Genomic DNA, 144,179 nt, shown 5'->3' with positions numbered 1-144,179 from the left:
CATTATCCATCTGTATAATCATATATATATTTATATAGTGATAAGATATATATGATTAATCAGATAATACAGATGGGATTATCTGATGCTTCCTAGTTAATTATAATATAAGTAGACTAAATTAAACAAAGCTAATTAAGCATTTGGTCCTATTGACTCCACTGCATGATAGTTCATTTTTCTTCACTGGCAAATGGCCAAAGCCATGTAGTGCTCTGTTTTCCGCTCTTCCATGTATTCCTCCCTTTGAATCCACTTTTGAGTAGCAATGAATGCATCAATGGTCTGATTAAACTCTTCATTGCTCAACCGACTCACCTCGCTTGATTCAGCAGCTTCTTTCTCCACGGAACACGTTATTTTCCTGCAAATGTCCGTACAAGACCGTCGGAACTCTCTCTGAGACTGAGACTGATGATGACCGATTACCTTCCTCCCTTCGACTCTAGCCGACTGAGTCCTTTTGTAACTCTTCTTCTTCACAACCACTAACGCCTTCTCTTCTTCCGCAAGACCTTGAACCGAGCCATTTGGTTTTGAGTCGTTTCGGTTACCCACACCACAAACCGAAGTGGCCGTCGAAGCGACATTTTCTGAGCGATACTTTTCTTCTTCGACGACGCGGATAGTACGTTCCGGCGCCGGAGGAGAAGCTTCTTGTTCTTCTTCTTCTTCTTCTTCTCCACCAGGGATTCTCCGGGTCAACTCGCTGTTGGTGACGAATTCTTCGTACATGTTGGCACCCGATCCGGCGTCAACAGTCCAGGTGATGCGGCCGGAGAGAACGTAAACGGCGAGAAGTATAGCGTTGAGGAGGAAAAAGATGAAGAGATGGCTTTTGAAGACGGAGATGATCTCCCGAAGAAAACGGCCGGTAAAATCAACGGCGACTGGAAGCCAAGTTGATGATTGCATGAGGGCGAGTAGGGCGGCGCAGGCCTCGAAAATCCACTTGAATTTCCTCTGGCGATAGTAGTTTCTCATAGCATTCTTTTTCTCAGACTTGATATTACAAATTTCGCTAGAGTTCATATCCATTTAGAGTATATATATACGAGTGTTTTATATAAGAGAAAAGCATGTATATAAATATATATATCCAGATTCCAGATGCTTGTATATTTTGAAAATGGTCCTATTAATAATCAATGGCTCTCAAAAAGTAAAGCTAGCATATAAAATTTGTAAGCTGAGAAGAGGTTTAGGGTTTTTGAAATGGTGTGGTGTGTTAATGGCGAAAGAATTCAGAGTGTGTGTGAAAAAGATAGTGAAGGAGAAAGATTAATTAAGAGCATGTGAGTTTTGTTTCAAAATTAAGAAAGTCGTTTTCTATTGTTGTTTGGTTAAAGAGAAAATTGTATGCATTCATACAAGATAGGGTACTCCTTTTATAGACCTCCCCGACCTAATTATCTTATATTTAATCTCTTAATTATTTTTAGATTTTTATTTAATTTAGGTGTGTTCCCATTTTCCTTTTTATTATGTCTTTCCTTTTTCAGCTGAATAATCGAATATTTCAGCCCAGGTCGATATAAAACTATTGTCATTTTTTTTTTCTAAACTTATACTTTTGCCAAGTATAAAATAAGTACACATATAATTTTTTACTTATTTTTACCATTTAGAAAATTATTTTTTATTAAGATAAGTACTTAATGAAATATTGTACTTTTCGAGCTGTTTGAATATCATAAAAAAATGTGATTAAATTAGAAATTATATAAGTTATTTTAATTTTAAAAATAACTTATCAAAATTATTTTTATCCATTTTTTAATTTTAAAAGCTAAAAATAAGTTGTTTTGGCCATTAATATATTAATATAATAAAATGAAATTGCCTATTTTTTTTAAGGAAGAGAATTCACTGGTATAGGAATTTTTTTTATTTAACTAACAAAAAGTTAAAGAATTTGCATGTGTAGAAGTGGATTTTGAATTTGTTTTTTTGTTTAATATCTAAATTACTAAAGACCCCATTATATGGTGAGGAAAATCCTTGATACAATTATTTGTTAACTTCATTGTGCCTAATTTGGTTGCTTTTGCTTGTCATATTAAAATTATATTATGAGAATAATCAATAACTGATTTAATAACATGAATGAATACCCATTGGGATAATTTAATATTATTAATTAAGAAAAGTAGGAAAGGGCGAAGAATATGGTTTAGTTTAGATGGGTAAGTAAAGCTGCGCATGGACCGAAACCACGAACGACCGCGCAGCGGACAGCAACGCCCACGCGTGGGTTGGCAAATTCGCTGATTGCAGGCACCAAAGGGACATACACCTACGACAGCCAACGTGGCATATATTCTGTTATGCTTCTTCTTCTGCTCTTTGTGACTCCTTCTTTATTATATTATTTTATTTGTTAAAAAAAAAAATAATTTGCGGCAAAACTCACTCAACTATCAATTTACTTGCAAAAAACCATCTAACCTCATATTTTGGTAGAAAAACCCTCCATATTCTGTTTACATTTTTAAGGTGTCGTCTATCCAACTTCGTTAAGTCCTAATTTTGCCCACGTGGCAATGACAGGTCACTAAAAAATTATCCTACGTGGCAATATTTTACAAAATAAAAATAAAAAATTTAAGGGTAATTTGCGGCAAAACTCCCCCAACTATCAATTTACTTACAAAAAACCATCCAACCTTAAAGTTTTTTGGATAGTTTTTTGCAAGTAAATTGATAGTTGGGAGGGTTTTGCCGCAAATTACTCTTAAAGTGTTTATTTTATTTTGTAAAATATGACCACATAGGATAATTTTTTAGTGACATGTCATTGCCACGTGGGCAAAAATAGGACTTAACGAGGCTGGACAAACGACACCTTAAAAATGTAAACGGAAGAGTACTTTGGAAGGTTTTCCTACCAAAATATAAGGTTGGATGGTTTTTTGCAAGTAAATTGATAGTTGGGAGGATTTTGCCGTAAATTACTAAAAAAAAAAAAAATAAACATTGTCCTATTGCGTACGGTCTATCACATCCCCAAATCAATCACATTTGTTACATCAAATTAAACTCACACATTCTTTATTCCATTTTATTTTATCAAGTTAACATCTCTCATTTTCGTTGAATTAATTTAACTCAATGAAAAAGGAAATAAAAAAGAGAATATCAGAATGTATTTTCATGAGTTGGAACCCAACAACTAGATTGATATATTATTGATAAGAATGAAAATTTAGCTTTTCGGGCTTGCTTGGCTACAAATTCTGTTACATTGTACTACGGATCAATCCGTCATGTAAAAAGATTAGACGTTGGGCCTTTTTGTAGAGGAATACCTTTTACTGACTAGCTATAGCTATAAGCCTTTGCAGCTTGCGGTGTTTAAAAGGACCACTTTTGAATTTGATTAGTGTTGTAAATACGGGTTGGACTTTTTGACACGGCACGAGCCTAAAAGGCACGAATATCATTAGGCACGAATATGATTAGGCACGAAAAAATATGAGTTTAGGTATGACACAACAAAATACTATGAATTGGCACGACATGGCACGAAAAATATGTACTTAACCACGATACGACAAAAGAAGCACAAAAGACACGACATGTAAACACGAATAAACTAATCCAAAAAGTACGTAATGTGACAAGCCCAAGAAATACGACAATACATATTAAAAAATCTTACAATTTAGAGTAATTTGCGGTAAAAATACTTAAGTTTTATTCCGAGTACCAGATAAATACCTAAGTCGTATTTTTTGCGGTAAAAATACCTTCTGTCACACTTCTGGAACTTCCGTAGGTACCTCTCCGTTTTCTTCCAAGTAAGTGTCCACGTGTCATCCTTTTATTAGTCCACATCATTAATTTTTATTTTTCATTAAACTTATTTAAAAATCATTTAAAAATTAAAAAAATATGTATTTAAAATGTATAAAAAAATAAAAATAAAAATATATTCTGAAACCTAAAAAATTATTCTAAACCTAAATAATTAATTTTTTTTCTTTCATTTTCTTAAATGAATTTTTCTTTTATTTCTTGTTCCATTCTTTTGTCTTTGAATTGAAAAGGAATTCCAACATAAATTAAATTCAAATTTTTAAACAAAACTAAAATCAAAAGTCTGAAACAAACTTAAATTTTGAACAAACAAAATAAAAAAGAATAAAAGAAACCCAAATCCAAATCTTCAATTATCCATCAACAATACAAAATTTATTTAATACCCTAAAACAAATCTAGAACTTTCCAATAACAGAAACAAACCCAGAAACAAACCCTAAAAAAAATCCAGAACTTTATACAGGATCCTAAATCAAAATATATTACAAACAAAATACAAATGCAACAACCGAAACTAAAACCTAGGTGAAGAACAAAGGTCAGACTTGTAAACAAACCTAGAATTAAAAACTCAAACCCAGAAATAGAACAAAGACCACAAATCCAAATGCCCAAGTTCAAGCTCAGACCTGTAAACATGGAGGGGGTTGTTTGCAGGTGGACGCCGATGAGGGTGTTGTTCGCAGGTCGACGCCGATGAGGGGGCTATTCACAGGTCGACGCCGATGAGGGTGCTGTTCGCAGGTCTGACTTTGATCCCGTGGTCACTCACCGGTAGATCTCAAATGATGAGAGATTTGGGGTTTTTTAATTTTTTACAATTTGGATACAAAGAGAAAAAGGAAGAAAAAGAGGTTGAGATATGGTGAAATAAGGTTGTTGATGGTGAGGAGGAAGAAGACGATGACGATAGGGGCTCTTCGCAGGTACTCGACGCCGATGAGGGTGAAGAGGGAGGACCCCTGGTTCGCATCCCTTGTTCCCAGAAGACGATAAGGGAGAAGAAACCCCTGAATCGCAGAAGAGAAGGGGGGAAGAACAAGATTTTAGTTTTGTAAGATTTTTAATATTAATCTCTTTTTTTTTGAAGTGAAGAAGCTTTTCTCTCTGTAACTGCCGATACTGGAAAAGAGGAATTTTAATATTAATCAGATTTTAGGTTTATGTGCTTTTTAATTTTGTAATTTTTTTAATTTAAAAAATAAGTTTTATTTTTATTTTTTATACATTTTAAATATATTATTTTAATTTTAAAATGATTTTGAAATAAGTTTTAATGAATTTTAAAATGAAAAATAAAAATTTATGATGTGGACTAATAAAAGGGTGACACCTGGACACTTACTTGGAAGAAAACGGAGAGGTACCTACGGAAGTTCCAGAAATGTGACGGAAGGTATTTTTACCGCCAAAAATACGATTTAGGTATTTATCTGCTACTCGGGATAAAACTTAAATATTTTTGCCGCAAATTACTCTACAATTTAATAATAATAATAATAATAATATATGAATTTATCAATTATAAATAGATTAAAATAATAATAATAATTTAAATATAATTTGAATATTATAATTTTATTGTTAAAATTATTAAAGTATGAAAAATTAAGATTATATATTAATTTATTTATAGAATGTTGAGTATTTATAAATAAATATTAATATATTTTTATATGATTTTTTGTAAAATATTGCTCAAAAGTTACATAAATATGAAAAAAGTTTTAAAATATATATAGGGTAAATACTAATTTGGACCTTGTATTTTGCAAAAGTTATCAATTGGACCCCCTGTTTGGTTGAATGACAAAATAGACCCTGTATTTTCTAAAATAGTACAAATAGAACCCTAAATTGATTTTTTATCAAAATAAAATTTAATTATATTCTGATATAAAAATGCTATGACAAAACTATTTACATTTTCTGTATTTGTTCATATTAGGAATTATCTTTAAGTTGGTTATATTAAAAAAAATTGTCAAAAATTAAGCTCAAGTTCCTATTTTTACCATTTTAGAAAATACAAGGTCCATTTTGTCATTTAACAAAACAGATGGTCCAATTGGTAACTTTTACAAAACACGGGGTCTAAAATGGTATTTACCCATACATACTTATAATTGGGGTATTTACATAAATATGAGAAAAATAAAGCTAGTTTACATAAATATGGTAAGAAAACTTAATAGAAAAAAATATGACATTTAAAATAAAAACTTAACATATATGGGATATGCCATTTTGGATTACCATAAAAAATATTAAAATTCTCTTCGTATTTTTTTTTAAAAAATAAAATAAAACAAAATAAATGAAACTACGGTGATCGCCAGAGTTGTCACTGGAGCCGGAACGTCGTCGGAGTTTGTTGTCGGTGCCGGAAAAGACGCAGAAATAGTTGTAGGTGTCGGAGAAGTCACCAGAGTTGCTATCGGCGCTAGAAAAGTCATCGGAATTAGCATTGTTGCCAGAAAAATTACCAAGAAACTGGTTTCTTCATCAAGAAACTGTTTTCTTCATCAAGAAACTGGTCCTTGATGAAGAAACCAGTTTCTTGGTGCTTTTTCTGGTAATTTTTCCAGCGACAATGACAATTCCGACGATTTTTTTTGAGTTTGCTGTCGGTGTCAGAAAAGTCGGTGAAGTACCTACCGGTGTCAGAAAATTTGCTGGAGTTGCTGTTGGTGCCAGAAAAGTCATCGAAATTGGCATTGCTGCCGGAAATATCACTAGAAAAATCACCAAGAAAATGGTTTCTTCATCGAGAAACCTGTTTCTTGGTGATTTTTTCGGCAACAGTACCAATTCCGACAAATTTTCCGGCACCGGCAGCAACTCTGGCGACTTTTTCGGTGCCGACATCGAACTCCGATGACTTTTCCAGTATCAGTGACAAATAAAATTTCCTAAAAATAAATAAAAATATTAAATATGGACTTTGAAAACCTAATTTACATATATATATGACATATCAAATACCATAAAAATACCATATATAAAAAAAAAAAAAAATGGGTCAATTTTTTTAGCTCAAAAAATGTGTAAAAAAAATAACAATCGATTTAAGGCTCCAAATGGATAAACTAGGAATAATCATAAAATAGGTTAGCTCAAGATGCACCTTGTTTCTCGGTAGCCCATCATGAAAGAACTCCACAGTTAAGCGTGCTTGACTTGTGGTAATTTCAGGATGGGTGACCTCCTGGGAAGTTTTCCCAAGAAGCGTGCTAGTGAGGACAAAGCACGTTAGAAACACTCGTGCTGGTTTGTAGGGTCAGTCATCATTCCATGAAGCAGCAAAAGTGACGTACTCGTGTATAAGAACCATTCATTCCATGGGTGTAAGGGCCCAATGGAGACTTGAAGTTGGGACATTACAAATGGTATCAGAGCCTTGACCCAGTTGGAAGTGTGGTCGACGAGGACGTCGGACCCCGTAAGGGGGGTGATTGTGACAGTCAGTAGTCCCGTGATCCGTAAGGAAAAATATTGGGTAAGCTGTGCAATCCCACATCGCCTGGAGAAGGTCAAGTGTGATGATTCTGAGACTGTGTTGGTATGAGACTACACAGTTGAAGAGGGCTTAAATGGATTGATTGGTACTATCTGTATCAACAAGGTGCATCTTGTTTTTCGGTAGCCCATCATGAAAGAACTCCATAGTTGAGTGTGCTTAACTTGGGGTAATTTCAAGATGGGTGACCTCCTGAGAAGTTTTCTCAGGAAGCGTGCTAGTGAGGACAAAGTACGCTGGAAACACTCGTGTTGGTTTGTAGGGTCAGCCATCATTCCATTAAGCAGCCAGAGTGGCGTACTCATGTATAAGAGCCATTCATTCCATGAGTGTAAAGGCCCAATAAAAGCTTAAAGCGGGGACGTTACAGTTTCCTTGTGTGATGTAGAAGATGACCAGAGCTCTAGTATGTGCGCGACAAAGAAGACGACTGAACCTGCAAAAATAAAAAGAAACGAAATCAATACGAGACTGCAACTCCCATTACAAACACTTCATGACACCGGAGTACCACTTCCGAACCCACCCAGACCGAAAGAGAGAAGAAGAAAGGGTGGTGATCCTCTCCGGTGGCTTGAGAGAGAGAATGATTGAATGGTGCGACTCGGATGGTCTTCTTTGGTGGTTTTTGATATACATATATATATAGAGAGAGAGAGTGTGTGACGAAAGAGAAGGAAAGGACGACTGCGCTACTCTTTAACCCTAAAGCATGTTTATATATATTTATATAATGGACTTCAATTAGGCTTTTATTATTTCAATTTGTTTCACTGACAGTTTTTAAGTGTGGGTAGTATAGCCGACGATTTTAAATTGTCAGCTATACTAAATCCCATTGTTTAAAACTGACGAGTTTAAATAATATTTATTTGAAAAATTTAAACACGTGTCTCTTTAAAACTAACGGCAATACTTAACGACCCTTTATAACCGATGGGTATAGTTATTTAATATCGTCAGTTTTAAATACTCATAAATTTTTAATAGCGTCGATTTTAAAAAAATTACAATTTTTAAATTAGCAGAAATTGTATTTTTTATAGTAGTGAGTCTTCTACATAATAGAATATATAAGAGTTTTTCTCTATGAATTTTAACCATTGTTGAATTTTGCTCTCTAAATTCTTTTTGGTATTGTTGCAAAAATTTTCCAAAAATTATAAAGCTCACTGCAAACACTCTGTTTGACTCTTTCAGTTACATTCTCCTCATTTTTTAATATAATTTGTTTATGTGGTCATAAGTCACAATATAATTACAGTACAAGTATATTTAACAACTTTAAACTATCTAAAATTCAATGTATTGACATTAATTAACATACTTAAACAAAACAATGCATGTACATATTCTCACAATTTATTATTAGACTACTTATTATATATTTATTTTTTGTCTGGACTCCTGAACTATATCAGATTAGCGTCTGGTTACTGTTACATTAACAAAAAAATTTTAAAAGAAATGAGCATATTGGAGAATATTATCCTACATGGATTAAATATAAAAGTATTGAGTCATATATAAGAACATGGGCTACTCCACTCATTGCCAATTGGTTTTGAGATGGAACCTCATGATTCTCAACATGGTATCAGAGCTATATCCCTAGCGGGCTTAGATCCGAACAAAAATAAGCGAGCAAATGGCATGGCCTGTGATAATCCACTCATTGTCAATTGGTTTTGAGATAAAACCCCATAATTCTCAATAGAGAGCAGGACATGGAATTGTAAAAAGCGTAATGACTATTGCTAAAAATAATGTGTCCAACACATATTAATATAACGTCTCATAATTAATTAGCAAAAACTTATATTGTTAATATATAAGATAGGATAGGATTTTGAAACTTTAAAGTGGCTCTTAGTATTTTTCTTATAGAATTTGTATTAGGAAGAACAGTGGTCGTGTGAAGAGAGAGAAATAGTACAATGGAAGGTAAGAAACATTCAACTATATATTGAAAATTAATTTGAAGCAGCCATATTTATATGTTGTGGTTCTTCAAATTATTAATATTGTGAAATTAAAAGCTAGTATTTAGATGGAGTTTTTACCGACGTGGAAGCATTTTTTCTGCCTTTATTAGGTGTATGAGTGTATCTTGTGTATTGTCATATATATATATATATGGTGATATTACATTTAGTTATTTAATTAAGATTGTGTTTGGGTAGAAATAATAGAATAGAAGAGAAGGAGAATGAATCAATCTTTATTTCTTTTTTATTTTGCTGAATTTTAAAATGTTTGAATATCATTCCAACATATTTTAAAAAATAAATAAATATAAAATATCATTCTACTTAAATGATTTTTCTATATTTTTTTCTGGATTGAATATTACATTTAAAAATAAGAGAAAAGATTATTCTAATCCTTTTTATGTATATATATACATATCAAATTTTAGTTTATTAAGTATTCTTATTCCTATTGTCATTTCTTAATCATATTCTTCTCCTTTTATTTCTTCTAACAAAACATAATCTTAATTTTCAAGCAAAATTAGAATATAATTATATCGATAAAGAAAATAAAAATATAACTTAATGTGTAAAAATATTAAAACATATTTCATTTTAGGCTTTTAAACATATTAATGTAAAATCTATTTCTTCAACATATGAATTATGTATTATATTATAACTATAATACAGTAGAACCTCTACTCAAGAATACACTTGGGACCAAGTAAATTATATTCTAATTGGGAGGTTATAACTAAATAGACTTACATTAGAAAAAAAAAATTAAAAAACCAAAAAATATTAACAATAAATAATCATTAATACTATATCATAATAGAAATATTTTAGAGTAAATATAATTTTATACATGTATTATAATTTAAAATAAAATAATTAATTTTACATAAATAAATTTACAAAATACATGTATATATTTTATTAAGATATAATTATTCTTATATAGAGGTATACTTTGTTAATACGGGACTTAAAAAATGTATAACTAATTACAATTTAGAGGTTATTCTTATTTATAACTGGCCCAAATCGGGACTTGATTTTTTTATAACAAATTAGAGGTTATTCTTGAATAGAGTATTCTTAAATAGATGTTCTACTGTATATACAATTATATAAAAATAAACAAGAATTAAATTATAATTTTTTTTAAGTGAAAAGTTAAATACACTTATCGGTTAACGGTTAAAGTAAAATTGATGCACTAATTTTTTGTAAATACCCAAAAAGACAATTATTACAATATATGAATGTATAATTGTTCAATAATTTTACAAATTTAATTTTTTATTTTACAAAAATAGACATTATAATATGTTGTTTACACATTTAATTTTATGTTATTTTATATTTATAATATATAGTTTAAACATTATTTTTATGTTATTTTTATTTGAGCTTAGTAAAAAATTAATTAAAAGAATGTGAAAATAATAATAATAATAATAATAATAAAAAGAAAAGGTCATTTTAGGCCCCTAATAATATAGGTACAACTCTACTTACCGGGACAGGATTTCACGTGAGGTGATCAGCCCCTTCTTATTCTCCTTTCTAACTGTACCAAAACCAACTTTAATTATTATTTCTTTTTATTTGTAATAATAAATAAAAAGGAGCATATCACATTCTGCTGATTCACTATATGTAACTACCATAGAGCGTTTCAAATAATACATTTCCCTTTCTGATCTATCATTTCCATTACTACGCTGTGTTTGGTATTTAATGCATAATTGGAACACCATATATATACGTAGTGACAATGAAGATGATGACTTGATCACCAAGTTTAATTATATATATAAATGGGATTATATAATATTTATGTTAGGACTTTGACGTACATTTTAGCCATAAAAAGTTTCTTGGTTAAAATCATGCATCTATATATAAGTTCACAAACACAGACATTAATATTACTTAATTATGGCAACTTATTATATTCATTAATACACCAAATAAGAGAGATGTTGTCATATTATTAATTATTATTTGCAAAACTTCTCAGTTCTCTGAGATAAATTGTCCATATTAATTAATAAAGTCTCACGTAAATTAGTACAAGATTTTTAGGCAAAAGATCTTGATTTGTAGTTCTCATCTTACTCATATACAATAACAATTAAATTTAATATCAGTATCCAATTAGTTTTACTTTTCTCCTTAATTGTTATAATAAATAAAAAAAAATTAAATTTATAATCACTATATAAACTTAATTTTTTAAACAGCACAAGTACTACCCAAATGTTATAGTAAATTATAATTTTTGCCTAGCCTCACTAAATAAAAAAAACATGCTACAAAAAAATTTATTTTTAGTCACAACAAAACTTGTGACTAAAAGTGAAAAAATTATGACTAATTGTAAATCATCATTCCTATCTTATGACTAAAAGGTCTGTAACTAAAAGTATTAGTCACAAGAATTATAATTTGTTGTGACTAAATATATTTTTAGTCACAATACTTGTTGTGGTTAAAATTAAATTATTGACAACTTGTATCTAAATACTATGGTTTAGTTACAAGTAATATTTTATTGTGACTAAAAATTACATTTAGTCATAAAAAAATTATATTGTGACTAAAACGTTGTCACTAAATGTAGCAGTTTTTTGTAGTGAAAACTACTTTTAGAGATAACTTTTTAGTCCCAACAAAAAAAAATTGTAACTAAATGTGACTTTTAGTCACAACAAAAAAGTTATCTGTAACTAAACATAGTATTTAGATACAAGTTGTCACCAATGACATACCTAGAATTTTTATTTTGTGAGAGCTTATTTATCATAAAAAAAAATATGTATACCTACAATATAATCACTCTTACTAGATTTATTTAATTTTGTGGTAGCGTTTCTATTATTTTGGTCTATAATTATCAAATTAAAAAATTTACATTTACTTTTTTAAAATGCAATATTTTTGTTAGTGGGGTTATAGCCCCCACATTAATATTAATGGGTCCGTCCCTGGTTGTCACTAATTTAGTTTTAGTCACAACAAATATTGTAACTAAAAATACATTTAGTCACAATAAATTGTGATTTTTGTGACTAATAATACTTTTAGCTACGTATTTTTTAGTCACAACGTAGAAATGACAATTTATAATTAGTCACAACTTTTTTACTTTTAGTTACAAATTTTATTGCGACTATAAGACAAAAAAATTGTATTACTATTGCAAATTCTGTTAGTGTCTAAAATTTGACACATATAAGGTTCAGATTCTAAATCATTAAGTACGGACACGAATTTAAGTCACTAACGAAATCCGTATTGACAAAACGAGATGAAAATTACAACTTTACTAATATTTAGTATTTATGTTGCTAAAAAATCATTAAATTTATGTCGCTTACAAATTTAAAATTTTAAATAGATATAGCCGACCTTAAATAAAAATTGTAGAAAAAACTATTTAATTTCTGCTTACATATTAAATGTAAGTTACATTTCTCTATTTACTAACTACTTCATAATCTGCTACCTCATCTTTCTCTCTATATATATAAGAAAAAACTTGGTCCTCTTATATACAACTTTCATGAATTTCAGGAATCATGTGCTTCAAAAAGCCTTTAAATTGAAAATTTGGTTGATATGGTATATCATCATATCGAATGTAATGATAACTCTTAGAAAGTGGGATCAAAAAAGGGTATATTGGGCGATCAAACTTTTGGCTTCCATAATAAAGAGAGTGATTGGTTTTAGGTAAAGTTTATATGTCTGATTCTTAAAAATTATGAGTCTCTATATGGAGAAAAAGGTTACAGTGGCGAATGGGTCCAGTAGAATGAAAAAGGTAATAATAATGCATCTCTAGGGTTTACCTGGAAAGCTTATCCAACGATAAATTTATATATAAATAATTATTGGTGATTATATAAATATATAATATACATCTTTTTAAACCAATAAATTGGGATTTTTCACTGTTTTAATCTTAATCATGTTCCTTGAAATCATATTGCCTGCCACTTAACTAGCTAGTAGTACTATTTAAACAAATCCACGCAAAGATATATATTACCAAATGTTTTTTCAAGATATGTGAGAAAAATATATAATAATTAAAAAAGAAAAGAAAAAACAATCACAATCTCTTTCCACTTTTAGGGAGTCCAAAAACTGATTTTATTTAGTGAAACAAAAGTTTTACGAATGATTTCTAATTATTCACTCTTGTATGTGTGTATATATAGGGTAAACTATTTATATAGATAGATCCTTGTCATCAATCAATACTCTTAAAATTCTCCAAACATTTCACTTTACAACTCTATAAGAGTGAACTGTCTTATCACATGACAATATAAATGCTAACACAATATATATAATGCACTTCAATTACTATATATATAAATATGTAACCATAATTAAGAGTACTATTTGCTACTTAGTTATAAAACCCAGTCATAATCTTAATTATTATGGATTTATTTGGTACGCCGTATTATATCGTATTATAAATTATTATATTATATTATATTTTATGTAAAACTATATGTGATATTAACTTTTATAAACACTTAAATATATAATATTTTAATATAAATTAAAGTTTAACATAGTACATTATAATTGAATTTAATATAATACAATACGAACTAATACGACATTAGTTAACTATATATATACGTACCTTTATTGTTGAAAAATCTATAATATATATTAAACAACAAATGATCTAATATGAGAATTAAATTGGCTATACATAGTGCAAAATGCAAAAATCCAACACCGCCCGCAACATCTGACGTTGAAAAACATGAATTTAATTAGAAAATTATGGGACAGATTAATAAATATATACCATCATTATTAACTTGGCCACGTTACTTTTTTTTAATGCATGTAACAACAAAAAAATGAAAAAGGAAAAGATAAGTATATATAATTAGGTCTTGTTATTTTTTAAAATAATATTAAGAAGAATTATAGCAATGTGATCTCGGATAATATATATCTACTGCGTATCTGGTTATATTTTTGTTTATTATTAATTGATACATATATATATATATACATCACTGTTTGACTAACTTCGCTATCTCTTAAGATTATGTTAGATTGCTAGTTTTTACTTAATGATACAACAATCTCAAAATATTTTAAACAATTGATACTTAATATTTTTATTTATATGTATGTATTTATATAATTATGGAACAAGTATATGTGACCATATATGTAGTACAAATAATCAAATTGTAAACCTCCTAAAGAAGAAATGGACGGTTGGACTTTATAAAAGTATAGGCTAAAATTTTCTCACTATTTTTCCCTGATTTTTTTTAACACTTTTCTCTCCAAACGGATAACTTATGTGTGTTTATATAACTTTATATTTATATAATTTTTTTAGGATCAATCAGGAGATTTTCGTGCAAATTTTATCCCCTTTTTTTCCTTTTCTCTTCTATAGCTAAGAAGTCATATGAAAAATTATCTTTTGTACTTTCAATAATAAATCAATTAAATTAAACTTAACCCAAATTTATTTAAAAGAGTTTAAAGAGCTTCGAGATTTTCATTGAAAATAAATAGAAACTATAAACTCAAATATATGAATGGTGGTTTTTTTATTATTAATTATAATTAATGGTGTTGGTTTCAACTGTATATCGATGAACTGACTACTTTTTGATTATTATTACAAAACAACTGTAAAAGTTGAAAGGACCAACCAATAATTGTTGAGCAGTTTAAGTCCTCTGATATAATTCATGTGCCACGTGGCACCTTTATATATGAGTTCTTGTTGTTGCTGCCCTGATTTGATCATATATTCCAACCTAGTTGTCAGTCATTTGTAAAGACAACCTTAGGCACTGTCAAGAATACAAGAGCCTTGCCACGCGTCAAAATCCTGACGCTTCTTTTTCCTTTTTGCTGGCTTCCTCATTGATTAGTATTCATAAGTGATAACACTGGTGTTCTTTTGGGCCTCGAAAGATGCGAGTTCCATAAGAAGAAATTAGGCCCAACCATCTCTAAAATTGAAAGCGCTCCTTTATTTTCATTACAAATATGGACGTATCCTCTATTTAATTTTAGGGACTTTTACAAAAAAATCTATTGAATTTTAAGAAAAAATTTATAATTTTACTTTCGAATAGAATTTTTTATAAAAATATTTTTTTATATAAAAAATTGTAAAATAATAAAATAGAATAATTAAAATAATAATAAAATAATTAAAAAATAATTGTGAAACAACTGTAAAAATTTAACACAGTATACAGTATAAAACTTGCACAATTTTTTTTTTTAAAAAAAAACACAATATTTTTGAAAAAAAATCTGTCACACAGTGAAAAAGTAAAAAAATTAGAAATTTCAGTATGTGGTATAAAAACCCCTAAATTGAAAAGAAGAAATTATAGTAAATACTTTTTTTTTTTTAAATTGATGCCTTTAATTTTATTTTTTCTTTCAAAATTTATTATGTTTATCTTTTTTTTTTTAATTATTTTACCAATTTTATCCCTATTATTTCACGATAGTCTCCATTCTTCTTTAACCAAAATTTTGCCCTAACTTTTTCACAAACCTACACATCCATCTCCAAAAAACACAATCTATTATATTTAAAATTGTATCTTAATTATATATGAGTGTGAGGGTAATTTAGATACAGTACTCATAAAAGGAAGTACATTTGAATTAAATTTTATTTAGATGTAAATTTTGTTAATGTATAAAAAAAAATATTCTTTAACTTCTCCTATTTTAAAATAGTAATTTACAGTAAATATTAACTTTTTTTTTTAATTTTATATTTATACTTTGACAAAGAAATTTTTACATTTATACTTTCCTTGCTTATTTTATTTTCTTTTTACTATTTTTTACTTATTAAAGCTTCAAAAAAAATTATCTTTCTTTATATTTTTTCTTGTCACCTTTAACTGACTTTTTTTTAAGTTTTTTTTTTTCCTTTCTCTTCTCTCTCTCTCTTTTTTTTTCTTTTTTTTTTTTCCAATTCTCTCTCTTTCTTTTTTTTTTCTCAAACTAATTTTTTTTATCTTTGTATATATATAAATATATATAATAAGTGTATATTTTTATATCTCATTTCTTTAACACTTTTTCCTCTCTTAAAAAAAATTAAGAGCACTCCTCCTATATTTTTCTATCCTTTAGAGGATTAATAAAGAAAAGTAACAATATTACAAAAATACTTCCAGCTGGCCAAATAAATAAATATGCAACTCAAATAAAAAAAAATACACAAATACCAATTACACACACCTTCAACCCAGGATACATGCTTTATGGGCAACTATCGCGCAACCACGCAGCAACCCAACCGCAATCGAAACAAACATTCAACCAGAAAAAGAACCACCATTAATTCTTGCAACTTCACCTGAGAAGACGACCAAAATCAATCAAAATAAGGGTTGTTTCGAATTCATAAAAAAAAGTTAGAAAAACTACTACGAAACTAAAATTCAACCGAAAATCCAGTTTAATTTGCATAAAACTAATGTCCCGACTTCAATTTTTAAATCCATGAAAGGAGATCTCAAAAAGTTGATATGGAGTTCCTAAACAATCCAACTCAAGTATAATCTAAAAAAATTACATCAATACTATAGTAAAATATTTATCCTGGTGTATTTTTGTTGTTTTCTAAATTTCTAATGGTAAATTTGTTCATATTAGATCATAAAGAGACATGTAGATAGAGTTACGTATGTGAAAATATTGTTTTAATTTTCAATATTTCACAATAGTTGCATTACAGTTGCATAAATATTTTGCTAACAGTTATTTCGTCTAATTGAAACCTCTGTCTGATGGAACCTTCGGCCAACCACCCAGCAACCACCCAAAAACTTTTATCTGATTGATACCTTCGTCTGATGCAACCGTCAGCCAACCACCTAGTAACCACCCTGTAACCATCGTCTGATGCAACCACCGCGCAACCGCGCATCAATCACCCTGCAACCATTGATTGATTGTGTAAGTGATAGTGTAAGTAGTATTTTGATAATTAAAATCATATAAAAAGTATAAATGTTGTCTACACCTTATAGAGGTATTTTTGTAAATAAAGTATCAATTTATAATTTCTATGTAATAAAAGTAGTGTATTTTTTAAAAATTATTTTGTAGTTTATTCAGAGAATTTATGAATAATTTATATATTTTAACAAGATTGATGTCTTGTAATTTTATTGTTAATTTATAGTTGTCTTTTTGTTATTTTATAATTATTTTATAGTTATTATTTAGGTGTTCTATAGTTATTTTTCTGTTGTTTTTATGTATTTTTTTTATACAGTTGTTGTTTATGTGCATTTTTCATCGTGTACATTTTCAGTTTATTCTAGATAATATTTTTGTTATTTTTTATATTTTTTAAGTTATTTTTTAATTTATAGTTGTTTTCGTGTTATTTGTTAAGTTGTTCTAGGATTATTTTTTAGTTGTTTTTTTATTTTATTGAAACACAGTATTATTTTTGTAATTTTGAAACTTTAAACAAAATATTTTTATAAAGTTGGTACAGTAAAAATGTAAAAAACTCCGTGTCATGGTATTTTTGTAAACTTTCTCCCATTTTATAGTATTTTTGTAAGGTTTCTATTTTTAAATAATAATTTACAATCGATATTATATGAGGAATAATTTTTAAGAAATTATTTACACTTTCATATATGTTTGAATAATTTTTTTTTTCATTATTACAGTGTTTTATAAATAATACAAAAATAATATTAAAATAATATACAAATAATAAAAAATTAACTAGAAAACAGCAACTAAATGACAAGAGTAATACATAAAAATAATATGAAAACAAACTATATTATTTGTAAATAAAATCTTAAAAACATTAAAATATTTAAAATTTTGTATAACTATATTTTTGTAATATTTTTTTGTAATTTTTGTATATTTCTAAAATAATTCCACTATTTAATTATAACTCTCCATTAGAGTTAAATATTCAAGTAAAAAATTCGACGATAATAATACTTTCTGTTAAAGACTTTTAAAACTTTGATAGATATCTCACTATTTGCTATCAAATTAAGTGATAATTATACTTTTATTATTTAGAAAATAATTCAGTAAGTAATTTCACTTAAAAAATTGCCACCTCATCTGAATAATGCCACATCACTTACCATTTAACAAATTAAAAATATAAACTAATTAAAATACAAAATAATAAAAAAAAAACAAAAATAATTAAAGTAATATATACTTTAAATTGAAACATTTTTTTTCTTTGTTCCCATCTTCCCAATAATTTCACTATACCCATTTTTATTCATCTTCTTTTTCACAATCATTGGAGATTTTGTCTGTTTAGTTTGTTACTGGTGATTTTATTTAGTTCTTCACTTCAAATTTAAAAGAAGTCTTTTTTTTAAAGAAAAGCGTGCATACATATAAATGAAAAACAGTTAGAACTCACAGTCGTTACAAAAGAATTCATCAGGCATAGAGGATAGCGACAAGAAACTAAACTTTTGTTGGGAAAACGCCCACTTAGCCACATTATAGGCAGCAAAATTAGAATGTCTACTTATATGTTCGAAAATACAACCAATAAAAAAAATGGAGGATCCATTACAAAAAGATACATAGTTCTCAAGCTCCCAACGGGACTCCTTCCCATTAAGAGCATTGATCACTGCCCTCGAATCACTCTCAACAATAATAAACTTAACGCCACAAGCCTTCGCCTCCTCCAAGGCTAAACAGCAAGCCGCCGCTTCCCTACAAAAAGTATCGGAAAACTCCAGCTTAGAACCCAGATCACCATGCCAACATGATCCCTTGCGACCACAGCTGCACACATGCTATCCATCCCAACTCTAATGTCATAGTTCAACTTCAACCAATCCTAGGGAGGGTCGCCAGACATCCATCGATCTCGATATGGGGCAAGGGAGCAAGTAAGCATGGTGATCTGCAAAAGAAACACGAATAGAGTTAATGCATTTAAAAATATCTACTGGATAATTGTTGTGTATCTTGTCATTGCGAGTCAGCCAGATTGTGTCAATAATTAATGAAGCATAGAGGAAAGCCACATTCGCGTTAATGCCTTTGTTTTTTAGGTCCCACAAGAATTTAACCCAATCCCACATTCGAATACTAGTATCGCAAATGGGGAAGATACCTCATGGAGAGGATCGCCACAAGCGAAAAGCAATGTTACAGGAGAGGAACAGATGTTCCATAGTTTCAACCTTAGTTCCACACAGGGGGCAACTGTCATCTTCTATTGGAAAACTTTTCCCAATTACCGAACGAACAGGAAGTGCTTTGGATAGGATGCACCCCCAAAAAAACTTGAGCCTCTCCGAGATTTTACTATTCCAAAGTTTATTCCAAATGGATGGGGAAACCTCGCATTGAGTCGCTCTTTCCTCAGCCTGGGCCCTATAAGCTGCTTTCCAAGGTCCAAAACCAGCTATCCTTTTCATGGCCAGTCGGATCGCCCCCTTTCAAGATAGTCGAGATAGTCTCCTGATCAAACAAACTGTTAAGTTTTTAGATATTCCATTTCCATTGTCCAAAAGGAGCTCAACTACTTTTATCTCCCCATTCATTGAGTGGTAGTTGGTTTTTGGAGAGCAGTTCTCGTTTTTTGGGCTGCTATTTTTCTGTGTAGTGGATGCTGCTACTTTGTTTGTAATTTAGTTGTTTTTTTGAATAAAATTATTCCCTTGTTAAAAAAAACAATATGTCATATATATAACAAGAATATAATAAACTTAATAAGTAGTATAAGAAGAATATAACAAAGTACTAGAATTCCGTCCATTCATCCTAAACTATCGGGTGTGTATGGTTCTACAAGTTTATACTACAAAAGAAAAAAAATACATTAGTTAGTTATAAATAGAGTATTTAACATATGCTTGTAACAGATGCATTTAAGCTGAACAAGAAAAAATCGTGGCAATGTCACAAAGCATAAAGGAGCTAAAAGTGTCTGAGTCACAAGTAATAAGCAGAAAAAAGCTACAAAATTTCATTGAATGAATTGTATAGCGGTTTGGGAGAAAAATAACTTTCAAATGCAAACTTGACAGTGACAATATCAAACTAATTATTGGGCATCATCGTGGATTTGTGTTTCAAAGAAATTTAGACAGCTTCCTTCTTGTAATTGGCTATGGGAAGCAATATAAAGAGTGCAAAAATGATCCCAACCTCTGCAAAAATGGAATATGCCAAAAATTAAACCATTTGCTTTCCAGATGTGAAGGAAAATTCCAGAAATCGAATTGTTGACTACATTATAGTAAGTATTAGTATTCAAACATTTGATCTACTAATACTATCCTCTATGTAAAATATTAATTAGAGTAAAATTTCATATGATCATATATTGATATTTATATATATATATGTTAGATTATTTGATGACATATATTAGATCAAATGAAATTAAAATATATTACCCCAATTTAAGAGTAGTATCTCAGCCCATTCAAAAAAAAAAAAAAAAAAAAAAGAGTAGTATCTCAGCTATCAAGGTCTTCAGGATTGGAAAGCAGTGATTCATTCACATGATTTTCCTTGTTCTAATATTTCTACATCAATTGGAACTACAGCACTTGTACCTGCCAAAAATTAATAATTAATGATCAGAGCTTCTGGTCAAGTAAATAAAGCTTTCTTAAAATACAAAAAAAAAAAAAATGATATCAACAAAACATAAGATGTAACCAAGTATTGCATCAAAAAAAAAAAAGATGTAACCAAGTATTATTGAAGCAATCTACATTAATAAAAGGGAAAAAAACAAAAAAATACAAAAAAGGAAAAAAAATTACAAAAATACTTTGGGCCGGCCCATTAAACATTTATACAGTCCACATACAAATATTTACAAAAATACCACATGCACTAAGCCTTCAGCTGTACAGAGCGAACCATGAAGATGAAAATACGCGCTCGTTTCAAAACCGCAAAACAACCAAAATGAAACCAAAACGAGAAAAATACAACTATTAATTCTGGCAAAATCAACTGGAAAAAATACCTGCAATGATCTAAACTGAAATGACGAAAAAAAAATCAGAAAAACTGTGAAGAAACTGAAATTACACATTTGTTTTCTGTTTTATTCGATCAAAACAACTCCCCCTAATATCGAAATCCAGATTCATAAAATGTAGATCTGTAACAAACAGATCTGGACCTCCCACCAAATTCAAAACAATGTATGATGTGAAAATTTTTAAAAAAACCTTATGAATAATACATCTACGTTATATACAGTTACATTTTGATTTATTTTTTGTTTTGGTTGCCTTATAGTTGCATTATCGTTTTATGATAGTTTATATATTATGCAAGAATTTAATTTGATGGGGAGTAAGAAATAGTAGTTATACATAGTAAGTTTTGTGCAAATAGTTGCATATTAATTTTATAGTGAAATAACATATGCAAGTAGCAAAACTATAATAAAACTACAAAACAACTGTATGCAAGTGCAAATAGTTGCCTTATAGTTGCATTATCGTTTTATGATAGTTTATATATTATGCAAGAATTTAATTTGATGGGGACTAAAAAATAGTAGTTATACATAGTAAGTTTTGTGCAAATAGTTGCATATTAATTTTATAGTGAAATAACATATGCAAGTAGCAAAACTATAATAAAACTACAAAACAACTGTATACAAACTAAAATACAGGAAAAACTCTTTGAACATCAACATCCATGATAAATCTCATTGTTACCCATTGATGATATAAAAATGGACAGGAAACAACTAGATAAAAAACATATTAAAAAAATACATACAGAAGGTGTAAAATTTCAAATATGGGAGAAAACCAAAAAGAAACCGAAAACAAACATCGGTTCGAACATCAGCACCAACATTAGCTTTTTTCCCAGAAACGTTGACAATGAAATCTCTGCATTATTTGTTGAGCAAACATACATAAGAAACACAATGATTTCTATACTCTTTCTGGCTTTATTCTCTACACAGTCGCTCCATATGTTATCAAGGTCCGTTTCTTCGTAAGAATATATAAGAAACTAGCTTTACAATTAAAAATTAAAAATAAAAAGAAAAGAAGAATTGTTATGTAAAAAAATTTAAAAATAAAAACTGAAATAAAATTAAAAATTAAAAATTAAAAACTGAAATAAAATTAAAAATAAAAAGAAAAGAAGAAAAAAGAGAGTGAAATGATGGATTGATTGATAGAAGTCAATCCTAGACCTAAGCAACAATATATAAGAAACTAGCTTTACAATTAAAAATTAAAAATAAAAAGAAAAGAAGAATTGTTATGGAAAAAAAAATTAAAAATTAAAAACTGAAAATAAAATTAAAAATAAAAAATTAAAAACTGAAATAAAAATAAAAATTAAAAATTAAAAACTGAAATAAAATTAAAAATAAAAAGAAAAGAATAAAAAAAGAGAGTGAAATGATGGATTGATTGATAGAAAATAAAAAAAGAGAGGGAAGAGAGTAGGATTTGATTGATGATTGATGGAATGATGACTAAGTGGTATTTGTGTAATAAAACCAACTTTGTAAATAAAAATGTAGACATAAGCGTGTAGAGGTATTTAGGTAATAAATTGTGCAAAATGGATTTTTCATGTAAAAATTTCTTAATAAAAGAGTAATTAATTAATAATATAATCTCGTACATAAATAAATAAAATTCATATAAATTGATACATTACCTGTTGCAAATGCTTGTTTTCTTCATAAAGCTGTACCCCCTTCATATTAGAATAAGATTAATTTTAAATAATCGAATATGCAGATTTGCAAATTTTGAACTAAGCTCTCACGTTAAGATATATAGAGATAATAAAATTGTTTTGACATTATATTCAAGATAAAGAGTATGGAAACAACAAAAGCAGATTTTTGGAAAGATCTCTACAATGAATGTCAGGAAGATATGTTCAAGGTTATTAAATTTAATAAAGGTGAAAGGACTACAATTACAAACAAAGTCTTTTAAGCCTCAGAATTAACGTTGAAGCTTCTTAATATAAATGTAGGGGAAAAGAGTACAAACAAAGTACTGTAAATCTTAGAATTATATGTTTACCTGTATTGTTCTGATGATTGTTCCAGCAAAAGGAATAGAATCACAACTCACATGATTGAAATACAACTTTTGGAGCTATTTCCCTAGCAGCGTTTCCAATATTAAGTATACATAAATATGAGTGGTAGAATATATTGCAATCCAATTAAAGTTGTTTGTGGAACATTAATTAAACCACAACTCACATTGAGCAAAACAGGGACATTAAACGGTGTAGTTAAATACATATTCCCAACATACAAATTCACAATAGACTAATTACTAAGCTAACATATATAGTAACTCCAATAACATCTATAGTACTGAGATTCCAAACTTCTAATTTGTAATTTGTAATCACATATAACAGAGATTATAATTTATAGTTTCTAACATATATAGTAACTTCAATGAATAGGTCACCACTTGTTCGAATTTTATATCTTTCTTTCTCTATTTCAATTCACAATTATTTTGAGGAGCTTATTTCTAAGTAGAAAATCCCTCCATAAAAGTGAACAGTTAATGAAGTATTGGGCAAAGGTTATTCTCTCTTCTTTCTCTTGTTCCCCTTAGTTCTTATTGATTTTAGTTTTGACCCACTTTGATTATGTGTTTTCCCAATATAGGTGGTATATGCTGATACAAAATTCAAACAAGGGGAGCTTGTATTAAAGGACCAATTTTGGGTGTTGGACATTGCTTAAATAAGGTCTTGATCATTTTCAAATCTCATTTTTGCAGTCTAATACTCTATTTTTCCAGGTTTGTCAATTTAAATTCTGTTTCATGCACTATTTGGTATACAATCAGTGCACAAATTCATTATTGAGAAATTAACACTACTCACAATGAGAATATACATGCATTTAGGTACTAAAAGAAAGCTATGGAATGCAACATACATATATACATACAAATATAATAAGAACTTGGCAATTGTTAGCAAAGCCCAAATAAAAAGCCCAATACCTTTGGACCCACTGAAAATGGACCAAAAGGTAAGAGAGTGGCTAACTAACTCAGTCTAAAATGGTGAAGAAGAAGAAACAACGGCTTCAGCTGGGATTCACGAAGGCGAAGAGGAGAAGAAAAAGGCTGAAGCTGAACAAGAAATCCCAGCTCACAAGAACAGGGCTCGAGCCAAACCAAAATGGCTGGAGGATTTCGTGATGATTGAGCGACGTTGGGGAGCAAGCTAATGAGCCACCCAAAAATTTGTTAGGATGTAATTCTTTTTTTTCCCTTCTTTCTTCTGTTTCTGCAACAATGTAAACTCTTTTGTAATAAGTTTTGAATTGGCTATTGAATGAATTTACAAGATATTGCAATTAGAGATTGGTCATGTCTCGAAGAGGACTCTTTACTCTATCAATTAGTGCTTTCATTGCCCTTCATCCAATGAAGAATGATGAGATTGCTGCTCTGTTCGAACATATAAAGGCAAGCTTCAAGGAATTCTGAGAAGCTAAATCGAGACAATATGTTGAGATGCACAACCATGAAGTCATAAACGAGGAAAAATTTGCTCAAATTCGAGCTATGTTTACACATACGGCTAATTCTCACTCAAATGACGAAGGTGGAAGTTCTGGAATAGCAGCCCCTCGACCAGCTTACTACCGTGATCTCAATGGAATTCTTAAAAAACTTCGTGTAAAGGTAGCCAAATTTGACGAATCCAATGTTAAGGATTGGATTTACAAGATCAATCAATTTTTTGATCTTCACCAAATAGAGGATTGCATCCGCTTAACAGTGGTGCCATTTCATTTGGAGGGGGTGTCGACGAAGTGGTTCCAATTGATGGAGAAGAGTGGTTCATTCGTGAATTGGAATACATTTCTTTAAGCATTGTGAATGCATTTAAGAGATTCGGTATACGATGATCATCTTGATCGTATCTCAAAGATTACACAAACAGGTCATGTTGCTCAATTTCTATCTGAATTTAAAGAACTGATGATAAAGGTAGCTGGTGTTTCTAAGCATTTATTCTTGAATTTCTTTGTTTGGGATCTTAAAATGGAAATATGTAAAGAACTCTTGCTCTCTAAATCGGTGGATTTAGCTGATGTCATGGCTAAGGCACAGCTATTTGAGGATCGGAATGACGATTTGGTGGTTCATGCAAAGGGGGATGGATTTTGATCTAGTTTGTCTCCTCGTACTACCACTTATTCTTCTCTATTGGACACTAATACGGGTATTTCATCCTCGTATAACTCCACACCAACAAGCACTTCAGGTCCCAAATCTTTCAAAACTAGTACAACTGATGTGTGTCGTATGGCGTATCAAATTTATTATTTTTTTTCCAATACCTCTAATTATTTTAGTATAATTTTAAGTGAGAGTCAATCTCACGAGAACTATGTTTATTCAATTATTCAGAAATTGGTAACTAAAATTGGAGAAGAGGGGGGTTTCGAGATTAAGATTAAAATAGCAAAAATAAAAATAAAATAAGAAAATTAAAATTGAGAGTAGTTAAAGGTTACTCTCCACCCAGACCAAAATAATCCTGCAAATAACGTTGAAGCAGTCAATTATTCTAATCTCCCTATTGTATGTAATTAAGGCGAAGTGCTCAATAATTAATTCTTTTACCTAAATAGTAAATCCAGGAAGCATGCAATTTATTTAGCTTAGATAAAGCTTTGAATTTTATGGAGATAGACTAATCTAGGCAACAAATCAATGAAGCATATAATTCATTTAACGTAGGTTATATTCTTCACCATAAATAAAAATTATAATTTATCACAAACACTTAGAATCCTAGACTATTAGGTGAATAGTAAACCTAATTTAACAGTTGTCTTAATAGGATTAAAACAATAATCATAATATTGAACATAGAAGAATAGAAGCAGTTTGATATAATAGAAACTAGAAATTAGCATTCAATAGTGAAATTAAGAGTTCATGTTTTGGGTTTTGAAATAACCCTTAACTAAAAGAAAACTACTCAGAACTAGATATTATAACAAAAATCATAATATTTAGTAAGAGTAAAAGGAGAAGAAAAGAACTAGAATGAAGAACACTTCGAAGCCGATTTCCGTCTCTTCCTTCGTCTTTCTCTGAGTTTCTCTCTCTAATTTGTAGCTTTAGAATGATTAAATTCGTAGCCTAAGAGGTCCTATTTATAGTGCTTCAAAAGATAGATGAATCCCCTTAGAATTAGGAATTTTTTTTAAAAAAAATAATAAATTGGCGCTATAGCGCCCATGAGATATTTTCTAAATAACCCATGTGCTGAAATTATCTTTTTTTTTTGTGTTTTTTTTTTCAGAGCAGCGCAATAGCGCAAGAATCGGGCGCTATAGCACACAGCACAATTTCTGTTCTACACTTGATTATTATTTTTGGTCATAACATCTTCAATACAACTCATAATTGGATGATTCAAGATGTTTTGGAAAGCTAAGAACAAGATCTAAAACTTTCATGTTGAGCTCCAAGTCCAGTTCTACTTCTAAGATTTCCAAAATTTGTAATTAAGTTCTGCCTTATAAAACTGAGCTCACCCGCTTCTACTATTTTCCACCAAAATATGCTAACATCCCCCTAAATGACTCCAAATGCATGATTACTCTTCAAAATAGCCTAATAAATTATAATTATACTAATCAATAATTTAAAGAATCAATTTAAGAATATTAATACATAAATAAGCTATATTTATAAAGCAAAATATCAACTTATCAACAACCCCATTGCCTGAAATAAGAAAGAAGTGCGAGAAAGGACTTTATTTCACCTGTGATGAAAAGTATAGTATCAAACATCGATGCAAGAACCGAATCATAATTTTGAGTGGTACAGAGGAGGAGGACAATTCTTATACCTTGCTCTTGGAGGATTAGGATAGTGGTGAATTGGATGATTCCCCACTGGATGAGGTAAGCCTTAATATTTTATCTAATTCGCTGAATCCATGATTTTTTCACTAAAGCGCTTAGCATGGCACGAAATCATTAGAAGTTCTTATCATACTGGTAGTAATAATAATTTCATCTAAGAAACATTAGCTAATCATTTGGGATTGAAATGTGAAGATACCAGGTGCTTCAAAGTTTACATGGGCAATGGTAACTCCTTAATGTGCTCAAAAATATGTTATGGAGTTGAAGTGTGGTTATAGGGACATCAATTTGTTATGGATTTGTATATGCTACCTACTTGGGGTCTTGAATGCAATGGTTCCAAACTCTTGCGCCTTGCTTGCACGATCATAAGGCCCTTACCATGGAATTTAATTGGCAAGGCAAGGCTGTCAAGTTAGAGAGTTAAAAGATTCATGTTACTTTTTATATGTGATTGGGATTACATAATATTCTTATACAGAGTTGAGGGTTTCTTGTTTCAGTTTCTTGTCAGGCCACTTACTGGGATATAGCTACCCATACTGAGGTATGAAAGCCATCTTATGAGTAAGTTGGAACTTTATAATTGAGAGTTATGATGAGGATGCACTACCATAGAAAAGGGCTACCTTTAGTATGGTGTGATATCATCCAGTTGTGGGATCCATTTGAAAAAGGGGAAAAATAAAAATCTTGCCAAGGACAATTATCCTATTTTCACTGCACACACTTATGTCTGACAAGTGAATTCAAGTGTGTAAGTCTCCTCTACTCAAATAAAAATTATCTTAATTCACATTATTTGTAACATGTCTATTTTTTTTCAACATCTGTTAAGTGTGGTTGGTTTTTGAAATACTAATTAGTTATTCTCTTTTGAAAGCATAACATGTATATTTGTCACTTGTTATGAAAATTGATTAGTTGCTTGCTCTAGAACACCTTATATTTATTGTACATATTTTATATTTTTTCAGATTTTCATAAATAAAAATAAAAATTCAAGGAGGGAGGCATTTGTGACTTGACTTGTGGGCTAAGAAATTTTGTACTTTGTTTGGTAAGTATCAACATTTAATCTAAATTGATTTATTTTGATAAGTTACTTTTTAAAGTTTGATTTCATATTCATTGTATTTTATTATTGATCTTGAAGGATTTTCTTAAATTGCCTATTTTTGAAAAATATCTTGGTTATTCTTGTTTCCTTTTATTTTTTATAAAAAATAATTTTGGAAAAAGAATGGGGCGGTTTTCTTGGGTTCATGGGCTGGTAAGTTTTTTTCTTTTAAATTTTAAGTTGGTTTCCTTTTTTTCTTTTCCACTCTCACATGTTTATTTAAACCAACTTTCATTGTCATTTAATTTCACCATATACCCGATTCCTCTTCCTTGTTCTCTGCTTCTTTGTTTTTCATTCTCTCTTTCAAACATCCATGGCTAAGACAAATAATTTAGGGCAACCAAAAAAGGTGGTGGAATCCGAACCTGCCCCCTCAAATTCTCCTCCTGCTGCTCTAATCTTGCTCCCTGCTCCTGCAACTGCTTCTCTCCAAGGAGATTCATTGCTTCCTCGTCGTGAATCTCAGAATGTGAAGGTCAAGCCTAAATGAATTCCCAAACAAGTGGCTAGGAAAACCGTGAGACCCATGAAATTCTGCACTTCATCGTCTTTATCGTCGAAGGGTTCTCCTCCTCGTGCTACTGCATCGCCTCCTGCTGTAACTGGTAAGGGTGTTCCTGCATCAACTCTAACAGGACCATCCTCTCGCACCCGTGCCCAGCAAGCTTCACTCGAGAAGGAACTTCGCACCAAACGAAGCCATGACAGACTGAATCCTACTGCCAAGAAGCTAAAGTTAAATCCCCCATCGGCTTCTTCAAGTTCTGAAGAAGAAGAACCTATAGAGGTCTCCTCTGATGACTCCAAGATCAAATCTGTGTCTATTCCTTCTGAAAAATAGCTTCCAGAAGATTTTGGTGTCTCCTCTGACAGTGAGGAAACTGAACTCGAACTCGAACCTCGATTGACCAAATCTACTCCAGCACCTCCTTATGCTTCTTCTGCAGCTAAAGCCATTGTTGCTGCCAAAGGCAAGCAACCTATGCAGAGTTCCACTCCTGGTAATATTTCTCCCTCTCAAGCTATCAATTCCAGATTTTATTACCATGAAAATTAGTGTCATTAGAATATTTATGCTACTCAAAAATTTGAAAGTGAAAGAAACTATGATTTGCATGCTCATCAGGTGTATGGTATTGTTAAGTTTGTTCAATATCATCAATGGTAAAATACCCTTACTAGTTTTGAAGGGTATATAGAAGGTATTGTCAAAGAATTTTATGCCAATTTGTCTAATGATTTGCTTGATGAGAACTCTGAATTTTTTTGGTAAAGTCTATGTTTGGGGGCATTGATTTTCATTTACTTTCAAGGACATTTCTGTAGCTCTGTAATTACCCGAAGGTGTGTCCAATGCTGTCATGTCCATGGATCGTCATCTAATGCTCACTGAACTCACTGGTGCACGAGTTGAATGGAAATTTGGGCAAATTCTTCGCATTACTCATCTCACATATGCCCATGCATCACTCATGAGGTTTGCTCTTAGCAATTGGCTTCCCAACTCTAACAAAATAGTGGTATCTCAAGATTTGGCATCCTTTCTCTTTCGTATCACCTCGGGGGCATCCATTGATCCGGCTTCTTCAATCTTGAACCAGATTGTTTCATTTCGGAGAGGTAAGAAGCGTACTCATAAGCTTGTTTTTCCTAACTTAATCTATAAAATTCTTTCCTCTCAGAAAGATGTGGCCTATTCTCATGAGACTTTTGAGCCTCCCCTCATTGGCACCATCTTTCAACCCTCGGAGTACTTTGATGGAGCTTTTCCCAAGCGTCCTAAAGCTGGTGCTGGTGCTGCTGGTGGTGCAAGTTCCAGTTCTGCTCCTGCAAATGTCCTGGAGGTGAAGTAGGAAGTTCTTCAGGAGAACAATCATCTTGCTGTCATGGAGGAGGTTCAGCAAGATATATCCAAGCAGCTGTCCACATTGATCAAGCTTTATGGGGCATAAGTCTTTCTTTCTTTTTCATGTTTTTTTGTTGGACATATTTTCATTACTTTTTATCTTTGGCCCTTAGATAAACAAAAAGAGGGAGTAATAGTTTGTTTTTAATTTCTTATTTTCTCAACTTTGGACTCTTTTTCCAGGGAGAGTTGTGTTTGGTACTTGTGATTAACTTTGGATTAAAAGTTAGCTTGTTATTTTAGTTATTTCAGTTTTACATTGTGTTTCTCAGGGGGAGGTTTATTTGGTATGGCTAACTTTTATTTATAGGTTCTTTTGTGTTAAAAAATATTTTGATTATCTAAAGTGTAAAATGGGGAGATTGTAAAGTCCTTTTTTGGCAATTTACAGGCCAAAATATATTTTATTTATGGTGAGATTTCTTTGTGCTATCAATCCAATTTATCACCTTTATTATTTGGTTTTATTGCTCTTTTCTTAGGAAAGAATGATTTTTCAGCTGGATTTTTTTCTTGTATGGAAACTTCTTATAAGAGAATAAATTCTCTTATGGAAAGTTTGTTTATAAAGGAAATTTTGACTATTATTATTTTCCTTATTGAGTTCGATTGTGTCTTGATAAGATCAGATCAAACACACTATTTTTGACAGGTATCAAGACCCAATACACGATTGGACATGTTTTTGGCAAGTTTCATTTTTTGGTCTGATTTGCTCCGAGAAAATCTGTTTTTGATGTTGCAAATCAGGGTTTTATTTAGGAAAGTTTTGTACAGCTGTAGATGCGACTTTGTGGTTGTCCCTAGGGTTTCTATGTTCTATAAATAGAACCCAGAGAGCAACCATTCGAATCAACTTTTTATTTTTTTGCATTTTTCTCATTTGTGAAGAGAGAGTTCTTTTTGTGAGAACCTAGTTGTTCATCTAGGTTCTAGTGTTTTCATATCTGTTCTTACTGCCTTAGGGTTGGTTAGAACACTTGATTAAACAAGAGAGAGGTCTTCGGGAAAAGACCTATTCAAGCCTTACTTTGGAAGGAAGTAAGCAGACACACTTTAAAGATGAAGGAAGTTCGCTGTTTGAAGATGTTTCTGAGATTAGATTCATAAAGTGCATTGCAAAGGATTGCGGCAATAATTTAGAGGGAGTCTAAACTTGTTTAAGTCAGTTGTCTTTGTAATTGTTGATACTTTATTAATTGATTTCTTTCTCTTGGCGTGGCCCCGTGGACTAGGAGTGTTTGAAAGAACACTGATATTACGTACAAATCTCTTGTGTCAAGTGATTTAATTTTCTGCAATTATTTTTATATTCTACCTGTTCTGGTTTGTCTCTGCAAAACTGGTTTCTGCAGTAACAGAATTACATTCTGCTGCTGCAATGTATACAATTTTATATTTCGTATATTCTTGTAATAATTATTGGCATTTGCAAAAACTCGTTTTTTCAGGGTTGATCTCCATAGAATTAAGAAATAAACGATCCAACGAGTAGAAATACAGAAGAAGTGGAAAAGATGGTTATTTAATGCTCATGATGTGCCTCGAAACCATAAAATTGCCAAAATCAAAGGCATGCATTTTTTCAAAATAGATTGTGACAAAATTACCATCGGTAATTATTTAAAAAGTACTTTTCACTGGAAAAAAACTTTTTAAGGGGCAATTGTTATACTCGAAATTCAGCTGGTACTTAAGAAAATGACACGTGTCAACCTTGGAGGATACTAATCAACATATATAGTGGTAACTATATTGAAAGATATCAAATGAAATAACTCATTAAATGCGGAGTTAATAGAGCATATCTATAACTCACTAACTGTATAGTCTTAAGCGAGACAGAGATGTAAAAACTATTGATTCATATATTGACGAGAAACCATTCCACGTTAGAGATAATCGTAAGGATGACATCGATAATACATAGCGAGGCATCAACCTCGCTATGTGTAAAAAGGTGTTGATGAGGCGAATAGGCTGTTAGAACACCTAGCGTATAATATGCATTATACTAACTAAGTGTAGTAGCTTGAAGTACATGGATGGCGAATAGCGAGGCATCCATCTCGCTATAGGAAGGCATACTCCTTGTACCTTCATTAATCAGCTCCAAACATCTTTCAATGAGCTCCACTGCTCTGTCGTGTCAACCTTCTCAAAAAAAAGTTGATATTCAAATGATGTTGGCTGCTGAAGTTCACCTTGTCACCAAGAACTGCGATTGTCAGATGGAGCGTTATGCCTTCAAGCGCAGAAACGACGGGATTTACATTATCAACCTCGGAAAGACATGGGAAAAGCTCCAGCTCGCTACCAGGGTTATTGTTACTACTTAGTATTCAAGTACCTAGCGAGATGCCCCGGCGAGATACACTTTGCAGCGTATTTTAATCTACGTCAGCGTTGACTCATTAAAAGCGGTTTAAATCACAGCTGTATGATTTTCAAATAATAATTGCATTTATTTACGTGGGGCGTAATTAAAGCCCATAATTTCAGGAAAATATTGTTATGAGATTAGTATTTGAATGTAATTAACTGCCACCCTATGTCATTATAAATAGGGGCAGAATGTACAGAAAAAGAAGATGAAAAATCCTTGAGAGAAAAATAAGAACCCTAATTCTGTATCAGAAAAGTCTAAATAAGATTGACTCGTGGAATATGCAGAATTAATTGCAAAACCACGTAAAAAATTTGGTGTTATTTTTGCTTCTTTTATTTTTTATAATTTTTTGTGCTAAACCTATCACGAAATTAAGTTTATTATAATTAACGAAAATCTGCGTTAACAATAATAATATATATACATTTTTTGAGATAGTATAATAACATATTTACAATAGATAAATTAATTAAAAATAATTGTTTATTAATTTCTTTTATGAAGCCTCTACTTATATTATTGATAAAAAATATTAAAATTTAAAATTTAAAATAATTTTATAACTTAATTATTATTAAATAAAACACAAAACATGAATTATTTCCTAGTATTTTTATAGAGTGAGTGAGATGGGGTCCATTACATAAGATTTTTTTGAGCAAGTTTCTTGGATTATTCTGTAACTATATTTATAATATAGATTTAAATAAAAAAAAAGAAATTGAGAGTCAGTGATGGACAGTGAAAGGGACATAGATACTAAAACAGTCACATGGCCATTGCCTCGTAAAATATCAGCCGTCCACATACACCACTGTGTCTGATCGTCATCAACCACCAGTTGCGGCCCCACACACGGTTGTTTACTGCCACGTGGCGATCTCTTATGTGTTAGTGGCAGTGAACGTGTCTAGTCATTTGCCCATTCAATCGTGGCCGTTCATTTCTACTTGCTTGATTCAACGACCTTTTATTATGGAGATACATCCAGCCACCAGCTGGGGTCATCTCAACAGTTATCATAGTTGTACAATATTTTGCCCTTCACTCAGTTTTTTTTCTCTTAAAGAAAACAAAATTCTTCATTTTCAAATTAAGTATAGGTTAATTAGGATTTTACTCTTTCAATTTTGATATATACTAAATTATATTTTATAAACTTTTAAAGTCCTTTAAAATGTCTCTATTATTAAATTTAAAGATTTTTGTTTAATTTTAATAAAAAAAGTCTAACATGAATAAAAGTTTAAGAAATATGATTTAATACATGTCTAAGTTCGAGGATATAATTTAGTAAATATCAAAATTTAAGGAGCATGATTTAGTACATTAAAAATCTTTAAATCTAACAATCTCAATAGTTCAAAAAAAATTTAATGATCAAAAAAATTTAAAAAGTATAATTTAATACCTGTTAAAATTTAGGGGAACAAATTTTAATTAGCTTAAGTATATTTTACGGTTTTTTTCACCCCAAAAGAGGAAATTTCTCTCTTATTATTTTTTTAAATAACCAAGATGCGGGAAAAATTTCTTTAAAAAAAAAAAAAAAGGCTAATTAGCAATTTTCCCTTCCGAATTTTGACATATACCAAATAATGCTCTCTGAACTTTTTTAGCCGTTAAAAATTCTCCCTGAACTATTGAGATTATTAAATTTAAGGACTTTTGTCTAATTTTATTCAATTTTACTGTTTCAAGTACTAAATCATCCTCCCTAGACTTTAATATCTACTAAATCATGTCCCTCAAACTTTGATGTGTATTAAATCATGCTCCCTGAACTTTCATCTATATTAGATTTTTTTTACTAAAATTAGATAAAAATCCTTAAATTTAACAATTTTAATAGTTCAAGGGGAATTTTTAACGGCCAAAAAAATTCAGGGGGCATGATTTACTATATGTCAAAGTTTAGGAAAAAAAATTACTAATTAGGAAAAAAAAAAAAAAACAATTAAAAAGTTGGTTTCTATTTTATAATTTATGCGTCCATCATTGTAAAAAGGAAGTGGCACGTCTTGTCTTAGTCTTTGATTGAGAATAATGAGATGATACAGCCTTATTATTATTATTATTATTATTATTATTATTATTATTATTTTAGGCAAATATTGAATTTATGAAACTTATACATGTGATCATGTGAATCTCGTTTTCTGTAAACTCTTGAATATTATCAAACATTACACACTCCTTCAAATTATCTATAAAAATAAAATTTGAAAAATTTAATAATTCACACATAATCACATAATTAATTGAAAAAAAAAAAAATTACCTTTTTAAAAATATACATATATTTTTTTATTAATTTAAAAATACTACCTTTCTTATATAAGAGCTTAATTTTTTTTTTAAGCTCATCCACTAAAATTCAAGGTTAGCTCCTGCTAAAAGAATTTTAGTGTACTTTTATTTATTTCGACATATAAGATATCATTTTTTTGTTTAATTTTATTTATCATTGTATCTGTTATAATATTTAGAAGTAATTATAATTTTTTAAAAATTAATAATTTATAATAATAAAAACTAAAGTTCAAATATTTTATTGTGCAATAATAATTTTAAAGGTAAATATTATTTTGGATCTCGTGTTTTACAAAAGTTAGCAATTAGACTCTCTGTTTTGTTAAATAACAAAATAGACCCTATATTTTCCAAAATGGTAAAAATAGGACCCTAAACTCAATTTTTAATAATTTTATGTTTTAATATAACCAATTTTAAGACAATTTTTAACACAAACATATACAAAAAATATAACCAGCTTTGTCACAACATCTCTGGATCAGATTATTATTAAGTTTTATTTTCACAAAAAATGAGTTCAGGGTTCTATTTGTTCAATTTTAAAAATACATAGTCTATTTTGTCATTTAACAAAGCAGAGAGTCCAATTGATAATTTTTGCAAAATATAGGGTCTAAAATGGTATTTACCCTAATTTTAATATATGAACAAAATATTAAATAGTAAGATAATACACTAAAATTTTTTTTTAGTGCAGTGGAAAAGTGTCATTTAGGAAATATTAATAGTTTAATTCCCAACTTATATATTATATATATGGAATAGTTCCTTCAAATAAAAATAAAAAAGTCTTCAAAAGTTATTATCTTTTTTGAAAAAAGTTGTCGACTCGCGAAAGTTGGTCCGAAGGCTTTCTTGTCCTTTCGGGAAGGGTCCTCAAGAATGGAAAGGAGTTCCGAATAATCGACTCTAATTAGCTTTTTCTCATTTGAAAAGTTCCTTCAGTGAGTACCTTGGTCTGTGATTTCGGAAACCGTCATATACCCTCCCGGAAGCACTCATACTTATGCTGACGTGGATATCTCACTCAAAGGAGAGTTAGTTAAGTTGGTTATTGCCTAACTAACTTAACAATCTCACTTTATGCAACCACCAACTTTAGAATCTTGATCCTAAGCTTATAAATACCACCAATGCTTATCATTTTAGATACAACAATCAAATTGAGTTGAGAGATAAAAAATTGAGAGTAGAGAGAAAAATGTATAGAGAAAAGAGAGAGATTGTGGTTAGGTTTTGTATGAAGAATCTTCTGTAGATGGAGAAGATTCTTGAGTAAGAGTGTGAGAGGTGAAACACTTTGAGAGAACTCATCAGATAATCGATCTCGACTGTATTGTACTCGTCATTGCTCAATCAATAAAGAGGATTTGGTGGTGTTCCAAAACTGGAGTAAAGCTATACATCACATCGATCTATTGAACTTGAACTAACATATATTGGTGCTGATTTTGTTGTTTTACTACTTTAATCGTTTCTGAATTTTAATGCTTTGTTCATTCTTGGCTTCTTTAATTATTGATGGTGATTTGATAATCGTGTCATTGATAATTGTTTAAAATTTAATTAATTTGATTTTACACCTTTAATTATAATTTTTCCCACAGTATATATCTATATATATTTAGAAATATATTAAGTGTATTCATACAGAATTGAACCTTTGAACTTTCAAAAAATTTAAAAATTATTATCACTCCACCAAAGAACAAATTGTTAGAGATATTATTACAATGGAAGAAAATCAAAATATTACAACTCTATTGTAATATAATACAAGGACCAACAAAGAAATTAAATAAATGTTACAACAACATAATATACAATATATATACACTATATATATTATATATAAGAAATATAGAAGAAGATAAGAACACATGCAATATAAAATATGTATATATAATAAGAGAATAATATATATATACACTCACTCACAACCTTGAGTGTAGATTAGTGGGGATCACCATGACTTGAACAAGGTATTACACCTTTGTCCAAAAGCTTATTTCCCCCTATCTCTAAGCACTAAGGGAACTCTCTAGGAAATAGCTTTGGGAATTATCAAGCCTTAGGGTTTTCTAGCAAAGTGCTTTCTTGATAGAAAACTTGACATCTCTTACTCCCAAATGAGCACTATAGACCTCCTTTATATAGTGTTTAGGATATCACCATTTGAAATTCAAACTCATAACCCCTATAGATGTTATGGACTCAAATGTAACTCTTACACACACCATAACTCCTATAGCATTAAGAATTTCAAATAAAGGTGTGTAACATCTTTTACACTCTTAATGTTGGTGATAATGGTAGAGGTTACTCATAGTAACAACTCCCCAAATGTTACAAAAAGATGACAACTAATATAGTCATATGTTACATATTATTAGTTTATTACACATATTTAATCTATATATTATATTATTATAAATAATATAACAATCCCCCACTAGATTAAATATTATCTCTTTAGTAATAAACTTGTAACATTTGTAACATTTATTTAATCAATCAAAAATATTATATCAAAATATAACATTCCCCCACTTTGATTGACTAAATACACATTTTTAAGGAAATCTTGCTTAGGTGCATTAGGTAAAATGTCTTTCGACTTGAATTTTACCTTAGTGTAGTTACCACAAAGTTTGATGAAATTTTGGTTGCCGTAGCATTGAACCATTATTCCTTTAATACAAACCGGTGATAACACACACACCCTCGCTAATGCTCACTTGAGACCGCATGTCTCGCTCTTACACCGTTAATGGCCATGTGCAAAATTCCAATTCATAGACTCTCTAGAAAATACTCCCAATTCTCATAAGAGGCGGCACCACCTCTAGTCCATATAGGTGGAGTTTTAGTGTCTCACCACTCGTTAGACACTTCTTAAGCTTAAGTGAGTTTTCTTAAGCTTAAGCTCCATTAAAAAACCTTTTGGTTTTAACCCTCAATTTTACAACATGTACTCATCCATAGATGGGACAATTGAGTACCACATTCACTCTATTGACTTGTTATTACCTATTGAACTTAAGACTAGATTTTTACTAGTGTTAAGATAGGTTACCATCAATGAGCAAAACGCTAAGGGAGTTTAGGTCCCATCCCTCGAAAATTCATGCTTTAATCTTGTACGGAGATTAAGCGATTTGTTATAACCTCTCATTATTGATTCCATGTGAATCATGCATGCCAAAAATATAGTGTTCACTTTGTGACCACTTTTCTCCTTAAGTACTTAAGCTTTGAAAATTTAATCATAAAAGATTAATTTTCACACAACTCAAATTCTCAATAATTTTGATACCATGCATATCAAAATTAAACACTAATTTAGACACCAAACATGTCTAAATTATACTTTATTTTAAGACACCAAACATGTCTTAAACTTTTCATATTGGAGTATCACCCCCACACTTTCACATTTCACTATCAAGATAATATCTTGATTTTAAAATATAGAAGACCACTTCGTCTCTATAATTTTTCTTAAATTTAATTTCCTTCTTGAAATTATTTTTACCAAAAATTTGACACCAAATATGTCAATATTTTCACTTATGCACATAGCCAAACTTGATTTAGAATTTGAATTCAAAATCAAAAATATCAACAATGTCTCATCACATTTTGATTAAATTTGTGGTACACCCCCACATTTCTACCATAAAGTGTATATTAAATATCACCTTTTTGTATTTTCCTCTTGAAATGACTTTTTAAGGTCACTTTGAAAATACCATTTGATATTTTAGTTTTCTCAACAAAACTAAAATATCAAACTCACATCTCCACTTACAAAATAATGTGATTATTCTTACTCATAATTTTAAGATTATCTCCTCATTGAGATTAGCCCAAAATTATACCAAAGTTAACAAAATTCTCATCAATTTTGTTCACAACTTTGATTATTTAAGATTCAAAATTGCTTCACTATTTTTTGAATCCACATTGATTCATTTACTTTTGAGTCCAAAATTGCTCTTCCAATTTATAGCTCATTTCACAAGTTTGGATCCACTTTTAATCCATTTGTTCTTGCTATGACAAGACAATTCTCATAAGTGTATAGTTCACTTTTCTTATCTCATAATATGAGATGATTATCTCTTATAATCCAATAAAAGATGTAACTTCTCAAAAGCCATCTTTTATTATCTCATAAAGTGAGATGCTCACCACCAAATTGAAAAAGAATTTAAAATATTCTTTATTCTCAAAATAAATAATAATAATTCTCACAATAATAATAAACACTATTTTATTACTACCAACATTATAATCATGCTATGTAACTCATATATTAATATAATATGCATATTACTAATCAATATCTCATATGTAACATACACATAATATCAATATTAAATTTACAAATACATATGTTGCATATCTCATATATACATAACATATATACTATAATATACATATATATCATATACACATAATATATATTAATTACACAACTATATATGTTACATATCTCACACATATATATAACATATATATACACTTTAATATACATGCATGATATATATTATATACTCATAATATATATTATATATGCATGTCTCATATAAATACATAGAAATAATTATTTCTACATATTTAATCTCATTAATATATATTATATCACATGCTCTACATATATATAATATATATTACTCATATCTACATGTTATATATTATATATCTCACATATAATAACATGATATAAAATTCAAATATCATATTATATATATATTAATATGATACAAACTCATAATCACATATATGTCACATATATATAACTCATATATATATCATATATATTACTATCATATAAAATAGTAAATCACATTATATACCACCATGCTCAACCATGAATGGTTTTCACATAAAATTTCTTATTGTATTCTCACAATCTTGATTTATCTCCTCTTCCATTGAAAAGGGATAAGCTTTTGATTGTTAGAGATATTATTACAATGGAAGAAAATCAAAATATTACAACTCTATTGTAATACAATACAAGGACCAACAAAGAAATTAAATAAATGTTACAACAACATAATATACAATATATATACACTATATATATTATATATAAGAAATATAGAAGAAGATAAGAACACATGCAATATAAAATATGTATATATAATAAGAGAATAATATATATATACACTCACTCACAACCTTGAGTGTAGATTAGTGGGGATCACCATGACTTGAACAAGGTATTACACCTTTGTCCAAAAGCTTATTTCCCCCTATCTCTAAGCACTAAGGGAACTCTCTAGGAAATAGCTTTGGGAATTATCAAGCCTTAGGGTTTTCTAGCAAAGTGCTTTCTTGATAGAAAACTTGACATCTCTTACTCCCAAATGAGCACTATAGACCTCCTTTATATAGTGTTTAGGATATCACCATTTGAAATTCAAACTCATAACCCCTATAGATGTTATGGACTCAAATGTAACTCTTACACACACCATAACTCCTATAGCATTAAGAATTTCAAATAAAGGTGTGTAACATCTTTTACACTCTTAATGTTGGTGATAATGGTAGAGGTTACTCATAGTAACAACTCCCCAAATGTTACAAAAAGATGACAACTAATATAGTCATATGTTACATATTATTAGTTTATTACACATATTTAATCTATATATTATATTATTATAAATAATATAACACAAATTAACAATTAAATTACTTTGGAGCACTTTCTGTAAAGGCCCCAAATTTTATATTTTTCTTAGGCCTTCATTAGGATCGGCTGTTTGCATGTGTAGTATAAACTATTCCAAATTTTCACTATGGCATGTTAATTAAATTATATTTGGAATTAAAATAATTAATTTGAAAAATGAATGAATTTAAAATATAAAATAATCAAAAATAATATTTTATTATATTGTTTACTAAATTTCATTTCATTTGTTTACATAATTAATTATTTTTTAATTATAGTTTTTCTAAGGGTATATTTTCTTTTAATTTTTTAATTAATAAAATTAAAATAAAAATATAATAAATTAGGGAAAAAATTAATTTCCTATAAAAATAGAGAAAAATATTTCCTTTTCTTTTTCGTCTAATTTAAATGAGCTCCACTAACTTTTTCCCATTACAAAGTCAATTCCCTTAAGTAAACATACCATAAATACTACTAAATATACAAATATAAACTTAGCCAATAAAAAAGAAAGCAAATAATTATTTCAAAAAAGAAGGAAAGAAGCAAACAAAGCACCTTTATATAAAGTTTATACGGGAACTTTTTTTCTTTATGGTATTAAAAAAAAAAAAAAATGCTAAAGGACACCCGTACCGCTTAGCACCATCTTATATGTTAATATTGTTATTGGTTCAACAAAATATCGGGTCCTATATAATTTAATATAATAAGTTTTAGGGAATATCGTTAGCCAATCAAAACGCAACATGTCGAGAAATTGCTAAGCACAAATGGTGCTAATAACAATACTCTTAAAAAAAAATTAGGCAATTACTGTTTTTGTTTTAGGCAATTAATAAAATAATAATTAATAAGGAGATGAATATAGTTATTATGTGGTGTTGTGGTCCTCTCTAGAAACCTGCATTGACTATAGGGGAATGCATTTTGCAATTTAGTAACATGAATAAATAAAAAATATACGAAGAAGAAGAAGAAGAGGAAACTTGAAATGCGGCAAATATAAATAAGTATTATTAGGTTAGAAAAAAAAAAACAGAAGTGAGTTCTACTTAAGGAGAGTGGACTCTTTCAATATTCAAAATATCGCTTTGAACGCTGAGAAAGCTCGGCATTACGTGAAAGAAGAAAGAAGAGGTACAATCTTTAATGCCCATTTCAAAATTTTCCTCGTGACCATTCACAAGCCAATACATATAACACTCACAAACACCCTTCTTCACCATTCTCTTCTTTATTACAACGCCTTTCTCAGATTATCATAATCTTTTATCACGTTGTTTCACGGAAACCTCTAAAAGTACCATCTTTGTCTCTTTTTTGACCGAGTTTTCTCAGAAAATTTTATGTTTTAGTATCTGGTTCTCTTTTCCTCCTTTATAGTAGTCTATTGCTGAATTTGTAGTAGTTTTTAGTTGGTGAATCATAGTTTTGATCTGATCTGAGGTTTTTTTTTTTTTTTTTTTTTTTTTTTTTTTTCAATTATTGGTACTTTTACTTATGATCTTTCCTTTATTGGGGTTCGGGTTAAGCTTTTTTTTACTTTTCCTTTCTTTTCTTCCACTTATTATCTTTTTCTGTTCATGGCGTGTGCTTAATTTTCTAACATTCCTTATTCTGCTGCCTTTTTAGAGTGGAATCTGTTAAAGGCTATCTGGGTATTTGATTTCTAGCTGGATCAACCATGGATTCGGGCTGTGCGACCTTGAAGACCAATGTCTACCCTGTTAAAGTCAAAAAAGGAAGCTTCAGGAATCGAACTTCAGGATTTTTTGGGGAGAGCATTAAGGGGAGCCTTAAATGCAGAAACTTGAATATTCAACAGCGGAAAGGTTTGAAGAGTGATAACAAATATAAGCCTGGTGTCGCTTATTCTATTCTCACAGATGTAGACAAAGAAACTGTAAGTCCATTCAAAAAAGAATTACTAATGTCTGAAACTAAAATCCCACTTTGAATTTAATGTGAATATTCATTATTGACTCTCGTATTTGCCTTTTCAATTTGATCACAGCAAACGTTTCAAACACCAATGTTTGACACTCCACAAGCAGACCCCAAAAATGTAGTTTCGATCATATTGGGTGGCGGTGCTGGGACTCGTCTATTTCCTCTAACGGGTAAAAGAGCTAAGCCGGCGGTAAGATGTTCACCTTTTGTACAGGACTCTCAGATGTCCAATTCTCATTTTTGGCTGCGCTTTTGGCAAATTGTTCTTCTTGGAAGATTTTTAGTTGGCTATGGCTTTCAAATTTATATGAATATATCATGACACAATCATTATTTGCAGGTTCCTATCGGGGGATGTTACAGGCTGATTGATATCCCAATGAGCAATTGCATTAATAGTGGCATAAAGAAGATTTTTATAATGACACAGTTTAACTCTTTTTCCCTCAATCGCCACCTTGCTCGAACCTATAATTTTGGGAATGGTGTTAATTTTGGTGATGGTTTTGTGGAGGTAAGATGAATATCGGAGAAAGATTTTTCTTTTGCTTTATTTAGTGGGGTGATAATGTTTTTGTGAAAGTTAATTGACAAGCTCAAATCAAAACTATTTTGCTTGTGAAACAGGTTCTGGCTGCCACTCAAACTCCAGGGGATTCTGGGAAGAGATGGTTCCAAGGAACAGCTGATGCTGTTAGACAATTTATATGGGTTTTTGAGGTTTGTGGGATCATAGTATATGCTAAAGATTAGCTTGGTATCAGAGTAATTAAGATTTACTTAAATAAAAACTTTATTTTTATTTAATAACAAATGCAGGATGCCAAGACGAAGAATGTGGAGAACATTCTGATACTGTCTGGCGATCATCTTTACCGGATGGACTATATGGATTTCGTCCAGGTATCTGTTTGAATTTCACTAGGGTAAAGTAGTTTTTTAGCTTAATTATATATAAAAAAATGCCTTTAACATGGTTGCCACACTGTTTCTTGCAGAAGCATGTTGACACCAATGCTGATATTACAGTCTCATGCTTACCTATGGATGATGGGTATACTAAAATCTTTACTCTGTGTTTAATCTTTTTGTTTTATTTGGAGTGAAGTACTTGAATCAATGTGTGTTGTGTTATTTTAAAGCACCAGATTCTGAATACGAGAATTAACATGATGTGAATTTAAATTTTAATGTAGTCGAGCCTCAGATTTCGGATTGATGAAAATTGACAACACAGGACGTGTTATCCAATTCGCCGAAAAACCAAAGGGCCCTGACTTGAAAACAATGGTTTTTAACTTTGCTTACCATCTACTCGATTTACATTTATTTTTTACTAGTTGTTCTTTCTGGAGCCTTAGTCTAATAATGTTGTCTGTTCGTTGCTGCAGCAAGTTGATACCTCTGTTCTCGGGCTGTCACAGAATGATGCAGCAAAATATCCTTATATAGCGTCAATGGGTGTTTATGTGTTTAAAACTGATGTTCTGTTGAAGCTATTAAAATGGAGCTATCCTCATTGTAATGACTTTGGTTCTGAAATTATTCCATCAGCCGTGAAAGAACACAATGTCCAAGTAAGGCAGCTTTTGATGCTTCAACTTGTTTTTTTTGGATCCTCATTCTTGTGTAATAGTTTTTCTGAGTTTATTTATCCACCATCCATGTCAGGCATACTTATTCAATGACTACTGGGAGGACATTGGAACCATCAAGTCTTTCTTCGATGCCAACCTTGCTCTAACAGAACAGGTTAGTAACTCCACTTGCTCCATAACACCCTTGTCACTTGTATAGCAATTAAAAAAAACTGAAGTCACTGTTTGAAACGTGTGGTTTTCAAGTTTCATCATAGGATTGGTGATATGGTTTAGGGAGAAAATTGAAATTTGCATTAGAAACTTAAATCTTCATATGCTGAATTATTGGGTAAACATTTTGTATTTGCATTAGAGACTTGAATCTTAATATGCTCTGCATTATTGGGTTTTATACTAGTTGCTAAAAATATAGGAATAAGCAATGACGAATAATGTGGTTAGGTGATTGAATAAATAAATAAACCCTGGTTTGATCTAAGTGATCAATTTCGAATATTGGAAGTAAAAATAAAATATAAACATAAATTACAAAAATAAATTCAAATTGGTTTGGGAAAATACTAAATAATTGACAATTGTTGAGGTTTTGATATAAATTTCAGTAATTACAAAAGAGTAAAATCACACCTCAAAATTTCACTATAAAATAGTGTAAAGACTTAACATTTTTTTATTCTCAAAAGAAAAAAAAAAAAAGCACCAATAGGTTTTTTCCAACATTTTTGCGTAATTATACTTCTTTTCTTTAATGTGTTAATACCCTCTCTCGTGTTTCACATAAAAATGGTGTAAGTAACAACGAGCTTAGGCCATCTCTAATAGGACAGCAAAAACTCAAAAATAGTGTAGTTTTTACACAAAATTGTTCCAACCCAACTTTAAATGTCATCCTATATACAGGGGAGTCTACAGTGTTCCACTAAAAATAGTGAGACACTGTAGAGCACGGCAAATTTTTTTTCTTGTTACTTTTTGTACTTTTTAATAATTAAATAATTAATTTATCAAAAAACAAATAATTAAATAATATATTATATTAATCAAATAATATAACAATAAAGAAGATATTTTTATTGTTATGGTTGGAATAGAAAAAAATATAGTGTTAAAATAGTACTCTTTTAGTGTTGCTCTTATATCTCTATATGACTAATAAATAACAATTAAGGAAACTACATATAATGAGTAGTTCATAAGTAGATAAGCTCAATAACATCAAATGTCTAAAAGAAATACAAGTAGAAAACAAAAGATGAAGAATAATTAATGGTCAAAAAACTCGTGAAATTTGCTCTAGGAGTTGCTTCTGGTTCTCCCATTCAAATTATATTTCCTTTTCCCTTTATCAGTCTTTGGGCATGTGCCCTGGCCTCTAAAAATGTCTTGGACTAACACCCAATAGAATTTGAATAAAACACGTAGAAAGATAAATTTTTCGACTTTTGTGGCGTCAAGTGACGACGCACTGCAGCTATCAAAAGCAACGTGCGTTGCCTAGAACTTGTTTTCTTTATTCTAGTGATCTAGAACTTAATTTTTCTATTTATCTCAAGATGATGGAGTTAAAATTAAGGTTGAAGATCCCAATTCGTCACAAAATTATCAGTTAAGATTATTTATGCACATTTGTGTTGTGTCGTCGTGACGAGGGGTGGTAATTTGTGGTGTTGTTGAGTTTGTGATGACAATTTGGGTTATGATGAATGCCTGCATTAAATGTGCACTCATATACTAAAATAAACTTGTGTAAAGTGTGGTAAACAGTTTCTCATACAAATAAAAAGATCGTTGTGGCTGGCTAGCTAACTGATGGATTCGTTATTTTCTGTGCAGCCTCCCAAGTTTCAATTCTATGATTCAAAGACACCGTTCTATACATCACCTAGGTTCTTGCCACCTACTAAAGTTGAAAAATGCAGGGTATGACTGTAAGCTCAACTCATCTTTTTTGTCTTAAATCTGTAGTGTGAATTTTTCATCACAACACCAGTTGATTCTTGCAGATTGTGGACGCCATCATTTCTCATGGCTGTTTCCTGCGGGAGTGTAGTGTTCAGCACTCCATTGTTGGTGTCCGCTCACGTCTAGAGCATGGTGTAGAACTTCAGGTGAGCCAATGAGTATTCTACTTTGTACTAGTTTTGGACTTTATTGCTCAATTCTTAATGACTTGACATCATCGATCCCCTGTCGTATTATCACTTTCTGTTAAACATGGTTTTCACCTTTGAGCTTTGGAATTTTGTTGCAGGATACGATGATGATGGGCGCAGACTACTACCAAACTGAATCTGAGATTGCGTCGCTGCTTGCAGAAGGAAAGGTTCCAATTGGTGTTGGCCAAAATACTAAAATCAGGTAAAATTCGATAAAATACACCATCCTAATATGATGAAAACTGACCCTTTAAAACGTTATTCCTCACACACATGGAGCCCTTTTTCTTTTCTCATCATTTATGTTTGACTTTGTTGAAGAAATTGCATCATTGACAAGAATGCCAAGATAGGTAGAGATGTGATCATCAAAAACGCTGATGTAAGTGTTTTATTTCTCTTTAATGATACCTTAAACTTCTTGTGGAATAAATAAATTGTATGTAGATAATACGTTTGCTTTCTGTTCGGCTCAACTCATGGTTTGACTTCTCAGGGTGTTGAAGAAGCAGACCGATCCAGTGAAGGATTTTACATAAGATCAGGTCTTACAGCAATACTGAAGAATGCAACCATCAAAGATGGGACAGTAATTTAAGTTAGTTTTCTCTTTGGTATTTAATGGTAGAAAAAGTTTTTGAGGAAGTTGACTCATCGGATTTGACTTTCACTGCTTCTCGCATATGTAAATTAAAGGCTGTTTCAACAACCAGTTGCTTAATATTTAGAGAATAAGGGGTTCTCTTGGTTTTATGCTTTTTTGTACCAGTTTGGTTGGGGAATATTAGAGCTGAGAGAGTTTATTTCCAATAAATATTAATAAATCACATGAAGTTCTTCTTAGTATTTATCTACTGACTATTGCGTAAACAAATCTACTCTTCAACATACTTGGTTCTACTGTCCATTTTTACCCTCCCTGTCCATCTCTTTCTTTCTTAGTGTACACTATTTAATATGGTTCCGGTATAAAGTGAACATTTGTGGTGTTTCATTCATTTGGTTCTACCATATTTCTCTTCTTTCTTTCCAAATAGAAATTGAAGAATCAAGCCAATACAAAAATATATATATATTATTGCTAGATAACACAAATATCCTTGTTCACAATTATAGAATCAAGGGTAAACGACAATACACCAATATTAAGAGTTTATTGACTATAGTCACTTTGTTGTATTTAATTTATAAGTTGGGTATAATCACTTGTACAGACATGTCAAACTTAAGTTTCGTTATACTTTAACTTCTATTTTGGAATAACCACACACATTTAGCTCACTCCCTTGTTTATTTGAAAATTCTCTCTTACTAATTGATTAATTTCTTAACCCAGTTTTGCCCTTGTGCAAAGCCAACCACTGAGCCCTTCGAATATCCCTGGCTTTCTTCCACTTCTCAACGTTTCTCAATCGAGTATACATTTTTCGAATATGATTAAGCTTTTGAGACTCTTGGGTAATTAACGAAGCCGTTGAGCTACTCTCACTCAAAACGACCTCGTATCCATCTCGAAAAGAGTCCATTCCTTCTGTCAGAAGCTGCCAGAAAAGCCCACCAACCGCAGCACCACCGCCACTCGCAGACGAGTATATGGCATCGTAAACTGCATTGAATAGCTCGTCTCTTTGGTTGCTGCCGGACTTACCAAACTCGGCGAAGAGAATAGGCTTGTGGAGAACATTTTCAGCATCTGAAATATGATCGTTTAGCCAAGTCTTTAAGAATGCCATTTGAGCTTGAGAATTTGAACCAGATAACCTGCCAAAACCAAAGACAACCCAATTCTTTAACTTCCCAAATCATCAAAAATAAAAGTGTTTTTAAATTTAAATTCAATTATACCATTGATCTGGGTACGAGTGAACGGTAGCAAAATCAATGCCAGGTATCTGGTTATTAGCAATGAAATCTGTCCCCACTTGAAAATTTGGATTAGTTTGCTGTTTGGATGGGCCGTAGAAACCTTCAAGACCAGCTTCAAGCAAGTGATTTCCGTCTATAGATTTCACGTAAGATGCCATCTCTGTAATCCAAGCCTGTGAATACATAACATTTATTTAGAAACATCTTTTTATGCTTACCATTTTAATCTCTTTCTATTTAAATTTTGAAAAGAAAAGTGGTTTATTTACGGCATGAAAAAAAGAGAACGAAAAAGGGCATAAGAGCTTTTCACGCATTGGGCATGTTGAGACCCACGCCCACACGCCCCGCCCCACTTTGTCCACTTGTGTTAAATGCACTTGTGATATTGGTTAATGGTTGCTTTATGCTCTCATGCTTATGCAAACGTGGTTCTTCCTTTTTATTTTTATATATACTACAAATTCTTTCGATTTCGACCAATCATATATTCACATATCCTTTGGTTAATAATATTTTGTATCAACGGAACCAACCTCACTAAACTCCAATAATTGTAACATTGAATGTAACTGAACCCCACAAAGGAAGAAAGCCCATTATTTACCACTATGAAACGGTTCTCTCATCCCTCTCCTTTCTCATTTTATGCCCCATGCTCTTTGTTTTTGTTATGTTTGGTACATATATACCTACCCATTGACGAATGCAATATCACATCAATTATAATGGTTACCACTTACCACCATTGTTAAAAATAAAAATCTGTATTTACGAAATTGCCGTTCTTCGGAGAAAACAGAGTCGGAAGACCCAACAAAAGTAAAAGAGAGAGAGAGAGAGAGACCTGAATAGTTTTTCCTGATTTATCTGAAGTGCAACGTGGCTCGTTAATAAGCTCCCAGGCCATTATGGTTGGATCGTCCTTGTAAGCAACTCCGGTGAACGTATTTTTTCTTGTAAGCACCGTCTATTTCACAAAACAATATAATCGTAAATTTACCAATTGAGAAAGAAAGGAATAAAAGAAAAAAAAACACTAAAGAGTTTCTGGTAAGTTTATATATCTAGAAATATATATTTTTTTTAAGAGTTAAGAAATAAATTAATTATAAATCATGCAAGATTTTTTTACAAAAAAGAAAAAATAAAGAACACCAATCTATCACGCGTTTAGGGAATCTATCTAATATATGAAAAATGATTAAAGCATTTACTTTGATATGGTTTTTGTAGTATTGCTTAACAAGAGAATTGGTGAAGAAATCATCATCGGAAGTTATGGATTGCCCCTGATTTCTTGCCCACTCCACATATTGTTTTTTTCCACCAAAGTCTTCATAGTTATTAACAAAGCTCAACACCAACTTTATCCCATTCTTCCTTGCTTCAGATACCACAAAATCTAACCCCTAATTTAAACAACAACAACAACAACAAAAGATTATCATCACTACGAATCTATCAGAACTACCCAAAAAACATATATAATAACATTAATAATTATATATAATATATACCTGGAACATTTGCTGGTTGTAGGAGCCAGGGGAGTATTGTAAAGGCCTATATCCTCCATCACTGAAGGCCCAAGTTCTTGCTATTGAAAGGCCATGAGTCTTGGCTTGTTGGAAAGCAGTTGTGACTTTATTTCTTTGTGATGGGTCAGAGGCCATGTACATTAACCAGTACCCATTGAACCCGTTTGCGTAGAAAGGGACTTCATTCAAAACTAACTGTACTCCTCTCGTTTTCACAAACCCATCTTCTGAAAATACTTGCTGGAATAACAGAGTAAAACTACACAGAACCACTCCCCAACCCCAACTCCTTTTCATCATTTTCTTTTTTGCTTTTCTCTCTCTCTGTTCTAATGTGGTATGAAAGTATATTAGGAAAAGAAGTACAAAATGAAAATAGAGAAAATCTCTGCCCCTGTATTTATAGCTCCCAAGGGAAAAAAAAATATAACAAAGAAAAGATTATGTAGGATTACTTAGTGGTTGCACTATAAATGCAATTGTATTACTTACCAAAACCTATACACTTAGATACATTATATTTTAATTTCTTTTGAAAAAAAAAATAAAAAATCCTGTACTTATTATGAATTGAAGAAATATCAGTCAACTAAAAACTCGAAAATACCCTTTGGTATATGTTATTATGGTACGTAACGTATGGAATATGAAGCAATAATATGTTTACCAACAGTTAATTACTTGTTTGTCGTTTTTTAATTTTTCATAATTAGTTCGTTCAATGATGACCTCTGACCTTGTTAAAACGCCAAAAAATAATATAATTAATTATTTTACAAAGAGTAGTAATTAAGTACGCTAATAAAATAAAAAAGAATATTACGTTCTTCGAAATTGTATTTTAAGTTTTGTTTAATAGTTATAATAGTTTGGTGTTTTGTAGTGTAAAGGAAAGGAAAAGAATCATTCAATCATATATATTAGCTTTGTTTAATTCCTCCGAAAAAAATTAGATACCACTCGTTCTACTGTGAGGTTGTAACATTGTTTAGCCTTATCATATTTAGTCCCACTGTTAAAAAAACAAATCGATTATCGATATATTTTCAGTTGTCAGATCAAATCAAGGAAGAAGTTTTAAGATATATATATCTATAAGAGATGGACATTTAAGTAAGATTTGTAACCCTACACGTATCACACATTGCATGACATAAATTATAAACGTCCAAAATAATATAATAAAATCAAGGGCCATCTTATAAAACTTTCTTTCTCCAGTGAAAGGTACATTCACGTGACAATCTTATATTTTAAATTATATTATATATATTTTTTTTTATAAGGACATTTTAAATTATATTGAATACACTTTATCAACCACTTGAGGCCACATAGGTGAGTGTGTGAGTGTTGAAAGTTTTGAGTTCGAGTCCAAATAAAACATGGTTGTAATATATAAACGTTTCAATAAAAAAAAATACACTTTATGAAAAACAGTCTAATTTATAATTTTCGTAGAGACCCTCAAAATTTAAGATTTTATTAAGATTATACCAATGTCAAATTTAAGAAACAGTTGAATTTGCAAATTCTTGCCTTGAAATATTTGTAATGTGTTTCTTAACATTAATTTTGTTGAAAAAATGGGTATTATATTTACGCGGAGAGTGGCTGGCTATGGCTAATATTTTCTTCAAAGAATTTTGCGCATATCACGGTGTCTGGTACAGTTGAGTTGGTTTGCTGTAAATCTTTAAATGTTAAAGAAAGGAGAGGATGACACGTGGAATTAGAAAGTTGAATAAAGGTTGACTATTTGACTAATTAAGATGAAGGTTCACAATCACATCAGATTAAAATATATAGATGATGAAGAAAGAATAGAAGGATAGATATCATTATTTAATGAGTCTAATTCTAATTAATTAAAAGCATATATTATATGTTTGAGTGAATGATCAGTTCGGAGACAAAATTCAAGATTTATATTAATAAAACAAGCAATATAGGCAAAGCCCAAAGAAGAAGAGAACTGAATAAAAGGTTTATTTTTTTCAGTTTCATCCATTAATGATTTATATACCATATTTAACATTACACTAAAATAAAAATATATTACTCAATTAAAAAAAATTGAATATACATTGCACTTAACATTAATTATTTAATTAAACTTTATTAAAAAAAATTAATTATACACTAACATTAACTTAGTATACATAAATATATAGATGTATGCCAGAAATATTCTTTATACAAAATGACACAACGCTTAAAGCTATTATTGATGTCACCTTCACAAAAACTTTTGTTTCTTCTTTTAAAATTTAGGAGTTATCTTCTTTATTTTATTTTTGTTGGGACCAATTTCCAAGTTCAACCTCTACTCTTTTCTAGGGACAAGTTCCAATCCAAGTATATTTTGCAGTTATATTCCTTTTTTAATTATTATTTTAATTTGATACTATTACTATTAGAGATTGTATTATTCGTGTCCTATTCGTTGGAAGGCATGCATGCAGTCCACCTAGGGATAACATATATAAGCAAAAAAAATATAACAAAAACATATTTTGATAAAACTGTACATATTATCTTGTCAAATTACATGGTGAAGGTTGTTTTAAGTTGTTTTGTCTAAATTTTTGAGATAACTTAGCCTAAGTCGTTTTGTTTATATAATGACTCATATTATGACGGTATATCTTTAACTAGATAATTAACTTATTGACTGAAAATTTCCCTGCATCGATGTTTATCATAGTGTGATCTAAATCACGCTTTAAAAAAATCTGTATATAATATATAAGGTTGTTATGGCTTAATTTTTATTGAAAGATTATTAATTAATGGTCATAATAAGTAAATTTTGTTAGATGTTCATTTGATTAGAAATTATAATTTAAATTTCTATTGAATGATGTAGTATCCATTTAGGTGACACGTGAAGTACATTTTATAATTTGGGCAAATAATTCTATTCTTAGTAAGTTGTACAGGAAGGATTAAAATACTTAAGCTCACAAACAGGAGTTGTGACATCCGAGCAGAGTATGCATAGACAGCCGACTAGCTTCTATAAAGCAGGTGGCTCGCATGCACTGACCAGGAAATGTGAGTTATCAATTTTAAAGATATTTCTTGTATGTCCTCAAACTTACAAGTCACGACATAATTCTTAAATTCATAGGATAGATTCGTGTCTTCAAAGAAGAAAGACAATCAACCTAATTTTCCTACTTTCCTTATTGTAATTATAGAAAATAAACTAGTTTTCCATTTTATTTCTTATTGAGTAAGGGAAATCAATTTCATGTAATTAATCCCTATAAATAGTGGTCTTATCTCACTATTCAGCGACACGAATTTTATTGAGAGAAAATACTCAAGAGAGAAACGTTGATCTAAGAGTAAATTATTCAGAGATCATTGTAAAAGCTTTAGAGAGAGAACAAGACATTCTTGTTCATCTTCTCACAAGTCAATACAAAAAAAAAAAGGAGAGTAGGCTCTTACCATCCAGAAGGGGCCGAATCTTTATAAATTCTAGTATTTTCTTTACTTTAGATTATTTATATTTTGTTATTTAATTATTCTCAATCGTTTTAATTTGACTCATTATCGTTGGCTAAAAGCGAGATCAACATCTTAGTACTTTTATTGAGAGCAAATAAACACAAGTCTTTGTTTTAAGTGTTTTTCGGGACAAATGATAGTTGTGCAAACACAGAGGGGAAATCAAATTAATACAACCAATCCAATGGCTACGGATCCAAACGTGCAGACGCCTGCAAACCCAAGAAATTCAGCCAGGACGGACCCCGCCCTGATTAATCCTTAGCCACCAACAAGCCCACAAACTGTAGGTCAAGCAGTGACAACCCCTACCTGTGTTCACTCCGGGCGTGCAAGAAACTAGAACTACCAGTACTTGAGCTGAGCAAACTACACCCGGTACTGAAATCCCATATGTTACCATTTCTCAAAGGCCACTCGGTGATGATGCCAAGCTACAGAACTTGCGAGATGCTCTAGGGAAAATACAAGGCCATAATAATACTCTTCATCATGATCAACAAGATACTAGAGCAGCCATAAACTTTGCCTTTGCCGAACAAAGACGCCAGTTCAAAGAATAGCGAGATCGAGAAATGAAGATCATGAGAGCCCAGCAAGCGATAATCAACAACTGTTCCAGGCAAGTCGCCGTATTGATCAGGAGAGCCTATCAGGTCTGTAAAAATATTATATTTAAGTAAAAATGTTTTCAATAACTCATATTTTAATTTTCACTTAATACATTACTGATGTTGTGATGGGCTGCTTGATTAAAGTGAGTTGATAGAAAATAAATGAGTAGTGAGCATATGGACCAATACTTATATTTTATATAAGTGAGACTTTTTATTAAGATCTGTTTGGAAACAACTGTGTAATTACTATGTAGTATAATTACTAGGGTAGTAATTACACTGTATAGTAATTACATTGTATTTTAAAATACAAGGTGTGTTTGGATGTCAAGTGGTAATTACATGTGAATTCCTAATATCATGTTTGGCATGATAGTTAGTAATTACACATTAAATTAATATTATAATATTTAAAAATAAATTTCATCAATTAATAATATATAAATAAATAATAACCTCTTCATAAAATAAAGTCAAAACTATAACAATTTAGTAGCAAATATTTAAAATAATTTTTTTAAGACTATCTAATTGATCTTGCGTTCCATATATTTTGAGCTATTATATCTCTAAAATTAAACATATATTGCTTGTCATCATCTGTTGGCCCGTCACCAAGTTCTTCATCTGAATCTGAATCAAAATCAATATTGTTCAAACTTTCACAATTTCCTAGCTATTTCATTTTCCATGTCCTCTTCGAAAAATTCATCATCCCAATCCCACTTGCCAATAAAGTTGTGAAGTACACAACATGCTAATACAATCTAACCATGTTTTTTGATGATTGATAGAAAAAGGGAAAGTCCATATATTAAAAATAATTAAAATATCATATCAATTAATTAAAATATCATATTAATTAATTAAAATAATTTGAATTTATTTTTGGTATGTAATTACACAGTGTAATTACACCCAATTCTCATGGGGGTATGAGAATTAGAGAGAGTAATTGAGACCTCCCAATTACCTCTAATTACACAGTTACTATGTAATTACGTGGCCACACAAACACGTTAAACTGTGTAATTACCTCTAATTACATCCAATTCCAATTCTCAGGTGGCTTTCCAAACGCGCCCTAAATTTCTGTTACAATTAACTGTCAAAATATTATGATAATTAATGACGAAATAAAATTTGAAACAAAATTAAATGTTGAGTATAAAATAAAACATTTAATCAATTATTGAAATATTAACTTTGATATATTAAACTAATTAAAATCAGTCAGTTGGTTAATTATTAAATATAAAATATTCTAACAACAATATCACAGGAATATAATGTTGTTTTTTGTTTGAAGAGAGATCATCGTCAACACTTCTTGAAATTTGGTGATAATATCATCTAAGGCCACCTCCAATGGGCTGCAAAACCTCAATTACAGTGTAATATCACACCAAAATCAAGTCCAACCAGCAATTGTATAATCATTTTTTAGTTTGTCTACAATATCCCACTATATTTAGGTAGGCATTATAGATAACACTAAATTATTATTTTTTCTTTTTGTGTTTTTTTTTTAAATTTTTCAATAATCATATAATATTTAAAAAACTAAATAATTATAAATAAATATTAATCAAAACTTTTATAAATGTATTTGTTTGTATTTTTATATTTTTAAGTGTGTTAAAAAAATAATTTAGGAGTGTTCGCGGGGCAGGTATTGCGGTCTTTGACATTTTTTTAAAATCAATCCACACATGCAGTTTTTCCAATTTTCCAAATTACACCCGCACTGCGAAACTAAAAAATTACAAAAACCACACCGCAAATAGGGTAAATACTATTTTGGACCCTCTGTTTTACAAAAGTTACCAATTGGACCCTGTGTTTTGTTAAATGACAAAATGGACCCTGTATTTTCTAAAATAGTACAAATAGGACCCTGAATTGATTTTTTTATCAAAATAAAGTTTAATTATAATCCGATCTAAAAGTGCTATGACAAAAATGTTTACATTTTTTGTATCTGTTTGTATTAAGGATTGTCTTCAAGTTGGTTGTATTAAAAAAAAGTTGTCAAAAATTAACCTCAGGGGTCCTATTTTTACTATTTTAAAAAATACAGGGTCCATTTTGTCATTTAACAAAACACAGGGTCCAAAATGGTATTTACCCCCGCTAATAATGGTGCGATGCGGTGCAATTTTTGCAGTTTGGACTATCACCAATAATTAAACTATCACAAATACAACAAAGCTTGAGCAACACTTGCCAAAAATACCATAAGGCTTGAAAATAAATATAAAAAAAATTAAATTTCAATAATACAATAATTAGTGGGCTTTGAGTTGGACATTCACATATTAGACCGAACTAAATAAAAAAATTAGTATTTTTATAATGTGCAGTGCGGTGCGGTTTGGACCGCATATTAAAAAAATTTTGGTGTAATTTTTATTATTTTTATAATTAGTATTTTTATTAATATAATATTTGGTGTAATTTTTTGGTGTTGTAGTTGGAATTGAAAAAAAAAATTAGTGTTAAAATAGTAGTTTTTTGGTGTTAATTTAACACTATATTTGAGTTTCTCTATTGGAGATGCCCTAATAAAGCATTTAGCATTCTATTGACCTTTTATAGGTGTTATCCCATGATCTGTTAGCGATATTCCCTAAAGTTTATTTTCTTAAATTATACGAGACCTGCTATTTAATTACACCAATAGCGATGTAATATTAAAGAGGGTGTTAAGTACCAATAGTGCTATTTAGCAATTCTCCATCTAATAACACCCAAGTCAAACTTTGAGTGTTAACTCCTCCCGAGACGATGGACCCGACCAGTAGAAGACCACTTACGCTGCCAGGTCACCAATGTCGATTTTAGGAATATTAATTACTAATAATAATATATACATCTTAGTAATTTAGAGCATGTTAGGTATTGTTTTTTATTTTTTGTTTTCAAAAAATTGTTTTTAGAAATGAGAACAAAAAATAGTTTTTGAAGTTTTAAAAACAAGTCATGTTTGGTTAGTGTTTTTTAAAAACAATATTGACTAAAAGTGAATTGGTTTTTAAAACAGAAAACAACATTTTGTTGTTTTCAAAATTCTTATTTTTTGTAACTTTGTTTTCTGAAAACTGTTTTCAAAAAACAAAGCCAAACAAGCCAAATTGTTTTCAAAAAACAATTTTCTGTTTTTAAAAATAAAAAATAGTTTTTTAGTTATGATGTCAAAGATGCACTTAAATTTCCATAATAAATTTAGAGATCTGATGTCTTGAACCTGGTTTGTACTTGGTAAGTTTAGATAAAAAGTAGGGGACCCATTACTAGATCTGGGTCTGGGCATTTAGTTTGTTGAAACATATATATTATCTTACAAGGCCATACTATGTAACCCAACGACCTAAAATTTGAAAAAAAGAGCAAAATTCCTCGAACACAGACGTTTTTACGCTCCAAATAGAGTAATTTGCGGCAAAACCCCCTCAACTATCAATTTACTTGCAAAAAACCATCCAACCTCATATTTTGGTGGGAAAACCCTCCAAAGTACTGTTTCGTTTACATTTTTAAGGTGTCGTCTATTCAGCCTCGTTAAGTCTTAATTTTGCCCACGTGGCAATGACAGGTCAATAAAAAATTATCCTACGTGGCCATATTTTACAAAATAAAAATTAAAATAAAAACAAAAAATTTAAGAGTAATTTGCGGCAAAACTCCCTCAACTATCAATTTACTTGCAAAAAACCATCCAACCTTAAAGTTTTTTAGATGGTTTTTTGCAAGTAAATTGATAGTTGAGAGGTTTTGCCGCAAATTACTCTTAAAGTTTTATTTTTATTTTGTAAAATATGGCCACATAGGATAATTTTTTAGTGACTTGTCATTGCCACGTGGGCAAAATTATGAGCTGGACAGACGACATCTTAAAATGTAAACAGAATAGTACTTTGGAGGGTTTTCCCACCAAAATATGAGGTTGGATGGTTTTTTGCAAGTAAATTGATAGTTAAGGGGGTTTTGCCGCAAATTACTCCTCCAAATATATTTTGCTTTGATAAAAGTTGTTCATTGAAGACCCTTATTAATAATTTGAATACATAAGCTTCATATCATATCTTGTGCTCAATTTTAGAATAATTGACGAAATTCTCTTATGTTTACTCTTAATCTAAATTCTCTTATGTTTATTTTTCTTTATAAATTTGAGGTGTTAATTAAATATTACCGTTAAATACCAATGAGATGACCAATGTGTTCACCTGTGTTGTGTATACGTGAAAGTAAAATTTCGAAATCAATACAATAATAATTCAGTAAGTATTTAACAGTAATATTCAGTTGACACCTCAAATTTTCAAAGTAAAGTAAATATAAAGGGTTAAGTGTAAAAAAATCAAAATATAAGGGAGTTTTACCGCAAATAACCCCTCAGTTTTAATATACTTTTTTTTTATTATACACGAAAAATATTATATTGACTGATTGATTTTTTTTTTATTAATCAAAATAGAACAAATGTTACAAAGGCTAACATCCATAAAATAACAAAAGACAGACTTACTTACATGTTACAAATAAAATAAAAAATTTGTTGGTCTATCTTAGAGAGATTCCTACTATTAACAAGTAATAATCTTACTTTAAGAGCACATCTAATCAAATTATTCACATAAGAAATCATAAAAAAACTTTTGCTCAAAAATACAAGTATTTCGATTCCATCAAATAAAATAAACTGTAGTTGCACAAACAACCACAACAAGCCAATTCGAGGAAGACTGCGATCTCGGTGACCATTCAACCATAAAAGCCAAAACGAGTAAGATACCGGCCAAATGGCATTACCAAGCCAAGAATGAATAACATGCATGAGTTGTTTAGAAAAAGAACAATCAAAGAAAAGATGATTATAACAGCCTTCAGCAACCTTAGAAATTGGGTAGCTAGTAGAATTAATGGCGATACCTTGCCAACAAGTGATCTCTTGTTAATAAGTTATTATGAGAGGCTTACCAAAAAATAAATCTATGCTTTGGTACGGATAGTCCACACCAAATTATTTTGTGATTATCAACTTTAGCATGAGGAGTAAGAAAAGAATTGTAAAGCTTACTGACCCGAAATCTTCCCCCTTTTCCAGCATCCATAATTGTCTCTCGAGTAAAAATATTCCTAAGATTAAGAAGTTTGCACTAGTACCAACTCACATCAGCATTCTAAACAACCACACAAAAATCTTAGCATTTTAAGTATATGACATTGATCCATTTAACCCACATGACATCTTGTTTCGTAGTAATAGCCCAAATGAAATGAGCAATCGAAGCCTTGTCTACTTGGATCCTTTCTGAAAACCCAATCCTCTATAGTTCTTAGGCTTGCAGACAAGATCCCAAGAAGGTAGATGCATTTTACTAGTATTACCTTTCGCACCCCACAAAAAGTCTCTGTAGAGTTTATCAACATCCCTGACTACTTTTTGCGGCAACATAAAGATATTCATCCAATAACAATGAATGCCCAACAATACTAAATAAATCAATTGCACTCTACCTGCAAAAGACAGATGCCTAATTGCCCAAATATGAAGCTTTTACAGTCCACTATTTTTCATTAAGTTTTGGTCTTATTGTCACACTGAGATACTTGAGAGGAAAATGACCCTCTTCATAAGGGACTAGATCCCGAATAGCCAATTTACTCGCTTCATCAATTCCACCAAAGTAGATGTATGACTTGTTCGGGTTAGCGTGAAGGCCTAAACAGCTACTAAAGGTAGCAAAAGCTTCTTGGATGATCCAAATGACTTTATCTATCCCCTTACAAAATAAGATCAAATTATCAATAAAGCAAAGACTGGAAATCTTTAAGGATTTACACATTGGATGATACCTGAAATCTAAAGCACCAGCAATAAAGAGTAATAATCGAGTAATATATTCCATTACCAACACAAAAAACAAAAGAGAGATGGGATCCCTTTGTCTTAATCTCTTTTTCATTGAAGTCTTCCTTCCACACGACCATTGAGAACGAAGGAGTAGGTAGACCCCCTTAAGCAACTCTTAATCCCTTATTTCTTGAAATCTTCCTTGCACATGACCATTAAGAACTAAAGAGTAGGTAGACCCCCTTAAGCAAGTCATGATCCAATTAACATTTCAGGAGCTCGATCTTCTAAAAAATCCCAGTCTATAGTGTCATAAGCCTTGGTAAAATCAATCTTCATGAGACATCTTGGAGAAATTCCTTTCCTATTGTAACCACAAAGCAAATCCTATAGAATGAGCGCATTGTGGGTAATGGATCTTTTCTTGATAAAGGCACCTTGATTCATGTTTATGAGAAAAGGCAACACAACATCCATTTTGTTGCACATCATCTTAGAGATACATTTGTACAAAGTATTGCAACAAGCAATTGGCCTATAATCAACAACTTTAAAGGGCTTCTCATTCTTGGGGATTAAATAAGTAGAGTGTTATTTAGTTGAGAAGGAATATTAATCCTTATTTCAAAGAAAAATAACACAACTTTTGAGATCTCCTCACCAATATCAGTCCAAAGAGTCTTGAAATTTTTTGAGCCAAATCCATTAGGGCCAGGACTTTTTAAATTAGGAATACTAAACAGAGCTCTCTTAACATTAGAACTAGTGAAAGGCTTGATCAAATGCATTTGTTGTTCAATATTTAGAGTAGTACCCATGAGAAAATAATCCTTTTTGATACCTCTCGTGGACGAACTTGGACTACCCATAAAACCTTTAAAATAGTTTAAGTAATGGGAGACCACCTCATCATATGAATCTACAATAAAACCTTTAAAATAGTTTAAGTAATGGGAGACCACCTCATCATATGAATCTACAATAAAACCTTTAAAATAGTTTAAGTAATGGGAGACCACCTCATCATATGAATCTACCAAATTACCATGTTGGTCAACAAAAGAGGCTATACAATTGGATTCCTTGCGTTGTTTAATACTAGCATGAAAAAATATTGTGTTTTCAACCCCAAACTGCAACCAATTAATCTTGTTTTTTTTTTGTCTCAAATAGCTTTCCATTATTTTAGAATAAGAATTCAAGGTTGCCTTTATCTCTTTCTCTTCTTTAAATAACTTTGCAGATTGAATATTATGTTGAATTTGAAGCTGGAGTTGATCAAAGCGAGCCTTAATTGAAGTATAAGCTTATTGGACATCCCTTATCAATGTTTTATTAAATTCCCCAAGAACTTTTCTCACTCTGTTTAGATTTTCCAAAATTTGAAATAACCCAGTACAGCAAGCAGGCTGTTGCCAATTGTCCAACACAATCTATTTAAAATCTTGATGCTCTGTCCATATATTGACGAATTTAAAAGGCCTAAACTCCAAATTCCCAATCTGCAAACTTCTAGCATTACACAAGCAATGGTCTAAAAGAAGATCCCATTGATAAAAAGCTTCAGTAGAGGGATCCAAATCAAGCCAATCTTCGTTCTTAAAAACTCGATCGATTCTAGAATAAATTCTTCTGTTATCATGCTTGTTATTCCAAGTAAAGATAGAGCTAGAATTCTTCAATTCATCAACTAAACCAAGAGATAACCAATTGCAAAAATCCTCAAGCTTAATGGACGAAACAGGTCAGCCACCAAGTCGACCCCCACATAAATAAAATATTGAAATCACCATTATGACCTAAGGCTTAACGGGGAAAGGAAGAGAAGCAAGATCCTGCCATAATTCCTTTCTCTCAATGATAGAGTTTAGCCCATAGACCAAAGTAAGACAAAACTCATTTTTGATCCCAAAGTATTTAACCAAACAATGCAAGTATTGCTTATATTTTAACTAAAATAGTAATACTTATGGACATTTATGTATTTAACCAAACTCATTATATGTTTGTTTAAGACATTTATGTATTTGGTTATTTTTGATCAGAAAATAACCAAATACATAAATGTCTTAAACAAACATAAAGCAAAAAAAATACAAACTCCCACTAAATCATGATATCCTCAAGCAATACTACACTCATATGAGCAGTTTGCCCATGAAAGACCTTGGGTGTAATCCTTTTGTGAGCAGATCCGTTATCATGGAGTTTGTCCCAATGTGGTCTATGGATATCTGTCCACTCTGCACCCTTTTTTTCACAACTAGAAACTTTATGTCAATATGCTTTGACTTGGATGAGCTCCTATTGTTATTGGAATACAACAATGTTGATTCATTCTCACAAAATATCTTGAGTGGTCTTTCTACATTCTCCAAAATACACAGCCTAGTGACAAAGTTTCTTAGCCGTATTCCCTGATTTGAAGCCTCATAACATGCTACGAATTCTGCTGCCATAGTGGAAGAAGCTATAAGTGTATGTTTGACACTTTTCCAAGATATAGTTCCTCCAGCTAACAGGAAAATGTAGCCTGATGTAAACCTTCTGCTATCTTGGCATTCAGCAAAATCAGAATCAGAATACCCTACGACCTCCAAATGATCTGACTTCCTGTGTGTGAGCATGTAATCTTTTTTTTTTCTGAAGATACCTCATAACCCTCTTGGTTGCTATCCAATGGTCCATACCAGGGTTGCTTAAATATCTGCTAACATCCTAACAATGTATGTGATATTTGGACGCATACAGACCTGACGATACATTAGACTCCCAACAGCTGATGCATAGGGAATCTTTTTCATTTCTTGAATTTTAAGGCTGCTTTTAGGGCATTGACGAAGACTGAATTTATCTCCTTTAGCAACAGAGGTGTCACCTGGTCTACAATCTTGCATGTCAAAGCTTTTGAGTACTTTATCTATATAGCTCTTTTGTGATAATCCAAGAATACTCCGAGAACGATCTCGATGTATTTGAATTCCTAAAACAAAAGAGGCGTCACCAAGATCTTTCGTCTCAAATTGCTTAGATAAAAATCTCTTGGTTTCGTGCAATAAGCCTATATCATTAGTAGCAAGTAATATGTCATCGACATATAGGATCAGAAATATGTATTTACTCTCACTGAACTTGTGATATACACAATCATTAATAATATTCATCTCAAAACCAAATGAGATAATTACTTGATGAAACTTGTGATACCATTGACGAGAAGCTTGCTTGAGTCCATAGATGGATTTCTTTAATTTGCAAATCATATTCTTTGGGTGACCAACCACAAAGTTTTCTAGTTGCTCCATATAAATTGTCTCATCAATGTCACCATTGAGAAACACTGTTTTAACATCCATCTGATATAACTCAAGGTCAAAGTGAGCAACAAGTGCCGATATTATCCTAAAAGAGTCTTTCGATGAAACCGGAGAGAAAGTCTCAGTATTATCAATGCATTGTTTCTGAGTATAGCCTTTCGCTACAAGACGTGCCTTAAATCTCACCACATTACCATATTAATCCTTCTTGGTTTTAAGTATCTATTTACAACCAATTGGTTTTACACCTTCTGGTAGTGGGATAACTTCCCAAACCTTATTGTCTTGCATTGAATTATTCTCTTCATTCATGGCATCATTCCACTTTTGAGAGTTAGAACTTTTCATGGCTTGATGCAAGTTGATTGGATCATCATCCATCATTCCAGTTTCATCTTAATGTTCTTGAAGAAATACAAAATAATCATCTGAAATAGCATTTCTTCTCTCTCTAGTGGACCTCTTTAATGGCTCTTGTTCTTGAGGGTGTTAAATTTGTTCTTCAGGAACAATAACCTCATCCTGATTTGGGAGTTGTTCAACATTGTCTTGTTGAGGTTCCAATTCATTTCTTGATCAATGACAAGTGTGGAAGCCTGAACATTGTCTAAAATAATAGTAGGAACTGAGTTTGAATTCAATTCCTCCTCAAAAGTAATGTCTCAAAAATTGGTTAATCCCATCTCAAGATACCACACACATATTAATATCAAGTCTTTAGACAGTAATATTAATTGTAAACGGTACTCTTACGCAGGCAGTTATCCTGGATTAAAATTCTAACAAAAATTTCTATAGAAGTGTAATGTTATGTAGTTCATAGAATAGAGGAAACTCACTTGTTGAAGGAAGTGGGGATAGATAAGGATGGCAATGTCTGGCGCGAAAAGCGAATGCTCAATCAAGGATTCCGTCATTATTCGCCTGAATGTCTAAAGGCTCTGGCGTTTGGGTGTGGGTTACTATTGGGCTCAAAGGGGGTGGATTGTGGGTACTTCTTCACTCTAATTTGTAGAATATTGTGGATTGTGATGTCAAAAGAGATGAGACATTCACTAAAGTTGAAGATGAGGGTTTTTGGTATTTTTTTTTTTGGTTTTCTCTCTCGAAACTGAGTTTAAATGGCCGAAAGGAAAAAGTGATGCAAAGGTTTCCCCCACTTGTATTTATATGAGGGTTTTGCGATCTGCGTGCTCTTGAATCAAAGGCTCAGATATCACCTAGAGAAACACAATGGGCATCGTTAAATGCACCTTACGGTACTCGAGGCATTTCCTCATTATCAATATTCTCCTAAAGACTTGCACTAATATCAAACATCCATCATTACAATATCTCAAGCCTCACACGCTTCTCAAGAACGTGTGGAATTCATGAATTAGCAAAATGATGATACGTGTGCAGTGCAAGATGTAACCCTTGAGAATCTATAACCTTTCACATTAAGTTGTATAGAAGATGAGTGGGCTACTTTTTCAAAACAACCCACGTGTTTGAAGTGCTTAGAGCCATCTGGAGGTGAGACTACAAGCTTTCGCCACTCACGAGTTCCGTAAGCTTAGGCGTAAATGTTATCCACGTTTTCGGATTAGTGACACGTGGCATTTTAGAGGAGTTTCCAGTTTACATAAATACCTAGCCTAGGCCTTCAGGTATACAAAGGTCCAATCCAAATCGGAGATGAGTCCTAGCCCATCTTATCTCCAGGAGCCTCGCCTCTAGAAGTAAGATCCTCTTACTTCCAATATCCCATCCAGCCTTTCGAGAAATGGAGCTTGCGACGTCCTTTGGATGATTAATGAAATATATCCAGATAAGAAGCCCAAGAGGTGCATATGGAAGCCCTTTTATGATGACATGGTTGCGCTCTAATTCCTGGGCCTACTGATATTTTGCACACGCAAGTGTACGTACCGTTTCAAGTAGTAGACTCACCAGAAGTGAGGTCGATCCCACAAGGAGTGTAGTTAAGTACGTTAAAATTAAACTTTTACTTCTATTTGGTTAAATACAAGAACAGAAAAGAATGAAAAATAAGAAAACTAGTAAGAAGCAATGATTAAAGAAAATTGAAAGTTAATAAAAACTAGGGCTTCGATTTCAATTGTTTCTATTGAATATGGCCTAATATGATTATTTTCCTAATATTAATTTCTATACAATAGCAGGTTTACTAAGGTAATTTATAGTCTTCTCAGATATATAAATCTCAATTACATGCAAACTTTCTACTCTCGTGATAAATTTAACATGCAACAGGCATTAAACACGGAAACCCTATAAGCTATCAAAACCATATAGGTACTCTCGTCCCATATCGAGTTCTATTTTACTATAGCATATTTGACACTCACTTCTCAGATCTCGCATCAAAATCATAGACAGATAATTGGTGATCAGGCAATTAAAAGTAATTAAGCACAAATAAAATATAATACATAGAAATTAGGGGGAAAATAAATCATATTAAAACCATAAACAATGTCAAACAATATCCATCTAACCCTAATCAAGTGTTTAGCTACACATGTTCATGGAAGCAAAATTACACATATTAACTTTAAGAAAGAGAAGAAGATAGAGAATAAAATAATGCTAAAAACCCTCTGCAAAATGCCTCTAGTATTGACTTCTGTCTCTGAAATTCGTACTCTTTTTTCCCTCTACAATTGCTTGGCCAAAACTATTGAAGTCCCTTTCTTTTATAGCCAAAAAATGATAAAATAAGATAAAATTCGCTGAAGAAAAAACCTATTCTCCTTAGGATTAGAAAACCTATTCTGCTTAGGATTAGAAGAGGAGGTGAGTTTTCTGCTGCGTTGACTCATAGTAATTTGGCCATAACTCTCTCGATATTACTCGAAATTGGACGATTTAAGATGTTCTGAAAAGATAAAAGAGAGATATAGAACTTTCATGTTTTGACTTTTTTCAAAATCTAATCAAAACATTATCGAATTCAGGCTTGAAGTTTCAGCTTTATTTTCTTGCACAATTTTTTCTATTTTAAATATCATGATATTTTTATCTTTTTCCCATCTTTTTCTCTGATATTTTTCTAATCTTATTCTATTTTAAATCTTCACAAATAAAAGATAACAAGCGTAAAAATGCTCCAAACACGATTAAAACTCAATTAAAAATATACTAAACTTAATCTAAAATTAATACTAAAAATAACCTAACACCTACCAAATTAGATCTTGTCCCCTATGTCAGGACATGTTAATGAGCTTACCACAAGGATAGATATATTCCCTTTGTCCAACAACTTCCTTCTAACATTCCTGTCTACTGTAGTTGCACCCATGCATGACACTTATCCATATTGCACAAGCTCTCCTTCGTACAGGCAGGTTTGCCCTACGAGCCAGAATACTGACGTGGGCCTCAAGGTCATGTATTTAATGTATTTACCCAAATAGTGGGCCCGTTTTGCACATAAACCCTAGCAAGTCCTAGGTACGCCCAGACCCAAATCTATGCCTATATGAACCCCATTATTTCTTTGTGAAAAAGGGGGAGAAATTAGAAGATCTTTTCTAAGCTTTCTTCTTCATTAAGAGAAACCTAGAGGAGAAATACTAGAGCAAGAACTAGGGTTCTTCAAGCTGTAAAGATCCATTTGAATACATTAAAAGTCTCTTAAGGCCAATACATTGACTTGTGGACTAAGAATCATTAACTCCTGAATCACGTAAAAATCTCTGTCTTACTTTACTTAAACAATCATTTAATCTCTTAGCTCTTACTTAATTTAGTTTCTAAAAATCTTGGTAAATAATTATATTTGAATTTCAAATAAAGGATAATAATATATCTTTATTTTATTGGATTAATTTAAAGGTTTATATATATGATGTATACATAATACGAAGATATAACTTTTGATGGTAATTATATATGATATAGCTGAGATAGAAAATTGAACGATACAGTTTTCTTACACCCTAAAAGAGTCGCACGGAGCTCTCTCTCTCTCTCTCTCTCTCTCTCTCTCTCTCTCTCTCTCTTAATCTCTCTCTATCTCTATATCTATCTATCTATCTATCTATCTATCTATCTATCTATCTATCTATCTATCTCATGCATCTCTCTCTAGAGATTGGTGTTATCCCTTATCTCAAGTTATAGTATCTCATTAGTTAAGTACACACTGTAACAAAAAATTCATTCATCTTATCAATAATGGAGTTTACTCTGTTAAGAGTGTGTATAAAAGTTGGTAATCATGATGATGATAATTTAGGTTTCTAGAAGAAATTATGACAACTCAAGGTTCCCCCAAGGGTGAAAGATCTTATTTGGCGATCAATTTCAAATAAATTTCCTACTAAGATGAATCTTTGCAGTAGGAAAATTCATGTTCACACCACTTGTCCATTTTGTGGTGTTTACAATAAAACAATGTTTCATTGTTTAATGTCTAGTGGATATGGTAGGTCGTGAGTTTCACTCTTTATCTGTTTCGATAGATGTTGTGATAAGTAAGGTCGATGAGGATAAGTTGGGGTGAGTGGTGATACTTTTTGGGCCATTTGGAAATCTCGTAATGAGCTAGTGTGGAATAAAAAAAGAAAACAAGTGGAGGATATGGTGTCATTTTCTTTGTTAATTCTTGATCAATAGAGTGGTGCTCAAGGTGTAGGGAATATCCCTTCACTTAACCTGTTATTAGCATGTGATGGGTGGAGAGCTGGACTAAACCTGTGATGAATATAACTAAGATTAATGTAGATGCAGCTATTTTTGAAGAAGATATGCAATTTGGTTATGCCTTTGTAGTTCACAATTCAAGGGGAGAATTGTTAGCAGCTACTCCTTCTTGTTCACAAGGGGTGAAGTCTCCTTCTGTAATGATCGCATGATTAGATTATGGATTAGTAAAAGTAATTAGCATTAATTATCGATATTTAATGATTATGCATGAGTTTATATTTATTATGGGTCCCATTTTTAGAAATGGACATTAAAGTTAAAATTTCTTAATTATAGAAATTTTATTACATTTAAGTGTATTATTTATGTTATATGCAAAATTTACAGTTTTTATGATTTTTGCCTAGCGATGATGGAAAATGTGACGGATGGCCAAATTAGTCACATGGGTTACTTTAGAATCTTTTTATTTAGCAGAGTATTCATAAGTTGATATTTAGAATATCGAGATTAGGCAGGATTATGATTTTGGACCACCCCTAAGCCATTTTACCATTTAAGTAATTATGTAAGGGCATTTTGGGTATTTTACTTCAGAGTTTAGGTGGTTGTTTTGCTAGAGGACAACTGGCCCTAAGAGATTAACTTAGCCGATTTCCCTTTGTGTTTAGACAATTAAGATTTGATCAAAGGAAAAAGACAAACTTGAAAATTCTTGCTCTCTCTCTTGCTTCGACTCAACCTAAACCAGGGAAGAACTCAGATTTCTTTCATCAATTCAGAGGTTTCTAGCAAGTTTTCTAGTAGTGTAATCCTAAGGTAAGCCCTAACTCTAGTTTTCTTTTGATTTGTGTATGATTTAGCTAGGTTCAAGCATGCTTAGTTGAGGATTAGTTGTTGTTTAGGTTAGTTGAGTTTTGCTTCATTTTCCGGGTTTATTTTGAGGTTGTCTAAGCTTGTTCGGATTGAATTTGATGATTGTTGGCGGAGTGGACCAAGTTTGAGTTTAAGAACTCAAACTTGGTTCAGTAATGGTGGATTGTGTAATTTCGAGTTATACCTAGTTTTGTTGCTTGGATTTGGTTTATATTGATGATATTAGGTGTTCTAGAGCTTATGGGGAAGTTTTGGGTTGTTTTGATTCAAAATGGTGGGTTTTTGTTTTTCTTCAGTGAAAAACGGTAGGTCGTGTCTGCAAAAACGGCAACAACCTACCGTTTTTACTGGTGCAGAACCCAAAAAAAATAGCTTGCCATTTTTCAGAAAATGGCCTACTGTTTTCTGGGCAGTTTCCCTGTTTCATGGTTTTTCTCGTGTTTTCTCGATATTTAGAGTTTCGCCATGCTATTTATCGGTAAAAAAACTTTTAATTTCGAGTTTAGATCCCCGAAAGATTTTAGAATGTTGTTTACCCGTTTTGCGTGATTGTGACTTAGGACCTCTGTTCAGTACGTGATTTTCTATTCAAATCGACTAGCACACTTGATTTTAAAAATGAGGTAAGACTAGCATAGAATATATTTATATATAAATATGTGTATGTGTAATATATATATATATGCATGCTAATTATGATTCATATACTACCAATACTAGTATGGTAGCAGTACTGAGTGCATTGGTACAATATATGATGTTCAAATAGTACGATCTAGTGTTATCAACACTAGTACGGTTAAGTACGTAGTGCATGTGGTACAACACTCAGTAGTGCTCAGGGTACGGTTCCGTCCTACCAACACTAGTACGAGACGAGTACTTGGTGCATGTGGTACAGAGGTTGTACTTCTGGTAAGAACGTTCTTGCTCATTTATTAAGCATTGTGGTTAGGTGTATGGGCGCCTAAATACAAGTTGATAATATTATATATTATATACTTTTCTTAATGAGTCTATTGACTTAGAGATATTGCTTTCATGTGTAGGTAAGGGGAAGGCTAAAGCTGAACAATAGTGAGTTCTGGGCTTGGGGATGATTGTTCATGTCGAGACGGTGAGACCTGGAGAGTTCGGTCTTGGGACGACTTGGGCTTCATTTTGTGGTCGCTGTGCAACATGTCTATAAAAGTTATTTTGAATGTTAAGTTTAAAAATGGGATCCCAGTTTTGTATATAAATATAGGCTAATTAGTAACTTTTCTCCTCCGAACTTTGACATGTACTAAATCATGTTCTCTGAACTTTTTTGGCCGTTAAAAATTCCCCCTGAACTATTAAGATTGTTAAATTTAAAGACTTTTGTCTAATTTTAGTAAAAAAAATCTAACATGAATGAAAGTTCAATGGGCATGATTTAGTACATATCAAAGTTTTAGGGGCATGATTTGATAGATATCAAAGTCTTGGGAGCATGGTTTAGTACATAAACAATCACTGAAACAGTAAAATTGAATGAAATTAGACAAAAGTCCTTAAATTTAACAATCTTAATAGTTCAGGAGAAATTTTTAACGGCTAAAAAAGTTCAGGGAGCATAATTTGGTATGTGTCAAAATTCGAGGAGAAAAATTGCTAATTAGCCATAAATATATGTATATATTTATAAAAATTTAAAATGAAATCAAAATTTTAATTTATCACAATTTTTGAGAAAATCATTTGATTTGCAAAAGTGTGTACTGTAATTAGAAAGTCGCTGTAGCGTGCCTAAGCATTAGGGCGTTACACTTTTTTTGGCGAAAGTAATGGGAATTAAAGAAGTTATTAGTTGGTTGAAATTTCAAAATTATTCTAGAGTGAAGGTTGAATCAATATAGCCTTGTTACTATTCAAGCTATTCGTAGTTCTTTTAGAATATTTTCTGGTTTTGGTTTAGTGCTTGAAGATTATAAAAATTTATTGTGATCTTTAAATAATATTGTTTAATGTTTTTGTTAAATGATTTGATAATCAATCTGCACAATTTCTTGCACGACAATCTCAATGTTATGTTGGTCATATGTTTAGGGAGGGGATGTCCCTCTAAACTTTCTGCTATCTTTTTGAGGAATTAGTTCTAGATTAATGAAGATGAGTTTCATCAAAAAAAAAATTATTATCATTATTATAGTTTATTTTTTTTGTTAGTTTAAGGTGGTGTGTTGCATATTCCTGCCAAAATAATTCATAGTTATATATATATATATAAAAAAAATATATTAATATAATAGGCCTACCATTTTAATGTTTTTGTAGTTTAGTGGAGAAAAAATAAAATTCTCTTCATTTCTTCTAGTACAGATTTATAATTTTGATTCATTCTTTTACTTACTGTTTTTTAATGAAAAACTTTATAAACGAAACCAAATCAGTTACAAATGGTATTAAAGTGTATACTTTGGTCCGAACCATGCCATCAAACATTTTCATCCATTTCTCTCTCCAAAATTAACAACACTTTTTTTGTAATGAATGAGCGAAACAATTTTAACTATTATATATATCATGTAATTTTAAAATATAAGTCACGTAATTAAATAGTAAAAAGGAAAAGAATTGAACGAATTGTTAAGTAATGTGGGACTAATTGAATGAATTGATATGCTTCACCATTCGCGGTTTATTGGTTGTTGAAGGTGCTAAAAGAATTTTATTTACAAACGGCATTGTTTATCTAATTTTGTTAATTATGCTCTTTGAGCGATTTCAAGCCCTCTTGGTAGAATTCTCTCATTAAGGATATGATGGGGTTTAATTTGTTGGAACCAAATTAAGTTGGATTGAACCAAATTATATTTTGTTTGGTATTATATAGGGTTATACAACAAATGTAAAACAAATATACAATTAAAAGATTCAAATTTTAATAGTATATTAAAATTTGTAAAAGGATTCTCCTATGGGGATTTAAAAAAATACCCTATTTATAGGGATTTAAAAAAATAGAATGATTCCATTGCATTTTGTAGATATAAAGAAGAGTTAATGGCCATTAAAATGTGGTGTATTGTAGGAGATTGGAATTGACTTTTAACATGAGTCTCACTCATTTAATGTTATGTTTGATTGATGTAAAAAAACACTTATTTTTCTTTTTTTAAAAATTACACAATAAATTAAAATATTCATTTTTCTGTTAAAAAAATTTAAAATTGATTAAAAAATTCTTTTGACATTTTATTATACTTATATCATTTTAACTAAACACTTCACTATTTTCTTAGTTCCTAAAATTAAATTAGTCATGAATAATTATATATTTATTTTTAAAATGTCACAATTCATTTTTTAAGTCACATTACATTTTTAAATTTTTTTATAATTATATTTTTTAATCGATTTTTTTTAATTATATTACATTAATAAAAATTATATTTTTTCGTTTTGAAAATGATACAAATTTTTAATTTAATTGCAACATACAATCATTAGAAGAACAAATTTCTAATCATCTTTAAAAAATCACACAAAATAAATATTTTGATCATTATTATTAAATATTAATATTTAATTATATTACTTTATTCATATAATACTATTTAATTATAATTTAGATAAGAGTAAATAGCGGCATAAGTACCCAAAATTTTGAGTTTGAAAGCGGCATAAACCCAATGATTTTTTTTAGTGGCATAAGTACTCAATGTTTGTAAAACTGTAATTTCCTCTATTTTCGTCAGTACAGACTCCGTTTTAAATTTATTAAAAAAAGATTTGGAAGTAACTGATACTACATATTTTTCGTCCAGACCAAATAATCTAAAATTTGGGTCTTATATGTGTCCTGTTTAAGACAATAACATAATCTGTACTGATGAAACTGGAAGAAAATTACAGTTTTATAAACATTGGGTACTTATGACACTAAAAAAAATCATTGGGTTTATGCCACTTACAAACTTAAAACTTTGTGTACTTATGCCACTATTTACCCTTTAGATAATCATATATCTAAATATAATGTTTAAAGGGCCACTAATTTTGTTTTGTTTTTTAAAGCATTAGATTATAATATATTTAATAGCATTTCTTCTCTCTCTAGTGGACCTCCTTAATGGCTCTTGTTCTTGAGGGTGTTGAATTTGTTCTTCAAGAACAATAACCTCATCCTGATTTGGGAGTTGTTCAACATTGTCTTGTTGAGGTTCTAATTCATTTCTTGATCAATGACAAGCCTGAACATTGTCTAAAATAATAGTAGGAGCATATGGCCAAGCCTCTGGTTTTGTCTAAACCAATCCAGGGAGAGGACATCTACCAGTATCTGACCGTCTTCAAAAACATAGTTAGTGAAGCCCTGGTCCGGGAGGAAGAAAAAATCCAGCACCCTATCTATTACGTTAGTAAGAGGATGATAGGGGCAAAAATTTGGTATCCCTTAATAAAGAAACTGGCCTTCTATCTGCTGATAGCTTCCCAAAAGTTGTTACCCTATTTCCAAGTACACTCACTCAAGGCCTTGACCAACCATCCATTATGACAAGTTTTGCTAAAGCCAGAAGCTTTTGGGAGAATGCTCAAATGGGCCATGGAGCTCAGTCAATTCAACAACCAGTATGTCCCACGTGTCTCAATTAAGGGACAAGCCCTAGCAAATTTTATCATAGAGTGTAATGAAACTGAAGCAACTGCTCATGAACCTGAAGTGATGGTGCCCACCTAGAAAATATATGTTGATGTGGCCTAAAATGAGAATGGATACGAAGCAGGAATAGTGATGGTGTCACCTAAAGGCTTGAGGCTTCAAACTTTTACAGTTTAAAATTCACGCCTCTAACAATGAGACAGAATATGAAGCCTTGCTGGCAGGACTGAGATTGTCAAAGGTTGTAAGGGCTCAAAAAATAAAGATTTTTAGTGGCTCTCAGTTGATTGTTAACCGAGTACTTGGAGAATACTAAACTCGCGGAGAAAAGATGACCTCCTATGTCGTTGCTGCAAGAGAATTGCTCTAGGAGTTCAAGGGTTATAAAATCGAGCAGATTTTGAGAGAAAAGAATGCCCACACGGACTGCCTCGCAAAATTAGCTTCAGACAAAAAAGTAGAAAGTAGGAGTGTTCGCGGTGCAGGTGGTGTGGTTTTTGACCATTTTCTCAAACCAACCCGCACATGCGGTTTTTCTAGTTTTCCAAACCACACCCGCACTGCAAAACTAAAAAATCGCAGAAATCGCACCGCAAAAAATGGTGCGGTGCAGCGCGGTTTTGCAGTTTTTGCAGTTTGGACTATCACCGATAATTAAACTATCACAAATACAACAAAGCTTGAGCAACACTTGTCAAAAATACTATAAGGCTTGAAAATAAATATGAAAAAAAATTAAGTTTCAACAATACAATAATTATTGGGCTTTGGGTTGAACATTTACATATTGGACCTAAATAAATATAAAAATTGGTATTTTTATAATGTGTGGTGCGGTTTGAACCGCATATTAACAATTCAAAATCGCAAACCGCACCGCACCACGCGGTTTAGGAAGAATTCAAACTGCAACCGCACCGCAAAGAATTTCAAACTGCATTTTTTTGCGGTGCGGGTGGTTTGAGCGGTTTGATGAACACCCCTAGTAGAAAGACTGGGGGTGGTACCCATTGAGTACCTTCCAAAGCCTAGCATTCTAGCCAAGGCAGAGGTTGCAGTCACCAATCAAGAGCCTAGCTGGATGGACCATATCTTCAATTATATGACTAAGGTAGAATTTCCTCAAGACAAAGTTGCTTCCCGGGAGGTTCAGTACCAAGCTCCTCGATACCTCATGATTAATGGAATCTTATACTGAAGAGGTATAATCATGCCCTACCTGAGATGTGTCTCTAATCTCGAAGCTAAGAAAATAATGGAAGAAATCCATGAAGGGTTCTACAAAGACCACAGTGGGGGTCCTAGCCTGTCCAAAAAGATCATAAGACAAGGATATTTCTAGTCCACGATGATAAAAGACTGCAATGACTACGTCTTCAAGTGTGATCTGTGCCAAATATTTGCAAACATTCCAAGGGCACCTCCTAATGAAATCACATTGATGACAAGCCCGTAGCCATTTTCAGTATGGGGGAGTGATCAAATTGGGTCCCTCCCAATGGAAGAGGTGGAGTTAAACATGGTATAGTTACAGTTGATTGTTTCACAAAATGGACATAAGCAAAGCCAATGAATTCAATCACTGCAAAGAAGACTCTAGACTTTGTGGTTAAAACATTGTTTATCGATATGGATTATCCCAGAAGATAGTTTTGGACAATAGCAAACAATTTGATAGTGACATATTCATGGAGCTCTACAAAAAATATGGAGTCGTAAGAAGCTTCTCCGCAGTTGCAAGACCACAAGCAAATGGTTAAGTAGAAGTTGTGAATAAGATATTAAAAGTCACACTCAAAAAGTAGATCCTAGCTGCAAAAATAACTGGCCTGAAGAATCACCACGAATACTCTGGGCATATAGAACCACTACTCGAACCACCACTGGACACTCTCTGTTTTTAATGGTATACGGATGCGAAGTAATGATCCCAATAGAGCCTACCATTCCCTCCGACAGAAGGACTAGCTATAATCCAGCCACCAACCAATCATTGTTGCAAGAATCACTGGATCTTATAGAAGAGCTTCGGGAGGAGTCACAAATTCATCTGGATGCATACCAAAGGAAAGTGGAGAGACACTTTAATTCTAAAGTGAAAAATAGAAAATTCTCCGTAGAAGACCTGATCTTAAGGAGCGTCTTTCCCGCCTCACAAGACCCCAGAGTGGGGGTGTTAGGTCCAAATTGGGAAGGACCTTATGAGATTGAAAATGAAATAGGCTCTGGGCCTACAAGCTTAAACGAATGGATAGATCATTAATCCCAAGAGCATGGAATGTTGATCATCTCTATAAATACTATCAAAAGTTAGGAGTTCGGTATTTACTTCCATCTTTAAATTTTTAATCAAAGAGGACCTATTGTAAACCAAGAACTTTATGTAATATACTATCCTTTCAAGTTTATGCAAAGCGACAAAAAAAAATTAAACTATTTAGTCACTTGGGGGGTAGTAGGACATAAAGCATTCATAAATAACTCAAAACATATTGCTCACAAGGCTAGAATGCCAAGAAAAAAGTATATATATTAGAAAATAGCCTAAAAAAAAGAGAGCCTTGGGGACAAGCTAATAAAATATCTCCCCTAATGTAAAAAAGAGGAAGCCTTGGGGACAAGCAAATAAGAAGTCTCCCCAACAAATAAAAGATTGAAAATTAAAAAAAAAAAAAAAAGTTATCAAAAAAGGTTATAGATAAGTGGCAAGTTAATCGGCTCTTGGAGGAAGGCAAGGACCCAAAGTCTCAGCAAGCTTGGCATCCAACTTTTTGTTCTTCTCCCATAAACGGGTCAGGATGACTTTAGGATTGGGTAAGAAATAGAGTATGGGCTCAAATTTTTTGGACCTCCTGCACATGAAGACACCATGCTCAAAATGCTTCATGCACTGGTCGCAAGTAACCGGGGTTGCAAGAGCCTTCTTGGCAGCTTTGGCGGCCTCTTGTTTGGTCTTCTCCTAGAAATCACGAAGCTCCTTGAGCTCCATAGACATGCTATAAGCCTTCTGGATATCTGCTTGGTGGAGTTCTTCAAGTTTTTTCACCTTGTCTTGAAGCTTCTTGATCTCCTCCTGGGTAGTATGAAGGTCTGTTTGAGCTATCTTTAATAAATCTCTCGCCACTCACGGGTCTCATTCCTCAAAGCCTTCTCTGCTAAGACTTTATCCTTGAGAGCCTCCTCTCGCGTGTTTGCCTCCTTGAGCTTTTTTAAGGCCTCATCGATGCTGCCATACTCAGCCATATCAAATCCTTGATCAATCAAGGTATTGGACAAATGGCCAACTTCAGCAGCAATCTTGTCAAATTCACACCTCAGGATTAGCGAAGTAAAGAAGCAAATAAATGAAACAAAAATGAGTAAGGAATTATCGAGGTCATAGTGGTGCTCACATCTTGGATCTATAAATTAGGTTGGAGGAGGTACAAATGAAAAATCTCTTGGTTGGGAACTAGACCATGTCATAAGCAAAATGGCCTACTATCTCAGAAGCGAATAAAGCCAAAGAAGACCCCAGAAAACTTGAGAGCCAGCTAATCATCGTGTCCAGAATAAGGTCCCAGACCTGGCCACAATACTCCCCTCGAAATGGACCATCCTAGTTCTCAATCAACCATTTTCGTAAAGCCTCTTCCTCAACATTTCCTTTGGTTTGCTCATCAACAACATAATTATGCTTGGAAATCCTAAGCTATTGATGAGCCTCATTTGGATGGACAGGATTCAGCGTGATAGATGGGACGCCTAGGAAGGCATGAGCTTCGGAAGGGATTCCCGAGTCCTCGGTGCTTTGAGAAGGAGTTTTGGCTGCCTTGAGCTTCTTTGAAGAGGTGGAGTCATCAACTTCATTCTTCTGCTTGCATTCCAATGGAGCCGACTCATCCTCATCCTCCATGCACACGACCTCTAGATCTGAAGCCCCTACCGTGCTTAGACCTTCGGGAGTCATTATAACCCTTAAAAAGTTAGTAGGTGGAATAGTATCGCCTTCTGCAGGGCTTAGTGCATCGAAGGAGGCGAAGATAGCATCCATTGGCTTAGTTGTAGACAAAAATGGAAGAAACATAAGGAACACTTACAAAAATTCACAAAGATAAAGACATGCAAAAAGAACTAATCCTACCTAGACGACCTAATTCTTCCCTAGCAAACTCATAAATAATGTTGTTGGTGTCATCATCTCCTAAAAAACTATTTGAAGGGAGAAACCAACTCGAAGTAAGGTAGCAAGAATGGTCCAGAAAGATTAAAATTGGAGAATCAGACCCCATTCGGGACCTACATAGGAAATCACCAATATTAGAAAAGTATCACTCTTTGTCCCTATAACCCCACTAGGAGTGAGGCATTCGTACTCTAAATAATCTCCTATCAAAGCCTACTGGCGGAGAACGAGCATAATTCCTGACAAAAGGAACATAATGAAAGGATAGATTGGACTTACGGGAACTCGAGGTAATAGCTCCAAAAGTACCAGAGTTAGGGATCGGGAAAGAAAATGATGGCCTTGGAACCACTGACATCTTGTCTGCCTTCTTCTGCATCTTTCTATCTAGTGCACTTCGGGCACAGGCTAAGAGATCCTCTTGCTCCTTCCTCCTCTAGTAGGCTTGATACTTGGTTTTTGCCTCTTGGATGTATTCCACTCAAAGCTTCCTCTCGACCTCCTTGTTCCAAGCATTCAGACACGTCAGTTTTTACAAATTAGTGTCCTTAACTGATTGGTGGCCTTAAATAAGTCCGGTCCTTTGGTAGTTGGCGGTTGTGACCAAGTCTCCTACATTAAGCTCCTCCTTGGAAAGAGTCACAAAAACGACGACATGGTTCAAGAAGAACTTGGTTGGAGCTTTCCAGAGCAGTGGAGGAATTCAGGTCCACTTGATTAAGAGATCAAGACGTTCGAAGGCCTTGAAGCCATAGGCGAATAAAAATCAATGATGACAGTCCTTGGCATTATTTTGAAAGTTAAACAGGACAGGAGTCTCGTTGGTCAGATGAGCTTGGAGGGAGTAGAAGCTATCCTTCCGTTTGTCTCATTCCTTATCATCTAACTTAGACGACTTCTTACTACCTTTAATAGGTTTGTACAATCTTTACAATAGAGCAATTCCATCAATTGCTTCCAAGTAGAATAATTTGATAAGTTCAATTTCATAATTCCATATGATTCATCTATTTTTCAACACACAAGAATTCAACACCAATCAACCTTGGCTCTGATACCACTTGTTGGGAAAATTATTGCAATTAATCACAATATATTTCTTCTTTGTATGTCGAAAATGGTTTACTTATCAAGCACTACAATAAGCAATATCAAATATCAACCAAAGCACCACAAGTAATATAAAATACACAACTCAAGTAAAAAAGTGAGACACCAAGATTTTTATGTGGAAATCCAATACGAAAAAAATCACGGGACCGTAGTCCACTCAAATCATCTACTATCACCAAAATTCAATAATGGGATTACAAAGTTCTTCTCTAATAAAACTAGAGGCTCACAACAATATCAAGATTAAACAATCTTGGACCACCAATACAATCATCATCTCAAAAGATGGAAACACAAAGAAAGAAGCTTGGATCTCACAAAAATGGTATTGTAGAAGAGCACCTTAGAGAGAACAATCGTTGAATCGAAACCAATAGATTGGTCGAGCACCTTGTAAGGATTCACCACCCAAAATTTGAGTTAAAATAGATGAGAATCAACCACTTAATCTTCAAGTTAAAGTGCCAAAATCCTACTTTCTCTTTCCCTTTCTTTTTCTTTCTGCTGCTTGCCGTTCACGACACCACCATCAGCTTCTACTTCTTTTTTTTTCTTTTCATTGTTTCAGTTAATTGGGCCTTAAACCCTTATTTAGTCCAACCCACTAAGGGCCAGTTTACAGTGTCTTTGTGGGGAAAGCACGTATCCGTGTCATGGGAAAAAGCAGCTGTAGCAGAACTGTGGAAAAAAGCTGAGCTGAGTGTTTGGTAAATTATAATTTTTAAAGTGCTGTGAGTTGTTAAGATTCTATTACAATAATAATAATATTTTAATCTAGTTCATTATAATTACAAATATATATAAAAAAAATATGTTATATAAATTTTTTATTTTTTTATATATTTTTAATTATTTTTTTCTATAGTATAAATTTATATGCATTTGATAAAAATAATTTTTAATATTTTTAAATTATATTTTTATCACTTGCAAAAGATAAAATTGTAGTTTATAAGAAACATAAATTGATATTATTTGTTAATAATAAAAATATCAATATAAAATATTTTTTAAAATAAAATAAAAAATTAGAAATTTAAATATTATTTATTTTTAAATATTTTTTCATTTAAAAAATATTTTTATTTTTTATAATATATAATAAATAATTAAATAAATTTTTAGTAAAAATAATTTATTATAAAGTCTTTTAATCAAAATAGCTTTTTCTAAAAGTTGGGTTGTAACTTTAGGCTTTTAAATTTGTAGCTTTTCCATAATTTCTTCAATAAGCTGTTTTTTAACTGCTTACCAAACACCTTTTTGTCATAGCTTTTTTGAAAAGCAGCTTTTAGCTTTTCCAAAAGCTGTGCCAAACGGGCCCTAAATGTGGTGGACCCAACAAGAACTAAGGTGAATCTATTCTTCTTTTGCATTCTTGTATGATTGTATGATATATAAATGTATTGTTGTAATATAATTTGATTTGATGGTCTCTTGGAGATGGCAACAACATTGTGCAGGATGTTGATAGCATCCGTTATCCTTATCCACTTTGTTAATGCTTGTCGTAAAGGTTTTGAAGCTGATGCCAGAAACAGTTAAGAAGGGCACAGCAGGGTGGTATAGCAAAATTGAGATTACAAATGATCCAAAAGAAGTTGTTATATGAGGTGATGTTGTATACTCTGATGTATGGGCCAGCATGGGGATTAAGAGCGCTTAGAATTAGAACTTTAACATTATCATTATAAAATATTAAATATACTCCCAATTCGAAGCAAGAACAACTTATTCTAATGACATCGTCACCTCCCAACATCACCTATGAAAACAACCATGATTTTTTTGTTAATATTTTATGATGAAAATCCAATTCAAAACTTTCTAACTTAAGAGTTAAGATGCTAATTTATGGATATGAAAAATAATTTACCTAAACACTTTTACTTTGAACAAAATGATACGAGGACGAAAAATAATTTGAACAAAATGATACTCCTGTAATGCAACATTAAGGCTTCCCTTGACAACTTTATTTTTAATGTCAAAACACGATGCACTTGTGATGATTCAGCAATAGTCTCTTCAAAATTTAATTGTCGGGGAAAAAAACAATGCTCCTACAATGCTACAACGATATTTTGGTATATGATGCTATTGTCATGTTCATATGAGTTTAATTTTTGAAGCAAAACAATATATTGATGATGGCACTATTAAAACCTATTTTTTTTAAAATAACGATACTAAAATTTAGTTATTATGGGACCACATCGTAAATTACCCAACATAATGTTAGAGAAAAGTATTTACAAAATTCTTTTCTTCTGCTTTTTTGTTTCTTATGCAGATTTACTTTTAAGGAAATGGATTTTATGTAAAATAATTTCAATTTCATTAATCTCATAATAGTAAAACCAATTTTATCGTGTCCTCACAACACGACGACACGACTCAAAAATGAAAATAAATGAATTTGAGTGACATTGAATAATTATGCGTTTTTGTAATTGCCATAGGTTTCATAATTTCCTTTTTAATGTGTTCATAATCATGTCATGTCATGCTATGTCGTGCGTCGTGTGACTTGCTAATTAATTGTGTTATATTTGTGTTCAAATTTTCAACACATTTAATAATCGCATCATGCTCAAGTTTGGCTTAATCTTGTCGTGTTATAATCATATCGACACAAACATGAAATGATGATAAGAATTGTCTGCTAGGAATTGCAAATATTTGTAGCACTTAAAACTCAGGATCGTCCTTCTCCACATGAACATCTGTAATTTTATATCCAGAAATAATATTTACTTATAAATTATTAATTTGATTACTAAAGGAGGATTACGGAGTTAATTTCTTTCTAAATGCGATTATGGAGTAGTCGGACGGATTGATAGTCATACGCAGAAATAAAATAAACATTTATACATATAGTATATAAAGATATATTTTATGTAACATGTTCAGACTATCCGATGACAAATAATAGAAGCCCCATTTTCCGCTTAAATTACAGCCTAAATCCTAAAGCTGCAAAAGATGGGTGAAAGAATGCCAACAAGATGAAAATGTTACGTACTATTCAGAATCAGACCATGCGTGCTTGCTATTCAGACCCAAATTTTGGTACCGTTCTTCCATAATGACGGTGGAGAAAAACTCTACCGTTCTTCTACGTTGAATCTATTCCAAGCCTCCTATAGACACCAATGTAAGGCAGAAAATATTCAAGGCCAAGATGAAGCTAATAATGCTTCTCCAAATTGATAATGATACTAAAATATATATATGCATATATAAGTCATAACACAGGAACTCACCTTTAAAAGATCGAAAACCTTTTCACAAATGTATTTCTGCTGAATGTTTGCACCCCGTTGCTGCAGCTTGTCGGGATGAACCAAAAGTGTAGCTTTGCGGTAAGCCTTCTTCACGGCAGCAGCTGTAAGGATGTCTATCAGAGGAATTGGCTGCCAACCACTATCAGGTCCAAGGATCTACACAAAAGGAAACATCTAAATAAATTTTGTGATAATTTCTAGCCATAACAAAATTCAAATTAGAAGAATATAACATAACCAAAATCTATAATATTCTATTTATTCTCCGCAACTTCTTTTGGTCTATCATAACGTGATACACTAAAAAACTGTATAAGTAATTCAAAGTCATTTTCACTCAAACTTGTTTCGCATCTTTGCAAAATTACAAATTCTAAATGACAGGCTCCCTCATTAAAATTTTGATGTCATTAGTAAAGGCAAATATATGCATTGAATCTACATAGAGAGATAGAAGGTTAGGCATTACATATTGGAGTGTTGACAGCAATGCACGTAAATTTCCCTCCTTCCCACTAGACCACCTTTTGACCTCGATATCAAGAGTTTCAGCTAATCTCTGCCACAAGAAAATTAGTTTGAGATGATAAGAAACACTTCAAGCCTAAGCAGTCTTTAGCGAAAAGTTCCTTAAGAAGACAGAAATTAAAATTTACATGTCTCTCTGCTTGCTCCATCTGTGCAAGTAGATCACGCCTATTCTTTTCTGCAAGAGCTTTTTCCTGGAGACAAAAGAAGAAAATGAAGAATGCTTGTTTTGTTTCAATGTTGTAAGCTTGAGTATAAAGGGGTCAATAAACATACCGCACGTTCTGTTATCCTATGATGCCTTTCTGACCTGGCTTTATGCCTCTCAGCTGATTCGTCAGTGGTTCCATCAAATCTCTCAGCAGTGTTGGAAACTGTTAAGCAAAATATAAGAATTAGCTTAATATGTGACTATAGTCTCCTTCAAAATGATATTATGATAGTAAGCCAATATATTTTATTCTATGTATTAACTTCAGAACATTATTATTACCATGATCTGAAGAATTTGGGTATCTTGAAGTGCTTGCAGAGGATGATCCTTTATGTTGTGGATTCTGCTTTCTTGCTTCAGATGCAAACTTGCCAGACATGGCTTTTTCAAGAGCACGCTCACGGGCCTCAGCTGTTGCTCTCTCCACAGCAGCACGTTGTGCTTTAAGTTTGGCTTCCTTATCAGGCTCTGCAGAAGTCTTTCCAACTCTTTCCCGTGCCTCAGCTGTTGCCTTTCTACGAGCTCCAGTAGCTGCTCTTCCTGCAGCAGCTCGTTCTCGGGCTTCAGCAAATGCCCTTTCACGAGCTTCACGGATTGCTCTTTCAACAGCCATCCTCTCCTCTTTCGCTCTTTCCCTTTCCTTTGCTTCATTTATTTTTCTCAGGTGTTCTTTCTCCAGTTTCATGTCCTTTTGCCAACTATCACTGGTTTCACTCTCTTTCGGAGTGACAGTTGATCGATGAGTCTCCTCATTGGTTTCCATACTTTGGCATGGCAAGGTTTCTTGACTATTATTTTCTTTCTCCTCCACACTTATTGGGGCTTCTTGATATTCCTGATCTTTTTCTGTACTCGAGCTTGTCCTTGGCTCCTCATTTAGCTCTATAGTTATCCCTTCTCCTTCAGAAGTATCGGATAACTCGGATGCTTTCATAGTAATACCATTTTCAGCCCATGTTTGCTCATCGCTACCCTCAGTCTCAGTGCTACTCTCGTCATCTTCCTGACTCATGCCAAGATCAGATTCTTTATCCTCAGCTTTGTCCATTTCTGAATTCACTTCTTCAACATACAGTTTTGAATTACAAACTAACTCAAACTGTGAGGCATCTTGATCGTCTGGATTTTGGACAAAATTAATGGCAAAAGTATCTACATTTTCTGTATCATTTTTGTCCAAAAAGGTACTCTCCATCTTATCTTCCATTGGCTTCACTATCTTGGTGAGTTCAAGACCTAGTGAAAAGCCATGTGTTTCAGGTACATATCTGTCCCCCATGTCATAGTTCTCTTCAATAGATTCTAGTTTATTCCCACTTACATTTGGTTCCAAGAAAGCATCACTTACCTCTTCGGATACTTCAACAGAATCATTTTCTGCATGTGAAGTAGATTTCTGAAATTTACTCAAGTTGTCACTTTTGTCCAGTTGGCATAGATCATCAGCTGCCCTGAGATTGTTTCCCTGGTTGCACTGTTCCTCTAGAGTTGTTTTCACCTTCTCATCATCTCCTGGACTTGGATCAATTTTTGCTTCCACATTTTCCATCTCCGCCCTTTGACAAGTCTCTTCTTGTCTGTTCTCATTGACTTCCTCGTGAGAAGCATCCTGTTGAAGTATCTTCTCATTTCCTCCTGTCTCTCCAAGATTATCATTTCCTTCTGATTTGCCATCACCAACAAGTATGTTTGCAATTTTTTTCCCTAGATGAAGTTCAAATTGTGTCTTCTCAATTATTTCTTCCCCGTTATCTCTGCTAACGAACCTTTTGCCAATGTCTTCTACACCATAGGGATTGTTATGTTCCTTTTCACATTCTTTGGGCTCGAAGACTTCCTCTTCTTTCTTATCCTTTTCAACACAATCCCGTGTTGGTGATTGTCTCTTCATATGATCGACATCCTCCAGACACTCTATTGGGTATTTTTCACATTGATTGCTCTCATGTAATGCTTGAGCTATCTTCTCATTTTCTCCCTTCGTCCGGGCAACTTGCTTCTGATCAATTTTCTCAAGATCGAAAACATTGACACCTGGCATTGATTTACCACCGCCAATTCCAAAGTCAGATATTCCACTAACTCCATTAAGTCTACTTATTTCATTAAATTTCTCTGGGTGATTTTCTTCTTCAGCTGGTTTTGGTCCCTCAACAAATGGTTGTGGTTTCTCATATGGTTCCTGCTCTCTTTTCTTCTCCTTCACATCATTAAATTCTGATGAAGTAATCCAGTTTCTATCAGAGTTCTCAATTTCATAAAATTGTTCTGCTGCCTCTAATGGTTCAGCAGTTTCCTGTCTGTGATCCCCTTCACTTGATCTAAGGCTATTAGAAAGTGTTTCCCTGGTTGACTCTTTGGTGCTTGAAACAAACTCCTGAACTTCAATGTCTGGTCCCATTGCATTTTGATTTCTTGTCATAGCAGAAACAGACGATGGAATATTCAAATCTATGGTTGTAGACCAATGTTCACCTGTGTTCTCAACTTCGTAAAACTGCTCTGTAGCATCTGATGCTTCACTTTCCTCCAACCTATGATCTACTTGACTTGATGGTCTCTCCCATGGTGTAGCTTCCCTATCAATCTCTTTGAAAAGCCTAACTTCTTCCTGAACTTCCAAGTCTGCAGTTACTTGAAATGCTCCAACTGGGTTCTTCTCTTTTGTCCTGGAAGAAACATGCAACGGAACATTTACTTCTTCGCATAGTTCATGATTCTTCTTCTTTTTCAATTTGTTTACTTTGTTAGCAACCATATCCTCCTTTCTTTCCTCGGGTTTCACTCTTTCATTAGAGCTCAATTTCACACGATTTTGCATACCAGCCTTCTTTCTTTCCATTAACTCCTTTGCCATTTTTATCCTTGCTTGAGCCTCCTCTATTGCCTTCGTCAAAGCAGCTGCAGAGGTAGCAGCAACAGAATTCTTGTCTATTTCCTCATACAAAAATGGTGGTGAATCAGCACCACAAGAACCTTCGGGAGTATCAGTCCTAAAAATCCCTTCACCCTTGCCTATATTAATGTTAGCTTGCAGGCTTGAACAATGCTGTACTTTTGGTTTTGAACAAAGAGTTTCGGGTCTAACTTCATCTTTGTCAAATAACTTATCTGTTGGATGAGACTTAAACCAGCTAGAATTATTTTGAAATTCAGCACCACTAACAGAAGTCTGTTTTCCAGTCTCTCCTGCTGGGACAACTCTCTTGACTCTACTGACATTATTTCCTTCTGTTATCCCCTCACAGACATTGGCTTTTGGGACAGTACCATTTACCTCTGAGAATACTGGCTTATCATCTTCATCAATTAAACGTGCATACCCTTGAACAGCATGGAGCTGAGCTATATAAGTCGTTCCATTTGTCCCAAGTGTACCATTTGCATTGCCATTGTTGATTTTATTGTATGACACGTTGAATTTCTTGACTTGATGCACTGTTTCCCCTGCCATATCATGATTCAACTCGTTGCAACTGGATTCTTTTGCAGCCTCTGGAGGCGATAATCTTTGAGCTGGTGTCCTGCATATTTGCAAAAATATATGAAAATTAGAAATCAAAGTCAAAAGTACAAAATAACAAACACTATTCCATTCAATCTCTACCTCTGGTAGTTGTGACTCTAATTCAAAAGAAACTGTCCATTTCTACTCGATAACATTACGTAATATACAAGAAAAAGAAAACTATCAAATAGAAATGGCAAAAACGAAAAGACTTAAGTTATATACAAGTGAAAATTTATACAAGAAAAGTTTTCCTGAAGAAATTTAGAAAAGAAAATAATAAGCTTGATTCCAAGAGAGAAAAGTTTATGAAAAGCACAGATCGACCTCTGCTGCTAAATGTAAACAAATATTTGATGTACTCCTCCATAACCATTCACTCAAGCTAGAGAAGTAATATATATGTGTGTATGTACATATCGATCACATTCAAAAATCGAAGAAATTTGACATTTCGTATTCAAATTTAAAATAAGGAAATACAGTGTTATGCAACTTTTCTTTTTAATCTAGTTTAAAGAAACAATGAAAGTTTTAGAGTACTGGTAACTGCACACTACATACCTTGCTCGCTCAGATTTTTTCCTTTTGTTCGTTTCCCGAGAAAATTCCTCATAAGGCACTGCGAAAGTTGAATCTCCAAAACCACCGAAAATATTAGAATAGTCAAGGTTCGAGCTCCGAACGTCAACCGAAATCTTCGGCTCTTTAAGCTCCGGAAGTTCAAGGAAAGGAATCGATGAGCCAAGAGAAGCTTCAGAACCACCAAAAATCTCGCGATAATCTTCAACACCAGTCGAGAAATTAGGAGCACTAAACTTCGACGGGGCAGCGAAAACGCCGTCGTATATGGTGTTTCCGGAGAAACTGTGGCCGTTGGAGAGCTTCTTAGAGAAAGTCAGAGACGAAGGTTGGTAGTCCATGGCCAGGTCTCAAGTCTAACGCGCTTTCTCTTCTTCTTCTTTAGGCAAAAAAAATCTGCGAAGCCAAAGGAGAGGGGGAAAGAGAGAAGAGACTTCCGTGAAAATGCTGTCTTAACTGTCAGACCAACCGTACAACTCGTCCGAGTCGGCGATTTATTATAAGCTCGTACTCGTCGTACAGCCAAAGACTCGGGAATCGCCGCAACGGGTTACGGGCGGAGCCGGTGATTGAGAGAGACTGTGACCTTGAGTCTTGACCTCCCTCACCAATCTCCATGAAATTAATACTTATTTGATTGGGTCTTGTCGCGTAGCATTAATTAACTTTTGAATCAACTCATTATTACTAGTACTATTAGCGTCGTAGAAGGGTATTTTCGGTATACAATTAATTAAGGAAGGAAATTTTTATGGAAAATTATATTTAAAGAACACTTTATTTTAATAATTTTTATTTTATATAAAATTTATATCTTTAATTATATTAAATTTTTTTAATTCAATTCATATTTTTAAAAAATATACTTATTAAATAAAAATAAATTATGAAAATAAAATCAAAATAAATATTAAAATTAATATAAAATAATGTGAAAAAAAAATTAAAAGTAATTTTTAAAAATTATTTAAATTTATATTTTTTTTTAATAATAAAGTATATTTATCATTTTATTGGGTACAAATAGAAGTCCCTAATTTTTATTTACCCAAAATTTGTACTCACCCTATTTTAATAATTTAATCTACATAAAATTTGTATTTTTAATTTTACTAAATTTTGTAAATTTTTTTTTTTTTTGAATTTATATTCTTAAAAAATATATTTATTAAATAAAAATAAATTATATTTTACATGATAAAAATTATGTAAAATTTTCTTAAAAAATATACATAATTTAAAAATATTTATATAAAATAAAATTAAAATAAATATAATATAATGTGTAGAAAAATTATTTTAATTTTTTTTTAATAGTAGAGTATATTTATTATAAAAGGGTGCACTTATAATTTCTCTTCGGTTGTTTTCTTAAACAAAATAATATTATTTGAGACAATTCATAACATCAAACTGACTTTATGAATATTTATAAATATATAAGGCATAATATTATCTCATGACTCAAACTTACTAAAAATTAATAAATGGAATACGGAATCAATAATCGTATTTATTTTTCTCTACTTTTTATGTTTAGACAACTAAGCATAAACATTGTTAGACATTTTCTTTCTTTCCTTTTTTCCGTTTACCTATTTTATAGTTTTACATAATACTTCAATGTTTTTTCTTAAGTTAAACGAAATTTCCATTAACAAGTAAATGGGACATAATTCATTACATCTATAACCTATATAAAAGTGAGAATAACTTTTTGGGCTTTCACTAATTAAATTACACAATTAGCCTTCACTATATATTCAATTATAAAAAATTTAAACTAAACAATTGAGACATGTACACTACTTATTTCTTTTTCTTCTAAACTAAGCTTCCCCTTTAATTAACATTTTATCTTTTGTGAATATTTGTAAAAATGATCATTTTGTCTTATATTTTTTTTGGATTGCTATCAATAAGTATATTTTTAAATAAATAATGCTTCTTTATTTTTTTAAGCTAATTTTACTAATAATTATTATTAATATAACCATGCCTATATATATATTAATAAGCATACAATATAATAAAAGAGAATTATGTGTATATATAATTAAATTGAGATAACACATATATATATTTTGTGATTTAGGATTATTCTTTTTTTTAAAAAAAAAAAAACCGTATATTCTCTTTTAGTATTAAAAATAATATTCAATTTTAAAAATAATACTATTATATCATTAATTAAAACGTAAGACTAAAAAAATTTAATAATATCAATAACTAATAACTATTATTTTAAAAATTAATATATTTCTACAATCCTTTAAAAAATAAAAAATTATTTTGTAATCTTTTATTTAAAATTCTTTCTTTAAACAATTAAGTTTACTTAAACAAATTAGATTTAAATTTCTTCATATTACCAATAATATTCATATTCTTTACATACTAAATTGCTATTCTCAAAACATAAGAAATGAAGGTGCAAATTTCTTATCTAAATCAACAATAATATATTTTAGGTTGGCTTTTTTTAATTATTAGAAAAAAAAATTAATTAATTTTTTAAGAAGAGATATAATTTAGTAGTGGTCAATGTTTATGAGAAAAGTAATTAATTTACAACGATACATAAGCTGTGAAACGATATAAAAGAACAAAAGTTAACAAAATTACTATATTTCTGTAAATAGAAGAGTTTACAAAATTTTGTCACCGTGATGTATATTTTAGAGGATACAATTTAATAATGTTATAAATTTCGTAAATAAAATATTAATTATTTTTTTAAAAATAGTTGTGCTTAGATATTTTTCGATGCCACACGTGCGAAGCAGGTGAGACTCCACTAGTATAGTTTATAAAGGAGAATCAATAATAATATACTAACCAAATCATTCATAATAAATATGTAAAAAAGAAAAATATCTTCAATTTAAAGACTCATAAGTAGTCAACTATAAAAACATCACAAGAATGTAAAGAATACAATTTTCATCCTGAATGAACATATCGTAAATTACACTTATCAATGGCAATTAATCAAAGATTTTTTAATAAAAATTGAATAGAGATACCTCAATAATTCAAACTAGAATAAAAGGGAATTACAAAACCAATCAAGCCAAAGACAACCCTACTGAAAGATTGATCCATAGAACAAAAAGTTAATAACAATCTAGGGATCCACAAACTAGACCACTGAGCTAGAGAAATTTCACTCAGAATAAAAATTACGACTCTCATTGATCTAATGAGAGGGTGACAGACCACCATTCTTAAAAGGAAAAGACAGTAAGATAAACATGCATTGTGAGAGATTTACACAAATTACCAACTAACTTAATGACTAAATATTATAATAAAATTTAGTATATATTTTTCTTTTTCTAATAGTGCGGTATGATTTAAGACACATTTATGAAATTCTATATCGTAGATCACATCATACTACTACTACATAGTTTGAAGAAAAAAAAATCAATTCACATTTACACTGTAAAAAAAGTTCTACAATGCTTAAGCCAACAGTAAATGAACCACTTGAGACTAGCTCAAGTGGCCATAGAAGAGTGCGTATGTGTTGGAGGTCTTGGGTTCGAGTTCCAGGTTATGCATTGTAATATATAAACGTTTAATTCAAAAAAAGAAAAAAAACCAACAGTAAATGTTAGGGTGGGAAAAAAAATTCTGCAAAAATGACCTATTAATAAAAAAAATATTGTTTTTATAGGATAGAAAAATATAATTTTTTAGGGACATCGACAAATATGTGAGAATCATTATAAAAAAAAAATTAATATGTGAGAATAAAAATAAAAATAATTTTTTTATAGAATAAATATGAAAATATGTGAAATAAAAATAAAAAAATTATAAATTTATAAGAACAAAAATAAAAATATGTGAGGGCAAAAATGAAAAATTTTATTTTGTGAGAGCAAACATATAAAAATATACATAAAAAATTAATTATGTAAAAGATTAATTTATTAAAGTTGAGTAGCATAGTTTGCTACAATATGGTACGGTATATGTGGGATTTATACAGTGTAAGCTTTGATAAACACTTCTATTCAAGAATAAGAGTTTCATTGCAAATTTGACTATCGATCACTATGGTTAGCTTAGTGTGACAATTCGTGTTTATGGATTGTGTTCGTGTCAAGACTTAGATATTACAAGGAAATGGTAAATCCAAACCTGACTCATTTATTAATCGTGTCGAAAACTAAAACTTAAATTCAAATGGATATAACTTGACCCGACCCACTTAACTCATTTATATAAAGAGTTATATTTAATTTTTGTTAACGTATCAACTTATTGACATGTTTATAATTTTTTATGACGCTTTTATGAGCAATCTAACATGTTTATGTCTTATTTTAACTAAAAAATATAATTTATATGTGATAAATATAATAAATATAAAAGTGTTTACTCTTACATAAATCATTATCATATCATTTTTAGATTAGATGTGTCAACCCGAAAATGACCCATTTAATAAAAGGATCAGCTATGTCAACCCGTATGATCCAAACTCATTTAAAGTAAACTCAAATCCGTTTATTTTATAGTAATTTCGAGTTGTATTGTCGTGTCTAACTCGAATTATCCTTCGTTGGCTGCTTGATATTTTTCGTTGATGTAATCTTCTCAATAGTGAGTAGCAAAAATATAAATAAATAAAACAATTCACTTAATATACATATACATAACCTTGCCTTATTTTTTCGTGTTGTCTCCTAATCGTGCTTCTTAAACTCGTGGTAATTTTGTACCGTACTTAACAGTCCAATCCAAATGTACAACTCAAATATAAATATTTCCATAATTCAGAGTCGCTCGTGTATTTATCTGTGAAATTATTCGTGTATTGACTCTACTTATGGATTGTTAAGGGGCATGAGAGGCATCGCTTGGAACTTTAGAGGGTTAGGGTAGACCTCTATAGTTCGTGAATTGAAGTCTCTAATTCGGTCGCACTCCCCACACTTTGTTTTTCTGAACGAGCTCAAAGTTAATGCTACCTCTCTAGTACGTAGTCTTAATTCCCTCCATTTTTACTTTAATATCCATGTGTCGGCTATTGGTACTGCAGGAGGAATTATTTTAGCTTGGAAGATCGAGTTTGTGTATGAATGTATTTCTTGCTCCCAAAACCATATTTCTGGTCTTGTCTACTCGGATCCTCCTTCACATCCTTGGCTTCTCTCTTGTGTGTACGGTCCCCCTTATTTCCATGCTAAGAAAATGTTTTGGGCTGAGTTCTTAAAGATTGGGGATAGATTTGGTGGCCCATGGCTAATTCTGGGGGACACTAATTTTGTGCTCAGTGTTTCGGAATGTGGTGGTTCTAAGGGAAGGGACGAGTTTATCCCGTTCATCTCAAGCTTAGTGAATTCTTGGAGGCTTATTAACATGCATACCCTGGAGATAAGCTTACTTGGGATAATCACCGGTCTAGTATGAACCATGTTAAATATGCTCTTGACAAAGGTTTAGTTAATGGGGTGTGGCTTAGGCTGTTCCCGAGAGCTGTCCTTAGCTCCTCTTAGACTTACAACTCTAATCATAGACCTTTGTTCATTCTTATCGGTGGCCTGGAAGAAAACTTTAAAAAAAGCTTCAAGTTTGAAGAATGCTGGACTCGGACGATAAGAGCAAGTTGGTGGTTATCTATACTTGGAATTCAGTTATTTACTCTTGGGCTCTCGTCAGGGTCTTCAAGAAAATTGGAGCAACTCAGGTCGCTCTTACGCACTGGAATAGTACTCAATATGGTCGAATTGACACCATAAATAAAGAGTTGGAAAGGAAACTCAACTCTCTTCAGAGTTTACCCGTGGGAACTAGAAATTGGGATTCCGAGAGTGACATTCGTCGGTCTCTCAATGAGGCCTATGAGAGAAAAGAGTTGTATTGGAAACAAAAGGCCAGGGTAAATTGGCTCAAGGAAGGGAATAAATACTCTAAGCTTTTCTTCCTCTAGGCCGCTATCAGAGGGAGAAGGAATGCTATTGAGAGTATCTTGAATAAAGATAATATTTGGATTTCCAGGGTGAGTTAATTGGTAATGAGTTCATTGACTTTTTTAAAGGAATTTTCTTTAAAGGGGATAATGGTTATGACCTTAATTGTGGTCACCTTATTCAGGATAGGTTATCCGATGTGGATCAAGCGGAGCTTGTTAAGGGCCTTACTCATGAGGAAATTCGTCGTACTCTCTTTGCCATGAGTAAAAATAAAGCTCTTGGCCCTGATGGGATGTATGTGCTTTTCTTCAAGCATTATTAGGGGTCTGTGGGTGAGGACTTTTGTGAAGCAGTTTCTGACTTTTTTTGGATGGGTATTATGCATGAGGGTGTAAATGCTACGAATATAGTGCTTATACCCAAGGTCCAAAACCCGAAAAGAACCAACCATTATATGCCTACCTCTCTGTGTAATGTGATGTACAAGGTCATTTCCAAAATCATTGCCAATAGGATTAAGCCTATTTTACCGTCCCTAATATGTCTTACTCAAGCTGTTTTTGTTCCAGGTGAAAATATTCAAAATAACAATGTGATAGTACAAGAAATTATCCACTCCTTCAACAGGAAAAAAGGCAAAGAAGGATTTTTTTGCCATAAAAATTGACCTTATGAAAGCTTATGATAGACTGAATTAAAGATTTATTGATTATGTGCTCTCCTATTATGGGGCTCCTCAAAAATTCGGGAGTTGGATCTACCAGTGTATTTCTACCACATCCCTCAATATTTGTCTAAATGGAGAGCAATTTTGTAAGAATACGCCTTCTGGCCTGCGCCAGGGCGACCCCCTGTCTCCTTACCTCTTTATTTGGGCTACAAAAATTTTTTCAAGACTTTTGGAGGATGCCCAGTGTAAGGGTAATATCAAGGGTATTAGACTCAGTAGGGGAGGCCCTATTCTTTCACATATTTTCTTCGCATATGATCTTATCGTGGTTGGTAAAGCTAATATGGAAGAAGTTAAAGGCTACTGGCAATGCCTTGAGAGGTTTTGTAATTGGTCTGGCCAGCAAGTCAATAAACTTAAAACATCTATCTTCTTTAGTAAAAATACTTCCAAGGACATGAAAAGAGGAATCAAGGCAGTCCTAGGTTTAGGATCCCTTGAAGGTAATATCAAATACTTGGGGTTACCCTTATTCAGATCTAGGCAAAAGGATGTCGACTTCAATTTTGTTTTGGATAACCTCACATCTAAACTCCAAGGCCGGAAAGCAAAGACGTTGTCAAAAGCGGGTCGTCCCACCCTTAGTAAATTTGTGTGTTTATCTTTGCCCACGTATGTTATGCAAACGACTAAGCTCTCGAGTCGCCCTGTTGCCAAGATTGATGGTATGGTTCGTGATTTCTGGTGGGGCTCCGAAAAGGGTTATTATGGGCTCCACCTAAAAGCTTAGGACAAGTTATGCCTTCCTAAATCTTTTGGAGGTCTTGGCTTCCGAAAAAAATAGAGAAATGAATCAAGCCTTTCTGGCAAAATGGGATTGGAACCTTTTGATTGAAAACCAATCCCTTTGTTGCCGGATCCTAGAAGCTAAATACCTTAAAGGAAAGTCTTTCCTTAATTGTACCTCTAAAGATTCAGATTCATAATTTTAGAAAAATGTGGTAAGAACCAACTCTATCTTAAGAAAAGGTGCATGTAAATTGGTAGTAAATGGAAGGGATACTAATATTTGGGAGGACCCTTGGATCACTCTTAGGAAAGATTTCTTCTCTCGTTCTAATGGTTCCTCTACTAATGGGGCGAGCAAAGTTGTTGATCTTCTGTTAGATAGTGGCAACTGGAATATCCCTAAGTTAAACAGTCTGTTTGACCAAGAGACTGTTTCTACAATCTTGAAAGGAGGTAACCCTTCTGGTCAGGGCAAAGATTAGATGGGTTTGGACAATGAAAAGTAATAGTCGGTTCACGTGAAAATCGGCATATCTAGCTCAAGCTTTAGACGGGGGACCTCATTGTGAGGTTGCCTCTTTGCTCTAGAAAAAGCTGTGGAATAGTAAAATCTCAAAGAGACAAAAGATTCTTTGGTGGTGTATCATGTCCATGGCAATCTCAGTTCGTTCAAAGATCAGTAAAAAATTTCCAATTGAGGATGTTAGCCGCCCCCTCTGTGGGACAGAGGATGAATCTCTTGAACACTTGTTTCTTTCCTGTAATGTGGCTTTTCACTTGTGGCGGTTTTCTCCTTGGGGTATATTTCATATCTGTGATACTGACATTCGGATGTGGGACTGGATAAAATTCATTTGGGACCTTAAATACTAAGGCATCAATGCATAAGAGGTTTTTCTTTATGCTTCGTTAATAGTTGACACCATCTGGCGGATCTGCAATTATAAGGTACACAATAAGTTTTCGGTTGATGTGAAAAAGTGTATTGACTTGATTCATATTTTTTTTTTACAGATCACCATGCTTCTCTGTTCCCTTGCCTATCTCCGAGTTTGGCGGATGTCTGGTGTCCTCCCCCTTAGGATTGGCTGAAGCTGAATTGTGATGTTAGAGTGGGGTTGGATAGCATGTATATTGCAGTAGTTGCAAGGGATCATCTTGGCAGGGTGATTTGGGTTCAAACAACTAGATTGGAGTTCTCTGATGCGTTATGTGGGGAAGCGACGACTTGCTGCAAGGCTTTGGATATTGCGAAGGACCTTGGCTCTAAGTTTATTATCATTAACAGTTATTCGAGGGTTGTTATCAACGCTCTTAATAAGAAGGAGTCTCATTGGGTGCTTGAGAATTATGTCTCTTTTTGTACTAGATCCTCTCCTGTTTTTGTGAGTTGTATTTTCATTAACATTAGTAGAGACCGTAACTTTGTTGCCTATAATATGGCTAAGTGGATATTTACTTCCTAGTTAAAAATTTATTTTGTAATGTCTAACTACTTTTATTAAGTAATGGAAATTATTGTCATTTTTTTGCTTCTTGTCAGATTGAGTTTATTTTTTTAAGGATTGTCATGTTGAGATTTCTCGGGTTTGTTTGAGATATTGTAATCGCATTATTTGGTTTAGATTTTCTGTTTTAAATTAAAGTTAATTGATTGGTTCATATTATCATATATATTTCAAATGATTACGCCTTGGGGAAAATAAAAGTACCAAACCCCAACTTTAACACAATCTTACTTTGAAGACGAAGTTGATTATTAAATTAATTAATTAAATAATAAAAATTTCCCATAATTTAAAACCATTTGTTCCTTTTTCTTTATCTTTTTTTTGTTAGAAAACCATTTGTTCCTTTTATTCTCTTTTGGTTTGATCGATGCTTTTCTTTTTCTTTTTCTTTTTCGGATATAACACTTGGTCGGAACTTATTAAAGTTTTGCATTTATTTTTATAAGCCTGAAGATTCTTACAGCCTTAAGAATATTATATAATCGAAATAATCACTAAGATAACAATGATTATCATTATTTAATTTAGTTTAATCACTCTTATTCTTATTTAAATTTAGATATATAATTTTTTTAAAATTATCATATGGAAAATACAAATTGACACTTTATTTACAAAAATATATTTACAATGTGTAGATAATATTTATACTTTTTATGTGTTTTTAATTACCAAAATATTTCTTACACTATCACTTACACAATCAGACGAATGTTGCTGGGTGGTTGGCCGAAGGTTGCATCAGACGAAAGTTTCAATCAGACGAAGGTTGCTGGGTGGTTGATTGAAGGTTGCATCAGACGAATGTTGCTGGGTAGTTGACCGAAGGTTGCATCAGACGAAGGTTTCAATCCCAGGAAACATGGATAGTGGGTTGCTGTTGAAACTGTAATGCAACAGTTATATCTATTGCGAGCCAACTAACATGCAACTTAATTACAACTAAAAAATATAAAAATGTGAATGTGTATGTATAAGAAATTATTTGTCAGTATTTTTTTATCACTGATCGATAATTACTTGTACCTTAATAGTAATATGTGAAGAAATAATTGTTAGCAAAATATTTATGCAACTGTTATGAAACATCAAAAATCAAAACAGTGTTTCCACGTACGTAACTCTGTCTACATGTCTTTTCGTGATTTAATATGAACAGATTTACCATTAGAAATTTAGAAAACAACGAAAATACATTAGGATAAACATTTTACTATAGTATTGTTTGAGAACTCCAATTCAACTTTTTGAGATCTGCATTTCATGGATCTAAAAATTGAAGCCATGATATTAGTTTTATGCAAATTAAACTAGAATTCTGGTTGAATTATAGTTTCGTAGTAGTTTTTCTCCAATTTTTTTTTCATGAATTAGGAACAACCCCTGTTTTAATTTATTCTGGTTGTCTTCTGAGGTGAAGTCGCCAGAATTAATGGTGGTTCTTTTTCTGATTGAATTTTTATTTTGGTTGCGTTGGGTTGCTCGATGGTTGCCTAGGAAGCATGGATCCTAAGTTAAAGTGTGTATAAGTGATATTTGTATAATATTTTTTTATTTAGGTTGTATATTTATTTATTTGACCAATTAAAAATATCTTTGTAATATTGTTATTTTTTTTAGTTAAAATTGAAAAGAGGACTATTTTTTATATAATTTTTTTATCTGAGAATATATGTAATTATTATTATTGTTTGAAACATATCACGGGACCCACCATTCTATATAGGCATATGTGTGGAAAGTATAAATTATTAGCTGTTGTTTGTGAATTTGTCACAATATGATGATTCATTCATATTCATAAACACCAGGAAGGTAGCTGTCACCACCTTTACTTCGTTCCTCGTCCTTATTATTATTAGGTCCCTAAATAAAATAATTTTTGTTAAATTGGTCCTTGCATTTTATTTTTTTGATAAATTAGTCCCAAACTTTGAATTTTTTTGGTAACCTTATAAAATCTCTACTCTAAATAATAATATATAGTTTTGTTATCTTTTTTCTTGTTTTGTGTTAATTTCCAAAATTTCTTCTAAATTTTTTTAATAAAATAATGTATAATTTTTATTTACTCTTTCACTTTAACAAAAATTCATATAAATATAAATTGTCTAATATTAAAAAATAATCTATTTATATGTAGTTATTAAAATATTCTAAAAAAATTGAAAAAAGAGTATAAATTAAAAAAGAATACATATAAATAGAAGAGTGTTTTTTTTTTTACCTTAGTAAATTTTGTTTTAAGATTTTTTTAATTTATGCTCAATTTTTTATTTTTATTTTTCACATATTTAAAAATATACATATATGATTAAAATAATTAAATATACATAAATACTTGCAAAAAAAATATATATTCTTAGAAAAGTATTAAAATTAAAATAAAAAAAATATATATTTAAAATTATCGTAAAACATAAATTAAAGAATGTAGAATATAAAAGCAAAAAAACCACTATTTAATAGTAGGGACTTAAAATTACCAAAAAACTAAAAATTTATAGATAAATTTATCAAAGAATAATATTTACGGATGAACTTGTGAAGTCGGCAAGATCAGTCCTTGCAACTTGGAAGATTGCAAACTTTGAGTCGCCTCATGCTTATTTTGCTAAGGGTGATGTAACTAATAGAAATCTTTGGGCTAAACCATATCATGATAATGTTAAGGTGAATGTCGATGGAGCCATCTTTGAAGCGCAACAGGAGTTTGGCTATGGTTGGGTGGCTCGGAATAGCAATGGTACTCTTATTGAAGCTGTTTCAGGAAGTAGGTTGGACTGTGTGCTTCCTGAAATTGCTGAGGTAATTGGTATCAAGGAAGCGTTGAGTTGGATCAAGGGTAAAGGTTGGGATAAGGTGGTTGTTGAATTTGATGCTTTAGTTGTTGTCCAAGCAATAACTAGTACTCTTCATATGTCATCTCAGTTTGGTTTGTTGGTGGAAGACTGTCGTTTAATTTTATCTACTTTAAATAATGTTCAAATTAAGTTTGTTAATCGTTCTGCTAATAGGGTCGCCTATTATGTTGCTAGGGGGTCTTGTTTTTCGTCAGATCGAACTTTCTATAGGCATAATGCTCCCTCCTCTTTACGAGATATTGTAATTGCGGATGCAAGTTGATTATCTATAATAAATTCCATTTTCAAAAAAAAAAAAATATACGGATGAACTTGTAAAAATTTATATAATTAGAATAGAAATTAATTTGCCAAAATTTATATAGGTCGGACCTACAATAATTTTCTAAAGAGCATAATTATACTCACTATTTATTCTGCTTTAATATTATAATGTATAGTTGGTTATTTATATTCATTAGTAGAGATATTATTCTTTGTTAAGAAGAATGAGTAGTCCTTGACTTCTTCTCTTTCTTTTATTTATTTATTTATTTTATTTTATGCCATACATTTATTAATTCTTTTTAATTATGCCATGGAATACTGTTTGTTAAGAAAAACAAGGATTAAATCGCTATCATTTCAATATTTTTTTTATATGGAATTTTCATTTTACTATTATTATTATTTATAAATTTAATCATACCATAGCATTTACCAATTTATTAAAATCCAATTATATTTTATTATTTTGTGTGTTGTTTATGTCCGAATGATTTGTGGTCTTCATTTTATTATTGTTTTTACGGATTTTGGTTTTAATTAACAAATAGACTGAATAGTTAAGTATAAAACTTCTTTATGGGTAGCTACCAAGCCAATAATTTGATAATAAGGTTTTAATAATTAAATAAATACTATGTTTAGTTTAGTGTGATTTAATAAATAAATAAATAAATACTTTGTGAGAGAAGAGGGAACCCTCTTTAATTGGTTGGGTAACGTGGACAGTGGATGGATCCTATTTATTTATTACTAACAGTTATATCAACTCATCAACTAATATGTATCCACTTTAAAAAGTAAAAGAAAAACTTTCTATTGGTAATTTACTACTAAGCATTCAATTCTAACCAATTTTCTATTGGTAATTTACTTGCTCTATTAATTTTTTATTGGTTTTTCAAGTAAGCTGTAACTATGGTTTAACTTTGAGTTGTTTTTGGTTTAATGAAGCTGTCTCTTTAAAAGCAAGCTATAACTATTAAGTCAAGTATATAAGAAAGAGATGCCCAATAATTGAGTAATTAGTAGTATTAAATATTTAGGAGCTATTTAATTAAAGTGTCTATAAAATAAATGCATGGTACAACTGTTAGTTATTACAAATTTATGGTGTTGTGCTTTGGTTCTGCAATAATTGCAGTTGGTGGAATTATGATTAACTTTTTCATCCTTATGATCATATATTAATGCATCTTTTCATCAATCAAAATCAATAATTATTCAATCCTTTCAAAAAAAAAAAAATCAATAATTCAATAAAAACACTCACTCATAGCTTCGAAATAACGGGCATGTCTTTTCTTTGTAACAAAGACCCCACGTATTTTTGTTTTATTTCTTTTCATCGTACTTTGTTTGTTGCATTGCACCCAAATCCTAATATTGTTTAAATAGATTTCTTCTAAGTTAACGTTAAAAGAAATGTCTACTGGATTCAATAGATTCTATTTGCAGTGCAAGAAAACTATACTAATTTGAAAACGTGAATACGTCTTGAAGCTATTGTGGTTGTGCTTTAATTACTATCTGAACTCTTTTCAATTTTTGTTTTTCTTAAAAATCTTGAATATTCAATAGAATGAAAAAATAAATAAAATAATATTTACATTGCGGTTACTCCATGAATAGCAATAAATAATAAAATTTTTTATTTTTACACTTTAAATTATTATTTTTTTTTTTTGTATTTTTACAAAAATCTACATAGAAATCTTTATAGCATCTAATTGAGCAACGTAAATCGCAACCAAAATCTGTATAACAACTTACATAGAAATCACTTAAAAAACTACCTGAGAACCCAAAACGTTAATTTGAAAAAAAAAAAAAATTAAAAATTAGTATATGAGATAATTTTCCTAAATAATAATATACATGTAGCTTAGTTTTCTTTTTTCCTACCACTGATAAAAAAAAAATGTTCTTAGAAAAATAAAAGTATTAGTACAGTGAATTAAGATTAAGTTCAGGCTTTTTCTTTTATTACAAATAATTATTATATTAATATTTGGGTGGGCTTACAGGTTTAGACTTGTTTATATTCGAGTTTCATGATTTTTGGGTGTAGAAAAATGACACACTGATTTTGTTACCAAATTTGTGACAGAAAAATATTTGAGTTACCATGCTTAAATATAATGTATGAACTTAAATTAATCTACCCATCAAATCTATAACAAAAATATTTTATTATTTTATCTACACTTAAAAAAAAACCGCTCTTATTTCAATTTCCGCATTCTCTCATTCTCTCTATTCTCTTTTCCATGAAAGACCACTTAAACTTACCATAGTGCACAGCTCACGACTGCACTCCGCTCACCACCACACACCTCTCATTTTCTTGCTCTAACATATCTACACATTGATATTTGTATTTCGTTGATTGTTTGCTCGAAAATTAAATTTTGAATTTCTTGCATTTTTTTGTTTTTTTATTCTATAATTTTCTAGTTTTTTTTACGATATTTAGCGATATATTTGCAATGATAGACCAAACATGAGGTTAGTGATGAAGTTTAATGATGTTTTACGTATTTAGTGATGTTTAGCGATGTATTTGCGATATGAGACAAAGTATGTTGCTAAACATCGCTGATCATCGTAAAAATTTGAATGTGATTTAGCTACATTAACAATGTGTTTTAGCGATATTGTAATTTAGCGATATTTAACGACATCGTGAAAACAAAAAAAATGTAGAAAACGAGCGATGGGTTGAGGACTCTAGTGATGGGTTGGGATTTCGGGAGTTTCAGGGTGGTTGAGCTCGTGAATTTCGGGGCTTCTCGGTGAAAACACTAAGACTTAGCTAGCTAGAGTGAGAGAGTTAGAGAGAAAGAGATTTCGACGCTTCTCGGTGAAAACACTAAGACTTAGCTAGCTAGAGTGAGAGAGTTAGAGAGAAAGAGAGACTTTTATTTTGAAATGTAAAGATATTTTTGGGAGAACAATATATTAAAAGTATATAGATATTTTATTTCTAATTATGTGGTATATTAAGTTTCAGGTGTGTTGAGAATCATGGGGTTGCATCTCAAAACCAATTGGCAATGAGTGGAGTAGCTCATGTTCTTATATATGACTCAATTCTCTACTATTTATTCCATGTGGGACATTATCCACAATAAAGTGTGAGGTTAATATCAAGAATCGTTGGTACAACCAAATGGTTTAAAAAAAATTAACAGTTTTTATTTTTTATATTTATGTAGAATATGTATTTTTTACACACTGATTTTTTTATTATTATTATTATTATTATTATTATTATTATTATTATTATTATTATTATTACACAATAATTTTTTACATTCGATTTCTACATAGTGGCCTACGACTATATTTTTGACTCTTGCATTTGCAATCCATCCTTTTTAATATAATAAAACCAAAGCAACTAATTAATGTTATCAAAATATGAATTTTGTTGTGAAATTTAATAACTATGAAAGTACACATATAATGTAATATTGGTGGTCTTACATGAAAGGGTATAGAGATTAATTAGTAATTATTAGTATTGCGTAATTAGTATGAATATGTAAAGTCATTTTACAAATAGAGAATTAATGAATAAAATGAGAGAAAATTAAGATTATTTCTATTAGAATTAAAATTGATTAAAGAATGCAACCTAATACAATACAATTGTATCATTAGTACTTTCATTGAGAGAATCTCAGTGTCACTATGATTGATGAAGAGCTTGTTGAATTCGTTTTCATGACGTTTTAAGGCTCAATTAAAGGAATTAGATGCCATATTTGAATGCTGTTGCCCATCGACAGAGGCATTAATTGCCGGATTCCTCATCTAAAACCACTTCTACAGAGGTTGATAACCCCAACGATGACCCTGTTGAATTAGTGAAAAGTGAGAATCCATCGGATATTCCTAAGGAAGCTTCACACATAGCTATTGATTTGGGTCTCATCCGATATGGCAGGGAAGCACTGCCAAGAGTGAATCGTAGGTCGCTGAAGTTGGAGGAGAAGCTCTTTGCTCCATCAGAGATTTTGGAACGGGCAATTTTACCACCCTTAGATCGGGCAATTTGATCCTCTTCCATGTATGGTACTGTCAGTGGAGCATTTTTGGACCATACTGTGGTCATACGAGATGTTGTTTTCGGTGTTGATGGTGGCACACCATGGGAATTGTTCCACACGCAGCAGTCAGAATGGAGGTGGATCTTTGATTGTGGACGTCGTTGGATATCGATCGAAGATGACAAACAAAGTTGAACGACAATGGACGGGATGGAGTGGTTACTGGCGGGCAGCGGGAATCGTGGTCGCGCCGAATAGGAGAAAGCCATTGGATGACCACCTTGGCTCTTGTGTTGCAAAGAAAGAAAAGGAAAATGATGGTTGCTGAGAAGAAGGGTGACGGTGTTGAGCCAATTTTAATGGTTTATATATAAATACTCTTTTGATTTGTTGAAGATTGGAAATCTCAAAGAGAAAAAGGGCAAAGGCATGATCATGACAAAGATTGAAGATTGCCAAAGGCTGCTGTTTCAAGTTTTCAATATAAAAAAAGTTGAAGAACGTGGCTGAAGGCTCACAGAATTACAAAAATACGATTTCACGGAATTTTAAATATTTTTATAATTTTTTTGATTTTATTTACAAAAAATACGGTCTTTTTATGTCGTACTCTTTATTAATTTGTTGTTGATTTTTTGTTATTTGTATGTTATTTTTTGTTGTTATTTTAATGTTATTTAGATGTTATATTTTCTTGTTACTTTTATGTAGTCTTTTTGTTGTTTTCGTATTGTTTTTATGAAAAATTGTAAAAATATAAAAAAAAAATTTCTTTAAACATAAAAATATAATTTTTTTTCTTAAAAAATAGTTTCTTATGTAATTATCCCAAGAAGAAATTGGTAACCTAAGGATTTTTGGGCTTGGACTTTGTATAGAAACCTTGGCTTGATTGGTCCAACAATTAAATGGGCTCGAGAGACTTATTATCATTTGGGTTGAAAGCAGAGCTTAAATTAGTTTTTTATTTTTATGTTGTTTTCCCTTTTAGTTTCAATTTTTTTTTTCTTTATTTTTACCACCTTAAGGACAAGGTGATTTTGAAGGGTTGGAGAGTGTTACATGAAAGGGTATAAAGACCAATTAGTAATTGTTAGTATTGCCTAGTTAGTATGAATATGTAAAGCCATTTCACAAATAGAGAATCAATGATGAAATGAGAGAAAATTAAGATTATTTCTATTGGAGTTTGGTACTAACTCGAAGAGTGCAACTCAATACAATATTGTATCACGTGGTATGACCAAGTATCGTATCGACTAATTGTTTGGATTTATAAAGCATTCAAGAAATATAAACATATATCTAAAAGTATTTTAATATAGAAAACCCTAAATTATATTTATAGAACTTTTGCTAAATCAAAGAAAAAAAAGATGATAACGAGAGGAGCGAAAGTATTAACTTGAAGTCATATATTGATGGAGATTTCATGGAAGGTTATGATCTTCTAAAGATACACTATTTTTTCATGTATTTTTTCTAACGAGGAAGGAGAGAATACGAAAACTCTAGTGTTTCTTAGAGACCACTACCTATTTATATGCTTATTATAGAATGGGTTTTGTGTATTTATAATTTGGCCCCTCAATAAATTATAAATTAACTTATAGTATTTACACAATTTTCATGAAAATTTAATACCTTTTTGATATCCATAACATAATTGGTCACTTAATTTTGTATCATACTTTATTTTTGTCATTTTTTCACACTTTATTTGGTCACTTAATTTTGTATCATACTTTATTTTATTTTGTTGAGGTTCCAGATTTATTTCTTAATCAATGACAAGTGTGAAAGCCTGAACGTTATCAAAAATGATAATAGAAACTACGTTTGAATTCATTTTCTCCTCAAAAGCAATGTCTTTAACCTTATTTCTCCCGCCAAATTTAACATTCTCAAAAAATATTGTAGTTCCCGTCTCAAAAATATTTATGACTGTGGGATCATAAAACTTGTAGTCCTAGATCGCTCAGAATAATCAATAAAGTAGCTGCTAACTATTTTGGAGTCCAATTTCTTTTCATGTGGCCTATAAGGTCGGTTGGACATTCCCAAATGTGGAAATACTTTAGACTAGGCTTCGGACTTGTCCAAAGCTCATAAGGTATCTTTGCAACTACTTTAGTTGGTACTCTATTTAGAATGTAAGTTGATGTTTTCAATGCTTCTCCCCAGAAGGACTTAGATAAGTTAGAATGAGCAATCATGCTCCTTACCATATCCTTAAGAGTCCTATTTAATTCTTCAGCAATATCATTCATGCTAGGTGATCCTCCCATGGTATACTGTGGGAAAATACCACATTTCTCTAAGAATTTAGCAAACGGTCATGGACGTTATTCACCTGGGTCATCATATCTACCGTAGTACTCACCACCCGATTAGATTCGACATTAATTCTTAATCCTTTTGTTAAGTTGATTCTCAACTTCAGCTTTGTAACTTTGAACACGTCCACAAATTAAGATTTTTCATGAATAAGATATAGGTACCCATAACCTGAGCAATCGTCTATGAATGATATAAAATATTATTGACCATTCCAAGATGTCGTAGGGAATGGCCCACAAATATAAGTATGAATCAATTCCAAGACTTTTGAAGCTCTATTAGAACCTAATCTCTTAGTTTTGGTCTGTTTTTTCTTGATGCAATCTACACAAACATTAAAATCTGTGAAGTTAAGAAACTTTAAAATATCATCAGATACAAAACGCTCAATTCTATATTTTGAGATATGACGCGTTTATGCCATAATGACGTTTTTCTTTATTTAATTTGTGTTCAGTGCCTCGTGATTCCACATGGAAGGTTTTATTATAAGATGCAATTATTTCTAGCAAATAAAGATTGTCATAAGCATTCAAATAACTTGTTCCAATAACATTTGAATTTAAATACAAAGTAAACTGATTGTTTCTAAATAAACAACAATGTCCAAAATAGTCCAACAAAGAAATAAAAACTAAATTCTGTCTAAAAGACGACATAACGAAAGTTTCTTTCAAATTCGAATAAAAATCAATTCTCAATAACAATCTAAAATGCCCAATTGCTTCAATTTCTATCGATTGTCTATCACCCACAAAGATGTGTCCTTCACCATCACTTGACTTTCGGTAGCTCAAGCAACCCTAGGGGTGCCGAAACGGGTTCGACATGGCACACGAACACGAACATGAACACGACACGAATTTTACGGGTTCAGGTCGAGAAAATTAGATGTGGGTCGAAAATGGGTCGACACGACTTGACACGAAATAAAAACAGGTCAAACACGACACGACCCACTTAACACAAATGTGACACGTTTGACACGATTTTTTTAAATATAATAAAATAAAAACTTAATAATATAATTATATAAAAATATATATTTAGTGATTTAATGTTAAGTTAAAAAAATTTAAATTTAATTTTCTTTAACATGAAATTAAAAATATTTCATGCTGCACTTGTAGCCACGGCTTACCACATTTGGAGGGTCCAAAATGATGCTCTTTGGAATCAAAAAGTGTGGTGTATTCGGCATACTGTACAGAAAATTAAGGGAGACTTGCAATATAGAATTTATCATGTAATGCTAAAAAAGGCTAAAGCTATAGATAGAGAATGGTTTATGAGAAGATGTACAAAATAGAATTGCAAGAAGAGTATGTGAAAAGCATGTATGAGTTGTAATTGGTGTATGTAATTGGTAAGTGAGCAATACAATGATCCTTATTCATCAGAAAAAGAAATTTATTATATATATCAAACTATATAAATGTATATAAGATTTCTAATGGAACTTAAATCTATTATTTTTCTCTACAATTCTAGCTTCAATAATAGCAAAACGGGTTACAGTGGGTCGACACGAACACGACACAATTTTTTACGGGTCGGGTTAGGGTTGAGATAATTAGACACGAGTCAAAAAACGGGTCGACACGCTTGACACAAAATATAAAAGCAGGTCACATAAAATATGACACGAACACGACACGATGACACGTTTTGCCATCCCTAAGCAACCCTGCATAGAAATACTTATGTGAGTAGTAGCACCATAATCTATCCACCAAGTGTTTCTAGGTACTAAAACTAAAAAACCTTTACCAAAGTAAAATTAATACCTTTCTTTACACGCCATGTGTGATATTTGGCACAATTTTTGTTCACATGTACAAGTTGGCTACAAAAGAAACAATTCTTAGAATCATGTGTTGTTTCTTTTGAACTGGACCCTTAACAGCTTCATTCTCAAATTTCTTTTTCTTGCCCTTATCCTTAGGGGTAGTGGCTAAGTGAGCACTTTTAGTTTTGTTATTTTTAATCTTTATTTCTCTTGCACACAATGAAAAATGGGCTCATTAAGAGTCAATTTCTCCTTTTAACACTTGTAACTAATTTTAAATTAGTTAAACTGTGGAGGAAGCGTTAACAAAATCATGAGCATAAGCACATCATCAGAAAACTCAATCTTAAGTGCCCTTAATCTTGAGACAACATGATGCATTTACATAATATACTAAGAAGTGTTCTCATTTCAATCTTATTATTTTTAGCAAAATGTTCCTCAATTTGTTAAAGGAAATTCTTGACCATAGTAACCCTTTCGGATTCTGTGCCCCAAAAGACTTCTGGAATGTTGCATTTCATAATTATTAGACTCGTGAGATTTGAACGATCCCACCTCTCAAATTTTGTTTAATCATCTCGAGTTCTTTCCTTAGTGAGAGGTGCATGTTGTCCATCCCTTAGTGCATGGTCTAAATCCATACATTCTAAAACTATAAATAAGTTCTTTTTCAATCCTTAAAATTAGTTCCATTAAGCATAGGAAGATAATTATTATTAGTATATATTGAAGCAAACAGAAGACGAATTAGCCGAACATAGAATAAATAAAATAAGCTCAGATTTGTTAACACCGAATTTCGTTAACCAATAAATGGGCCCTCGCCCCCAGACTCAGACTCGAACTTGGGTATGTGAGAGAAAATATAAAAAAGAATATGTTAGACAAAAAAAATATTTTTGAAAATAAAAAAAAAAATATTTTAATATGTTCTAATTTTTAGTTTTTTTTAACTGTTTTCAGAAAATCATTTTTAAAAAGTTTGGCCAACCATCTCCTATTTTTTCAGTTTTAGAAATGTAAAATAGGGTTTAAGAAAGAGAAGAATGGATTCTCATTAATCAAGAATGGAATCAGTTACAGACAATATGAGTGCACTTTAGACAATTTCCCTTTTTATTTTTAGGATAATTAGTTTTTGATTATTATACGGTTGAACTCTCATTTTTTTTTGTTCTTTCGAAAAAAAATGAAATCAGTTACAAGTATTTATAGTGTAACTAATCTTTTACTGTACCAACTAACTAACAGTTCTACTTAAAAAAAAGAAGTAACTAACAATAAACTAAGCTAACAGCTCAGCAAACTACAAGATTAGTCTTAATATCATTTGTGTATGTCCTTACACATCACCAGGCCCAGAAAGTTGTAGTGAACTGAAAAAAGTCCATTAGGCTTCGAGGAAGCCCAGTACTATAACTACGGGCTTATGTTTCTGTCTTATGATTGGGTAGCCCTAACAAAGAAAGTACAATCGAAACTTGTTGAAGAGGAAAACCCCATTGGCTGGCTTGAAGAAAAAGAAACAAAATCTCTTTTACAGTCTTTCTTTCTCTACAACACTCTTTTATTTTTTGACTCAGATTATAGAGACAGAGGCATTTGCTGCAGTTCGAATCCTGAAACGACGCCGTTACCATGTTTAGGAATCAGTACGATACGGATGTGACGACATGGAGCCCGGCGGGGCGGTTATTCCAGGTGGAGTACGCCATGGAAGCTGTCAAGCAAGGTTCTGCCGCCATAGGGCTCCGATCTAAGACCCACGTAGTGTTGGCCTGTGTTAACAAGACCAATTCCGAGCTTTCTTCTCACCAGAAGAAGATCTTCAAGGTCGATGATCACATCGGCGTCGCCATAGCTGGTCTCACTGCTGACGGTCGGGTTCTCTCCCGCTACATGCGATCCGAGTGCATCAACTATAACTACACCTACGAATCTCCCCTACCCGTCGGCCGACTCGTTGTTCAACTCGCTGATAAGGCTCAGGTTTGTTTTTTTTTTTTTTTGTAGAAACCTAACTTGCATTCATTCTCTATTGCTTTTGTTCTATGAATATGATGATCTGTTTGTTATTAGTATTACTACAGGGTTTTTATTTTATGCTTTTCGAATAATTAGCTGATGGGTTTTAAATCTGGAATAGGGAACTATGTTTTAGTAAAGCTAAGAAATTGTGGCATCCACTCCATTCACCTATTTGTTTTGGGTTTTCAAATCTATTTCAAGATATGATTTTGGTAGAAAGTATGACTTTCCGTGAAAGAAATGAGTGTTAATATAGTTCTTTTTTTAGTTGAGGGCAGGACTCAGGAGGCTTAAATTTTCAATTTTGATCAACATGTATTATGGGTTATTCGGGACTTCTATTAAGCTCAAGTTGTACATGTTAGCTAGGGTTCTTGCTTGTGCTTCAGTGTTTTTCTTTTGTGGCTCCCAAATCAATGTAGAGTTAAGCTTCGGAGATGAACCTACCCAGAATAGCACTGAACTTTGTTACATTTATAGATATTAGATGTTACTTAAAACTTTTGGAAGTGAGAGCATTACGACATATTGTGCTTTGTGGAGACGCAATAATGAAATGAAGTAATAATCGAACTTTTATTGAACTTAACATTGTCTTTTTTTCTTTTTTATCTTAAAGTTCATGTCTTTTGCACAATTGCTGTGTGACAAATAGTATAGGAACTCCGATTTCTTGATAATTTTAATGCTTAATTAAGTTCTTTTTTTTTTTTAACTGTTATTTTATTCCCCTAGATGCATTAATTATGTTCTTGTTCTTAGTCTGTAGTCAATAAATGATCATTCTATCTTTTGTGACATCTTATTCTTTTGAAATCAGCTGGTGCTTTCTTAGATATGTATGTATGCACCCTGAAAATATGTATTTGTTACAGGGGAATGTGGATTTTGTGCATTTACATGCAACATGATTTTGTGGACTTATTATCTATGTTTATCTATGTTGCTGGCGCTATGTGAACATTTTCTATGTTTTCCCCAAATCCTTATAGAAAGTGTTTAGTACCTAATATGTGCTTTCCTTGAACTATGGAGAAAAAAACAACAATGGTGACCACTGTTCACATTTCAGTTCTCTATGATTATAAATTTTGTTTTTCATGTTACTTTAGAAGACACATTTCCGTAATTTAGTCACTTATCTTTATGGCAGGTGTGCACTCAACGCTCATGGAAACGACCTTATGGTGTTGGATTGCTAGTTGGTGGGTTGGATGAATCTGGAGCTCACCTCTATTACAACTGCCCAAGTGGTAACTACTTTGAGTATCAGGCTTTTGCCATAGGGTCTCGTTCACAAGCTGCAAAGACGTACTTGGAACGCAGGTTTGAGAGCTTCAAAGACTCGACGAGGGAGGATTTGATTAAAGATGCACTCATTGCAACTAGGGAGACCTTGCAAGGAGAAAAGCTGCGGAGTTCAATCTGTACAATTGCTGTGTTAGGAGCTGGAGAAGCATTCCATATATTAGATCAGGAGACTGTACAAAAGTTGATTGATGAATTTGAGATTGTGGCAGAGGAAGAGGTTCCTGCAGCTGAACCTGGTCCTGACGCTGATCAGGATGCTGCACCAGCAGAGGGCTCTGCAGCAGCAGAGGGTACTCCCGCCGACCAGGGTGCTGCAGCTGAAGAAGGTGCGGCTCCAATGGATATTTGAGGATGCTATAAAACAATTTGTTTTTCCTTGCCCAGAAATGAGGTTTTCTAGCATGTATTTGTTATAGTACACTGATGGTACAATTGAAAATGACACATTTGGATTACCCTTTACTTCTCTCTCTCTCTCTCTCTCTCTCTCTCTCTCTCTCTCTCTCTCTCTCTCTCTCTCTCTCTCTTCAGGGTGGTATGCCAAAAGTCAAATCAAATGGTTGCTAGTGAACTTGAATCAAATTTATCCTCTATAAACTTATACAAGTACTTGATTTGAATTATGCAGTATGCTAGCAGGTTTTTTTATTTTTATTTTTTTGGAACTTCATTTGTTTTTTAATTAAGATTCAAGAGTGAAAAGATGCTTCATTACGAAGGCCAGAAGCCAGAATCAATATGAAGGAAGCCGATACAAAACCAAAGTTAAGGCAACTTGGGAGATCAGGCCAACTTTTGCATAGACAAAGCCAGCTGGCATAGGTGTCGTTAAATATCGAGTAATAATGTTTGCATATACAAATCACAAATCAAGCACAAACTTTACAGACAAGAAATTCTAACTAAAGTGACTTCTGGCACAGGTGTGTTAAATTATGTGTTGGTGCAAAATTCATATGTCAAAAGATGTAACAAATTTGTTATGGATTGGATGGGAAAAACGATCTTGACAAAGCATGAAAATAGTCTCAGGGGTAGATAATCAAAAGTAGTATTAAAGTTCTTCTGAGTTCTCTCCAAGTCCATCGTAGTACCAAAGAACTTAAGAAAGCCGAGGCTTGTCCTAGTTCTGCTAAGACATAAATAAACTCTTCTCATGAATCAAATAGGATGATCACCTAAGGATCGCATCGACCATTAGAGTGAGGGAATAGCTATAGCGTCAGCCTTAGTTTGTTGATCTTAAGAGCTTTGTTGGAAAAGAAAGGAACCCAATGACACAATCATTCTTTTGCCAACAATTTTTTAATCTACTTACATCAATGCATTTTATGATTTTTATCATTAACAATCCACCTAAAACACAAAAAATTATGATTTCATTACTCACTGAATAAGTGAGCATGGTGATTTGTTGTATTATTTGTTTTACACGCGTAAGAAATATAATATTGTGACAAATTTAATTATTCTAATTAAATGTTAATTATTATATGAGAATATTTATTTGCATTCCATAAAATGATAGATATACTTTATTACTAAAAAAAAATATAAATTTAAATAATTTTTAAAAATTGCTCTTACTATTTTTTTTTAATTTTTGCCTCACATTATTTTATGCTAATTTTAATAGGAATAAGTTGAAAAATATATCTATTTTGTATCTATTAATTAAAAATACCTTCATATTATTTTTTTATTAAAATATATCCACTTTTTTTAGTGAATTGCCTAATATACTCTCACTCTCTACTTAAGTCTAGCATATAATTTACTCTCACTTTTTTGTTATTTTTGAATATTTATGAAAATATCCTTAACTAATTTTATTTGAATTTCTAAATTGAGAATTGTTGAGAATGGGTTGAATTAAAGATGAGATAATGAATGACACTAGATTTTCTCTTTTAAGACTGATGAGTAAACTCTCACATGTTAGTGTAAGAATAATTTAATTTAGCACTCCTAAAAACTTTTAATCTGGAATCTGTCATAAACTTTCAAAGAATGGAGTTTGGGGAGTTATATTTGCACCCCACAAAATTATAAATACACCCCATTATTAAAAAAAATATAAACTTGAATAATTTTTAAAAATTACTCTTAATATATTTTTAAAATTTTTTCCTCACATTATTTTATGTTAATATCAATACTTACTTTGATTTCATTTTTATAATTTTTTCTAACTCATGTATATATTTTTTTTTATTTTTTTCTAAGAAAATGTCATATAATTTTTTATTTTAATTTTTTTATCATAATTTTTAAAATATAATTTAATTTTGTTTGATAGGTATATTTTTTAAGAATATAAATTGAAAGAAAAAAGTTAAAAATGCTTAGTATAATTAAAGATATAAATTTTATATAAAATAAAAATTATTAAAATGGGGTGTACTTAACAATTTTTGGGGTGTAAATAAAATTTCCCATGGAGTTTTTCTACCTAGGATTGGGCAACTATATGGGCAAGGGCAACATCTATTGGAGGTTTTTTTTTTTTTTTAAACAAAAAGTCTCAATCACCTAGTACCAAGAGCAACAAATAAATACTCTAAAAAAGTGAGCTAAGAAAAATAATCTTATATATTTAAATGAGATTATAATTTATTCATGTGCCACAAAAAAAAGAAAATAATGGTATTAGTGCGTAGAAAAAATATAATAATGGCAATTATACCCACGGGTTCGGGTACCGCAGGTACCCGTCCCTAATAAAGCGGGTACGAGGGTTGACTTTCGGGGGTAAGGGTGGGCGAGTATGGGTTTAAAGATTCATACCTGAGTCGGAAACAGGGCGGGGGCGGGGGAATAGATACCTGCCCCGAACTCGCCCCGATATGACATATGTATATGTTTAAGTGTTAAAATCATAATTACTACAATTAAAATAATTTCATGCTTTAACATTTTTATTGATTATACTCTATTTTTACTATACATACTATTCCACTTAAATTTATTGTTTTACTAATTTGTTATGATTATTTTTTTTAATTCTCTTTGAGATATCATTTTTTTTTTCAAAAATATATATGTAATGGGTACCCGATGGGAATCCTTCCCCTGCCGGGTAATTCCCGCCCTGCCCTCGCTTTAATTTAAGCGGGTATTGAAACGGGTATAGGGTGAATTTAAGAAGCGAGTATGGGGTGGGGGAGCAATCCCCGCACCCGCCCCGTTTACATCCCTAATAATCACTCTCTCTACAAATATTATAAAATATAGATGTTAAATCAATAACCATATTTATTATAGATGTTTAGTTTAATAATTAAAATTTAGAGATAACTTCTAACCGAAAGAGAAAAAAAAAATTGAGGATAACTTATTGGAATTTTTACACATAGTACTTAAAATCACACTTTTTTTTTGCGGATTTTTTTACAGATTTTCTACTTGTAGTTTTTTCAGTTGTTCTCAGGTTACCTTTTTGTAAATTTTATTTTTGTATTTTCTTTTTCATTTTTGGATATTCAGAAAGATATCTTTGATTTCTTTAATCTGAATTTCTAAACTGAAAATTGTTAGGAATTGACTAAATAAAATGAAAAAAATGATGGAAAACTAATTTGCTCTTTTAAGACAGATGAGTAAATACTCAAACATGTTTTAGTGAGAATAATATAATTTAGCAGTCCTAAAGAATCTTATAAATATGGAATCCATCATAAATTTTCATAGGGTGGAGTTTATTTTATAGGATTTTGATCATATACATCTTTGAACATAAGCATAGGTTAAAATCTAACCCTACAATTTTTCTTTTTTGAATAGTATTGTATCAGTCAGCAAGGTAATAGTTTTCAAGTACTATAGAATAAAAATAAATATATAGATTAAGGGATTGAAAATGCATGACAGAAAGATTTTGTTGAATAAATTTATGACTTAACATTCATATATTTTCAGTATTTCCATAGAGGAAGCAGAGTCTTGTATGCATTGGTTAAGTCAGTCCCAAAATGCAACAAACAATAGGTGTCCTTTGCTATAGGAAAATAAATAAACAAGCAAAGGACAGAAACAATTACTTTGTTAAAACTAAAATAGTAGTACAGATAAAAAGAGGTCATATGCGGGTGCTAGGAACCGGAAGATCCTTGATCAGCATTTGCTTGCACATCCAGTGCCAATTCTCAGGGGTCACCTCACCCCCGAGTGACCGAATCACAGACCCACCACTGCAGGAACCCACTTTGCAACATTCCTCTAGTGTTAAACCCTTCACAAGGCCGTACAAGAACCCACTTGCAAACAGGTCACCTGCTCCAGTAGCATCAACTGCTTTCGTTTCACCTATGGCCGGAACTTGGACAACCTGTTGTTATAATAAAATGAATTACGAAGGTTTTGTTGTTACTACTCATGATAATTTCTTCTTGTTAACTAACTAGTTAGGATTCACTCACCTCTTTTCCATGCTTTGCAATGCAGCCATTAGCAGCTAATGTCACCACAGCCCACTTGCAGTGGTTGGCGAGAAATTCTAGAGCAACCTCTGGACTAACTGTTTCTTTACCCCTGCAATCAATCACGCCAGGTAAGATTATGAACTGAGTACAACTCTCCATAAAACTATTTAATCTCCCAATCCACACCAAAAAAAAAGAAAAACAAAGCCTATCTATCATAAGGAGCACCAACATTTGAGATGAAAAACAATGGATCTTAAACTCTTATGTGATTCCATCACCACTCCCACCTCCACCAAACTAAGCTTAGCCTGTCAATACATAATATAAAGTAAATAGTTACCTTATCAGCTCTGTAGCTTCATCCTCATTGGCAAAGCAAAGGTCTACATTCCCTGATTCAAGTAGCTCTAGAAGAGGTTCTCTAAAGTTCCGAACCATCTGAGCAATGTTAAAGACTATATAAGATTAACATATTAGACCTGAAAGAAGTTTAGTTTTAAGAATACGTCACACGAGAGGAAAGTAATGGAGAGAGGAAGAGGAACAATTAGATACCAGAAAGAAACGAAACTAATAATTTTCAAGATATAACTACTCATAGCATTCTAGTGTAAAATCACAGTGACATGAATTATTACTTTAAGTAGATAGTTCAGGTACCCAAATCCAATGACTATTTCCCTTATAAAAGGACTGGGCAAAATACAAACCTCGACACTATGGTATTATTATTTTGAAGTCGTTTGTATGGAAAAAGGACAGATCAACTCTTTGATCTAAACATAAAGAGAAATAAAGGTAAGGATACCTCGAAACTGGCCAAATCCAAGGACACAAGAAGACCCTCTTGTTTGGCTATGCGTATAGCAGCTTGAATCACTTCCAAATTGAATATACTGTACCTCAATGACAACCACTGTAAGAAAAGCATACATAAGAAGTTAGGAATTTTAAACTTATTAATAGTTTACTAGTGTACCGAATTTCTAGTGCTTCAAGATGCATCACAGATTACAAGGCTATTTTTAAAGTGTAGTAATTTATTAGTACAAAAAAGTATATGTCTAACCTTGCATCCCTTAAAATCTTCTTTAGTTAATTCATCTGCCTGAAAATGATACAAAATCACAGGTAGGTGTATGAAAATCATGTTAACAAAGAGGAAATCTGATAGTACATTTATATATTATTTTTATTATTATTGTTATTGTGATTTACAACAACCTATATGGACACATAAAGAAGAACTCACCTGAAGTTTCACAGCACTAGAGAGACAGGGACGCATTGTACGATTTGCCGAATCGTCAACAAGGCAAACGCACTGTTCATAACAACAAGCACTTAGCACCAATAATCTCGAGCTAAAGGAAGGAAAAAAAGAAAAGAAAACGAAACAGAGTGTTCAATTGGAGCTCACCTGAGCTGTATGGCCCTTCTTCATCCTCATCCTTGAGAGATTCACACCACGAGAGTTCATATTACTCACAAAAAGCTGGCCTTGTTGATCATCCCCACAGGCACCAAGAATTCCACAGGAGACTCCAAACCCTGAACTCAGCCCTCGAATGGTATTGGCAACACTTCCCCCCGCTAAAGTTTTTACAGAAGAAGATTCATCTTGAGACGAGAGATTATGGGTCTTCAGCTCTTTCAGTATATGCTCTAGCTCGTCATATGCAACCTACAAAGATTTTATAGGCAAACTTTCAGTAACGCAGTAATTTCAATTTAATCATATTGGATCCAATACCCTTACTGATCAAACACAAAAATCATAAGTGTGAGCAGTGTAAGTGAAATTCAGTTGACAAGCCAGGGGGAAAAAAGAATAAAACTCGTTCTAGATCGATACATATGAACCCAAAAGCATAATAAATTCAAGAAAAATGAGTACAAACAGGGAAATTAACATCGACCCAGACGAGGAAAAAGAGGTAAAATTGAGAAAATTGAGTGAGGAAAAGAAGAAAAAGGATAGAGGTCGAACGGGAATGGAGCCACCACGTTCGCCGGAGATTTGATCAAGCAAGGAAGAATCAACGCGGGCCACGTGGTCGACGAGGGCTGAGGGCTGTAGTCCGAGTACAACAGGAGCGTCAACGTGGTCCTGGTGGTGGAGAAGGGTGGTGGCAGTGGGAGTGGGGAAGGCTTCGGCTCCCATCTCCAGGCTGGGGGCTGCGATGCGATACTTGGCTTTATTATTATTATTATTATTATGTTTTGTGTTTTGGTAATGTGTTGTTAACCTTTCCATATTTATAGACATTCCATAATCACTCCAATCATCACTGCCGCTAAAAAAAGAAGTTCCCACTCACTCTCTCAACTCTAATCAACTCACCACACCCACCAAGAACCACACCACTTCATTTTCAGGTTCCCACATTGCCCTCAAATCAAGTGTTTTTACACTCTTTTTTTTTTTTGGGAAATTTACAAAATATTATAATTTGGGTTAACTTTTACAAAAATACTGTCACACGGAAAAGTTTTCAAAAATACTGTGTTTTTATAAAACACCAGTAAAACACAAAGTAGAATAACTCAAAACAACAGTAGAACAACTACAAAACACTAGTAGAACACCAGTGAAAACTTAACACAGTATACTGCAGTATGAAACTTATAAAAAAACACACTAAAAAAGTAAAAAATAATGCCTGACAGTATTTTTGTAAAAAATTAGCAAAAGTTAGTATACCATGTAAATTTCATTTTTTTCTTTTACTCAATCTTACATACTAAAAAAAAAGGGTCTTTTACTCTCATTGTAGGAAAACTACGGCCTTCTGATATTAGTTAGTAATTTATTTATAATTTTTATTAAAAATTATACCAATAATAATATTACACTTTACAATAGTATTAAACACTGTATGTGCCTTTAACATTTCTCATTAAAAAAAATTGTTTGGCAATCCCTTCAAAATAAATCTACCCGTCCACTATTAATTTTTGGCACATGTACGATTATATACATTTTTAATGAAAAAAAATCGAATGAGATACTATCACAACAAGCAAGTCTTCCAAAAAAACTAAGCATAATCTCCCTTAAGATAGTCTATGCTAGGATTCGAACCCTTATCAATACTCTGCACAACACATGGTTGGCACATGTACCATTATTATATCAATTTTTTTTCATCAAATAGTTGTTTTTTAAACATAATCTTTAAGGAAATTACCCTATATACTATTTTTTTAACTTTTTTTTTTAAAAAAATTTACGGTTTGAGTTTCTAAAGTGATTTCTCCGGTAGTTTCTATGTGAGTTGCTATACGATTTTTTGTTACAATTTAGGTTACTCCATTAGTTGCAATAGAAGTTTCTATATAGAATTCCGTAAAAATATATAAAAAAAACTGTTTTAAAATGTAAAAATGAAAAAAAACCCCTATATATCATCTTTTCAGTAAAATAAATTGTTCACAATTTATTAAAATTATAGTGTTGAAAACATAAGTGGTATATTAGAGCATCTTGGTTTCTCTATTTTCTTAGCTAAAATAGTTAGAAAATTAAAATAGAGAGCCACTTTTATTGTTATTGTTCCAATCATGCTCCCTATTTTAGTTAGTATTTGATTATTTTAATAATATTTTATAATTTGAATTTGTTAAATATAAATACTTTTATAAAATAATAAAAAAAGTAATAATAGTTTTCATTAAAATACTATTAAAAGAGTTTAGCATAAAAGTAGAGAGATTTCGATTCTTTTGCCACTATAGAGAGCCATTTCTTGTATGATTAGAGTTTATTTTTTCAAGTCTCACTCTTTATTGTAGCTAAGGAGTGTGTTCAGAGAGCATAGATGTTCCTAATAGTCTCATTTCCAAAAGTATTATCAAAGAATTTATTGAGAATCAAACACTGTCGATCCCTTTCCTACCTTTTGATGTTAGATAATTTTAGGGACCACATGTTGTAAGTAGGGTACTTATACTTCTTCCTTCCTTTGTTATGTCATCAGCAGATGTATTTTGAGATCATCATGAAGACTTGTATGAACAACAATACTGGTGCAGAGAAAAAAAAAAGTGAGAGTAGCAATGCAGTAAAAACTTGCACCCTCTCATATTGCTAGAAGCTTTATTTATAGGCACAAAATGAGTTTGTTACAAGTAACAGAAAAACAAGTGAAAAGTAAAATTGTTAAGACTAACTAACTTGTACAGACATGTAACTAACTCTTAACTAACTTTAGTGTCAACATCCCCCTCAAGTGAAAAGGGCTTTTAGCCATTTGAAGTTTGGACTTGAGGTGAAGAAATCTGTCAGTGGATAAGGTTTAGTGAGAGCATCTGCAACTTGATCAAAGGCAGGCACATATCAAATTTGAAGTTGTTTGTCCAAGATTTGATCTCTGACAAAATGAAGATCAAGCTCGATATGTTTGGACCTTGCATGAAAAATTAGATTTGCAGCAAGAGCTGTAACACTTTGATTGTCCATCCAAATAATTGGAGAATGAGATTGTGTCATATGCAACTCATTCAAGAGAGAGCCAATCCATTTTATCTCTGCTGCAACAATTTCTAAAGCACGAAACTCACTTTCTATGCTTGACCTTGCCACTACTTGCTGTTTCATAGCAGACCAGGAAACTAAATTTCCACTTAAGAACACTACATAGCCTCCTGTGCTTCTTCTATCATCAATTCAGCTGGCCTAGTCTACATCAGAGTAGCATTCAATCGACACATCTTTTACTGGTTTAAGCAGTAATCCCTCACTAATTGTGCCTTTCAAGTATCTGAGCAGTTTCTTGCATGCTTCCCAGTGCAGGGTGGTGGGAGTTTTGAGAAACTGGTTGAGCTTGTTCACTATATACGCAACATTAGGTCTTGTTAAGCTCAGATACTATAGAGCTCCTATGGTGCTTCTCTACAATGTTGGATCTTCAATAGGATCCCCCTCTGTTAGACTGAGTTTGAGAGTTGAACTAATGAGATTAGGACAAGGTTTAGTTCCCTCCATATTGAGCTTAACTAATAAATCTGTTATGTATTTTGACTGAGACAAATACATATAAGACTCATTTCTTACAATCTTAACACCTAGAAAATAGTGAACCTCCCCCAGATCTTTCAATGAAAAGAATTAGTTCAAATATGTTATAAGCTTGGAAATGAGGCATTGATTTGGACCAGTGACTAATATGTCATCAACATAAACCAGTAGCACAATTTGGGTAGCTCCTGAACCATAAACAAATAGAGATGTATCAGCTCTTGAGGCTTGAAAACCCCACTAAATCAGACTCTGTTTTAACTTTTTATTCCAGGCTCGAGGAGCCTATTTTAAACCATATATATCTCTGTGCAATAAGCACACATGATCTGGGAACTCATCATCTTTAAAGCCTTGAGGTTGTTTCATATACATCACTTCATTCAATGTCCCATTAGAAATGCATTGCTTACATCAAGTTGTGTCACTCTCCAATTGTTAGACACAACTAAGGAGAGCACAGTTCTGATAGTAACAGGTTTGACTACATGGGAAAAAGTTTCTTCATAGTCGATTCTTGGAACTTGCAAGTATCATTTGGCAACTAACCTTGACTTGCACTTGTCTAATGTCCCATGTGCATTTAATTTTACTCTAAAGATCCATTTGTTGCTAATGACTTGCACGCTCAATGTTCACAATTGCAGTAGCATTGGAAACAACAAGAATAGAACCAGAATTAGTGTTACTTGTGTAAAAAGTTGTAGATGGAGACTGAGATATGCGGACATGAGTATTTACCTATTATGTGGTGTTGGATTGAGGTGAGCATGTTCCAGGATAACATGTCTCATTGAAGACAACATTTCTGGCAATGTAAATTCTGCCTTTGCTGTTTTCACATAAGTATCCTTTGTGATAGGATGAGTAGCCCAGGAATAGACACTGTTGAGATCTCATGTTTGTTTTGTGAGAGTTGTATGTCCTTAGATGGGGGAAGCAGGCACAACCAAATGGTTTCATTATGTTGTAGTCAGGTGCTTTCCCAAATAAACATTCAAAGGGACTTATGTGAGATAGAATAGGTGTAGGTAACCTGTTAATGGTGAAGGTTGCTCATGAGAAAGCATGCCACCAATAGGTAAGATCAAGGCCAGCCTGAGCAAGTAGGGTGAGTCCTGTTTCAGTTACATGTCTATGCTTTCTTTCCACTCTCCCATTTTTCTCATGAGTATGGGGACAAGGATGACTGTAGAGAATTCCTTGATATGATAGAAATTTGGCAAAGGGCTTGTATTCACCACCTCCATCTGCTTGGACAACTTTAATTGGTAATTCAAACTGATTTTTCACCATGCTCTTGAATTTAACAAACATGTCAAACGCTTGAGACTTGACAGTTATAGGATAAATCTAATAAAACCTACTGAAATCATCTATGAACAAAATATAATATCTGAAACCATCTTCGGATGGAACATGTGAGGGTCCCCACAAAATCAGTATGAACTAACTCGAGTGGTTGAGTGGCATGGCTATTGAATGAGGGAAATGGTAATTTATGGCTCTTTCCTAATTGACAAGCATTGTAGAATTTTAATGTTTGTATTGTGCCAGAGTGAGGAAGTTGTTTTAACAATCTGTTTAAAGTAGTTTGGCCAGGATGTCCTAGTTTACAGTGCCAATTATTCACATCATTATTGGCATAGGTAATAAAAACTGAGGAGAATCTGAGGACAAACATACATTTTTATTGATGAAATTGGAATTACAAGAATTAAGAGATTCAAAGATCTCATTATTATATTGACACGTGTGTTTACAAGACACTTAGAACTAATCTCAGAATTTTCAAGAAAATATTCTGCAGTGGAGCTTGATGAATAGGAGGCATCACCAAGAGAGTAAAGACCATGCTTACGTTTCCCTTTGAGAAGAAAAACTCCCGTTTGATTATCCTTGACAAAACAATAATGTTTGTAAAATTCAAGAATAACATTGTTATCATCAGTTAACTTGGAAATGCTGACAAGGTTCTTAGTAATTGAAGGTACATGAAGAACATAATTAAGAGCTAAGGAAGATGATGAGGTAAGAGAGGGCAAGAATGTGGAACCTGTTTGGGAAATCATTAATTTCTTACCATCACCAACAACCATGGTTTCAGGACCTGTGTGAGGTGTAGGGTTGTCTAAAAGTGTACCATCAGAGGTGACAAGGTAGGTGGCCCCTGTGTCTGCGAACCATTGGCAATCATCACCAAAGTCTTGAACCATTGTAGTAGCATATGCCATAAGATCATAGTCAAACTCTTGTTTAATGAGATAAGCACGAGGATTGTTGGGGTTAGGCTTTGGAACTTGCAAGTTCTTGTCAAAATGGTAATGACAAACAGGAGCAGTGCGGCTAGCTTTTAAACACACTTGACATATCACTTTGGATGGGGGAAATCTTGAGTACCCTCTACCACGACCTTGAGTTTAATGTGAGCCATCATTTGAGCTAGATCTGTTTTGTGGAATAAGGTCGAGCACCACCTGATCTTCCTGATCCAAAGGCAAGATTGGCTTGTATCCTCATTGTTAGATCATTCATTTGGTGGTGATGTTCTAGCCTGCTTTCATGGGACAGAAGAAGAGCTTGGACTTCTTCAATGGTGAGAGTATCACTTCTTGAAGTGATTCTAGAGACAATCGAGTCAAATTCTGGTCCTAAGCCATTTAAGACTTGAAGAACTAGATCTTAATCCTGGACAGGTGAACCAGCCACCGTGAGAGCATAAAAAATAGACTGAACTTTTTCAATATACTTAGAGATGGATAGGTTACCTTTTTGAACACGGGAGAATTGTCCCTTGAGTTGAAGCAATCTTGCTTTAGTTTGTCTAGAGAATTTTAGTTCTAAGGCATGCCACACAGAGAAAGATGAAGTGTAAGTGGCAACTGAGGCAAGATAACTTCAGACATTGAGGAACGTAGCCAAGAAAGAAGGACTGGTCTTTTTTCTTCCGCTGAGTGTACTGCGGATTAGGATCACCATTGATGAGGTTCCTAGGTGAAGGAAGGTCAATAGACAGAATATCAAATTTAGAGAAGAATAAGAATGAGAATGAAGATAAGATTTTTGGCTTGAAGTCTCAAGACTACCATGTGTTGTTACAATACTTGATGCTAGGGGGCATTCAAAATTTTTTGAAGAAAGAAGTCCGGGATATAATAATTAAACTGTGTGTATTTTTCTAAAATTGTGCTCGAAGACATTGAATGTTGAAGACTTGAAGAGCATGCAAAAAAGTATTCTGGACATTCTTTGCAAATTGGAAACTATTTTCTCACTGGCATATTTTTGACATAATGGTTTACTTGGTGATGTATTTCCTAAAGAAGTGATACTTGGGGCCCCAGTGCACTACATGTGGATGTATCCAATTGAACGAGTCATGTCCGTGTACAAATAATATGTAAAAATTTGTTCTTAACCGGAAGGATCTATTTATGAAGCTTATGCAATTAATGAGGCATTAAGCTTTTGTTCCATGTTCTTCTAGGAAGTTGAAACTCAATTTAACCAACCAGATCGAAATAGTGATGTCGTCTCAAATAAGCCTGAAAGGGTTCTCTGTATTCAAGCATGTTAGTCGACCCATTGGTAAGAGGACCGTCGTGTTTTTTCCAATTTAAGAAAAGCTTAAGGCAGAGTGGTACATTTTGAACAATTGTACTGAAGTGGAGAAGTATATCAAGTAAGATACTTTTTGCATTCTTAATTTACTATTTATGTGTAGTGAGCATATGAATGAGCTACAACTTGGGGGTGATCAAAATATTGACACAGCTCAAGAGAACGAGTTTTCCAGTTGGTTCAAGTCTCAAGTAAGTATTGTTTTCTATTAATTTTGTCATTCAAATTCGATTTGTTGTACTAATATTGATTATATTTTTCACTCAATGATAGATCAATCAACTTTGAGTGAATAACCCTGGGAAAGAATCAGATGAGTTGTATGCCATTGTAAATCTCTCTAATCCAACATGCTATTATTATCCTGCATATATTGTTAACAATGTTAAATTCCTAGTTGAGGATCAAGATGACAATCAAACACCCAAAACAGTGATGTTTTGGTACCTGGAGAAGGTGGTAAAAAATTTTGTGGCATACTCAAACAAGTCTATGAGTTGACTAACTTGAAGGATTATAGTGTTATCATTTTTAGGTGCAAGTGGTGAGACACAAAAGGAAACAAGACAGAAAGTAATAATTTTTTTTCACTAGTGTCTGTGTCGCCCGTCAGTGGTACCAAAATGAACCATTCATACTTGCATCCCAAGCAAATTGATATATTATATTCTCGACCTAAAGAATGGAGTGATTGGAAGCTTGTCAATATTTACACCCCCCATAATGTGTGGGATTTTCCACATGAGGATGATGATGCGACCACGACTATACAAGAAAGAAACTCTTCAAGAATCTAGTTAGTTGTACAACTTTTACAATTGGACAATGTCAAATATGTCCGTGATAATATCAACCCAATTGAAGTGACCAACAGGGACCATGAGTAGCCTGACTGTCAAGATTAATATGATTTCATTATTTATAGTGATGATAAAGACACTAGTGATAGTGATAATGACACTAATGTAACTGTTGATGATGATGATGATGATTATGATGACTTGTAGACTTGAAAGTATTGTAATATTTAAACCCACAGTTAATTAAATCAAATACATGTTCCTTTTGTTAATAGGTTGATTAATTAATTATATCTAGCTTGTATGTCTAAAGTGGCTGATGCAAGTGCAAGCAACAGTAAGAAAAAAAGAGTTAGGGGAAAGTACAAGGGAAAAAATATTGAAGAAAAACTAGCCAAGCAGCTTGCTGGACAAAAGTTGAATTTAAATATCATAAGGGGACTGGGGCTCGATAAACGACTATGACAACAAGTTTAACAATTAAATGAAGTTTGTTGTTCGCAATACCATTTCTATGAAAAGTTCAATTTTGAGGACGTTGACGAACTGGTCATTCAGACTATCTGAGATAGACTAGCGGTAACTTTCAAATTTTTATTGTAATAGATCAAACAAAACTATTGTACAAAAAAAATTATATACGACTTTAATGTTTATTTTTTTCAGACTAAGTTTGATTTCATCTCTTTTTCTAGTAGTGTCTGTCACTCAAAATTGAAAGACACCAGAAGATATGGAATATATGAACAATATTCCATACAGCAGTGTTGTGGGAAGTATCATGTACATTATGATCTGCACTAGACCTGAGTTGTGTCATGAAATGACTGTGATCAATAGGTACATAAGTAAACCTAGAAGAAAATACTGGGAGGCTATCAAATAGATGATGAGATACCTGAAGGGGAACTGAAACCTCGGATTAGTCTACTGCTCTAACACTAAGAAACCTGAAGTGTTAGGGTATCTAAACTCAGTCTATGCATGTGATTTGGATACAAGAAGGTCTCAACTTGGTTTTGTATTCCAAATCAAGGAATGCATAATAAGCTGGAAATAAGCTCCAAACAACAATGACTTTTGTCAATCACTGAGGCTGAATACATGGCTTGCATAAAAGCCATCAAAGAAACTATTTAGCAAAATGGATTAACAAAGGAACTTGGTATAGACCAGAGTTCTATTACAGTGTTTACTACACTTGAGTAAAAATTAGGTGTTCCATGAGAGAACAAAACATATTGATGTTAGGCTACATTTTCTAAGAGATGTCATAAAAATGGTAAGGTGAAACTAGGGGTGAGCGTAAAATCTAGAAAATCAAAAAAACCGTTCAAACCGACCTACCGAACACCGTTGGAACTGAAACCGACGAAATCAAAAACCGAAAAAACCGCTAACGGTTAAAATCGCCATTGGACGGTCGGTTTTTTTTAGTAATAAACCGACCGAAAAAACCAAAACCGACCGTTATATATATATATATATTAATTTATTAAGTTTTTAAACCGGAGAAAGTCTCAGCAGCTAAAACTCCATATGATATGCTTACAAAATCCGTGCCATCAGTCAAGTTCAATCACCGTCTCAAAAGCTTCTCTCATTGGACACTCATGACTACACTTCAAGTACACGCAACTCATGAAGATTACATGTGCAAGGATTAAGGTTCAAGATGGAGAATTGTTAAATGTGTTGACTCCTAATCCTAGCTGGCATTGTTATGAACCTAAACTAGTTGTTAGTTACATGTTAGAGTTGTTAGTGTCCGTTATAGTTAGTTAGAGTTGTTAAATAACTATTATCAACTCATTATACTCGGTCTAAGACCAACTCTTGTACAAATTTGATACACATTCAATAAAGAAACAATTTTTCTTCTTTCTTTGTTTATTTTGTTTATTTGAATAAGAGCTGTGAATTTGGATCAAGCTCAAGCGATTCTCATCAAGTCTCTGTTGACAACAATATTGTCTCTCCCTACGGACGTTGCTTTGTGAGGCACGGACAAGTCTTGTTTTCAAATTGTGGGATGTGTCTATAGTAAGTTTTTATTTTTATGATTTTTTTTTAGTTTATTTATTAGTTTTGTGTTTTAATTGTTTTCTTCAATAATGGTGGGTTCGCACCAGATTGTTGTTGATTTGGAAAGAGATGGTATATATATATTATATATATATATATGTTTTTGACTTCTATTGGGTTATTGATGTCTCATCGAGTGATCCCATTCGGCCCGAATCTCTATTGGCCTATGTTTATTCCATTCTTCAATAATGATCATATAATTAATCTTGTTATTTTTCTTATTTATTATTAGAATAATTAATGAGATTGTTTAAATTTTGGATACATCGTGACACTCCTATTATATATTACTTCTTATAATTTAATTCAAATTTGGGTTGAGTGTTTTGTTTTTGTTTTTTTTTTTGGGTTAAAAAAACGCATGGGGTTATTGAGTTTAGTAGAGTGTACGGATTTATGATATGATGAGGAGGAATGGGGTTGGTTTTTAAATTTATGTAGTTGAGATTGTTGTTGTGGGTCAAGTGGGAGCACCTGCAGGATCGGGGTTTGGGCGACGTACGTAACCTAATCGAAGATATTTTCAGAATTTTATGTCCACTTCTACTTGGAGTCTTCTAGTACTTGGATATGCCATTCAAATTTATGACTGGTAGTATGGTGCCAAACCATATATATATATATATATATAAATACCTTATTAGATGAGTAGATTACGTATGCCTATGGAAATTGGAAGCTACACAGTACACATGTTCATGTGACATGCATATAATGAAAGATTCCCTTTACCTTTTGTTTTCAACTACAAATGTTTTGATAATATAAAAGATTTATTACAATAAATATGAAATAGAAATATTAGATTTTATATCAATGTATCTTCATATATTTATTTGAGGAGACACGTAATAATTGTAAGTAAGTAAGCCAGCTTCCATGAATCATAAATACTAAAACAACAGTACTACTTGCTTTCTCTTTATAGATGAGATGAGTTTGATATCCAAATATATATTGATGGGACGTTTCAAGCTCCAAATTCATTTAATATATAAAATCTAATATATATATATATATATATATAATTTAAGTGAGAGAAGGATATGCTCAAGCCCACACATGTTCTTCTTAAATAATAATAGTAATAATGGTGAAGGGCATCATCTTCTTCCTTTCGGCGATTTGGCTTGTAAGGCTAATTATTGGGCGGACATCATATGATACCCTTCTGAATCTTTATGAATGAACGAAGCGTGGCATATATGGTCTATGGCCCTAGCTAAGCTAGCTATATAGCCTATAGTACATACAGATAACATATACATATATTATATATATATATTATTGATTAATTAAAGTTCAAAGAGTCAGGACCCCATATCTCATGTAGGGTCAGGGCTACTATATATTAACAATGTATATTATTAAGAGTAACATGCACACCATGTAAATTATACGTATTCAAATAGTTATTAATTCAACTAAGAAGAGAATAAGCTAATAATTGAATATTATATAAAAATGACGTTATTGTGCTGCAAGAAAATTGGGAAATTAAGAAACAATGATGAATGTCACAAACCCTATGTCAATGGAGGACTATAATAATTAATTAATAAAGGCAATAATGAAATGGTAATTATGATAAAATAATATCAAAAGAAAGAGTGAAACCAACAAGGAAAAGAAGCAAACCACACGTCCAAAAAAATAAAAAATAAAAATAGAAAAAGAAATCCAAAGGCAGTAAAGAAAAGTGGTAAAGTGGATATAGAAAATATATTGTTTATAGATTTTTGTTAGATGATTCGTGGGTACAACTTTTTTGTCAGCTTCAACTACAAGGCAAGCTTAAATCACGGAGTTTTTTTTTCTTTCTAAGATTCCGATACTCCATATATCTTATTAGATTGGATAAAATAATTAAGGTAACTATAATTTTGGAGGTCCCTCTTACTTAGGTTGTGTAATTAATACTTGGACTCATATCATTAATCATGCTAATTTTGGTGCGGAAATTATGCACAATAAACAAATGGTTAAAACTTCCATATTAATTAGTATATATGTGATTAGTTATTGAAGAAAAGTAATATTGGAGCAATGCCAAACTATAATAATAAAAATTAATTTTAGTAATGTTGAGTTGATTCTCGCTTCATTCGTTTATTGGGAATATTAATCAGAGCTTTGTAATGTTAGGAGTGTCAATAGACTCAATACAGAGTAGTCTTTGCTATGACAAACTCTATTATCCAGTGGCCAGGATAGGCTGATTGAATTTGAGACCTTTTCTTTAATAATAAAAATGAAAAATAAATGTTAACTTTAGTATTTCTATAATTACATAATTTTTTTGTTCTATATTTCAATATATTAATAATTAACACAATATATTTATTACTTAATTACCTAGGCAAGATCGATTATTAAGTGAAAGGCTTCAGGCTCGAAGGGATTCGTGTTCTAAATTATTTTCTCTCTCTCTCTCTCTCTCTCTCTCTCTCTCTCTCTCTCTCTCTCTCTCTCTTTCTTAATTTTTAAATGTTTTTTGTTGTTCACGTTTTTCACCAAGAACATATGTGTCACCACCGATTATAGCCCATATTGCTTTTGAGCCCGCAAATGGCCCGATAGCCATGAGCCCAATTACCTCTCATGACAATCTCTCTCTTTTAAAATCACACCAAATATAACATTTATTAAATTACTAAAAACACATATACAAGTTTTTTTAAAATCACACCAAATATAGCATATGTCCAATTACCAAAACCTCAGGAGTTAGAGCTTAGTAGCTACTAGGTGTAATATAAACACCATAAATTAAGATTATTCGCGGTGCGATTGGTGTAATTTTTAACTATTTTTTAAACCAACCAGCACATAGAGTTTTTCTAATTTTCCAAACCGCACTCGCACCGCAAAAAATAGTGCGGTGCAGTACGGTGCGATTTTCTGCAATTTGAACTATCACTAAATCATTAAACTATCACAAATACCACAAAGTTTGAACAACATTTGTCAAAAATATCATAAGCCTTGAAAATAAATATGAAAAAAATTTCAAGTTTCAACAATACAATAATTAGTAGGCTTTAGACTGGGCCTTCACATATTGGACCTAAATAAATGTAAAAATTAGTATTTTATAATATGCGGTGTGGTGCGGTTTGAACCGCATATTAACAATTCAAAACTGCTAACCGCACCATGCAGTTTAGAAAAAATTCAAACCGCGACCGCACTGCAAAGAATTTTAAATTGTATTTTTTTTTTTTTGCGATGCGGGCAGTTTGAGCAGTTTGATGAACATCCCTATCATAAATTACTCACACATAAGCAATGCTGGACAAATATACACATACACACAAGTTTCATTTTTTTGATAAAATCACACCAAACATGTGATTTATTCAATTACCAAATGGAAATTTAATTTTCCATGGTTAGTATTGGTTAAAACTAATAACCAAAATTAAAGTATGTCAAAATTAGTAGGGTGGGTCAACTTTTCATTATACTCGAAATTAACCTTCCCATTTCAAACACTCAGTCTATCTCTCTCTCTCTTCTTTCTCTTTCCCTCTATGTCGTTCTCTCTCTTTCCCTCTCGCGGTTTCTTACCTAACCCACCGTTGAACCACTGTGGCAACCAAATCCATCACCGTCGTACCACTATGCCAACCCAAACTATCAGTCGATTACCCACAAAACCGAAATCAAACACCTCAGAGACCTATGAATCCCTCGTGCGACGGACGACTCACATCGAAGCAAGAAATTATAATACCCACAATCGTCGGACTACTCACAACTCTCGATTCACCACCAATCATCGTTTAAACGAATAAGATGTTAAGTGTGAGTCTTAGTTAATTGTTTTGGTATGTTTTGTAATATTTAGTGTTTGAAAATGTTTGGTAATTTTTTTTGTGTGATTTTTAGTGATAAAGATTCAATTTCGCTTTGTGTACAGTGGAATGTAGGTTTTGGTTAGATTTCTTATATTTTTAGCACAGGAAAAACTAAATTTGTGATAATGGTGGTCAATTTTGCATTTCTGTGGTTTTTTTTTTGGGTTTTGTAGTGGTCTGATGGTGTCCGATATAGGTCTGATTGTCCCTTATTCAGAAATGCAATTGTAGGTTAGATATAACTCGGACGATAAGGTACGATGTTGTTCGATAAGGGTATGATAGTCCTAGGTTGGAATAATATTCAGAAATACAATTGCAGGTTAGATATAACTAGGTTGAAGATAATAGTCTGATATATTGTACGATACTGGGCTTCATAGTGTTTTAGTTTTTATTTTGGTTATAGGTACGACATGGTATGATAGTCTTATTTTCTTTAGTTTATGATTTATAGGGACGATACAGGTCCTTTGGTTGAACGATAATATGGTATAATTGCATACTCTTGCGCGCGCGGAAGTGGGCATATGGTCGAGACACGAGGCTGCATGCAGCCTCCACGGGCAAGGGATCTCGGTCAGGTGGGGGGGGGGGAAGCCTCGGACACGCCCTTGTCTGAAGGGATTTTGTCCGAGCGAGCCGCACATGACACAATCGTGTTCCCCCATGCGCGCGCGTAGGCATGCACCCTTAGATATTTTGTTTTCAAACTTTAAAAAATCATAACTAATTCATAAAAGTCCAAATTAAGTTCCGTAAAAGCTTAAATTTATTAAGTTTTCCTCTACTTTTCAAGAAAAATAATTTTTGAATGAAATACAAAAAATTATTATCAAAAATTGTGATTTCTATACAATCATCAAATATGCACATAAACCAACATGAACATATCCAAATTAACACAAATATCGTTTTAAATCCATATTTCATGAAAGTAAATCATTACCATGGTTCTGATACCAGTAGTTGGGGATTATTTTACCAGGATCTAGATTTACTACCATGTATGTTATTTAACATCCTAAATATGAATCTCTAAAATAATAGAATTTAAACACATAAAATGTTTAAGAAACTTTACATTAGTTGTAGTGGAATTAAATGACTCCTTCCACTCAAATCTCTAACCCTTGTATCCTTTCTGTAGCAGAGTATCACCAAGATCTGAGCCCCATTCTCCTTCAATTAATTGAATTCTTTACAATCTTACACACTATGATTGAGTACCAACTTGCTATGCGTGGGCATGTACTCTATCACTATAGGGTTCGAAATTAGAGAGAGAGAGAGAGAGAGAGAGAGAGAGAGAGAGAGAGAGAGAGAGAGAGAGAGAGAGAGAGAGAGAGAGAGAGAGAGAGAGAGAGAGAGAGATTCAAAATTGGAGAGAGATAAAGGCTCAAAATTTGACTGAAGGCTAGTGAATGCTAAAGCTTCACCCACTGTCAATTTTGAGTCCCTCACTATCTATTTATAGGAATCCTTCTAGGTTCAAGTTTGAATTATTTGACATTTAAAAAATTGATAAGTAAATGGTAAAATCAAGCTTAAGTGGCCGATCATAGGATGTGGGCCCACCACTTAAAATTTTATCATTTTTCAACTATTTATCCTATTTTTTCACAAATGATATATTTTCCTATTCAACCACTTAAATGCCAAAACTATTTATTTAATAATTAAAATTAATTATTAAATAAAATTGCCATTTAATATATTTATTAATCAGACTTAATAAAGTCTCTTAATTATCAAATAAATCCTAAAATCTATTTTCTTCACAATTAAGCTCTAGCTTAGTGAAAATTCATAAATAAGACATAGTCTAAATTTAAAATTATAATTAATTAATTAAAATCAATTAACTGAGTCTTACAAGCAGTATTATCTCAACTAGTATGGGGACCATGGGCCTATATAACCGAGCTTTCAATAAGCAGATCTAGAATTTACCAAGTAAATTCCCTAACTTATTAATTCCTCCTTACACCACTATAGATTTAGAATTGCACTCTCAATTATATAGAACGCTCTATATGTTCAACGATATAGATATGCTATGAAAATTTAACTATCGTTCTAATTCCAATAATCAAAGATCCTCTATAGATGATTTACAACGAGTAGGGACAAATTTACTGTTTCACCCCTCAATGTATTTTATCCTTAAAACACTTAACTTCCTATAAATGATATTTCAGTAAACAAATATAATCACTGAAATAAGAGCTCTTCTATTTATCTCTATTAAGCCAAGCTCGAAGGAAATCATCGTTTCACTCGTATATCCAGATAAAACCTATAGATTCCATGTCTATGTTTAGCGCTCCCACTCAATTGTACTATCATGTTCCTAAGCTATACGTGTGACCCGAACCAAATGGTAAGCTTTGACTAATAACTTAAAAAATACAAATAACACTCTTGAGATCGAACCTAACCATGTCAAGATTAAGATCTTTTGATCTAAGATCAACCAGTGATATTGACTTAGAAAGATACAACGGTAAGATTATAATATATTTACCAAGATCAATATCAATCTCAGTCCAATGTATACTCCATACATCTGATACTAGCATACTTTGTCAATGTCCTGGAAAGAACATAACACTTATCCAAGGTGTAAGTAAGCTTTATCGCTGACTATCACATCAGTGTAAATCCAGTGCACTGATGAATCATGGGACATTAACTTTTGAAGCATATAATCACAATTACCTTCCATTGTGTTGACATCACTGTAATTGTGAATAACTATATGTTTTGGACTTAACAAAAATTGTATACATTAAAGCATAAACATGAAAACTACATGTAAACATAAATGACTTCTAATCTTTTATTGATAACAAATCAGATTATATTGAAATGGATTTTATTTAGGGTATAAAATCCCAACAGTAAGCACATATGCATATCATTATACTAATCTTACCTCGTTTCTGTGTTCAGGTGTGCCGGCCAACCTGAATGGAACAATTGCTCGACGATTTATAGTAAATCACATTATTCGCAAAACGGATGAGTGATACGCTAAATCACTTTTCAGGGACTTAAACTTGAAACTAAAAGTTTTCCTATCTATGGATAATATGGCAATACCCTAGATATCGTAAAAATAGGAAAAACTAGGGTTCCCTAAAATGCCCCAGCCAGAATTTCGGTTTTGTGGGGTTTCTTGGGGACCAACCGGTCGACCGGTTCTTACAGGTCCCCCTGAACCGAAATTTTAGTTTAGTGCAGGAAACACACAAAATCACCCCACAACCTCATATCAACCCCAAATCACACCAAACTTTCCAAACCTGCTAAATACACGATAATGAACCTAATCCATGCAATAAAACACCCCAAGACATCTAGAATCACAAACCACCATTAGAGAGCAAAGCTTGAGTTCATGAACTTAAACCTTGCTCAAACAACACCACAACCCATATATCTAGCTCAAATGGTCCTAATTATCCATAATTTAACCCCAAAAAAACAAAAACCAACACTATTGAAAGCTACAGAACCCCAACTCACAAAATCATGCAAAATACTCAATTATGAACATAAGAAAACCAAAGGGAAAAGTGATAAGGCTCTTACCTTCAATGGATACACCAAGAACTAGCTAAGATCCTCTGAATGAAACTGTTAAAATCCTAGGTCCTGCTGGTTTTAAAGAGAGCTCGAGAGAAAGAGAGAGGAGGTGTTGGATTTTTTAGTATTTTTTTTTCTCATTTGAATAAATGAATTAATAAATTGTATTATCTAACTAATAATAACATCAAAATGAATCAGATTAAGGTTTTATCTAACTCACTAAAGGACAAAAGTATAAAAGGCTAAAAAGATCATTTTGCCTTTACACGCACCAACAAGCACACTTATCACTTAGGGGTATTTTGATCATTTCTAAACCTCAAATAATTCCTGACATTCCCAATGTCTAACTAAATTGCCCCGCTACTACTAAAATACTAAGATGTGATTCTATTGGCCAAACGTCGCGTTCTAATGTTGTCGATCACAAAATATGTAAAAATATAAAATTCCATATATGCCATGAATAATACACCCTGAATTCAAATAAATCTCCATAAAATAATAAATCAAAATTAATATTCTAGTTTCATAATTAAGCCCTAATTATCTGCTAATTTCCATAACAAAATTAAGCGATCTTTACAACACCACTGCAATTCTGACAACGCCACCCTCAATTGGAAATACAAAACTTCTGAAAGGTCATCGAATCTTTGATAGTCACACAACCTGTCAAAGAAAGGCAACAAACGGTTGAAAAGAAAAAAAAAAGGCCATGGAATCCCAAGAAAGGACCAAGAGGTCCTTGTGCGTACAAACACAAATACAAACACCCACACCCGACTAGAGCCACACCAAAGCCCAAGGAAGGCTGACGGAGCTCTGGTTAGAAAGTCAAAGAAAGAACTCACGGGTAGAGATAGGGATGAAACCCTGAAAAAAGAAAGGAAAAGTTTTACTACAACATAAGATACCTTAACATTAATATAATTTATGAAGCTATTTTATAAACCATTTTTTTTTTAAATTTTATAAATGATTAAAAAATTTGAAATTAGATTTTTGTAAAATTAAATTTTATTTCAAATTTTTAACATAAAAATGGAAATAAAATTTTAGGCACAATCCAATTCTTTGTAACATAGCAGTAAGAAAATATGGTTGGATTGTAGAATCCGATCCTCCCTGAAAATTTGTCAGGATTATTGGAAAAGAAAGTAATCCCCTTTCCATGTATTTGAACATGAGATGAAATATCCCTTCATGTCAAAATTTAAACTAAAGAAAAATCAAATAAAAAAGAGACATGAAACTCATGTTAAAAAATTTTTGGTGCTTTTTCTAGTAGGATATTATCTGGGAGAACCAATTCTAGGGATGTTTCACCTAGAATTGAATCACATCACGGTCCTCATCTCGACTCGACCAGCAAACTTCTTGCAGAGAACCTTCTCAAACTCAATCTTCTTAAAAGGTTTGGCATTCTCAGCTGCATGGACTTGTACAAGGTTAGTATAATTGGTGGCTGACTGGGAAAATGAACTTTGCTGGATTACCTCCCCATACCTGACATGACATGACATGGATTAGTGTTTTCATCAAATGAAAATTAACCCTTTAGAACTATCACGAGTATTAGTTTAGTTATTCATATTAGGTTAGGCATCAACGTTGTAAAATTAGATAGACAAACATACCTCTCTTGCAGGGATCCTTGTATTTTGTCTGACTAGAGCTTCTGGAGGAACCGACCATGCCATTCTTCTCCACAACAACTCCATTAAGCCTCATCCTCAATAGTGCAGTTGTGTAAGACAACACTATGACCTACCCAGCTCACATATACCTAAGCAGAACCAATAGCAATTAGGTGTTTAAGACTAGTAACATTAAAAACATATTCTTTGAAGAATTGCACAAATAAAATTAAGGCTCATCTAGCCTATCCATCTAGATCAAAGTTAAAAACCAAAAAAAGAAATGAAATAGTTCCTGGACGGAGTTTGAGGAAGAAAACTCAAAAGATTGCTGATTTTGAAACAATTACAAAAGAGAGGGGAAGAACATTAAAGGCGGGATGATCTGGACATCCTTAAGAAAACATAAAGGTCGAGAAATTAATTCTAAAGAATGTAATGTCATATTAGATATTAGAGTTAGTACACAAATAAAATATCATATAAGATGAATGAACTACTTTCTCAAAGTTAATTAATTTTGAGATTGAGCATCATGTATTTTATAATTTTAATACGGTATTAGAGTCAAATAAAAAACTTTCATTATCTCCCCTTTAATCTTTATTTGAGACTTTTCGGCCAATGTGTGTCAATTGTCAATAGTAGGATCTTTGACCTATTTCAAAAATCCACAAATTTCTTGACAGTGTACACCTACATACTTCCCGATTTGGTATTGTGGGATTCTTTCAAATATCATGTTTGGTTATGTGAACTCTTAAAGGTCGTTTGTTATACCCACATTTTTAGGTTCAAGCGTGAGGAAAGTGTATTAGAGTCAGTCACATATTGTTAATGTGTAGAAGTAGAGCTTACTCCTCTCATAGTCAATTAGTTTTAAGATGAAATTCATATATCTTATCCTAAATTCTAATAGATGTTATTAACTCTCAGACACATCCATACCAAATAGACTACTCTCTTCCCACCCAATGATTGGGGCACTTGGTGCAACAAATGCCTCTATCGACCCCTGAGCTTTATCAAACACATTCATCAAAGTCCGGCACCTAAACACTGCGAGTGAAGATAGTAAAAATTAGTAGTGCGGCAAGGAAAAAACAAGCAAATGCCAGTAAATCACAAAGAACAGTGCCCAGACTCTGAGAGTGAAGATAGTAAAGAACAAAATTTCGGCCTCACTGCACAAAAGTTAAACAAAGACGAGTATGAAAGAAATGCTGGAGTCACATTACAGTTGACAAGAAACTAAAAATGCGCCGGTAAATCATAAAGTTCAAGCGTGGGTTTTTGCTCGAAAAGAACCCACTGTTGCTAACAGAAAACATTGAAAGAATAAGCTATATCTAACTATAAAACAATACAACCTCCCCCCAAGAAAAGAGAGAAAAAAAATGCTTAACTCGAAGAAAAATTAAACAATCACTTCATCAATGAAAATTTGGCTTCCGACTCAAATTTAATCCTTCAATTGAAACTCGAACTAATGAAAATTTATGGACATTATCACTAAAGGAAATGAGTCCACAAATACAATTAACATTTTGTTTCATACGTTGATTCAATAAATAAAACATAAAACACCACAAATTGGAAGGGGATCTTGGGTTAAAGAGATAGAGTGAACCAAGGCGATCAATTGGCTGGCCAGTCTCTGTTATCCAAAATCCAATAGTGTATATTGCTCTCCCTAGGGTTCCCATCTTCTTCTTCTTCTTCCTTCACCACAAAATTTCTTGCTCCTTCACATACCCAGAAAGAAGTAGGATCTATTGGGGTTTTTGGAAATTCAATTAAGATCTCACAGTTCAAGTTCAGTGGCATTTCTTTTTTCACCAACTCACAGTTCAGTGTTTTGTTTGGAAATCCCAAACCAAACCCCTGGAGAGGGCAATTTCGGGTTTTCAGTCTTTAATAGAAACAACATCACTTTGACAAATTGGGTAATAAACGGTGCGTTTTGCTATTCCAAATGAAAATGACTACCTTACCAGCGAAGTTTTGATATTTTCTCGGAAAGTTGATTGGGAACTGGGAAATTTTCAAAATAGTCACAAATTAAATAATCGTTACAATAAAAACCTCGTTCTTCGACCTAGAATCAATTTCGACTTCGAAAACTTTGTTCGCTGACCCTAATTTTCTGTATATTCTCAAGGTGAGTTCTCAATTTCTTTAAATTTGTTTGACTGTGTATTCTTTACCTGAGCATGTAATGATTCAGATCTATTGACGAAACCCTAGGTTTCTACTCCTTTTTTATTTATTTATTTTATAATCATGGTGTGGTGTGAAATTTTCTAGAGGCATACTTAAACATAGTTTGATCAAACTTGTATGTGTTTAATCTTGAAATAAATTGTAAGGTTTTTAATGTTTAATTTTAGTCAATTAAGCCCTAAAAAAACTCCGTGGCCTGCTCTGATGTGTCGGTTGCAAAACTGGTAGTTTTATCGAGAATGTTTTTCTAATTTTTGCGTTACTATTTTCTCGGGAAACAAACAGCGCGTAATATCTATTAAACCGGTGTTTTAAAATAATTCAGCTACACTATTAATCTTATATAATTTTAGTGCAGTACATATAGTTTAGAGGACATTTCATGGAAGGAGTGGAGGGCAATGCTGCCTCTGATTCGGTGCCTCTTGCCAAGTGGAGAAACGATTTTTCGAGGGCATTTCAATACTATTTGGATCGATCTACACCTCATCCTGTACATAGGTGGCTGGGGACTCTTGCTGTAGCAGCGATTTATATGCTTCGAGTCTACTACCTTCAAGGATTTTACATAGTATCCTACGGCCTAGGAATCTATATACTGAATCTATTGATTGGTTTCTTGTCACCAAAGGTTGATCCTGAGCTAGAGGTTTTGGATGGCGCTTCATTGCCAACCAAAGGTTCAGACGAGTTTAAGCCATTCATTCGCCGTCTGCCTGAGTTCAAGTTTTGGTAATCTGAAACTTCTTATTATAATTTGTTACACTAATCATTTTGCATTCTTTATTGGATTAAATATATTGAGGGACTAGCTCGATTTGCCATAATCTTTGATCATTACGTGTTAAACCTTTCATTAGCAATTTCGAGAAATTCTTCTTGAGAATGAGGATGTTGCCCTTTGTCGCTTCTTGGCTCATCCTCCAACGTAGAATTTACATGTTTGTGTTACTATGAGATCTCTTATTTTTGTGTTTTCAGGTATGCTATTACAAAGGCTTTCTGTGTAGCCTTTCTGATGACTTTCTTTTCTGTGTTTGATGTCCCTGTTTTCTGGCCTATACTTCTTTGTTACTGGATTGTTCTGTTTGTCCTCACGATGAAGCGCCAAATCATGCACATGATTAAGTATAAATATATCCCATTCAGCTTTGGAAAGCAGGTTAGTGCTTCTCTTTCTGGGTGATATGGTATCCATTCACCGTCAATTTCATATCTAATGCATAACAACGACTTTTTTGGGGTTTAGTTTAGTATTGTTTTTATTTGTGGAGTTTATTGATATTGCTTACTGAGGTCATGTTGTTCACCATCTTAGTATCATATTTTTACACGTTCTCATCTTGGTTGTCGGCAGAAGTACACTGGGAAGCAGTCCGGTGCCAGTAGCAGCGGCATCAAGGATAGGGACTGAAACTTGTTTGCTTTGACATTTAGGGGAGAAAGAGAAGAAGTGTAGCGCTTGAATTGTTGTTCATTAATATTTGTTTCTACGAATACATGTTCCTGCTTATATTTGTTGAAGATTCCTCTGTTTGGAATTGTTTCACAATACCAGTGTGGATCAATAGGAATAATTCAATAGCCAAAGAAGAAATTGGGGATGATATTTTCCTGTCCTGTAGTTCTTCTGTTATTCCTGGAGCTTATTATCATAGGACCACGATTTAACTCCTTTCATATGATTTTCAATTCCGCAGGGCTAGTAAGATGTGGTTAGATTAATCTTTCTTGTTTTTATATTGTCACATCTTTGTTTGCATATAATCACTCACATCATTGTTTGCATATAAAGTCCAGTGTCATAAGCAGTATTAAATATCTTTTGGGTACTAGTTATGTATTCTCCTATTTTCACTCCTTCCTCTTCATTCTTCTACCTTCACTTAAAACAAGAATTTATAGGTGACGAGCACATTTGTGCAAAGATTTATTGGTTTTCTTTATAATATTTTTGAATCTTGAAATCGGAATTTTATAAAAAACGATGGTCCTATGAAAATGTGATTCTTTTAGACGCAAAAAATAATGCTAAAAGGATGGTCTCATAATTAATTATAGGGAGCAAAATAATGATTTGCATACTATCAAAACTCAACTTTAAAAGTGAAAATTATCCATTCATATTCAATTTTTTTTAAAATGTGGCATTTTTGGAGATCTGTATGGAAAGAACGCGTTGTTGCATCCATTTGAACATTCACAATCAACTTTTGATAGATAAAGCTATAGTAAAATGTCAATTTGCACCTTTATAACCCATAGTCTAATAAAAAGTTTTGATGAAACTCCCAAGAAGATCATCATTGAGCATCATTTTTGCCTCTTAAAGCGAAGTTCTAATGGAACCATCATGCCAGATCATTGTGCATCGTTACAACATTGTTATTGGTCTCCTAGAATCAAATTTTGATGGAAACATCTTAGGGTTGCATATATCCATTAGGGCTGGCAATATAGGTCAAGGCATGATGACACAACGCAAAAATGACACAAAATAAATAGGTTTGGATACCATGTTTAGTAATCGTATCGTTTCGTGTCGTATCATAGTCGTGTCAGCAAATTTAATAATTATATTGACATGATAACAAAGAAATAATTTCCATAGGATTCATAATTTCGTGTTTATCTTTATAATCATTTCATAATCGTCTTATCGTATAGTGTGACCTCTTAATTAATCGTGGCATGTTTGTATTTTAATTTTTGACGCGTTTAATAAACGTTGTGTATTGTGTCATAAACGTATTAACATAAATACGACATCATAATATGAATTGTCAGCCTTAACATCCATAGGTTTTGTTATCTTACTCTTTCTCAAAATAAATAAATAAATAAATAACTTGTTTTTGCTTCTAAAGTCAAGTTTTTTTTTCGATGTATTCAAAATGAACTTTTGATAGATAGAACCATCGTAATGTATCATTCTGCATTGTGTTATAGCATAGCCTTTTTACCTTCTAAATCACGTTTCAATGGAACTATCGCAAGAATATTGTTGTCCATTGTTTTCGGCCCTTAAATCTAGTTTTGGTGAAGCATCATGACACTATCTTTATGCATCATTATCTGAAATTGAGTTTTGATGGAAACACCATACTATTATTGTGCATCATCATAGCATAATTTTTTTCCACTATAATAAAGTTTTGATGGAATCATCGTGACAAGAATCATAGGGTTTCATCTCAAAATCAATTGGTAATAAGTAGAGTAGTCCATATTCTTATATATGGCTAAATATTTTTACATTTAATCTATGTGAGGCAATGTTATCCAATAACCCCCTTAAGATGGTGGCTATTTTTCTTGCTCACCAATCTTGAATCACCTTATCACAAGTGGTGCCATTTGCTTGTTTATTATTATTTTTTTTTTCAGATCTCAAGTGTCTTTGCACTATCTTAATCTCGTGTGGCTAGGAGTACCATTTGCTTGCCTATTTTTGTTTGTGGCTAGGAATGCCATTTAATCGCTTATTTTTTGTTTAGATCTCAAGTGTCTTTGTGCTATCTGAATCTCATGTGACTGACTGTATTACTTGGATAGGTGTGGATCAAAAGCCCGCTAGCGATGTCGCTCTGATACCATGACAAGAATCATGGGGTTCCATCTCAAAATCAATTGGGAATGAGCCATGTTATATGGTTTAATATTTTTACATTTAATCTATGCGGGACAATATTGTTCAATACATCGTGACTAAAAATTGAGTAGTTTTTTGTTTATAAAATAACCTTTTGATGGAACCATTGTAGCACATTGATTTATTCAAAATTCTGCATATTTTAAATTTTCAAATCTCAAAAAAAGAAGAAAAAACCCAACAAAACAAAAAAAAATTGCAAGGTGCTTGGATAGTGAGGAAGGTGGTTGCAGCTTTGGCAGTAGGAACATTAACAGTAATGGCTCTTGTGTTGAGGTATCCAATTGTTGTGGGATAGTAGTGCTATGGCACCATGGGTATAAAGAGAGATCGTGATTGAGAGAGAAATAGTTGTTTGAATGGAAGGGGTGCTTTTGTGTTATTTATTATTATTATTATTATTATTATTATTATTATTATTATTATTATTATTATTATTATTATTATTATTATTATATATATTTCCAAGAATTATTGTTGAAATTTTACCAACTTCTACACCAAACCACTCAACACAAAGAGGATGGGCAAAATTAGAGTTAGTATAGTATTTTTCAAATCTTTGTTCTTTTAATGCATCCACTAAAAGAAATAGTAAAACAACCCAAACCCCGCCCAATCCAATACCAAGTTAACCTAAGAAAACCCTAGGCTAAACTTGAATGTTTGATTAAAACATTCGAGACTTCATCTCTCTCGTACACACGCGAGAAAAACCAGCGAGAAAAATTAGGGTTATAGATTCCATCTCACACACAAACACAATATGAGATTTCAATATAAGAAAAATGAAAGAGATTCAGTAAGAGATGCAAACAGAGTGTAGTCGTAGAGATTTTTGGCAAGGTTCACCCAAAATTGCTAGGGCTACGTCCTTGTTCGAGCTCTCCTCAGTGAAACTCGATTCCACTATCATCAAACATCAGGTGCAGTCTTCATTCTCAAGATTCCTAGCCACAGATAAGTATTGGCTGATAATCTTTGCTTCTCTCACTCTTTTACAACTTTATTTATAGTACTAACTCTCTTTTCCGTTTCTTATCTTCCTCTTGTTTCAACAATGTCAAGGATCGCCTGCTCTCTCTACAAATTATACTCTCTCTCACTTACTTCTAGCTCGGAGAAGATGGTTATTATATCACGTATAATTTTTGGGTTTTTTCTTCTGGTTTTATAGCTCTATGGTCTGATTAATGACAGTACAACTGAGCTGGATTAGTGTAACTGAATTTTAAAGGTTGTTGTAGATTCTGTTAGAGTGTAAAGTAGTGAAAGCAACTTGTGCTTGAGTCGATCTTAGTCCATAACTGTTTTCAATTGTCTTTCTTATATGCTTGAGCTTATAAGGATGTTTATTTAACCAATTCCACCTAAATGTCCTTATAAGCGATGATAGTGTACTTCATTGAGGGTCTTAGCTCTCTGACCCTTAAGGTCAACTTTCTTTATCAATCCCTAGCAGGTCCATATAGTGTTTTAACTTGCTCGGGGATACGACTTTGGTTCCCATGTCTGCTGGGTTGTGTTTAGTAGGGACTTTCTCTACTATCACCTCTCCTTGTGTCACTTTGTCTCGAATAAAGTGATACTTAATCTCTATGTGCTTAGTTCTATGATGGAAAGTAAGATTCTTCCATATATGAATGGAACTATGATTGTCTGAAAAATTGTAGGCACCTCCTTAGTTAGCTTTAGTTTATCCATGACCCTTTCAGTAGTTGAGAATGCAACAACAGATTGTAATTGTACTCTTCCACTCACACAATTTCCCCTACTAGAAAATAATATGTAGAAGTGATTCTCCTAGTATCCATATCCCCACCATAGTCTGAATCACAGAATCCTTTAACTAGGGTTGGATTCTTGCTCTGTTTGTAGATTAATCTAGTATTAGTGGTTCCAATCAAGTATTTGAAAATCCATTTCATGGCTAACCAGTGTACCTTGCCTAGATTATCCATATACCTGCTTAGAACACTTATAGCAAAAGTTAAGTTTGGTCTAGTGCTAACCATTAGGTACATTATTGATCCCACAATATTAGAATAGGGCACCTTACTCATCTGCTCTTTCTCTGTCTTGGTTGTAGGGCAATCCTTTTTAGAAACTTATTGATTAGTGATAGGTTAGCTTGTCCTCTTAGCTTCCTTCATACCAAATTTATCAATCAACTTCTTTATATATTCTTCTTGACACAACTTTATGATTCTCTTCTATGTGTCTCTAATGATAGAAATTTCCAAGATCTTAATAATTGTTCCCAGGTCCTTCATCTCAAATTCTAAGTTTAAAAGTTGTTTCATGATATCAATCTTAACTCTTTCCTTAACTCTTTCCTTACAGGTGATGAGCATGTCATCTACATAAAACATGAAGTAGATGACATCTTCAATCTTAGTTTCATTGAAATACACATAAGTGTCATAGTAGCTTCTGGTAAAGCCTTGTTTGGTCATAAATATATCAAACCTCTTGTTCCACTGTCTAGGGGACTGCTTGAGTCCATAAAGAGATGACTTTATTAGTAATATCCGTAAATTTAAAAATTAATTAGCAATCCTAATTAATTTACTTAAATACTAATGTATGATTATATTGTAATATAATTAATTATATGATATTATTTGAGAATATATGAATTTAAGATCCCATATGTGTGTTAGGGGTATTTTTGTAATTTTGACCCGAAAGGAGTAAAATAATTATTTTATTATATTTGTGATAATTGACTACATTATTATGTAGTATGTTTGCTTTATTGTGTTACAGGTAAATTTTGACAAGTTAGTGTGGTATAGTCATAATCGGGTATTTTGGCTCGAACTAGATTCGGAGTCCAAAATATTGAATGTATGAGATTATAATAATGATATGGGATATATGAGTTTAATTGGAATTGTATATGATTGGAATGACTTTTATGCCATTGTCTTCTTATTGTTTTGATTTTTAAAGCCCTAAGGGCAAAATGATCATTTGATCGAAATGTAGTAAAATGA

At 32.2% G+C, this 144,179-nt stretch overlaps 8 protein-coding genes and 1 long non-coding RNA gene across 14 annotated transcripts in view; 4 read left to right on the top strand and 5 right to left on the bottom strand.

Annotated features, from left to right (window-relative positions):
* Positions 1-1,374, bottom strand: part of LOC115701069 (uncharacterized) — a 1,505-nt gene extending 131 nt beyond the window's left edge. Inside the window, exon 1 of the mRNA XM_030628765.2 lies at positions 1-1,374. This exon is cut by the window's left edge and continues 131 nt beyond it. Within this exon, the coding sequence (XP_030484625.1) occupies positions 184-1,038 (855 nt within the window). The 5' untranslated portion in view covers positions 1,039-1,374 and the 3' untranslated portion in view covers positions 1-183.
* Positions 1,375-41,584: 40,210 nt separating this feature from the next.
* Positions 41,585-47,296, top strand: LOC115701044 (glucose-1-phosphate adenylyltransferase large subunit 1). Of its 3 annotated transcripts, none has more exons than XM_030628734.2 (15): positions 41,585-41,852; positions 42,348-42,618; positions 42,730-42,855; positions 43,006-43,179; positions 43,293-43,385; positions 43,485-43,568; positions 43,664-43,719; positions 43,862-43,955; positions 44,057-44,242; positions 44,337-44,417; positions 46,100-46,186; positions 46,270-46,374; positions 46,518-46,624; positions 46,744-46,804; positions 46,919-47,296. In XM_030628734.2, exons 2-15 carry the CDS (start codon positions 42,400-42,402, stop codon positions 47,018-47,020), a joined length of 1,575 nt encoding a protein of 524 aa, XP_030484594.2. In that variant the 5' UTR covers positions 41,585-41,852; positions 42,348-42,399; the 3' UTR covers positions 47,021-47,296. The 3 variants fall into 3 exon arrangements, with proteins under 3 accessions (XP_030484594.2, XP_030484602.2, XP_060962756.1); XM_030628742.2 differs by having other exon boundaries at positions 41,694-42,015; XM_061106773.1 differs by lacking the exon at positions 41,585-41,852 and adding an exon at positions 42,128-42,161.
* A 183-nt stretch (positions 47,297-47,479) lies between these two features.
* LOC115701059 (mannan endo-1,4-beta-mannosidase 7) lies at positions 47,480-50,710 on the bottom strand. The gene is made up of 5 exons (XM_030628753.2): positions 49,809-50,710; positions 49,506-49,700; positions 49,136-49,258; positions 48,268-48,461; positions 47,480-48,183 (listed from the first exon to the last, which is right to left on the bottom strand). The coding sequence occupies exons 1-5, from the start codon at positions 50,127-50,129 to the stop codon at positions 47,742-47,744; spliced, it is 1,275 nt and encodes a 424-aa protein (XP_030484613.2). The 5' UTR covers positions 50,130-50,710; the 3' UTR covers positions 47,480-47,741.
* Positions 50,711-81,437: 30,727 nt separating this feature from the next.
* Positions 81,438-87,358, bottom strand: LOC115701035 (auxilin-like protein 1). Its single transcript, XM_030628721.2, has 7 exons — positions 86,687-87,358; positions 82,894-86,138; positions 82,677-82,774; positions 82,529-82,594; positions 82,342-82,431; positions 81,852-82,028; positions 81,438-81,728 (listed from the first exon to the last, which is right to left on the bottom strand). The coding sequence occupies exons 1-7, from the start codon at positions 87,043-87,045 to the stop codon at positions 81,693-81,695; spliced, it is 4,071 nt and encodes a 1,356-aa protein (XP_030484581.1). The 5' UTR covers positions 87,046-87,358; the 3' UTR covers positions 81,438-81,692.
* A 7,386-nt stretch (positions 87,359-94,744) lies between these two features.
* Positions 94,745-98,730, top strand: LOC133032410 (uncharacterized). The gene is made up of 4 exons (XM_061106344.1): positions 94,745-94,892; positions 95,108-95,159; positions 95,259-95,478; positions 98,155-98,730. Exons 1-4 carry the CDS (start codon positions 94,745-94,747, stop codon positions 98,728-98,730), a joined length of 996 nt encoding a protein of 331 aa, XP_060962327.1.
* A 9,538-nt stretch (positions 98,731-108,268) lies between these two features.
* On the top strand, positions 108,269-110,881 carry LOC115701025 (proteasome subunit alpha type-1-A). The gene is made up of 2 exons (XM_030628712.2): positions 108,269-108,908; positions 110,101-110,881. Exons 1-2 carry the CDS (start codon positions 108,558-108,560, stop codon positions 110,605-110,607), a joined length of 858 nt encoding a protein of 285 aa, XP_030484572.2. The 5' UTR covers positions 108,269-108,557; the 3' UTR covers positions 110,608-110,881.
* A 3,252-nt stretch (positions 110,882-114,133) lies between these two features.
* Positions 114,134-117,090, bottom strand: LOC115701015 (uncharacterized). The gene is made up of 8 exons (XM_030628702.2): positions 116,673-117,090; positions 116,103-116,366; positions 115,935-116,006; positions 115,752-115,790; positions 115,491-115,598; positions 115,023-115,120; positions 114,677-114,788; positions 114,134-114,585 (listed from the first exon to the last, which is right to left on the bottom strand). The coding sequence occupies exons 1-8, from the start codon at positions 116,949-116,951 to the stop codon at positions 114,337-114,339; spliced, it is 1,221 nt and encodes a 406-aa protein (XP_030484562.1). The 5' UTR covers positions 116,952-117,090; the 3' UTR covers positions 114,134-114,336.
* Positions 117,091-134,098: 17,008 nt separating this feature from the next.
* LOC115700988 (uncharacterized) lies at positions 134,099-137,129 on the bottom strand. 2 transcript variants are annotated; one of them, XR_004008479.2, is made up of 4 exons: positions 136,936-137,129; positions 136,254-136,364; positions 135,306-135,454; positions 134,099-135,174 (listed from the first exon to the last, which is right to left on the bottom strand). It is a non-coding gene; the product is annotated as an uncharacterized LOC115700988 (long non-coding RNA). The 2 variants fall into 2 exon arrangements; XR_004008476.2 differs by lacking the exon at positions 136,936-137,129 and having other exon boundaries at positions 136,254-136,499.
* A 193-nt stretch (positions 137,130-137,322) lies between these two features.
* LOC115700972 (protein RER1B) lies at positions 137,323-139,253 on the top strand. Of its 3 annotated transcripts, none has more exons than XM_030628654.2 (4): positions 137,323-137,466; positions 137,887-138,260; positions 138,510-138,690; positions 138,886-139,253. In XM_030628654.2, the coding sequence occupies exons 2-4, from the start codon at positions 137,911-137,913 to the stop codon at positions 138,940-138,942; spliced, it is 588 nt and encodes a 195-aa protein (XP_030484514.1). In that variant the 5' UTR covers positions 137,323-137,466; positions 137,887-137,910; the 3' UTR covers positions 138,943-139,253. The 3 variants fall into 3 exon arrangements, with proteins under 3 accessions (XP_030484514.1, XP_030484521.1, XP_060962755.1); XM_030628661.2 differs by having other exon boundaries at positions 137,882-138,260; XM_061106772.1 differs by having other exon boundaries at positions 137,337-137,466; positions 137,874-138,260.
* The last annotated feature ends 4,926 nt before the right edge of the window (positions 139,254-144,179 follow it).

This window comes from Cannabis sativa, chromosome X, assembly GCF_029168945.1.
Source record: "Cannabis sativa cultivar Pink pepper isolate KNU-18-1 chromosome X, ASM2916894v1, whole genome shotgun sequence".
Taxonomy (NCBI): domain Eukaryota; kingdom Viridiplantae; phylum Streptophyta; class Magnoliopsida; order Rosales; family Cannabaceae; genus Cannabis; species Cannabis sativa.
Note: the sequence above shows the minus strand (reverse complement) of the source record. Positions and strands in the feature narration are given on the sequence as shown.

Coding starts and splice junctions, on each gene's coding strand:
- LOC115701044 (XM_030628734.2), top strand. CDS start 42,400: ATGGATTCGGGCTGTGCGACCTTGAAGACCAATGTCTACCCTGTTAAA. Junction 46,187..46,269: donor CTAAAGTTGAAAAATGCAGG/GTATGACTGTAA, acceptor TGATTCTTGCAG/ATTGTGGACGCCATCATTTC. Junction 46,805..46,918: donor TGATCATCAAAAACGCTGAT/GTAAGTGTTTTA, acceptor TTGACTTCTCAG/GGTGTTGAAGAAGCAGACCG.
- LOC115701059 (XM_030628753.2), bottom strand. CDS start 50,129: ATGATGAAAAGGAGTTGGGGTTGGGGAGTGGTTCTGTGTAGTTTTACT. Junction 49,259..49,505: donor ACTACAAAAACCATATCAAA/GTAAATGCTTTA, acceptor TTTGTGAAATAG/ACGGTGCTTACAAGAAAAAA. Junction 48,462..49,135: donor AATCAGGAAAAACTATTCAG/GTCTCTCTCTCT, acceptor ATGTATTCACAG/GCTTGGATTACAGAGATGGC.
- LOC115701035 (XM_030628721.2), bottom strand. CDS start 87,045: ATGGACTACCAACCTTCGTCTCTGACTTTCTCTAAGAAGCTCTCCAAC. Junction 86,139..86,686: donor AAAAAATCTGAGCGAGCAAG/GTATGTAGTGTG, acceptor GCAAATATGCAG/GACACCAGCTCAAAGATTAT. Junction 82,775..82,893: donor CCCAAATTCTTCAGATCATG/GTAATAATAATG, acceptor TTTGCTTAACAG/TTTCCAACACTGCTGAGAGA.
- LOC133032410 (XM_061106344.1), top strand. CDS start 94,745: ATGGCAATCTCAGTTCGTTCAAAGATCAGTAAAAAATTTCCAATTGAG. Junction 94,893..95,107: donor GTGGCGGTTTTCTCCTTGGG/GTATATTTCATA, acceptor TTTTTTTTACAG/ATCACCATGCTTCTCTGTTC. Junction 95,479..98,154: donor CTAGATCCTCTCCTGTTTTT/GTGAGTTGTATT, acceptor GAACTTGTGAAG/TCGGCAAGATCAGTCCTTGC.
- LOC115701025 (XM_030628712.2), top strand. CDS start 108,558: ATGTTTAGGAATCAGTACGATACGGATGTGACGACATGGAGCCCGGCG. Junction 108,909..110,100: donor AACTCGCTGATAAGGCTCAG/GTTTGTTTTTTT, acceptor TCTTTATGGCAG/GTGTGCACTCAACGCTCATG.
- LOC115701015 (XM_030628702.2), bottom strand. CDS start 116,951: ATGTCTATAAATATGGAAAGGTTAACAACACATTACCAAAACACAAAA. Junction 116,367..116,672: donor AACGTGGTGGCTCCATTCCC/GTTCGACCTCTA, acceptor AAATCTTTGTAG/GTTGCATATGACGAGCTAGA. Junction 116,007..116,102: donor AGAAGGGCCATACAGCTCAG/GTGAGCTCCAAT, acceptor TGTTATGAACAG/TGCGTTTGCCTTGTTGACGA.
- LOC115700972 (XM_030628654.2), top strand. CDS start 137,911: ATGGAAGGAGTGGAGGGCAATGCTGCCTCTGATTCGGTGCCTCTTGCC. Junction 138,261..138,509: donor CTGCCTGAGTTCAAGTTTTG/GTAATCTGAAAC, acceptor TTGTGTTTTCAG/GTATGCTATTACAAAGGCTT. Junction 138,691..138,885: donor CATTCAGCTTTGGAAAGCAG/GTTAGTGCTTCT, acceptor GGTTGTCGGCAG/AAGTACACTGGGAAGCAGTC.